This window comes from Musca vetustissima, unplaced genomic scaffold (assembly GCF_032173495.1).
Source record: "Musca vetustissima isolate MV318-11 ecotype Yass unplaced genomic scaffold, APGP_CSIRO_Mvet_v1 utg12500, whole genome shotgun sequence".
NCBI classification, from domain to species: Eukaryota; Metazoa; Arthropoda; class Insecta; order Diptera; family Muscidae; genus Musca; species Musca vetustissima.
Genome location: NW_026876208.1, coordinates 16053 through 160231, shown reverse-complemented (window position 1 = coordinate 160231; position 144179 = coordinate 16053). Strand labels below are relative to the sequence as shown.

General features: G+C 33.3%; 1 protein-coding gene across 1 annotated transcript; it reads right to left on the bottom strand.

Moving 5' to 3' along the window:
• Nucleotides 1-45869: 45869 nt before the first annotated feature.
• Nucleotides 45870-130233, bottom strand: LOC133338768 (acetylcholinesterase). The gene is made up of 9 exons (XM_061546873.1): nucleotides 129755-130233; nucleotides 114005-114141; nucleotides 113381-113919; nucleotides 113090-113297; nucleotides 101194-101336; nucleotides 84406-84555; nucleotides 71774-71937; nucleotides 71248-71411; nucleotides 45870-45997 (listed from the first exon to the last, which is right to left on the bottom strand). Exons 1-9 carry the CDS (start codon nucleotides 130192-130194, stop codon nucleotides 45870-45872), a joined length of 2073 nt encoding a protein of 690 aa, XP_061402857.1. The 5' UTR covers nucleotides 130195-130233.
• Between the last annotated feature and the right edge of the window lie 13946 nt (nucleotides 130234-144179).

Sequence of the window (144179 nt, the reverse complement as noted above, 5' to 3'; positions counted from 1 at the left end):
ACAAATGTTTATGGAACAAATGTCTGTATGTATGGCTGTCAGGTTGACGACAGTGTGGTAGCTTTAATTTACATGTGGTTAGTTGTTATACTACTTTCAACTTGGACAAGAATGTTCACTTGTACACTGAGAAAAAGAGATAAACCTAGTCTCAGCTTTAAGGCTAACCAGGATATATACACTTTGATACGAAAAACCAGTAAGGAAAGTAGTAAAATCTGAAGGATCCGACTTTATATATTCCTGTTCTGTAGATAGAACAGACATATCATCATTGGGGGGTCATTGAAATTGATTCAGACTACGGTTCTTTGTTGTACCATTTGTATGAAATCGAGCAAAATAATGTACGTGAGATATATGTAAATCTGGATCTATTTGAGCTACCATGGCATACACTATTTTGTAAATGGGAGCTGTATCTAAATCTGAACCTATTTTCACGAAACATAGTACACCTCATTCCAGACTCAATTCAGTAGGCTATGTCAAATTTTGTGCAAATCGAAAGATATATAGGGACTTTGGTACACCATTTACATAAAATAGGACGAAAATATATATGGGAGCTATAACTAAATCTGAACCGATTTTCACTAAACTTAGCACACGTTATTTTAGACTCAATTCAGTACGCTATTCAAAATTTCGTGCAAATCGAAAGAAATAGAAAGAAGAAGAAGGGCTTTGGTCCACCGTTTAAATAAAATCGGACGAAAAAATATATGGTAGCTATATTTAAATCTGAACCGATTTCAACAAAATTTCACATTTTATCTTAATCGGACAAACATTGACAGTTCGGTGCTCAATTTACAAAAAATCGGCCATAACTATATATGGAAGCTATAATTAAATATTTCCAATATTTTTATAATAACTAGCAAATGCCCGCAACTTCGTTATCGAATGTGGGAATTATTTAAAAACCATTACCGACCAATACCAATAACAACCAAAGTAAGAATGAATCTCAAATCTACATACCAATTCTGACCGCAACAGCAACCTAACACTATACTAAATTTGGTATCAAAAAAAAAAAAAAAAAAAAAAAATAATCCACATTTCAAGCATAGATTCACACTAAACCAAATTTGTTACTCAATGTCAGCATTCCAGCTCTATCGGTTCACTGTAAATCCAAATTGTACCAAATTTAGTGGCATTTAGTAGATATTTCCATAACTTCCGACATACGCCAATCCAACACCCCTACATTGATTCTAACTCCAAATGTCAACATTCCACCTCTATCCTTTCACCCAAATCCAAATTTGGTACCATTTAGTACAAATTTCCAAAACTTCCTACATACCTCAACCATACACCCCAACAATGATCCTAACTCCAAATTTCAGAATCCCAGCACTATCAGCTCACCCAAAATTCAAATTGTACCAAAATTTGGTACAATTTAGTACCCATAAGTATGAATTTCCAAAACTACATCCATACCCTAACCCAATACTCCAACAGTAACTGTATTTTCAAATTTCAGCGTTCCAGCTCTATTGGTTCATCTAAATCCACATTTGGTACCATATAGTACACATCAGAACGAATTTTCAAAACTTTCTACAAATCCCAATCCTATACCCCAACAGTGATCCTAACAACAAATTTCAAGATTCCAGCTCAATTAATTCACCCAAAATGGAAATTGTAATAAATTTGGTACACGTTAGTACGAATTTCCAAAACTTTTTGCATAGACTAATCCTACACCACTACAATAATCCTATCTCCAAACTTCAGGTTCCCAGCTTGATCAGAACGAATTTTCAAAACTTTCTACAAATCCCAATCCTATACCCCAACAGTAATCCTAACAACAAATTTCAAGATTCCAGCTCAATTAATTCACCCAAAATGGAAATTGTAATAAATTTGGTACACGTTAGTACGAATTTCCAAAACATTTTGCATAGACTAATCCTACACCACTACAATAATCCTATCTCCAAACTTCAGGTTCCCAGCTTGATCAGTTCTCCCAAAATTCAAATTGTACCCATAAGTATGAATTTCCAAAACTACACTCCAACAGTAGCCTTAAAACGAAATTTCAGCACTCCAGCTCTATTTCACCCAAATCGACATTTGGTACCATTTTGTATACATTAGTACAAATTTCCAAAACTTTATATTTTCTCAATCCTACATTCCAACAGTGACCCTAACTCCAAATTTCAGGATTCAAGCTCTATTAATTCACACAAAATTGAAATTGTACCACATTTAGTACACGTTAGTAGGAATTTCCAAAACTTTCTACAAGGCCCAATTCTACACTCCAATAGTAATCCTAACGTTAAATTTCAAGATTCCAGCTCAATCGGTTCACCCAAATTCACATTTGGTACCATTTAGTACAAATTTCCAAAACTTCCTACATCGGTTCACTCAAAATCTAAATTGTAAAAAAATTAGTTCACATTAGTAGAAATATCCAAAATAGCTCATTTCAAATCCCCAACAATGCTCCTAATTTTAAATGTCAAAATTGCAGCTCCATCTGTTCACCCAAATACCATATAGTACACATTAGTACGAATTTCCAAAATTGTCTAGATACACCAATTCTACACCCCAACAATGATTCTAACTCCAAATTTCATTGTTCCAGCTCTGTCGGTTCACCCAAATCCAAATTGTACCAAATATAGTACGATTTAGTACTTTTCGTAAACATAAGTAAAAAATTTCCAAGACTACGTACATATCCCAATCCTACACTCCGACGGTAATGTTAATTTCAATTTTCAGGCTTCCAGCTCGATTTGTACCACCAAATCAAATTTGTACCAAATATAGTACCATATAGTATTATTCGTACACATGAGTACACGCTTTCAAAACTATCTCCTTATATCGACCCTACTTCTCAACCTTAATGCTTTCCAAATTTAAAGTTTTTAGCTCTTTCCATTCACATGCTTCGAAATTGGACCAAATGTAGTACTTTTCGCATACTTATAGTTCGCATACTTATTGCTATATCGATTCTAAATTTTAAATGAGGTTCACTGATGGCCTCATTTAAAATTTAAGAGTTCTAGCTCTTTAGTACTTTTCGTACCGTTCAAGTACGAATTTCCAAAAACCCAGCCTTATCTGTCATCTTTGGACTAAGAGTGACCCTCACCCAATATTTCAAGATTTTAGCGGACCTTTGAAAATAATTTTTTGGAAATTCAATTTAGAATATAAGGAAGATCTTAACGGATTAGCGTTACCCTAGTTCATACGATAGCTATACACTCCCAGAGAAACGTGTCAAATTTTGGAACCGATTGGATTATTAGTTTTTGAGCTATCGTGCCAGCTATTCGTAAAAACACTGCATCGAGAAAAATGCGTTTAAAGTTTGAGAATCACTCTTGCCGTCACCTGTGAACCGTGACCACCTACAACGATATAAAATTTTATTACTGTAAAGCTCAAAATCTCCAGATTTGAAATATATAACGTTTTTTTTCACAACCTGAATTTGAATTAAAAAAATTGAATTCCTGGTTCAAAGTGAAATGGAGTGGTACATTTAATTTATACATGGCAACACTCTTCGTTTCCAAGACAGAGGGGTCTACGATTCAAAACGACCTGATTGTTTCTCGGCCAACGTCTGTCACATCAGCCTATTGTGTAAAAGCAATAGGGCTCCTACAACAACATACATACATATACATTCACCTCACTACAACATATAAGTATTTTAAATACTATGCTAATATACTATTACAACAAACAATCCGAAATTTGATCTCAAACCGTTTTATAGTTCTTTTTGTCCATAATCAAATCTGCCATTCTGATTTGATTATCGAGGCCCGCTAAACAAAAATGTCTCCACATTAAAATCAAAATAAACAAGACAATCTCATATAAATGATAATTTACGAGCTCTGCCAAAACTGATGACCAGTTTCGTTATCAAAACTAGAGTTTTTATGAGTTTTTCAATTCTGAAACCTAAAAACAATCACACACAATGAACTTCTATTTTTAAAATCCACCTCTTTTCCCCCTCATCACTGGAATACAAAAAAATAGACATTCCACTTAATTAGGTTTGCATGAATTAGCAATAATTTTATGAAAACACACAAATTATATTTTTTTTATCAGATCGAATGATGCTGATTTTAATGTTAAAAGTTAATAGGTCGTTGAATTTTCGATGTAGCGCAGCGAAACCGGGTAGGAAACCAAAAGGATACGATGTATGATGACAGCTCTACGGTAGAACAATTACTGTTTAAAATCCATATTAATTGGGATGGCTAATCATTGAATTTGATTATAATTTGGGTGTGAGTGTGTGTGTGTGTGTGCAACCAGTTTGGGTTATGTAGTTGATATTGTTAAAAGCGGGTTTGTCTTTTTTTTTAAATTTTTGTATTCGATAACTTGAATACAAATGCTTACTAATAAATCAGAACTTATTATGTTATAGTTAATCTTGTCGGATTTATTTTGAATATCTTGAATTTTAAACAGAAGCAAGTGTCTGGAAGAGATTATCGCCAAACACCACTTCCTCACATAGGGGATTTTAATAATTAAACAAATTTTAAATGTCTTTTTCATCGCCATCTTCACTTAGTCGAATCAATTATTTAGTATTTTGGAAGTATCGATTGAAATTCTAATTATTTTATTTGTAATTTGGATTTTAGCATTTAAAACCTGAATTCTTTCTATTTTAAATTGGATTTTTTCGTTTTGGAGTTCGAATTATAATTGCTATGAATTTAGAATTATTCCGATTTTAATTCGAATTCAAAATTTTTAGTATAAATTAAACAAATTGGAAACTTTTTAATTATAACAAGTGAAAAAGCGTTAAGTTCGGCCGAGCCGAACTTTCGATACCCTCCACCATAGATATACTAAAAGGTAGTTAAAATGAAAATGTAGGGAAAATACCAAAAAGTGGACCTATACCGACATTTCTACAACGCGATTATGTAAACCATAATGTGAACCATGTTCCATACAATTTTGATTTCATCCAACCTGTGCCTATCTTAGTATTCTTCCAAACTTAGTTCAGGTTCGAAGATGTGGACTATCGGTCCACTCCCTCTGATACCTCCCACACAGGTGCTAGGCCTAAATGCGGGTTATAGTTCATGTATAGTTCATTATCGAACCTTACGTTCTAACTTTATCTCGATATCCTCCGCAGGTTAAATGATTACGACAGACTATTAGAGAGATTTGTTACCATATACGACTACAAAATACCAAATGACAGCGAATTCGGTTGAAAAACGCGCTTAAGAACCCCAAAATACCGAATATTGGGGGTACCCTTATATGGGGGCTACCCGAAAAAATGGACCTATATTCATACTTTTTTGTGGAAAAATTTGGTACTTATTAAGAACTCAAAATAATAAATTACAGCCAATTCGATGTAAAAATACGATCAAAACCTCCAAAATACTGAAAATTGGAAGGTGCCGTTATATGGGGGCTACCAGAAAAAGTGGACCAATAAGAACCCAACGTACCAAATTTCAGCGAATTCGGTTGAAAAACACGGTCAAGAACCCCAACATACCGAAAATTGGGGGGTACCCTTATAAGGGAGCTATGCCTAAACTTGGACCGATATATCCCATCTTCGAACTTGACCTGCCTGGTGACAAAAGACAACCCTATGCCAAATTTAGCACCCTATCTCAATTCCTTCAGAAGATAGCGTGATTACAACAGACGGACGGACATGGCTAGTTCGTCTTATAATTTTACCCTGATCAAGTATATATATACTTTATAGGGTCGGAAATGAATATTTCGATGAGTTACAAACGGAAGGACAAAATTAATATACCCTCCATACTTAACGTTAACGTTACTTATGGTTTTGGGCGCTTAACGTTACTTATGGTGTGGGGCCAGAATATTCTGCATAGGATCCTGAGCCATCTGTTTTTGAATACCTTGATTGTGTTTGATACAAGCCAGTTTTCGCTGCCTTATAGCAGAATTGACTTCGAATACTTGAAGCTTGGTGTTTCTGGATTTATTTGAGCTTTTCCATACACCTAGCAGTAGGCCGATTGCTGCTCTCGTTTTTTTAGTCTATTAACTACGTCTATTTCTGAATCGCCAATTGTTGTTACAGTACTTCCGAGATAACAGAAGCTATCGACGTATTCAATTGCTTGGCCTTGTAACATCATGAATGCTGGACATATATTTGTAACAGGCAAAAGGAAATGAGATAGATCCATGCTTCCTTTTGAGAATATGCATAGAATCACTTTCTGAGTCGATTTATGCATGTCCGTTAGTCCGTCCGTCTGCCCATGTATTATGTTGAACAAAGTGCAGGAGGAATTTATGCTGCGAATTTGATTAAATTTGGCACAGACCACTTATTCGGCCACAAGGACGAACCAAGTTGAAATTTGACGACGCACAACGCAGGACCGCAGGCCGGACCGCGCAACGTCTTCCCCGCTTTACTACGAAACGGAGCGGTATTTTTTTGTTTGAGCGGCACTCTTTAACGCATGTATAAGGTTTGCGTACACTACGAAAGCCAACCCAGTCCGGCAAGGCAAACTACGCAACACCAAAATCTTACCGGCCAATAAACCTAACTTCATTCCTACACAAAACCATGGAACGTACAACCGACACCATAATAATAGAGCAGCATACCCAACGATATACCTTAGCGGTATGCATTGACAATGAAGGAGCTTTCAACAATGTCAGCACTAATACGCTTATCCAATCCTTAGATACCTTCCATGTTGACCGGGCAATCAAATATGGGTAGCTGTTAACAATCAGAGACATAGTAGGTCAGGGAACACCACACGGAGGGATTTTGTCACCACTACCGTGGGTAACCATCATAAATGGACTCTTAAGGAACATAACCGATGAAGGATTTGAACCAGTGTGCTACCTTACTATGCAGAAAAGGTGAAACAGTGCTAAACATCGCCAACAATTGGGCTAAACCGAGAGACTTAAATGTAAATCTGGACAAAACGGAGATATGTCTTTTCACCAGAAAGGCAAAAATAGGTCAGTATGAAGAGCCTATCTTCCAAAACAAATTGATATACATATCATACAAAGTTACGTATCTGGGAGTAATTCTAGATAGGAAACTTAAATGGAAAGACCATGTAGAAGAGCAGTATGCCCTAAATGCGGTTTCAATCCTATGATGATACACTTGTTCTATAAGAGAATTATTAGACAAATTCTAACATACGCGTCTGTAGTCTGGTGGACAGCAATAGACAAAAATGTGACGTAAAAGCATTACAGAATGTCCAGAGAACGTGGTATAGGTATATGTGGGGCAATGCGGACAACATCAAGTAGGGCTTTGGAGACAATACAGTATATACACCCAAAAGGAATCCAAATAAAGTATGAAGCGGCAGTCGCAGCTTTAAGACTCAAAGCAATGGACGAGTGGATAGACACCGGACTGGGACTTTGTATTGAAGAACCGGGCACCGAAATTTCTCTTCGCCTTAAAAATCACAGCACTATCTTACAGGTGGAGGTTCAAGTTACAACAGAGTGTCTTAACAGGTTAACTTCACACCTAGGACAGAATACAATAAATATAATTACAGATAGCAAATAAGCTATAAATTTAATATTTTTTTAAACGGTTAAATCCGAAACTGTACTGGAATGTATAATTACCATTAATCATGCCTCGCAACAAGGACCTGTACGAATTATATGGGTACCGGGTCACATAGGAATAACAGACTCACAAAACAGGGATAGTGAGGGGACAGGGAAGATCACAAAAATTCTTTGGGGTGACCCAAATGAAGACAAAACTAAGCAAATCCTAAAGCTAAACAAAAAAGAAATAAGTGAAAATATGTTCTTACGGGACACCTCAGCCTGAAGGAACATCTACTCAAGATTGGATGCGAGGGTAGCAGCAAGTGCAGAGCGTGTGGAGAGGACAACGAAACGCTGGAACATTTCCTGTTCCACCGCCCAGCATTTACATGCCTTAGCAAACAATTCTTGGGATATGACACTATTCGCTGACTAACCGATTTGAGGAGGTGTGAATGGAGAAGACTAGAGGAATTCTCAAAAAATACAGAATTCCTAGAATCATAGGGGGATCAAACACAAGATGCTTAATAAAATTTTTCCCTAAAAAATTTAATTTTATACTTTGACTTAATTCGAACCTAGACCAATTCAAGAATGTTCCTATAAATTTTCAAGTGAAAATCTCAAAAATTTTTGAAGACATAGCCGATTTATTGTGTTAGCATCAAGTGGCAGCGACAGGGCTTCTCACATTTTAAACGCGTTTTTCTCCAAAACAGAATTTTTGCGAATGGCGGGCAGGATAACTCAAAAACTAATAACCCAATCGATTTCAAATTTTGGAACGTTTCTCAGTGAGTGTATAGCTATCGTATGTACTAGGATAAAGCCAAACGGTGAAGATCTTCCTTATTTTTTTACTTTGTTTGTGGTCCATTTTTTTCAATGTTCCGCCATTTTGTTAATTGTTGTGCGAAGTAAATAATCCTAGTTCATACGAGAGCCAGACATGTACTCTTTCTAACATTGTTGGAAATTAAATTATTTTTCTTCCCTTTTATACCCTTCACCACACTGTGGTACATGGTATTATGTCTTTGTGCATATGTTTGTAACAGGCAAAAGGAAACGAGATAGACCTATGGTTCCTTTCGAGAATATGCATAGAATCACTTTTTAAGTCGATTTAAGCATGTCCGTCCGTCCGTCTGTCTGTCCATGTATTTTTGTGAGCAAAGTACAGATCGCATTTATGATCCGAATTGTATGAAATTTGGCACAGCTCATTTGTTTGGCCCAAGGACGAACCCTATTGAAATTGGTCAAAATCGGTTCAGATTTAGATATAGCTCCCATACATATTTTCGTCCGATTTAATGTAAATGGAGTACTAAAGTCCCTATATATCTTTTGATTTTCACGAAATTTGGTATAACGTACTGAATTGGGCCTAGAGTGATATCTGCCAAGTTTCGTGAAAATCGGTCCAGATTTAGATATAGCTCCCATATATAGTTTCGTCCGATGTCATGTAAATTGAGCACCAAAGTCCCTATATATCTTTCGATTTGCACGAAATTTGGCACAACGTACTGAATTGAGCCTAGAATGATGTCTGGTATGCTTCTTGAAAATCGGTCCAGATTTAGATATAGCTCCCATATACAGTTTCGTCCGAATCATGAAAATGGTGCACCAAAGTCCCATATATCTTTCGATTTGCACGAAATTTGGCATAACGCACTGAATTGATGCTGGAATGATGTGTGCTGAGTTTCGTGAAAATCGATCGATATATATATATATATATATATTCGTCCGATTTAATCTAAATAATGTACCAAGTTCTTATGTTGCATAGCGTTTTGAGTTTAATCCAGAATAATGTGTGCCAAGTTTAGTGAAAATCGGTTGAGATTTAGATATAGCTCCCTTATATTATAGATTGATTTTAAGTAATTGACGCACCAAGGAACCAATATATGGCTGATAGGAACAAAACGTACTGAAATTAGTATAACCTAACCTGTGACAAGTTTCGATGAAATCGGTTCATATTTGGATATAGCATCCAAATATAAGTAAATTGTGCATATAATATATTTATTAGATTGACATCAAATTTTGCACAACATACAAAATTGAAGTTTCAGAAGATTATATTGAATAATAAAAATATTTTTGAAAAAACTAACTATTCTCTTTCATTGATAGGCTAAGAAATTTCCGAACCGCCCTCGGAGATGTGCTGATATTATCCACGCCTATTTTGAACCTAAACTAACCTGAAGTAATTTGTACTTATAAAATTTTTCCGATTGTGACAACATTTTGCATGCCATAATAAATTAAATGATTTTGCTAAGTTTCGTTAAAATTAGCTCAGATTTAGATACAGTTCACATATGATTTCAAAATATAGCTTGATTTTCGAATATAAAAATAGTTTAAACATATATATATATATATAACCTTTTTTTAAATCAAGGCAAAATATCAGTTGCTAGCTCAATGTACCTATAAACCTAATCGATGGTATCTACTTAGAATATATTTTGAGTTAATTTATTAGTTTTTGAATTTTATATCATAATAATATTGCTTGATATACATTCCTCACCTCTAAACAATTTATGATATTAAAATTATGCGTAATTTATATCACACGTTCACAGTGACAATACTTACCATTAAATATTTAGTATTCAAGGCGACGATCCCGACACGCTTCAATAGTTTCCAGACATAGTTCAGTTTTCATTGTTATTTTGCATTCCGTTTGGATATTTTGCCTTTAAATCAAATTCAGGAATGCTGTACTTTCAACAGTTGCATGTATCACAACATTAAAAAATAAAAATAAACATAACTGCCGATATGAAGAGTAATTTAATTTTTTTATACTTTCCAATATTTTTTATGTTGGTTTTTTTATTTAACATCATCATGTATAGGAAGATATTGTGTTTTTCCCATATGAATATTATACATACATATATATAAGTAATTCTAGTTAACAATTATTTTAAATGGAAGCAAATGTTAACATGTTTCAATAGATAACCATGGGTGCATTGTTGTAGTTGTAATTAATTAAGCGTGTAAGCATAAAATCAATTTTTAATACTAAATACATATTTAACAATTCAATATAAATTTATTTTAATTTATGTAATATGTGTATATTAAATAAATCTAATTTTAATATTTAAAATTTAAAAACGGATTACATCCCAATTGTCGATTAATTGTCATGTTCAGGGAAATCATTTTACATTTTGTTTATTTTTTTTATTTTCTGTTTATTTTCTCATATCAATTCATATTTAATAAAATCAATAACTTATTACATATTAGAAGACTCCTCAATTGGTTTATATTCGCATCTATATTCTCTGTTAGGTAGGTACTTAACAACCTGTAAACTGGTATATCGTCCCATAATCATCACAGCATTGCATTTCATCAAAATCGAATTCAAAATTTAATAATAATTCAATGTTATTTCTCTTACATATACGTATTGTCAATCATATTTGATATTAGTATTAAAGATCCGCAAATTGTTGCGTATAGTTGTAGGCTTTCAAGACGAGCCTTTTGGGGTTCCAAATGAAAAATTTTCTTAATTACAATAAAGGACCTGTCTGATTTTTCCATAAATATATGTGAACCATATGCAACATTTTGTTGACCTTATTAACTTTAAAACCTTACAATTCCCTTCATTATTCCATTTCTTAAAGAAGAACAAATAACTTAGATTGTAAGGTTAACATGGAAGTTAATTATTTGATAATAAATTCGTGATTTGTGTTTGTGTTATCTGTTTGTTTTTCTTAGAAATATATGTTTAATTTATTTAAATTTGGCATCATTATGGAATTGGGTTTATTACCTTATTCTTAACATTTTGTAAAACTAAAACTATTGTTCGGCCTTTATTTTAACCACTTGTAAGCCAATTTTTAAAATATATGAAAATATATTCAGCATATTCGGCTATTTTGAGTTTAAGAGCTGAAATAATAAAAGAAGAAACAATTAATTATTATGTTTATACAATAATAAAAAAACATATAAAAATATATATTTCAGGGCTGTGGGAAAAATAAAAAGAATAAACATTTGGAAAAATACCGCCGGTGGAAGCTTTATCTTAATACTAGCATATACCCGCTACTTCGTTAGCGAATGTGGGATGTATTTAAAACCCTATACCGACCGTTATTAATATTATAGTACCATTTAGTACATATGTTCTCATATAGAACGTTTTTCAAATCTACCTCTATATCTCAATTTTTTGAAACATTTTTAAGTAGATATATAACTGAAAACAAACTTTGGTGATATTTGACATAACCAATATGTGTACATTTTGTTATCACATTAATTTGATCATCATTACATATATAATTTTTTTCATATAGCATATGCCTGAAATTTAAGTACCATTTAGTACCAAATTTCATGATTCGAGCTCCAAAGGTTCGCCTAAATCCAAGTTTAGTTCCATTTAAGGGAACCCCCCATTCTCGATTTTATTTTTTCAAGATTTTCAATGGGCTGGTAAATCAATACCAATACTTCTTAAGGTTTGTAACTTTGCACATATATATTTGAAGATTTAAAAAAGAAGAAAAATAATTTACAAAAATTTTTTGTTGTTGTTTTTTGTAATTAAAGAGAAGTCCTTATTTTTTATGGCGGGCATGATAACTCCTCACTGGAACATCGGAATCCGAAAATTCCAACGGTGTTAGAAAGAGTACATGTCTGGCTCCCGTATGAACTAGGATTACTGACTTTGCTCTAAAATTAACAAAATGGCGGACCTTTGAAAAAATATTTTTGAAAAATCGCCGATTTTTGATCAAAACCCAAGTTAAAAAATTAGGAAGATCTTCACCGATTGGCTTTATCCTAGTTCATACGATAGCACTACACTCACAGAGAAACGTGTAAAAATTTGAAATCGATTGGGTTATTAGTTTTTGAGTTATCGTGCCCGCCATTCACACAAAAATGTTTAGAGAAAACGCGTTTAAAGTTTGAGAAGCCCTTTAGCCGTCACTTGATGCTGACACAATAAATCGGCTATATCTTCAAGAGTTCTTGAGATTTTCACTTGAAATTTTGTAGGGACATTCTTGAATTAGTATAAATTCGAATTAACACAAATTAATATAAATTTCCATAACCTCAACCATCCAACAGAAATCATATAACCGATTTCATTTCCATTGCTTTCCATTACTATATACTTCATATAATCCAATGAAAAACTTATTTCCCCAGTTACAGGATTAAAGTCTTATCGGTTCAACCAAATCCAAATAGTATTAAATTTAATGCACATTTTTTTCAAAACTTCCTACTTAATCCAAACATACATCCAAGTTTCAGGATTCCAACTCTATTGGTTCGCAATATAAATTGTATCAAATTTAGTACATATTAGTACAATTTCCCCAATCCTACATACCCCAATCCTACACCCCCACATCCTAAATCCAACTCTATCGGTTCACCCACAATTCAAATTGTACCAAATTTAGTACACAGTAGTACGAATTTTAAAAACTTCCAACTTAACCCAAACCAACACCCACACAGTGATCCTAAATCCAAGTTTCAAAATTCCAACTCTATCGGTTCACCCACAATTCAAATTGCACCAAATTTAGTACACAGTAGTACCAATTTCCACCTCCACAGTGATACGAAATCAAAATTTCATGATTGCAACTCTATCGCTTCACCCACAATTTAAATTGTACCAAATTTAGTACAAAGTAGTACGAATTTTAAAAACTTCCAACTTAACCCAAACCAACACCCACACAGTGATCCTAAATCCAAGTTTCAGGATTGCAACTCTATCGGTTCACCCACAATTCAAATTGTACCAAATTTAGTACACAGTAGTACCAATTTTCAAAAATTCTTACATACCTCAATTCTACACCCCCACAGTGATCCTTAATACAAGTTTCAGGATTCCAACTCTATCGCTTCACCCACAATTTAAATTGTACCAAATTTAGTACACATTAGTACAAATTTCGTATCTCAATCATACAGCTTAACATGAATCCTGACTCCAAGTTTCATGATTCTAGCTCTATTGGTTTACCTAAAACACAAATTGTACCAAATTTGATACCATTCTTAAACTGAATCCTGACCCTAATCCTACACATCTACAATGATCCTGACTCCAAATTACATTGTTCCAGCTCTATCGGTTCACCCAAATCCAAATTGTACCAATTATAATACGATTTAGTTTACTTTTCGTACATAGATAAAAAATTTCAAAACTACGTACATATCCGAATCCTACACTTCGACGGTAATGATAATTTAAATTTTTAGGACTACACCTCAATTTGTACCTCCAAATTAAATTTGTACCGAATATAGTACCATATAGCACTTTTCGTATACATATGGGAAATTACAAAATTCTTTTAAAATTCCATAAAAAAAAAATTTGAAAAATTTTTTTGTGAGCACATTCATTATTTTTGGTACATAGGTTAGAAAAATATGCTGATTCGAAATATGTTCGCGTTCACAAATTCGGATGCTGCGCACAAAGTTATAGCGATTTTAAATCTTGTATTTCAAATATAAATTAAATTAATTCCGATTTGTTGTAATTCGCGAATTTCTTCACAAATGGTTAAACACATTTGTTTTCTTTGCATACTTGTCAAATCACATTGAATTACGGTTAAATTGTCGCGAAAAACAAATAGAAGCACAGTCAAGGTACCTATATCCGCCGTTTTATTGGGCGGAATTGAACATGAATGGGCTCATTAGATTCGGCACGTAAAAAACTAAAATCACGCGTGGTTCCACTGAATTTGAATGGACTTTCCTAATTTTAGACTCAAAAAAAAAAAAAAAAGTTTTTTATAAAAATTTACGCACCAAATTTTTGTCTTTGGAATCCAATAACAAAGAACCTACGGTGAGCACATTCATGAGATATACACTAAACGAAGTAAAATCACGAGTTCTACAATCCTATAATTAGTTTAGTCCATTATCTGGATGCTCATCCAAATTATAAGAAAAATTTCAAAAAACACCGAAAATCCGGCTTCAAAATGTCAGCATCCTTTTTGGTTGGATGCAGTGATTATATCGAAAAATCATACATTACAACCATATTGTCCATGGAGTATTCTGCAACTTAGTCGCTGATCACATGTGTGTGCGTTGTGTAGTTTAGCTAAAAATCAGGAACGAACACAAAAAAACTCGTTGGCTTCAACACATTTTCACCCATTTTTTTTACATTACCACCATCAAAGCTTCCACGCAATTTATTACCAATATTTTAAGATTTTGACAAGAACACTTCATTTTATAGAAATTAATTTAAATTATATGCAATATGTTCATATTTCGCGAGTTATAACCTTGCAAACCTCAGTTTCAAGGTATTTAAAAGATTTTTGTAATTTCCCATATTTTTGTAATTTCCCATATGGTTGAGAAGTAGGTTCGATATAAGGAGCTGACTTTGTAGCTCCTTATATCGAACCTACTTCTCAACCTTAATTCGCATTCTAGCTTCAGCCGTTTCGCCGGGGCGTTGATGAATCGTTACGTCAGTCAATTTCTTTACTCTTTTATCATCTTATATAATGATAACTCTAATTGTTCGGTAATTCCTACACAATATAATCAATCGGGTATGTTCTGGAACCCACGGTGTGTTCTTTTCACATACACTTCACCTCAGAAACTACCTCCTGTTCTGCTTCTCACGTGAATTTTAAATTTTGAACTGCGACAAAAATAAACGTCGACATGGTACTTTGCAGAAATAGTGTTGCCATACAATATAAACTGTATTCGTTTTTAACATTGTTTCTGTGTTTTTTAGTAATTTCGTTAATTCTAACGGCAATTTTATTATTATTTCTTAATATTTTATTATTCGCAACATAAAATATATGTATGAAAAACTCTGTAATATCATTAATTTGTTTATTGATTAAAGAGGAACATTTGGTAACCCTATCTTTTTCGGCCTTACTTCAAATCAGCTGTTTGTGTCAAGCGAGAAATTCAGTTGAAGAAAATTGAAGACAAAGTATCTATTTAAAATTTGCTTTTAATGGTGTTCCATGTTCAATTTGTGATTTTAAACAAATTATACGCAATAATAACATATCAATCTATCATCATGGGCCTTTTTTATTTCAAAAAAGTTTTTTCTTTTATATGAAAAAACATGAATACACCCGACTCACACTATGGAAATGTGTGAAATAAACTTTGTCTTTCTACTTTTCTAACTTTGTCTTCTATATTGCAATATTTTGGGGATTTTATACACATGTTTCACCCACCATGCGTCTTCAAAATGTTTCCACATTTTGGTTTTTTGCGATTTTAGGAAAAATGTCATTTAAATTGATTAAAAATTGTATTTGTATATACACGGTTTACAACAATACTTTTAGTTATGTTTCCTATCAGTAGTGTAACTTCGGGTAATGTGGACCACCATTTTCTTTTTTTTTTGATATTGTGGGCGTACCAACGGTAAAAATTAAAACAAATTGTTTTCACGACATAGATTTGTCGTCTAAATATATTCCAGGTCTACCATTATATATATTTGACTATAAAAATGTTATTGCATTATATTAAAAAAACTCATAACTGCGAATAAAAAATACTTGGCGGGTAATGTGGACCAGTAAGTTAAAAAGTAGGTTGTGGATTGGTTGCGATAAATTTCAATGTATTGCAATCTTGGGTAACAATCAATGCAAAGCATATGGGTATGAACCCATATATTTTTTGGAATAGCCCTTATTTAAGGGTACCGCCCCATTTGCGGTATTTTGAAGGTTCTAGCTTCAATATTCAACTGAAGCAGCTGTAATTTCGCATATCGAGTTTTCAGAGGTTAGAAACCCTCCTCAAATTTTTTTTTTAATATGGGGCCATGTTTGGATCTTTTCCTCATGAAAATGTCCCGTTTTTTTTTATTGTGGTCCACATTACCCGACTTTTCATTTGTTCATTTAAAAATATTTTTTGGCTTAAAAAATAAATAACAATTAAAACTAACCGATTGTAATTACAGCTACACGTTCACTTATATTGAAAAAAATAAAGTTCTATATAACTTCTTTATAATTGAGAAAAACAAATTGTTTGACTCTTGTGATAAATAAATCAATAAGAACTTAACTAAATTTTCAAAATTGCAATAATGTACTAAAAAGCATGTTAGACGTTTGTTTTTACTAATTAGGAAAACATATATCAAGGCGACATTGAAATATTTGAAGCATTTTCTTGGATATGGGGGTGGTCCACATTAGACGCATGGTCCACATTACCCGAAGTTACTGTATATGTATGGTGGAGGGTATCCAAAGTTCAGCTTTTTTCACATGTTAAATATTAATATGTACATATTAGACGCAAAATAAAAAAAATGTCATTGTTTTATTTTATTACGATGTTAACAGTACTATGCATGTTTTCTTTTAAACTTCCATCCACAAATATAAAATAATAGCATGTAATTTACATATGTCGCAGTGTTGAGCATTACCATCTAAATATTCCCATCAATATATCCCAAATGTTAAACATGTAAAATTATATTTATGAAATATTGCCAATAAAACATTAATTAATTCCAACTATTGATATGTCTTCATTTAGTGCCAGCAAAAATGTAAAATTGTTTACAAAATTGTCGATATTTGTAATTATGGACGTTTCTTTCTATTGTTGTTTGTTCAAGTGAATGTATGCCACCGAATAAACGTGTCTATTAAAATACTATTTAAATACTCAATTAGATGACGACGACAACAACAAAAACGATGAGGATGATGATAGTCTTGCTATTAACTATCGATCGACACCATCATAGAAATGGTTAATTTATAGTTGGCCATAGCTCGTAGTTTAACAGCTTTTTTTTACATTTCCGGGTTTGGCCACATGCCGCTAAGATAGCTATGTAAATATCCATATCTATGTGTCTGCATTAGAACAGAAATACCTTTGAGATGCAACTAAAAAAACCTATACACAATAGAGGAGTTAATGGCTTAATAACGATCGTCGCAGCATCTCTTCCAACATCAATAGCTATGTCTGTAGGTAGGTACATATATATGTGAATGCATAGTTGGTGTTGCTTCATTTGTTATGCAAATACAAATGGAGTGCATGTAAAATAACGCTGCAATTTGTAATTTGTGTATGCAAATATCGATCGCATAAAACAGATATGACCAGTAGTTACCCTGCTGCTGTTTAAGTACAGCTACTGGAGACGCCACAAATCACCGCCTCTATTATTATGCAGAATAAATTAAAAACCATTTAAAGAAAAACGTAATTAAATGCATGTGTTTCTTTTTTTACATCGCATATCCGAATAAGATTTGTATTTTTAATTGATTTGATTAGGGTGAATTACAATTACCTCTTGAATATTAAAATCCGCGATTCACAGTAATTTATAAAAGAAATGTAATTAATAGATTTGTTAAGGTCGATTAGAAACGTATATTTTTTAATGATCCATGGATTTTTAAAGAATACTTTTTCTAGCATGATTAAAATGTAAAATGTAAGCCTAAGTTGTTTAATATTTTCAAAGTATTTTTAAGTCCATTATATAAGATGATTTTTTTTGCCATTTTTTTAAAGACTTTGGAGCTATAAACGGGATTTTTTTAAGAAAACATTTTTATGTATTATCTGGGCCATCTCGGCAATTTTTTAAGACTTTAACTTTAATTCCACAGTGTTGTACCAACGCTGCATTACGAACCCGTAGTTCGAAAATACTACACTTTACCTTATCAAATCTCAAGGCCTTGACGAAGATCCCCCATTTTTGCAGAAAATTGTTTATATAGATCAATGGTTTGACATATGCCCTACATAAACATATTGTTTAAGGGGACCCCCCCCCATTCTCGGGGTCAACATTTTTGTTGATATAATTCGAATCTACACTGATTAAAGAATGTCTCTACAAAATTTCAAGTGAAAATCTCAAGAACTCTTGAAGATATAGCCGATTTATTGTGTCAGCATCAAGTGACGGCTGAAGGGCTTCTCAAACTTTAAACGCGTTTTTCTCTAAACATTTTTTTGCGAATGGCGGGCACGATAACTCAAAAACTAATAATACAATCGGTTCCAAATTTTGCAACGTTTCTCTGGGAGTGTATACTCTCGTATGAACTAGGATAAAGCCAATCGGTGAAGATCTTCCTTATTTTTTGACTTGGGTTTTGGTAAAAAATAGGCGATTTTCCAAAAATATTTTTTCAAAGGTCCGTAATTTTGTTAATTTTAGAGCGAAGTCAATAATCCTAGTTCATACGAGAGCCAGACATGTACTCTTTCTAACACCGTTGGAATTTTCGGATTCCGATGTTCCAGTGAGGAGTTATCATGCCCGCCATCAAAAATAAGGACTTTTCTTTAATTACAAAAAACAACAACAAAACAATAACAAACATTTTTTGTAAATTATTTTTCTTCTCTTTTAAATCTTCAATGATATATGTGTAAAGTTACAAACCTTAACAAGCATTTGTATTCATTTACCAGCCCATTGAAAATCTTGAAAAATTAAAATCGTGAATGGGGGGGGGGGGGGGGTTCCCTTAAACGAGAATGTTCTTGATCTTGTAAAAAGATGTTTTTAATTAATTCACGCCTTGTTTTGGTCTTTGAAAAAATATTATCCTCATCTTGGTCCTTGGAAAGATGTTCTGTTCCTTTGGTCATTGCAAAATATTCTTTAAAAAAACTGCGCCTATTGTACCCTTCAGAAAAATATTCTTTAAACAAGTTTTTAGATTTTCAAATTATTTTAAAGTAGTTAAAGCGTTTAAAGAATATTTTTTTGGATAATCTCTAAATAATATTCGTTAGGGATTATCAGAGACATAAGCTTGGATTTTTCAAAGTTTATTTTTTTAAGATAACCAGGACCATAAAAGTTAACATTTAAAGAATATTTTTAGGGATTATCAGGACCATAAGCGTGAATTTTTTAAAAAATATTTTTTAGGGATTATCAGGATTATAATAAATAATATTTTTAAGAATTATCAGAGCCATAACCGTTGGTTTTTTAAATAATAATATAATATTTTTTTAAATAATATTTTTTAAGGATTATCAGGGCCAGAAGCGTGGACTTTTTAAGGAATATTTTTTTTTGATTATCCTGGGTTTTTAAAAAATTTTTTTTTGGATCACCAAGACTATAATCGTTTGTTTTTTGAAGAATATTTTTATGGGATAATCAGGACCATAAGTGTGGATTTTTATACCCTACACAACTATGTTGTCAGGGTGTTATAGCTTTGTGCAGCCCCAAAAGTTTGTAACGCCGCGAAATATTTGTCCTAGACCCACCTTTAAGTATACCGATCGTCATATCTCGACTAGCTGAGTCGATCTAGACATGTGTGTCCGTCCGTCTGTCCATTATAATTTGTAAACACGCTGCAGGCCACAGTTATGGACCAATCTTCACGAAATTTTGCATGTAGGATGGGTTCTGGCCAATAAAGACCCCTATTGTTTTTGGGAAAGATCGTTTAATATTTAGGGGATGAAATGGACCAAATACTAAATTTTTGTCGGTTTTTCTGGTCGCTGCAGAGGCCGCAATAGTGGCCCGAACATCGTGAAATTTAGCATGGAGAAGGGGATCGGGTCAAAGAATAAACATGCCTGTTTTGATAAAGATCGGTCAATATTTAGCGGGTCAAATGGACCCTGACTTTTGTGTGAAAAATGACAAAATTTGTATTCTATGGCGTATATATTTACTCCTGAAGGACATAGACCCAAGAAGTTGACAATGTATCCAAGAGGAGTGGTTGACCTTTAAAGTAATACCTATTATATCCTCGTATGTGCTCGGATGTGGGAGTTACACCTAAATATTTACAGGTACCTCCACATTCCTATATTATTTAGTAACCCATTATCACTCTAGAGAGCGGAACTATAGCGCTGATCACTTTGAAATGTTCCATGAGGTTCCAGTTTTGGTCAAGGACAACGCCTATAATGTTCGGTGATAATCAGATAATAATTTTGGAATGAAGTGGACCGAAAACTTAATTATTTTTGTGTTCTTTTCGAGACGATCTATATACCACAAATGAAAGCCGAACATCACAACACAATCCACGGTGAAGGGAATCTGGACAATAGCTGTACTGAATACTCGTAATATTCGGAAAATATGTCAGTGTAAAGAAGTGGTGCTGTTTACCTCTAATCGGGCAAGAGGGTGAAAATATCGCGAAATATTGTCCAGGCTCGGAATAAACATCCGAAGAAAATTTGAGTTCCGTGGTAGTTGTGTAGGGTATCATATGGTCGGCCCCGTCCGACTATACTGCTCCGCTCACTGGTTTAAAAAATATTTTTATTTATCAGGACCATAAGAGTGATTTTTTAAAGAATATTTTTATTTATCAGGACCATAAGCGTGATTTTTTAAAGAATTCTTTTATTTATCTGGACCATAAGCGTGATTTTTTTAAAGAAAAAAATTTTTTAGTGATTATCAGACCATAAGCGTGAAAGAATTTGCAGCATATTTGCTATATAGCTCCACGTTTTGGCAGAGCCCCAATTTAACGGTCGGTCCTGTTTTCGGTATATTGAATGTTTTGGACGCATTTAACAACTCGTTCTCACACAGTGATTCCAGCCTTTTCAGAAACATTTCGATATAGTCAGATTTTTAGTATTTTGAAGCTTTTAGGCGTATTTTCTTCAAAAATATTGTCATTTCGAAGGTGAAACTAATTTAATAGAAAATGTTTAATATATCGAGCCATATTCGCCAAAAAACGTAACCCTCAAATTTGAAATTTTACAGGAGCAAGTTTTTTTTAGTAAAGCTATTATTTTGAAATGTAGAACTATAGTTTGGTTATAAACTAGTTTTGTTTTAAACTATAGTTCTAAATTTAAAAATAATAGCTTTATTAAATCTGAATTTATTAAAACAAACCTTCTCCTGTAAAATTTCAAATTTGAGGGTTACGTTTTTTGGCGAATATGGATCGATTATCCATGTTTGGGCATCGCCCTCATAAAAATGTATCGCTCCTTTTTTAGTATTTTAAAGGTGAAATCCGCATTTCCAACCCAATTGACTGTAATTTGGTATTCCACATACTTTTTATGTAACAGGCAAAAGGAAACGAGATCTACCCATGGCTCCTTTTGAGAATATACATAGAATCACTTTCTGAGTCGATTTAGACATACCCGTCCGTCTGTTGATGTTAAATTGTAAACAAAGTACAGGTCGCATTTATCATCTGATTTGGATGAAATTTGGCTCAGCTCACTTGTTTGGCCCAAGGACGAACCCTATTGAAATTGGGAAAAATCGGTTAAGATTTTGATATAGCTCTCATATATAATATCGTCCGATTTTAGATAAATGGTACGCCAAAGTCCCTATATATCTTTCGATTTGCACGAAATTTGGTATAGAGTACTGAATAAAGTCTAGAATGATGTATGCTAAGTTTCGTGAAAATCTGTTCAAATTTAGAAATGCTCCCATATATGTTTTCGTCCGATTTAATGTAAATGGTGAACCAAAGTCCCTAATTATTTTTAGATTTCCACGAAATTTGGCATAACGTACTAAATTAAGTATAGAATGATGTGTGTTAAGTTTCGTGGATATCGGTTCAGATTTAGATATAGCTCCCATATATATTTTTTCGTCCGATTTAAGGTAAATGGTGCGCCAAAGTCCCCAAATATCTTTCGATTTGCACGAAATTTGGCATAGCGTACTGAATTAAGTCTATAATGATGTGTGCCAACATTCGTGAAAATCGGTTCAGATATATTTATATATTTTCGTCCGATTAAATAGACATGGTGCACCAAAGTTCTTATATATCTTTCGCTCACTTTCATGTCAATGTACTTTCAAAAAGGCGATGTCTGTTAGGAGACTATATAGAATATACCCAAGTGGCGAAGAGTTTCATAAGGTTTAATACTTTCCTTACTGATTTCTACATCTATAAGTCTATGTCTTTTAATATCGTTTTTCTTATAAAAATAATAATTTTTCAACAACGATTAGAGCTAAAAGTTCCTAATTTTCCTTTCATTTTGCAAAATAAAACATCAATCATAATTTTTTTTGTTCATACAGTATGTATATTTTATTATATGAATTTTTATTATTTTGTTTGTTTTTAGTTGATTTATTCATATTAAGATATGTTTTGTTTTTTGTTTTTTGATATATAATTTGGGTTTTAGTTATTTGTTTTTGTTTTTCATTATAATATCATTTATGCTTTCATTATTTTCAACTTCATCATCATCATCGTCATAATAATAATTAGAATAGTTGGAATTTGAATTCTTTGTATCAAGTTGGTTTTTATTTATCTTATTTTTGTATTTCGTTTATAGTAGAATGATTTAGTATTTATTTGTTTTTGTAATAACTGCAATTATTTTTAATATACTTCTTTTTGTTTTTCTTTATTATTTTTCAATAAAATGATCCCTACAATGTTTTTTTCTGTGATTTTGTTGTTGTTTCGTTTATGGTTATTTATATATAATTTTTCAGTTTGTTTTTCTTGTTTTTATATATATAAATATTATGTTTGTTTGTTTTGTTCTTGAATTTAAAATAATTTTGTTTTCTAAAACACCTTGATAGTGTGATTATTTGTAATGCTGTATGAAGTGTTTTCATTTTTTTCATTTTTAATATTTTTATTATTATGTTGTTGTTTTTTTATTAATTTCCGCTAAATATAAATATATGTTTTTAATGTATATATATTTTGTTAATAATTATTTAACTAAAATATAATAAACAAACATACGTTGAACACTAAAGCCATACAAAAAATTATATATATGTATATATATTTTTTTGTTTTTCATTTCATTTTAATATATATTTACTTTTCAATTTGTATATATAATTTATTTATTTTTGTTTTAGTTTTTCTTATTTGCTAATAATTTCCATTTTCTATAGAATTTTTGCAATGTTTCTTTTTTGCATTATTGTTAATTTGTAATAATATTAATAATAATAATCGATAGCATGTTGTAACATAACAATTCATAAGCTTGGAACATAAAGAAGAGATATCTGCAGATTTTACTATTGCTCAATATAGAGAGATAAAGAGGGGAAATCAAATGAAGCTTTGATGCCATTATTTAAGTTATTATAGTTCGAGTGTTAGTTTAGGGCGAGAGAGAGAAAGAGAGAGAGTGAGCCTGTATTGTTTGTTCGTCATAATTTATAAAGCGAAAGAAATTCCGTATTGAAAGAGTGGAAAACTTCATAAAACATTCATAAAGATGAATTGGTTCAAAAAAGTGCTTTTCGAAAAAGTAGATTAATATTGACAACTTTGGGAGGAAAATGTACCATCCATTGAAAATCCAAAGTACTAAATTGGAGCCAATTCGATTGACAAACTTACCCAAAATACCAAATATTATAATATTCAAATTTCCTATGAGTGGTAGAAGTGTATGTGTAAAATGTCCGAGATCTATCTTAAATTTTGTGAGCTCTTCGTGATTACAACAGAAGATGATATAGGCGGACAAATATCTAAAGTTTTATTCTGATAAAGATTAGTATGTAATTCGAGTTGTGGCAAAAGGGATGTCACACTTGAATTCGATAAAACGTGCCCACATTCCTGATTCTGTCAATTAGTATCAATTGGTTTAGGCTGATCGATTAACCATCATGTTTGTATCATAACACAATTGGACTTTTTCATATGGGCATTCATAAAGTTCAGGCGGACCCACACCCCACTTCGAAGCAATATACACCAGGTTAATAATTTTTATACCAGGTCAGCTGGTCTAAGCAATGAGTGCAGTTTTAGATATCGCGATTTGAATAACTTAATATTCTAAAAATTAATATAGACCTAGACTATTTCCTGTTCTCCGATCTCATAAAAAGTTCTGTGGAATTCTATTTTAGATTACACCCATTGAAAGATTTTCCGTAAACAAAAATGTGAGAGTAGCTGAGAATCCACCTTTTAAAAAGATATAAGAAAATGGAAAACAAAGATCAAATTTCTAATCATTTTCCATGGTTGTGCAGCATTGATATAAAATCATCCTGGTATTTAAGATTATGTATTCTCTTTGTAACTTATCGAAATATTCAACGGAAATCTATAAATCTATAATTCTATGTTAATTTAACCATGTAAGTACGTCTTTTGACAAAAGTAACATACATACAACAAAATGATCGCTCCATCCACCATAGCAACAAATTCGCATGACGTCCTCATGGGTATCAACAATGAAAGCATTGACATTTACCTGCATCTTCTATCGCTCCATCTATCATAACAACGAATTCGCATGACGTCCTCATGAGTATCAACAACGAAAGCATTGACATTTACGCGCATCTTCTACACTACCATATAATTCTCATTCACGTTGTTGCACCGCAAACATAAGTATTTTAATTTCATCCACTGAGGTCAGCTTACATCAGACTAGTCTTGGGAAATATCGTTCAGTACAGTGATCGAAAATTGAACTAGTTCGTTCACCTCCTCCAGTTGCCTTATATCGTTCTAATGGCCACTCAGTTCAATTGACATTGCATTTAAGCTGCCAGTTCCATCAACCACAAAGAATGATGACTTTTCATTCGAAGAACTTGACTATCTATTTTCTGTACTCCGTTATATTCGGCTGGACTACAGTTGTTGCTTCGGGCATGTCGCTTCAAATTATTTACTGTCCTCTTAGCTATGCTTAAAATACTACTACAGTATTTGAGTATGGTCTTTTGAACACCGCAATGAACTAGCAATGGACTAATGTTCCAAGTTTCTTTTTCCAATTTATCAGATTTAACATTAAGTTTATCTTGTTTGATCAAGATGTACAGCAGACAGAATGAAGTCCGGAAATGTTACCAACGAGTAAAACACCAAACCGAAGTTTTTGGTGCAGGCACATCTTCCTGTAGAGATTAAGAAGAAAAAAGGTGACATATACAAGCAGTGTTTTGAAGATACCCCAGAAGAAGATACCCTAGAACCAATAAGAGATGACGGTATAGAGTGTATACCACCTAGCCAAGATGAGGTCAGAATAGAAACCTCAGCATCCTGTGTCCCGTGCACAAAAAAGGTTACAAGCCGATATGTGCCAACTATAGAGGAATAAGTCTCCTTCCCATCGCATATAAAGTTCTAGCCAGCGTGCTTTGTGAACGGCTGAAGCCAATGGTCAATGACATTATTCGATCATACCTATACGGCTTCAGACCTAGTAAACCCACCATAGACCAGATTTTCACTCTGTGTCAAATCCTGAAAAAGACCCACGAAAAACACATCGACACATTCCACCTATTCGTTGGCTATAAAGCCCCAGTCAACAGCACCATTCGTTCTGAGGTGTTTTTAAAGTCAAATTTGCGTTCAGCATTCCTGCAAAATTAATACGGCTATGGAGGATAAATTTAACTGGCACAAGGTCGGTAGTAAACGTTGGAAAAAGCCTATCGGAGCACTTTTATATCGATCGAGGATTCAGACAAGGTGACAGTTTGTCCTGTGACCTGTTTAACATTCTGCTGGAAAAGGTCATACGAGATACAAATGTGAAAAGAAAATTGCACTCTGTACCCCAAACACCATATGTTACTCGCCTCGCCGACGACGTCGATATAATGGGTCGAGTGAATGTCGAAAAGACCAAGCTGATGGTATCAGCGCGCAAGGACTTAGAACTTAGAAACTACAGCTTTGAGGTAGTGAACGATTTTATATACCTCGGTACCGCCATAAACAAATCTAATAGCATCAACTTTGAAATCCGTAGGAGAATAGTGTTGGCCAACAGATGCTACCATATTCTGAGAAAGCAACCCAAAGCAGACCAAACTAACAGTCTACAAGACGCTGATACCACCCTTGCTGTTATATGAATCTGAAGCATGGGTATTTGCGCAAGCTCTTGTAGTGTTTGAGAGAAAATTTCTCCAAAAGATCTATGGTCCGATCTGCGCTTGCGGTGAATATCGCCGTCGAATGAATCACTAGTTGTACCAGCTATTCTCGGACATCGGAACTGTTAGACGTATTGAACTGCAGCGACTACGTTAGCTAGGTTATGTTGCGAGAATGGATAAGGACTCCCCAGCTTAAAAGGCATATAAAAGCGAGTCAACTGATGGTTCACCCAGAAGGAGAAGGCCACGAATTCGATGAAACGCTCAAGTGAAAGACAACATTTCGGAACATGGTCTTTTAAATTGGAAGAGATGAGCATAAGACCGACACGCCTGGAAATCGTTTTTAAGATTGGTTTATGGAACAAGAGTGTTTGAGAGAACGTGCCTCCGAAATATCTATAGTCCGATCTGCGCTGGCGCGGGTGAATATCGCCGTCGAATGAACCATTAGTTGTACCATCCATTCTCCGACATAGTCAGACGTAGTGGGCTATAGCGACTATGTTGGCTAGGTCATGTTGTGAGGATGGATGGGAATACCCTAGCACAATAGGCATATAAAAAAGACTCAACTGATCATACGAGATACAAATGTGAAAAGAAAATTGCACTCTGTACCCCAAACACCATATGTTACTCGCCTCGCCGACGACGTCGATATAATGGGTCGAGTGAATGTCGAAAAGACCAAGCTGATGGTATCAGCGCGCAAGGACTTAGAACTTAGAAACTACAGCTTTGAGGTAGTGAACGATTTTATATACTTCGGTACCGCCATAAACAAATCTAATAGCATCAACTTTGAAATCCGTAGGAGAATAGTGTTGGCCAACAGATGCTACCATATTCTGAGAAAGCAACCCAAAGCAGACCAAACTAACAGTCTACAAGACGCTGATACCACCCTTGCTGTTATATGAATCTGAAGCATGGGTATTTGCGCAAGCTCTTGTAGTGTTTGAGAGAAAATTTCTCCAAAAGATCTATGGTCCGATCTGCGCTTGCGGTGAATATCGCCGTCGAATGAATCACTAGTTGTACCAGCTATTCTCGGACATCGGAACTGTTAGACGTATTGAACTGCAGCGACTACGTTAGCTAGGTTATGTTGCGAGAATGGATAAGGACTCCCCAGCTTAAAAGGCATATAAAAGCGAGTCAACTGATGGTTCACCCAGAAGGAGAAGGCCACGAATTCGATGAAACGCTCAAGTGAAAGACAACATTTCGGAACATGGTCTTTTAAATTGGAAGAGATGAGCATAAGACCGACACGCCTGGAAATCGTTTTTAAGATTGGTTTATGGAACAAGAGTGTTTGAGAGAACGTGCCTCCGAAATATCTATAGTCCGATCTGCGCTGGCGCGGGTGAATATCGCCGTCGAATGAACCATTAGTTGTACCATCCATTCTCCGACATAGTCAGACGTAGTGAGCTATAGCGACTATGTTGGCTAGGTCATGTTGTGAGGATGGATGGGAATACCCTAGCACAATAGGCATATAAAAAAGACTCAACTGATGGTTTACGCAGAAGGCTGCGAATTCGATGGAACGATCAAGTGAAATACAACATTTTGGAACATGGTCTTTAAAACTGGAAAATATGAGCACAAGACCGACATGCCTGGAAATCTTTTTTTAACAAATGGTCTTTCAAAAGCCAGCTAAGTAATTGGGTAGCAATCAAATTTATAAACAGCGGGTTTGAACTCCAAAAAGGAGACACTATACTTCTCAATCAATAGCGTTTTATGTATCCTTATGGAGACCCAAGGCAAGACTGGGCTAATCTCAGCCGACGAGAAAACTTCGTTACACATTGCACGACAGTTCTAAAAACAACAATACCGTAACAATCATCAAGGGTTTGAAATTGTTCTTGTCTATGTGTAGGTATAGTAACGAAATTAACCAGGATTTCCAACCTATGTAGATATATTTTGGTATTGCGGATTTTCAAGGTCCATATTTTGAGGTTATTACACATGTAAGAGCTTAGAAAAATGTTGGGCCCTAGGCCGAAGTGGTTGTAATTTATTATATTGGTTTCTCATAGAAAAAAATATCACGTTCAATTTTTGATATTACGACAAAATTTTGTATTTGTATTTCAATCGAAGTGGTTGTAAGTTGTGATATTGATATATTGATCTTATTGGATATTGGTTCAGAGGATAAAATACCTCTATGTTAACAAATTAAACCCACAGACGCATACATTGTTTTTTCGGTTTCTCAGAGAAAACTATACCTACTTTAACTTTGAAATCTTTATTGCGGACTGCCCACAAAGTTTTCTGAATTTTTGATACGATAAAAAATGTATTAATCAAAATATCGATTTTTGATCACAATCATTTCATACAATTTGTTTGACAACGCTCGTAGGCATATATTGGCTAGATGTGTTTGCTTATCCCTTCGTTGTTTACGTTGCAATCGTTTCTGGAAGTCTGGAATTGGATTCAAGTAACGAATTTCTTTCACTTTAAAATTCAGTCGTATTACAAAACAGGCGGCAATGTACTCGTTAGTATGTATAGGATTTTGTGATATTAGAATTATGTGATAGTATTTGATGAACTCGTGTAATCAGTAGGAGGAAGTTTTATTGTGGCTTTTATTTTTTTATTGTAGAAAAAAAGAGTGAAAGTGATTTCTTTAGAGTGGGAGAGAGATATTATATTAAATATAAATTTATATACTATTATTGAAGTGTTTTTCTGCTTGTTTTTTATATTTAATATCATTGTTTTCGGTAATAAATTACTTGTTTTGTCTTGTCAGTACTTTATTTGTTTTGTTTTATTTTATTTTTATATATAATTCAACAGATATGTTTTTGTTTTGTATTTATTATAATTAATACTTTTTTATTTGACGAGCTTCTTTTGTATAATACATTTCATATATATGTATATATTAGCATTTAAGTGTTGTATATATAGTAACAAAAATTATAATTTCTTTTTTTCTTTTGCCACATTCTACAAAAAAAAATTGTTCTTGTTCGAGCGGGACACCATTTTCTGTCCCCTAAAAAAGTTGCAAATTTTTTTAACGAATCCCTAATATTTATTTTTTTGTGGTTTTCCTTTCGATACAATTTTCTTTTATATATAAAAATGAAATAAAAAAAAACATAAGAATATTTTTTGTTGTTTTTAATAATTAAGAACACATATTTATTGATTTTTTTATTGCAATGTCCATGGACTACAATTTTTTTTAAGAGAATTATTCGTTAAAATATCAGAGAGGTGGAAGTGTTGAAATAAATATTAGCCCAAGGAAAATTTTAAAGTTTTCGAAGAGAGAGGTGAAGAGAGAAATTTGCCATGTAGGTTTCTGGTAATCACAGCTAGATGAGGGATAGACCTTAAATAAGATTTATGTTTTGGACTGACGGAAATCGAGAGAGGAAGACAGAGATTAAGGAAACATTTCTTGATAATCCCAAAATTAAATAGGAAAGACGTTTCGAAATTTGAAATATTGGGAACCAAAGAGAATTCCTCGGTATTGGGCTCAGACCTATTTTAAAAATAAGTTTCAATATTTTCTAATAATATTTTTTCTGGTCTGTTCCATGAAATAATGATTACCCAAAGGACTTTTCAAACCATGGACATTGTTAATACATTTGTTTTTGTTTTCCTTGCCATACAAATTATTCTTATTATTTTTTTAGAAAAAAATCCCATTTGTGTAAAAATTGTCTATGTTATTTATTTTTCTCATTTAAATATTGGGAGTTGTTCTTATTAAATTAGCTTGATATTTTTCTTGTCAAAAATTGTTATTATAATTTTTTTTATTCAATTTATCAATTATTTTTGTTGTTAAATAAAATAATAGGCCATAAATTGATATGTATTTGATAATTTGTTTATACATCAAAACCATTTAATTTGTTATTTTTTATTTTCAATATTTATTTAATTATTTTATCGCATGGTTTTGCTTGGTTGGTATTATTTTGTATTTCATTCAAATGCATAAATTTCTGTGTGAAAAATTGGATTTTTTTATTTTGTATATGAATGTGTGATTTTTGGGATAGAAAAAAATGTATGAAGGAGTTTGAGGTTTATTTCCTCTGCAGTGCAATTTTTTTCAAACTGTGTCCATTTTTTTGTTTGGGAGAATTCTAGTATTTTTTTTTTTAATTTCCTATTTTGTGTAACTGTTTTTTCTTTTCCTTTTTTAATTCTTTTTGTTTTGTTTTTAGTTCTTAATTTGTATGTTTTCCTTTGTGTGTCTTCTTTATTATCAGATGTCGTAGCTGATATAAAATTATTAAATTGAAAAAATAAATAATTAAAAACATATTTTTGTTTTTGTATTTTTTAAATGCTATTTTAGCTAGAAATAATTTTACCAATAAACTGAAATTTTTTTATTTTTTCGTATTTTTTAAACTGATTTAATTGTTTTTGCTTTATACTAATTTTTTGTCCTTATTTATATACACTTAACTACGGTGAATTATTAGTTTTGTAGGTTATGTTAAAATAAAATTTAATTTCTATAATTTTGGTCAAAGAAAAAAAAATTAATTAAATAAATAAATAAAATATTTGAAAATAATTCTAATTTTATTGATTATATTTTATTCATGTATACTTTAAGAATAATTAATACAAATAAAATAAAAAAGAACCGTTCTACCAACTTCAGGGAATCTATAAACATAAAACCCTCTACAGGTCATCCATATAAATAATAGGCATATAAAAGCTCTTCTTTTTACTTAGACCTCTATATGTAGTGGGTCCTTTGAATGCCTTCTATTTGTAGACATTCTATGGAATATCCTACATTTATTACGATGTACGAAGGACCTCTTTTTTTGAAAATAACATCTATTTATGAACTAACCTTTAGATGGTCTTCAAGTTATAGAAAACCTACATACGTTTTTCTATCCATAAAGTACATATTAAATTTGGCTAAACCTCGAAATATTTGCGGAAGACCTCAAAAAAACATATATTCTTGATCAGAAAAATATCGATTTAGTCATGTGCGCCCCCCTGTCTATTGAAATCACGATAGATATCACATTTAGAATTTTGAATAGACATTGCTATTACTTCCAGGGTGTTTGGCATTGAGAATGAGGTATACGATTCCATGGTCTTCGATTTTGATATAGCTCTCATGTAACGGTTCGGCTCCATATGTGGAAGCTTTAGATTCGATTTTTATTGAAGTGGTTGTAATTTGAAATTTCGGATTGTTGGAGGGTTATGCCCTCACACGAAGTAAACATTTTCGACATTTTTAAGACTTTCGCCGTATTTTCCAACCGAGAAGGGCGATAAACATATGTGCAGAAAATATATCAATATAGGTTTTGAAATAAACCCCATATAAAGGTACCGCCACATTTTTGGCTTTGTTAAAGGTTTTAGATAATTTGTTTCAACTGGAGGACATGGAATTAAGCCCATATAAAGGTATCGCCACATTTTCGGTTTTTTAAAGGTTTTAGATAATTTGTTTCAACCGGAGAGAATGTCACCTTGCATTCCGATTTCTTGGAGGGCGGTAAACATATTTGCAACAATTATATAGGACCCTGTTTTGATGTAGACATCATATGAAGGTCACATTCATGTTCGATATGAGTAGGTTTTAGCGCATTTCCCTAGTTATGAACCTGTAATCTGGCATTCGGAATGTTCGCTGTGTGGCATAGAGAAAATTATCCATATTCCGGTTCTGACTTTTTTGCACTTTTTACCGTATTACCCAATCGAAGTAGATTATTTTGGTATTTGGAGTCTTGGAAGTATAAACTTATATTTGCAAAAATATTGGTTCATGTAGTGCCCATAGAATGGTCCTGCACAACATCATATGTTGAAGCTTCTCACAGCATTTTTTCATCGTAGTGAGTTTAATTTAGCATTCTTGGCCTTTGAGGGGTGAAAAAAATGCAGAAAATTCCCATCTCATGTTTCAATTGATTAGGCGCTTTTCCTAACAGAAGTAACAATAATTTGGCATTCTGGGTTTTAGCCAAAATTTCCCAAACAGTGCCTTTAGTATATATATGCTCCTAGTAGCCATTTTATATGGTTTGTCCGTGGTTTGACATAATCCGCATATCCGATTTTCGGAATTTATAATACACACCGCATGATGGAAAATATACATAACTATAGAAGAAAGTAGTCGGGTCTTCAAGTTGGAGAAGCCTCATAGTAGGCCTCTTATTTATAAAATACGAATGGGTTCCATCTTCGGACTTGATCTAGGCCTGGTAAAGATAAAAGCTTGTAAGAAGTTAGGTTTAAATCGAATAGTCCATTCACATGATATAAAATCATTTTTGTTTTGCACAATGTTGACTATTTTGTGGGGGAAGTATCAGAAAGTGTAAACCGATATTCCCCATCTTCGAATTAGAACTAAGTTTAGAAGAAATATTGCGTTGTACAAAGCTTGGATGAAATCGGTTAATCCCTTCAAGAGTTATCGTACGTACCATCGGGTCAGACAGACAGAAAGACGGACGAGCGGACTGGCATTTGTAAATAGACTCCAAATTATCCTCAACGGATTTTGCCCAATGAAACATGGGGTCCAAAACCAATATTTCGATGAGGTACATTTTTGCCGTGGCAAAGTGTATATACCCCCATTAACCATTAGGCTTAGGGTACAAAAAATATGTTTTCTATTTAGAAGACCAATTGAATAACTTGTGTTTACAAAACGTCTATACAAGATCTGTAGAAAACCTATCTACCTATTGATTTCGATCAAAAAATTACAAGGAACGGTCTTCCATTCATAAGAACGCCTATATGAAATATATTGAAGATCTTTTACCTATAGAAGTTCCATAAAAAGATAAATACATTTTCAAATCGAAAAAAATAATATTATTTTTCAAAAACTTTTTCTTAATAAATAATAAAATATAATTTTTGGCAGAGATTAGAAAAAATGATTTAAATTAAAAATACAGTATTTTTTAATAATATTTTAGAAATTAAACTATATTTTCCAAATATATTATATTTAAATAATAATAAAAAATCTGTCATAGTTTCTAAAATATAAAAATTGTTTAGAAAATAAACATTTTTATTTTTCCATTTTATATATTTTAAAATTGTATTTTTCCATCATATATACGGGATTGTTTGAAAAAGTAACCAATTCTCATCATTTTTTTTTATTTTAAGTAGAAAATTTCTCATTTTTTGTGTTTGAGTGAGTGTGTGTGTGTGTTTTTTTATATTTTAAGGCGAAATATTTTATATTGTCAAATTTATTAATTTTTTTGTTTGGCTTGAGCCGAAAACCATGCACAAAAAAACTGACAAAATATATTTCCAAAAGTTGTTGTTTTTATTATAAATTTCAATAATTTATTGTTTCGATTTGTTTTTCTTTCGTATTTATTATTATTTTATCTTAAAATTTAGAAAACATTTCATAATTGCATAAAAATTCCTTGGAAATCCCTCTTTTTTATTTTGGAGGCATATAAATGGATTTCGGAACATCTTATGGAAAAATGAAATATTTTTCTTTTGTTTATTTGTGGAAAATTTCTAATAGCACTTAAGATAATAAAAAGAAAAAAACTAGGGTGAAAATAAGTTAACGATATACATAAGTTATTTTTTTTTTCGTTTAAGTTTTTTTTGAGTTTTTCTTTTTGTTTTTCATGTATAAAAAATATAAATTTTTTATATATACTTTTGTTTGTGATTAGATTTTTTTGTTATTGTTGTTTTTTTTTCTAATTCTACCATTTAGATTATAAATGTATTTGTTCTCATAATGTTTTTGTTTGGGATTATCCAATAGGTCCGTAATTTGTTTTTTGTAAGATTGAGGGGAGAGAGAAAAGTAATAAGAGATACCTTAGATGTTGTCTTCCACTAATTTAGGGGGTATGGCCAATAAAATCATATATAAGTCTCTCCCCAGGGTGAAATAATTTAGTAGAAGTTTCACCTGGGACGATATTATTGGCCAAATACCTCAAATGATTTGTAAGAAGTTTATTAGAAAATAAACTATAATAATTTATTATAAAAGAAAATAAAGAAAAAAAAAATAAATATGTTAAACAACATATTTTAGGGTTTTAAATAAAATAGTTAAAATGTTTTTATATTAATTTGTATTATATTTATTGTTTGTATCTTTTATGGAAGAACGATACAAAATATCAGTTTTGTTGGTCATTGAACTGAAATACAGACAATAAATTTTATATTTTAAAGTCGAAGCTAATTCGTAATGTAACTGTCATTTCTATCCAAATAAAGACATTGTGCCCAATCTTTTGACCATCAAACTTACTGTTCAAAATCCCGTATAAAATTATGCTCTGCTATGCCCAAATTACTACTATGACCTATGTCATGTTCGATGAAGAGGATCATTTGGCCCATACCTTCTATTTTAATTGAGTATCCGATTGAACCAAATTTCACACAAAATAATATATTTACACAGCTATATCAAATATGAAGATATAGCATTTTAGTCTACACCTTATGGTACTTTACCCACTTGGGCTCGAAATTTTAACATTTTGTAAATGCCTTAAAAAGCACATGCTGTAATCGATTCAATATATACCGAGATGATTGTAGAATGATTTTTTTTAATAAAGCCTGGTTAGAGTTCTAGATGGACCCTGTCGGTTCCCTTCCTCTGGTACCACACCAGCAGATTTCCAACATTAACAAAAAATGTTAAACCTCATAAAAAATTTGAGTGTTCGACTTTGTCCGTACTGAAATAGGCTTTCAATAAATGAAATACAAATACTAAAAACCTTTATTATATAGTTTACTTTTATAGACCCTCTAATAAGTCCTCCTAAAAGACTATAGCAAAATATACCGAAAACAATTGGAGGGATATATATCGAGTTGATGTATGCGTCCCTCAATTTTTTGCTACAAAATCAGAGGGTATGATTTATTCAATTCTCAATTCGTTTGCCTACCACAAACAACAAAAGCGTGAACGTTTCTGGTGTAGTCAACTCGGTTTCAATAAACGGGAATGATGGAAAGTAAAGTATGTGAACTTTTATCAGAATCGATAGTTCGCCAGTAGCAGGAAATAGTAGAAACAACGAATTATCGCCATTCAAGAAGGATTTCTCGGGCAAGATTGTCGATATGCTGGTACAATTTAAAGTTTGGTAAGGAACAAACAAACCATCGGAAACCTCATCATTAGCATCTCATCTGACGAATGAGATTGATCTACAGATAAGGCGTTTGTTCCTCAAAATAAAAACGAGAAGTACCACTGGAGCCGACATTTGATTTTTACCACCGAATGAATATAAAAAGTCTCCATTTAAATCATCGGTGTTATATGCAGCAAATAATGCAGCCTAAAGTACCCGGTTACTTTTTCTTGAATCTGAATTTAACGCTGAAGGAAATTTCCGAAGTTCCATGAAAGTAGAATTCTATCGTTTCGAATTTATTGATGTCATATTGATTCGAAATTATCAGTAGCTTCGGTTGAGGCATCGATATTATCTCCAGAGAATCTCAAAATTACAGGACATACAACGAGATAAATTCTAAAATATAAAAAAATATATATAAATATATATATATATATATATATATATATATTAGGACGGGCCAATTTGTATGGAGCCGAAAAATTCGATTAAAACCAACCCCTAGGAAGATTCCATGGACAATTTTAAGGAACTATAGGTCTATCACGATTTTCGAGTCTCCCACTTTTCAAAAAATGATTTTTTCCCTACAACATAATTTCGATTCAGAAATCGATTTTTTATTAATCTTTAAATTATCTTTTTTATGTGTATATAGGGGGTTTCTGGGGTCTAGAAATTCATTTCTGATCTTTTTCGGGAAAAAATCATATTTTGAAAAGTGGGAGACTCAAAAATCGAGGTAGACATATGCTTCCTTCATTAAAGTTGCTTAAAATCTACAAAAACAGCAATCCATTATTTTTCGGCAGATGGCTGTACTGATAGATTTCTCGTAAAGTCTCGTAAACAATTTCAGACTTATGCTCGTCGGAAGGGGGGGTGGCATTTCGCAGTAAAAAAAATATTTTGGTGTTTTTTTTTTTTTTTTTTTTTTATGCATTCTGTTGTGAGTTACAGGGTGTTAAAAATGAAAGTGAACAAAACAAGAAAGTTCGGTACATTTTACAGCTTTTCTTTTGGCAAAGGCGAAAATGCCAGCCAAGCAGCTAAAATTATGAATGGTTCCGATATGTTTATGGTTCCGATATTGTAACAGTCAATTATATGCAATTTTGATTTCGTAGATTCCGTTCAAAAATTTGATGTTAAAGATGCACCTCGCACAGGTCGTCAAAAATGTCGATAAATCGGAGAAATGATCGAATTTGACCGGAATGTCGTAACATCGCCCAGGAGCTTAAAATCGTTTATAACAATCTTTTAAACCATTTACAATTGACCAGTAACGATCAGTATTGGCAAACAGGAGAAGTGTCGTGTTCCACAAGGACAACTCTAGGCCACACACATCTACTGTGACTCGCCAGAAACTTCGGGAGCTTGGTTGGGAAGTGTTAATGCATCCGCCATACAGTCCGGACTTGTCACCAAGTGATTACCATTTTTTTCTTGCATTGCAAAAATTTCTTTAATAATAAAAAAATGTATATCTAGGCAAATAGAGAACAGGACTTCTATGAGAGAGGCATTATGAAGTTACTTTTAAAATGGCAACAAATCATACAACAAAACGGTACATATTTGACCCAAATCCTATATATATTATCAATATGGTCAATAAATCAATGTTTACACATTTTGTATATAGTTGGTATATCCAATAATATTCGAACCCTACAATAATTTGAAAGCAAAAATTAAAGATCAACAAACGAACACATATCGACGCCTCCGAACCATAGTATGCTAAGTCTGAAAAGTGAGTTTTTCAGTAGAAGCTCTCAAAGTATGGAAGTTTCTTATATCTTACGTGCCATGCTAAGTACATTTTTGCTTATAACTTTGGTTTGGATTGGCCGATGATTACCAAAATTTCAGAGAATATAAATTAAGGACCGTAGTATCTAAAAACGTAAAGAACTTTAAAACATGCTAAGTCGACTTAGCATACTATGGTTCGGAGGCGTCAATATCTTGTTAAGTATTAAAAAAATATTTTTTTTTTTCGAGGAAAATATTCCTTAGAAATCCGTGATTTGATTATATAGAAACATTTCAACTATTTTTCCCCTTCTTTTTTGTATAACACAAATAAAATAAAAATGAAAATAAAATTAAAGTACAAAATAAACAATTTGAAGTATATTTTCCATGAAATATAAATCATAAAATATATGAGAGAAATTATAGTAAGAGTAACCTCATAAAAAAAATGATACAATGAAATAAAAAATCAAAAAGTTTTTTTTTGTTTAGAATAGTTTTTAAATTTTATTGTTATGTGAAATTGTTTATTGTTATTAGGTTTTTATTTTGTTTTGTAATCAGAATTAAATATCAAAAGCCTTTAAGACCTGCTTTACATAAAAATTGATTTATTGTTGACTTTCTTAATTAATTTGTTTCTTATTTTGTTATAATTATTTTTCTTTTTCCCAAATATATAAAGCATTGATTGATTCATTATTATTATCTATTCATTAAATTACAATTGTTGATGGTGGTGAGAAAATTGTGAATAGGAAAAGGGTTTTTATTAATTCGATATTTTTGGATTTATTTTTTTTTTCATTTTTATTTACTTAATTAACTGTATAATTTTATTGTTGTTGTGGTTGTTGTTTTCATTTACTAAAACGGTTACAATGTTTTGTGAAATGTATTTTTTATTGTTTTTTTTTTTTTTTAAATAATGTTTTTCTTCTAATTCATTTTGTTTTAAAAGCGAACATCGCTCATTGAAATTATTCTTTTTGGTTTTTATTTAATTTTTCTTCTTTTAGTTTTCTGAGTATAACTAAACTCTAAAGTAATTTGGTTTGTTTTATTTCACAATTTTATTTAAATTTAGTTTTTTTCTTTTTTTTTATTGTTTCTTTTTGTTAATTATTTGTAATGAAAGTAATATCCATCTATCCATTAAATATGGTTGATATGCATTAATATATATATTTATTCTTATATTTTAATTTTTATATTTATTTTATTTTATTTCTTGTAATATATAATATTTTTTTAATTATAATAATATATGATTTTTTCATTTATTGTTTTAAAAACTAAGAACATTTGTTTATTCTTTTGGATTTCTTCCTCTAATACCATTTAAATAGCAGTTTATATATATTTTTGTTTTTCCATAATACATTTAACTAATATAAGGAGTTATTATTATTTTTTGTTTAGTTTTTTTTTTATCTATAAATATTATTGTTAATTCTCATTAGGGGTTTTTGTTTTTGTTAAATACAATTACAGACATACCTTATTGTTGTGTTGTGTGTGTTATTTTTTTAAATATTTATTTTTTTTAGTTTTTTTTTTATTTATTATTCATGTTATTATTAGTTTTTATTTAAAGCCAATTTGTCCATTTTTTTATTTTTTATTTTTATAAATATTGATATGTTTTTTTTATTAATATATAACGAACATATTTTAGAATTAGGAATAAAGGATATGAAGAAATTAGGGAAATGGAAAATAGGATTTTATGTAAAGAACAGTGTCAGGTATTTGGAAATAATTGTTCCAAAAAATTGAAAATTTAAGAATCACTTGGAATAATTTCTTATAACACATTGATAATTTCTTATAACATTCTATAGATATAGAACCATCAATAAGAAATTAGGGAAATGGAAAATAGGATTTTATGTAAAGAACAGTGTCATATTTGGAAATAATTGTTCCAAAAAATTGAAAATTTAAGAATCACTTGGAATAATTTCTTATAACACATTGATAATTTCTTATAACATTCTATAGATATAGAACCATCAATAAGTTTTTTTAATAAATATAAAATATATAAATAGAAGGGTTTCGTGTGTCTTATATATAAAAAAGACATCCATATGTCTCCTATGAATAGAACACCTGCGTATGGCTCCTATAAATAGCGGACCTTAATAGGCTTCCTATGAATAAAAGACTTTCATAGGACTCCTACATATAAAAAAGAAGACATCCATGGGTCTACTTTAAATAAAGGAAAAGAAGATCTTCATAGGACTTCTTTTAAAGATAGAGACCTTCAAAAATCTAATATGAATACAAGACCTTCACAGGGAATCTCTAAGTAGAAGACCTTCATGGGCCATCCTTTGATAAAAGACCTATAAGTAGAGGACCTGCATAGGTCTCCTATGAATAAAAGACTTTCATAGGACTCCTACATATAAAAAAGAAGACATTCATGGGTCTACTATGAATAGAGGACCAGCATAGAATATCTTCTTTTAAAGGGAGACCTTCATAGATCTAATATGAATACAAGACCTTCACAGGGAATCTCTAAGTAGAAGACCTTCATGGGTCATCCTTTGATAAAATACCTATAAGTAAAGGACCTGCATAGGTCTCCTATGAATAAAAGACTTTCATAGGACTCCTACATATAAAAAAGAAGACATTCATGGGTCTACTATAAATAGAGGACCAGCATAGAAGATCTTCTTTTAAAGGTAGACCTTCATAGATCTAATATGAATACAAGACCTTCACAGGGAATCTCTAAGTAGAAGACCTTTATGGGTCATCCTTTGATAAAAGACCTACAAGTAGAGGACCGGCATAGGTCGTCTATGAAAAAATGATCTTCATAAGACTTCTTTTAAATGGATACATTAATAGATCTAATATGTATACAAGACCTTCACAGGGCAGATATAAGTAGAAGACCTTCATGGGTCATCCCTAGATAGAAGACCTATAAAATAAACCGTTATAGGTCTTCTATATATAAATAACGATTATAGGACACTGCAGATAATAGGTTATTTACTTTACTTTGTAATGTGTAGTTAGAAGACCTATATTAGGTCGTCTGAACCTTGAAATCTTTCTGGGGGTATAATATCATTAATAGATCTTCTACAGACATACAACTTCTTATGGGACCTGTACACACAGTAGACCTGTAATAGGCATAGGTCTTCTATGAAATATTTGAAAATTGAGCACAGCGTTATGGGTCTTCTATATATAAATAACCATTACAGGACACTGCAAATAATACTTTGTAATGTAATAAAACTTTGTAATGTGCCTTTAATATAACCTTGAAAACTTTCTGGGGGCATAATATCATTAATAGATCTTCTGCAGACATAAAACTTCTTATGGGATTTTGTAATAGGCCTGAAATATTTAAAAATTGATTATAAATAATTTTTTGTTGTTAATTTTATTATTATAAATATTTTTTGTTGTTAGTAGGCGTATTTGAAATAATATAATTTAATGGCTTTGTATTTGCTGTTAATTATGCAGAAGAAAAATTATTAAAAAAAACTTTCAAAATCAATAGCTTTGGCCTGTTATTTATAAAAAAAACATAAAAGCTTTTTTTCAGAATTTTCATTTTGTTTTTTCATACAACTATAACAAGCTTTTAATAATAATATTTATTGTTATTGTAATGCAAATACTACATTTTTGTAAGGAGTTGTTGTTGTTTTCGCAATGGCCATATCGATGGCTAATAAAAATAATAGTTAATTTTATTATTGTACTAAAAACACAAAAGAATGGATTACTACTGATTATTTTTTTTATTGATACACATTAAAAAATAATTTGTTTTTTTTTCAGTTATTTTCAAAACCAGCCACAAAGCGTGTACAAAAAGGGGTATTTCAATTTGTTTTTTTTTTTTCTTTTTCTTCAATTATTCACTAAAGGGTTTTTGGTTTTTCTTGTGGTTTTTCTTTAATATCATATCAATTGTTAATATTATAAAAATTTTCAATTTAATTTAATTATTTTTTTTTTTTTTGTTTTCTTGGGAGAGTACAAAAAATATTCTGGGGTAAATTTTTTTCCATCGTTTTTGTCATCAGTTTTTATTACCAATAAAAAAATTGTCACCATATGAATATGTGCAACTTTCTATGCTTTTTACTATAAAAAGGGATTTTCAATTATTTTGGTAAAAAAACACGTCTCTTGAAATTGTTATTTGGTTTTGAGTTGGCTTTAATAAACTTCCCAACAAATTGGGATTGCGTGCTGACTCCATATATAGCGAAATAGAGTTCTTTTTTTGTTGGAGATTGACATGATTAACTCTAACAAAATGTTGAAAAAAAACCAATGAAACTGCTAATGGTGTCTTTTGTTAAGGTTGTCATTGAAATACTCAGCGAAACAAAAAAATAAATAAAGTTTTGTAAGTTTATAATATTTTTTTTTAATAAATCTTCATTCCCTGCAAAAAAATATTCTTTTGACAAAGATACCTAAATCGACATAATGATAGAATATAAACACGTATATCTTACGGCAGTATATTGAAGAAAACTACCAAGAACCCGTTTGTCATAAACGGACAATTGTTTGAATTTCTTATTTCAGTGATTTTGGCTACCAGATCTAATAATTAAATATCACAAAATTCAAATTAAATTTTTGGGAATGGTAACAAATTGGAATGGGAACATAATTTTTAGATCTTGACGGCCAAAAACAATTCGAAGAAATATTCCGCTTATGGCTCAGAAATCAATCACAAGATGGCTCAAAAATGGACCCTATATCAGTAAACACAAGATGGGCTTGGTCAAAAATATCAAATTATATCTTATTCTGTTTTAAAACCGCACCCATAATACCCCAAATAACGAATAATGCTGGCTTCCTTATATTGAGGCTATACTAAAAAGTCTATCAATATTTATAATTTTCGGAAGGAATATTTGCTAGCAAATGAGAATTTTAGAATTATAGCCAACATGGCGAAAAAGGTGCCCAAACTCTATAAAATTACTTCTATAAGTAGAAGACCTTCGTAGGACTAAATAGAAGACCTTCGTAGAACTAAATAGAAGACCTTCGTGGGACTTCTTAAATAGAAGATCTTCATATGTTTAATTTAGTATATAAAGAAGACCTCTATAGGGTTTCTATTAATAGAAGACCTTCTCAATCCAGCTGTAGATATAAGACCTTAATGGGTAATCTCTTTAAGATCTGCTATCAATCGATGATTTATGAATGATTTCTATCCGCCAATTTGGAGAAAAAAATTGCCCAAACTCCATAAAATAACGTAAAATAATGTTTTTTTTTTTTTGAAAATAAAACCTATAACAGGTTTTCAGATTTTAATGGGTCTTCTATAAATGGAAAACTTTCATAAAATTATAGAAAGAAGATTTTCACAGCTCTTATAGAGCTATAAAGCATTCATAGATCTTCCTTAGTTAGAATATCTTCATAGGTCTCTCATAGATGGATGTCACGGATAGAAGACCTTCACTAGTCTTTTATAAATATAAACTATTCAAAGGTCTTTTATAAACAGAATGAATAGAAGACCTTCGTAGGACTTCTATAAATAGAAGACCTTCATAGGCCTCCTATAAGTGGAAGACCTCCATAGGATTCCTATAAATATAAAAAGAATGTGTTCTTCATAAATAAGACCTGTATTGCGGTTCTATTAATCTCTTAAAGATCTGCTATCAATTGATGGCCTATAGAGGATTTCTATCCGCCAATTTGGAAAGAACACGTAGCCAAAGTTTATAGAATAACGAATAATGATTTATTTTGAAACTAAAATATACGAGGTCTTCTGTCGGTAGCATAATGAAAAACTTTTATACAATTATAGAAAGAAGATATCATAGGTCTCTCATAGATAGATGATAGATGAAGATAGAAGATCTTCACACGACTTTCATAAATATTAACTATACAAAGGTATTCGATAAGTAGAATATCTTCGTAGGACTTCTATGAATAGAAGACCTTCATAGGCCTCCTATAAGTGGAAGACCTTCTTAGGACTCTTATAAATATAAACAAGTTATTCTATATATAGAAGACCTGTATAGGGATTATATTAATAGAGGACCTTTATAAGCCAGCTGAGAATAGATTATCTTTACGGGTAATCTACTAATATAAGACCTATTTAGGATCTGCTATTATTTGATGACCTATGGAGGATTTCTAAATGCCATGATCCTTTCAAGAAGCTATTTTTAAATATTTTTTTTAATAAAACCTATAACAGGTCTTCTTTCGGGAGTTGATTTTATTAGGTCTTCTTTAAATAAAAGACCTTCATAGGAATCTTCTATATTAATAAGAAATTCTTCTACATCCATCAATAATTTTGAACTACATGAAAGTAGTCACGAGTGTACTGGACCGATCAATATCCATTTTTCCCTACTAAGTTGGGATAATTATTCCTTTCCAGAAGTCTATTACAGATGTATTTACTGACTTGTCGATGAGTGAAATTTTAAAATGCTAAATTATAGCCAAATTAGGGGAAAAACTTATCCGAACTTCTCAAAATACCGATTAATGGGGACTCCGCTATAATTTTGAAGTACACGAACTGAACCGAACAATATCCAATTTTTCCGAATAGAAAAATTATTTCGTCCATTTCACAGGATGTGACAATTCTTACTCTCATTAGAAGTTATGTTTCCGTATTGTTTGTGTAATAAACGCTCAGATATCGACAATATATTGAAAGAGACACCACTAAAGTCATGTAGTTTCAAAAGAAACTAGTTCATTGAAACTATTCCGATAAAGGAACGATAGGAACTAGGTCAAGTTCTTTTGTTCCTATAGTTTATTTTTCTGATACTATTAAATAGAAATTAACTGAAATCATTTTTGATCAATTGGTTTACTTTTATCATCCCTCAACGAATCAACACGGAACTATGTGAGCGAACAACGAAGAACTAGAGACATTAAAAGGACTGTTTAGGAGTCTGAACTATATGGATCAAAGGAACTATATTACGGAATTAGTCCACTTTCATAAAATAAACAAGAAATATTGATCCGCTCCGTGAACTGGATTTGTATGTAGTTTCGAAAGAAACTTGTTCATTGGAACTATTCTGGTAAAGAAGAGATAGGAACTAGGTCTAGTGCTTTAGTTCCTATAGTTTCTTTTTCTGATTCTACTAAATAGAAATTAACTGAAATCATTTTTGATCAATTTGTTTACTTTTATCAACCTCAAGGAATAAACATGGAAGTATGTGAGCGAAAAACGAATATGGAGCAAATGAACTATATTAAGGAACTAGTTCCCTTTTAAAAAGGAACTTGAACTAAATTGTCCAACTCTAGACACCACTTCCAAAAAAGGTGTTTTTATTACAGCTTATAACTTCCTTATATACTTCAACACCATTTACATTGCCAATAATCTCTACATCATTGCTAATGATACAAATTTTTCAAACATAATTTAACTATTTTTTCTGAGTCTCGATTTCAACTGATAAGAAACAACATTAGCAGTTTCAGTTTTAAGCTGTTTTTTTGCCCTGTGTACTCTCTTTTGTATTTGTGCTTTAATTTTCTCTTTTAGTTAAATTTTTTTCTAATAAAAAGCTACAAAAATCTCTGGGGTGTTTTTGTTTGGGTTTCTTCGAAAAAAAACAGGGTGCTACGCATATTTGTCACCCCTTTTAATTTTAGTCTTTATTTTTCTTTCGTTTATTTGTCTTACCAATAACAAAATCAATATCATTCGTTTTTTTTACAAATTGTCTACAATTGTTCTGTTTTTTTTTCTAATTCGATTTTGAAACTAAATTTTTTAGTTTTTGTTCTTATACTGGTGTGACGACTGCCTATCAAAAAAAAAAAAAAATCATTCTTCAGGAGTTTGCGATTTTTATTATTATTGTTGTTGTTCGGGAATTTCTACTTCCTTCAAATGGAGGATCCATTGTGTCATTTGCGAGTATTTTTTGTTTTTGTGTATTTATAAATGTTTTCTTGTTGCTGTTGTTGTTGCATTATCTTTGCTACAAAATTGTGCTTCTTCATCATAATCATTATTGTTATTGTAATTATTTTTTTAGGTTCATTACTAAATCTCTTTTATTTTCTCATTGTTTTATTATTATTATTATTGTAATTAAATTAATCAATTATTTTTAATTAATAGCTGTTCTATTATTGTTTTCTTTTTTAATAATGTATGTATGCATGTATGTGTGTGTGTTGGGTTATTTGTGCTTTCATTGTGATTTTTATTGGAAAATGCTATTGACCATTGCCAGCATTATTGCCACGGCCAGTAATGTCAGCTGTTGTTGCATCTTGATGTCATAGATAGCAGCGGAAGCGGATGTTGAGCTATTTGTGTCACATTCGGAACCTGCAAGAAAAAAGAATTGTACAGTTTGTTATTTTCTTTGGGGGTAATGATGATGGTGGAGTTTGATTTGATTTTTACATGATTTTTTCAAGAACTAAAATTAACTTAAATATATAAATTAAATATACACATCATAGATCATTGAACAAAAAACAAAGCAGAAGCATTTCTAAAAATCTAAATAGTTATATATTAACTAGTTCAAGTAGACACGTGTAAATGATTCTATCCTTCTTATGCCCTCAGCCTTATGACTAATGCGGGTATATGTGAAAAATGTGTCTCATCGAAATATTGGTTTTAAATCCCATGTTTATTTGGACCAAATCCATTTCAGATAATTTGGAATCGATTTACAAATGTACCTATGTCTAGCCGGCTGGTGCGCACGATGACTCTCGAAGGGAATACTTGATTTCATAAAAACTTTGCACATCTTAATATTTCTTCCAAGCTCAGTTAAGGTTCGAAGATGGGGAATATCGGACCACACCTTCTGGCAACTCCCTCACAAAATGGTAAAAATTATGCTAAAAATTAATTTTATAAATCCCATTTCCCATTTTAACGAACTTTGTTCAACCTATTATCATTACCCAGCCTAGATCAAGTAGGAAGATGGAACCTTTTGGCCCACTCCTTCTGCTACCTCCCCCACAGGGGGTCAACATTTTAAATATTTATAAATCCAATATCAGGCAAATGGTATGTCCAATTTTAACCAAGCTTTGCACAACCTGTTATCTTTACCAAATCTAGATCAAGTCCGAAGGTGGGACCTGTCTGCCTTCTCCACTGGTACATTTTACAAAAAGGGCCAATATTATATATTTGATCAACATAAAATCCGAATAATGAACTCTGTGTATAACTCCGAAGACCTCCTCCGCTCTTTCGAAATTCAACTTGATTGCCTAAGGAAATCGAAGACCTCCTCCGCTCTTTCGATTTCAAAATTTACCTTTTTGCTATCGGAATTGTTAAATTTATTTTACCATACACAAAATACAGTGAGTTCTAAGCTGCTTATAACCATTTAAATCTTCCAAAATTTACAATTCATTCAAAAGTTATTGCATTTTTATTAATGTCTTGATTTTCCGTAGCGACCTCAACGCCATCTATTAATGCAGTACATTGGCGAAAGCAAAAAGAAGATTGTTCTAGTATTTATCCCATAATAGTTGAACTACTGGTGGTATTGTAATAAAATTGATGTCACATTGAAGGTAGGAAGTCTGGCTATTTCGAAATTAATTTTCATAAATATGAACCTTTTTATGTGGAACCTTATTTTTGTAAATTGTCCTCTTAAACTAAACTTTAAATTTAATTTTGCCATTTTTATAATAAAGAAAATATCTCCAATGTAACATGACACCTTATTTGTGTTAATAGAACAGTTGGTAAAAAAGTTACATCCAGTGGAAGACGCTTCTAAAAAAACCCCCTAAGGAAAGGAGAAAAATTGGACTGAGTCGGCTATATGATACCGTGCAGCACATTTGTCATATACAAGAGATGTTTCTACGATTTTTAATTTTTATTTTTTATTTTTTTAAAATGTAGTTGGTTATATGTATATAATATCTAGTCGATCCGACCATTTTAAGACTTATGACGAAATTAAATATGTGATCTAAATCTACAAGTGAACCAAATTCAATCAATTCACGCGCATGTAAATGAAAGTAAACTAGGGAAAAAATCCCTGCAATCATTAGAACTCTGGTGTAAAATTTATATGAAATCGGACAAAGTTTGGTATGAGAGCTATATGTAAATCTGAATCGATATGAAGCAAATGTTGACACACATCATTTGGTATTGGAATGCTGTTCAAAATGTCGCCTTAATCGAGCTTAACCGAGCTTACCTACCGTTTACAGTAATTCGATGAAAATATATATGACAGCTATATTTTAATCTGAGCCTAGATTACAGAATGTTATGTGTATGGGTTGAATTTATGTAGACAGATTGCATATGTATTTCCAAATTTTGACTTAGCCCTCCCAGAAAGGTTTCGCTCAATTTTCGATATTTTAAAGGACTAAGTCCGATTTTCCTAAGGAAATCGCTGTAACATGGTAATATATTTTCCAAAAAATAAATAAATAAATAAATGTCAATACATGTTTGGATATATCTTCTATATAAATGTCCCGCATAATTTTCTGTATTTTGTATGCTATAGCCGCATTTTCCCTCCAAAGGACCGTTTTTTATAATAGTTTCTTAAGGTATCGTCCACTTCTTCTGGTACCTCCACCAAAAAATAGTCAACATTTTGCTCAAATAAAATTTTTATAATATCACGAGAACGGACTGTACGATTCGAAAAAATATATCTTTACATAATAGGAGTGAATTTAAAAAATTAAATATAAATATTCGTATAACACCAATTCTACCACAATACCAGCAAGTCGTTCAAAAGTTAAGCTTTAATTTTTCATGTTCGCCAATTCAATCATCTGTAACGATCAGTCAATTTCGTGACTGCGACGCCATCTATTGATGCAATAAATTGTAGTAGATAAATGGCGAAAAGGTTACAGCCAGTGGAAAATGAAGAAAATCAGGCCTATATTTAGCTTGAAAAAGTAATTAAAAAATCCAAACCTATATTCACCATCAAAAAAAAAAATACTTTTAAAAAATCCACGCCTATATTCAGATCTGAAAAATACTTTTAAAAATATCCACGCCTGTATTAAGCTTTGAAAAAAAATCCAAGTCTATATTTAGCTTTAAAAACATCAACGCCTATATTAAGCTTTGAAAAAAATGCTTTCAAAAAACCCACGCCTATATTCAGGTTTGAAAAATACTTTAAGGGAACCCCCCCATTCTCGATTTTAATTTTTCAAGATTTTCAATGGGCTGGTAAATCAATACTAATGCTTGTTAAGGTTTGTAACTTTACACATATATAATTGAAGATTTAAAAGAGAAGAAAACTAATTTACAAAAAAATTTTGTTATTGTTTTGTTGTTGTTTTTTGTAATTAAAGAAAAGTCCTTATTTTCGATGGCGGGCATGATAACTCCTCACTGGAACATCGGAATCCAAAAATTCCAACGGTATTAGAAAGAGTACATGTCTGGCTTTCGTATGAACTAGGATCATTGACTTCGCTCTAAAATTAACAAAATGGTCGACCTTTGAAAAAATATTTTTGGAAAATCGCCTTTTTTTTACCAAAACCCAAGTCAAAAAATAAGGAAGATCTTCACCGATTGGCTTTATCCTAGTTCATACAATAGCTACACACTCACAGAAAAACGTGTAAAAATTTGAAGTCGATTGGATTATTAGTTTTTGAGTTATCGTGCCCGCCATTCGCAAAAAAATGTTTAGAGAAAACGCGTTTAAAGTTTGAGAAGCCCTTCAGCCGTCACTTGATGCTGACACAAAAAATCGGCTATATCTTCAAGACTTCTTGAGATTTTCATTTGAAATTTTGTAGGGACATTCTTTAATTAGTGTAGATTCGAATTATATCAACAAAATTTTTGACTCCGAGAATGGGTGGGGACCCCACCCATTCTCGGAGTCAAAAATTAAACAAATCCAGGCCTATATTCAGCTTTGAGAAAATGCTTTTGAAAAGTCCAAAATTGGTACACATTAAATGATCGGAACCGATTTTCACACACATTTTTCTAGACTTAATTCAGTTCGCTATGCCAAATTTCGTGCAAATCGAAAAATATATGTGAACTTTGGTGCACCATTTACATTAAATCGGGCGAAAATATATATGAGAGCTATATCAGTACCCCATTTGGTGCAAATCGATTTTCACGAAACTTAGCATACATAATTCTAGTCTTAATTCAATACGTAATGCCAAAATTCGTGTAAATCAAAAGATAAATAGGGACTTTGGTACACCATTTACCTTTAATCGGACGAAAATATTATTGGAGCTATATCTAAATCTGAACCGATTTTCAAGAAACTTAACACACATAATTCTAGACTTAATTCAGTACGCTATGCCCAATTTCGTCCAAATCGAAAGATATATAGGGACTTTGGTGAACCATTTACAATAAATCGGTCGATCATATATATGGGAGCTATATCTAAATCATAACCGATTTTCAAGAAATTTTACACTCATTATTCTAGACTCTATTCAGGACGCTGTGCCAAATTTCGTGCACATCGGATAAAAAATATAGGGACTTTGGTACACCATTTACATTAAATCGGTCGATCATTTATATATGGGGGCTATACCTAAATCTGAACCGATTTTCAAGAAACTTTACACTCAACATTCTATACTCAATGCAATACCCTGTGCTAAATTTCGTGCAAATCGGAATATATACAGGTGCACCATTTACATTCAACCGGAAATTTGAAATTCGTCCTTGGGCCAATTAAGTGACCTGTGCCAAATTTCATCCAATTCGGATCATAAATGCGACTTTGTTTACAATTTAACATGGACATACAGACAGACGGACGGACGGACATGCATAAATCGACTTAAAAAGTGATTCTATGCATATTCTCTATGCATATCTCGTTTCCTTTTGCCTGTTACAAACATATGCACAAAGACATAATACCCTGTACCACAGTGTGGTGAAGGGTATAAAAATACTCGCCTATATTCAGCCTTTAAAAATATCATTAACCCTTTAAGCCCCGAATTTTTCCGCAATATTGGAACAAATTTCTGTCCACAGATTTAATGCAACTATCCTAAATAGGATATGCACAAAATTTGACATCGCTACATCCTTGCATTCGGGAGATACAGTACAATCGTTCGGAAAAAATTAAGAAGAAAACCAAATGCAAAATCGACAGAAAAATCATTTTAAATTATTCTCTATATAAATTTTTACAAGAATTCGTTCATTTGAATACGAAGCGATTTTAATAATTTGGACTGTAACACAAATTAGTACTGTACACAAATGTACCCTCTTCTCTATATTGAAAATATATAAATAATATATATCTACTAGCTTCATATTAAATATAACCTCTAAAGCATTTTGTTGCCTGTGGGCAACATTGGGCCACACAGGGTTAAAAAAGTCAAAATATTGTCAAATATTCCCATCATTTTCAGTAAAAAAAAATTATCGATTTGTGAATCGAGAATGGGATCTTCATAATTAAAGCAATCAAATGCATAAGCAGTTAATTATTTGTTGTTATTATATTTGTAAATTTAAAAAATAAAAAAGTTAAATGTAATAAAAACGTTAGGCAAACATAGCGAAAATAAGAAATTCAAAAAAAATATAGAAATACTATGAACGAAAATAAAAATTAAAAAAAAAGAAATAACACAAAACGACACTGTGGTGGCGAATTTAATGCACATTGATGTGACATAATTTTTCAGCTTACTTACCTCGTTAGTAATTTAAAAAAAAATATTATATTAAATAATTTGTTTTTAAGAGACATTTTTTTTTATTTTTAGCAACATTTTCATGATAAAAAAGTAGCGCAATTAATTTTGATTTGAACATTTTATATTGCTTTTAAAAATCAAGTCGAACAGATGGTAAAGATTTCAAATTTTAAAATGAATTTTTTGTGTGTTGTGGCACATTTAATAACAAAAAACAAAATAAATAATAATGAGGAATAAAGACAAATTTAATTTAACGAAATTAATAATAGGACAACACTCACATAGATACACACAGACATAGTATAGACGCTAACATTAAAAGCCCCTACCAGTTTGAGGTTTAAATCATGACCAGTTTTTCAGTAATTAAGTACAATGGCCGTTTCACTTTATTTTTATATTAATAAAAAGTAATTTTATATAAATTAATTTTTAATAAATAAATGAGAGTTATTTATCCGCACATTTACACATTTTTTTAACATTTATCACACCCAAAAAAATTTCAATAATTTGGTATTAAACCTACGTGGGGATTAGAAGGTATTTGTGCCGAAATCCATGTATAAAGAGTGTATATAACTCCCGAGAAAATAAAATACAAATTTTAAAATATATAAAAATTAAAACAAATTATTTTATTTTCCAATTGGAATTTCTGTGTGGCCATAGATATTACCATTTTTATAATTTTCCTTGCTTAGTAACCAGATTATTATCATTAATATTTAGCTAATTGACACAGATTGCCAGAACTCTAACAATAAACAAAAAACATATACAAGCAATAATAAACTTCAATACTATATTTGATCTGTCAAATTAAAACATTATAAAATAGTGGCACGTGCCCGGGTCCGCTAACACGAGCATATCCAGTTGTTTAGTTTCTTTTGCAGGAAATTGTATGGGAGTGTCATTTGTTTTTAATCGGTTATCTCTTTATTGTATTTTTCCAATCAGAGATTTAGCCAAACAAAACAATCAAATCAAACATACACATGTCTGCATAAATTAAAATTAGCGGGAATAGAAAGGGAAACATCTCATACGATGCGAAAAGCCTGATTTATTTTTATTTTTTCTTCAAACCGCAAAAAGATACAATAACACCAACGATTGAACACTCTCAAAAATCACAAAAAAAAGTGGAGAAAAAGAATTATGTTAATATTAATTGATTATATTAAGACATTTAAAAAACTGTTTATTTGATTTTTTTTTTTTTTGAAATGACGATTTAGAAACGTCGTCTCAATGTCTGGTATATTTCACATTCAAAATCACCATTTAGAAATTTGTGATCGAAAATCAGACAATATTTGATGAAATGTTTCAGCATCAAATTATCATTAACTATAATATTATCATCCTAATGGGATTAAGCCAGAGGTGAGGGCAAGTTTATTTTCATTCATTAAAAAAAATGAGATGAACGTTTTCTATCGATCAATGTATGTGAAATTTAAAAAACCTTGAAATCGACCAGTGCTTTCAAAATGTATGCGCTGTCTGTTGAAATAACAATAGAGATCGCAAGACAAATATTAGGTCACATAAAGAAGTACCCGTCATTGTCATTCCACCTTCCCGGTAAGTACAAAACATACAATGGTCCTGCTCAATTTTCGCTACATTGAATTTCTTAGCAAATATGCGTTGTTTTTTATACCCTCAGACTTATGGATAATTAGAGTATACACACTGTGAAATATTGGTTTTAGACCAAATGTTTCTTTGGACCAAATCCGTTTCCCAAAATTTGGAGTTGATTTAAACATGTCCTTCCGTCCCATTAGTCTACTCCTTCTGGTATCTCACTCACAGAGGGTCAAACTTTTAAATATTTATAAATCCAATGGAAACTTTGCACAAACTATCTTTCCCAAACCTAGATCAAGTTTGAAGATGGGACCCATTGGTCCACTCCTTCTGGTACCTCCCCCACAAAATGGTCAAAATTGTCAATATATATAAATGCAATATCAGGGGAATGGAATGTCAGATTTGAATCAAATCTTGCACAACTTATTAACATTACAAAGCCTAGATGGGACTCATTGGTCCACTCCTTCTGATACCTCCCCCACAGAGGGTCAACATTTAAAATATTTATAAATTCAATATAAGGCGATTTGAATGCCCGATTAGAACCTAATTCCGCACAACCTATTCAATTAACCAAACCTAGATGAAGTCTTAATATGGGACTCATTGGTCCACTCCTTCTGGTACCTCCCCTACTAAAAATTTTAAATATAGGTCAGCACACATATAAGGGTACCCCCCAATTTTCGGTATTTTGGGATTCTTGAGCGCGTTTTTCAACCAAATTCTTTGTAATTTGGTTTTTTGTAGTCGTATATGGTAACAAACCTCCCTCCCAAAAATTATTAATATTCGTCCCCTTTTAGGGATAGTCCCCATATAACCCCCTTTTTATACCCTTCACCACACTGTGGTACAGGGCGAATGGAATGTCCGATTTGAACCAAGCTTTGCACAATCTGTTATCTTTAACAAGCCTAGATCAAGTCCAAAGGTGGGACTCATCTGCCCTCTCCTCTGGTACATCCTACAAAAAGGATGATAAGCATAAATCCGAAATATATTTAATTATATAAAATGAATAATAAAACCTGTGTATAACACCATAGGGGAAGGTTATATATCCGTCGGCAACGCCGACTGACATTTTTTTACTTTTAAAAAGAATGTTTTTTTACTTCTTAAAGTATAATATGGTTGTTTTTTATTTTTTTTTTCTAAAGACCAGAATAGGCGTCGTTTTTTAAACAATATTTTTGTAAAGGCCATATCAGGCGTGTATTTTTAAAATATATTTTTCTGAAACCCACAATAGGCGGGGTGTTTTAAATTGTTATTGAATATTTTTCTGAAGACCATAATAGGCGTGCATTTCTTAAAGAATAATTAATAATAATCTTAAGATCATAATAGGCGTGCATTTTTACAGAATATTTTTCTGGAGACCACAATAGGCGTAGTTATACCCTTCACGACACTGTGGTACAGGGTATTATGTATTTGTGTATATGTTTGTAACAGACAAAAGGAAACGAGATAGACACATGGTTCTTTTTGAGAATATGCATAGAATCACTTTCAGAGTCGATTTATGCATGTCCGTCCGTCTGTAGATGTTAAATTGTAAACAAAGTACAGATCGCATTTATGATTCGATTTGGATGAAATTTGGCACAAGTCACTTATTTGGCCCAGGGACGAACCCTGCTGAAATTGAAGAAATTTGACATAGCGTACTGAATTGCGTCTATAACAATGTGTGCTACGTTTCATGAAAATCGGTTCAGATTTAGATATAGCTCCCATATATATGTTCGTCCGATTTAAGGTAATTGGGCCACCAAAGTCCTCATATATCTTTCGATTTGCACGAATTTTGGTAAAGCGTACTGAATTAATGGTATGTGCTAAGTTGCGTGAACATCGGTTCAGATTTACATACACCTCCTATATATAATTTCATGCGATTTTAAGTAAATGGTGCACTAAAGATCCATAGTTAGGCCGATTGACACAACGTACTGAAATTAATATAATTAATCTCTGGCAAGTTTCCTTGAAATCGGTCCCGATATAGATATAGCTTCCATATATAATTTCGACCTATTCATGTTAATTGTACACCAAGTAATAAATGGATGTATGATTTAGATTAAATTTTAAACCGTGAAGCATATCCTGCATTAGTACATGTATACAAATTTAAACCAAGCTTTACAAATATTTCTTTGGTTGCATTTGTAAAATATCCAGTCAATTGGACAGGCATCCTTAAATGGTCATTTACGGACTTTCGATATATTTAACGCCACTTTAAAATTAGTTACTTTAAGAATTGGCAGACAATTTGTTTTTTTTTTACAATTCTTATGTCATTACCATTTCTCAAGAAATATTATGGACTTATGTGTTAAGCGCATTCGTAAAGTGTTAATTAAATGACACGCGTGAATTTGTATACACAATATATGCGACAAATAATTCTACGACCCGTTTGGTTATGGGTGATAATCACCCATCACAACAAATATCAATGTGCGAATAAAAGTTATATTGCATAATAGAATTTAATTAAAATCTTCCGATATCTACATAACGGAGTGGTAGTACTTGATTTCTTATCTAAATATAGAAAATATCCAGTTTTATTGGGGGCATCTATTATTTTATTGCCAATGAATGGTTGTATGTTCGATTTATGGCTAAGATATGTTTTGTAGAAAGGGAGAGAGAGCGAGTTGTTACTATGAAAACAATAGAATTTAATAATGAACAGTAAAAACTGAATAAAATGAATATTAATTATTATTATTTTTTATTTTGAAGCAATATACCAAATTAGTATAAAATCTTAGGGATTAAAGTATTCCATAAGTGTCCATTAAGTATCTCCTTAAAGATTCCACTGTATAACATATTACCACATCCAACTAACCTATAAATAGATAGGCCAGAAGACAGAAAGTCTGGATACTAAATTTAATTAAATAAAAAAACAATTTTGCATAAATTGTGTGAATTGTGCCGGATAACGATAATCACCAGAATAAATCTATTTTTAGAATTTGATTAGGTCGTTAAACAAGCTCAAACAAAAGAAACATAAATAAGTAATCAAACTCTATGTCTTAATGCAGATTGTGAATCAGCAACGGTAATTTTTTTTAATTGTTAAAGCACGTTGTGATTTAATTTAATAAACTTGCTGCATTTAATTTATAGAGATTTGCAAACTTATTTTTAAAACGTTTGGACTTTATGTAGCTTATTATATCGGATCATAATTATCACATCATATATGTATAAAATTTGGACATAAGATTTTGTAAAAAATTGTTCTCGAAGAAATATTATTTAAAAATTCACGCCTAGGGCTTAAATTGTCCTTCACAAAATATTATTTAACCAGTAAGGAAAAAACTTCTTTACATGGACTACTCCAAAAGCTTAAAATTAACAGTATATCACTTAATTATATCATAAACAACACTACATGAACTACTCCTCTTTAAAGAATAGACATAGCATCTTTGGAGGACCATTGAAATGGAATCGGACGAAATTAACTGCGTGCATTATTTGAACTAAATTAAAACAACCCATATACATACCAATCTGAAATTTATGAAACATTTAATGTCAATGCTCCATTTACACAAAATCGGAGGAAACTATAAATGGGAGCTATATCTAAATCTGAACCGATTCCAACAAAACTTCGCATACATCAATCTGGACCTAATTCAGTACTCTGTGCAAAATGTTGTCTCAATCGGCCCAATATTGACAGTATTGTGTTCCATTTACATAAAATTGGACGAAACTATATATGGGAGCTATACCTAAGTCTGAACCGATTCCAGCGAAACTTCGCATACATAAATCTGGACCTAATTTAGTAAGCTGTGCAAAATGTCGTGCCAATCGGCCTAAATTTGATATTTTGGTGCTACATTTACGTAAAATCGGACGAAACTATATAAGAGCTATATCTAAATATGAACCGATTCAAAAAAAAAAAAAATGCCCATGCAGTGCAGAATTTTTTACCAATCGGCCTAAATTTGATTCTTTGGCGCTCTATTTATATTAAGTCGGGCGAAACTATATATGCGAGCTATATCTAAATCTGAACCGATTTCAACAAAACTTCACATACATTAAACTGAACCAAATTCAGTACTCTGTGCAAAATTTTGTCTCAATCGGACAAATATTGGCATTATAGTGCTCAATTTACATTAAATCGGACGAAACTATATATGGGAGCTATATCTAAATCTGAACCGATTTCAACAAAACAAAATTAGACCTATATCAGTACTCTGTGCAAAATTTTGTCGCAATCAGACCAATAATGGCAGTTTGGTGCACCATTTACATAAAATCGGACGAAACTACATATGGGAGCTATATCTAAATCTGAACCGATTTTTCCCAATAGGGTTCGTCCTTGGGCCAAATTAGTGACATGTGCCAAATTTCATTCAAATCGGATAATAATTGCGGCCTGTACTTTGTTCACAAAAATACATGGACGGACGGACAGACGGACATGCATAAATCGACTCAGAAAGTGATTATCTGCATATTCTCAAAAGGAACCGTAGGTCTATCTCTGTATGCACAAAGACATAATACCCAGTACTCCACGCCTAGGCCTCAAATTGTCCTTCAAAAATATTATTAAAAAAAATTCAAGCCTATAGCTTGAATAGTCCTTCAAAAATATTCTTTATAGCTCTTCTAGAACTTCAAAATATATTCTTTAAAAAAAAAATTGTCATCCTGTTTAGACAGCCCATTAACATTTTTTTGTAATATGTAAATATTGACTGATAATAAAAATTTAAGCTGACTTTCAACACCATCATTATGCATTCTTGTAAAACCGATTATATGCATATAAATGGCTGACTCCCATAAAAGTTATAATAATTAATTAACGATCATCATGAGAGATAACGTTGTCGTCTTGTATATTACATTTGCATGTAAGGCCTTACAACAAAAATTCGCCGATGATTTATGATGAAACATTTGGCGGATATCGCGAAACTGTGATCTTCAATGAAATTTCTTTAAAATGAAAATTGTGTTTTATATTTTTGTGAAACATCTCTTAGGTGATTTTTTATACCCTTCACCACACTGTGGTACAGGGTATTATGTCTTTGTGCATATGTTTGTAACAGGCAAAAGGAAACGAGATAGACCCATGGTTCCTTTTGAGAATATGCATAGAATCACTTTTCAAGTCGATTTATGCATGTTCGTCCGTCCGTCCGTCTGTCTGTCTGTCCATGTATTTTTGTGAGCAAAGTACAGGTCGCATTTATGATCCGAATTGGATGAAATTTGGCACAGCTCATTGGTTTGGCCCAAGGACGAACCCTATTGAAATTGGGAAAATCGGTCAGATTTAGATATAGCTCCCATACATATTTTCGTCCGATTTAATGTAAATGGTATACCAAAGTCCCTATATATCTTTCGATTTGCACGAAATTTGGCATAACGTACTGAATCGAGCCTAGAATGATGTCTGATATGTTTCGTGAAAATCGGTCCAGATTTAGATATAGCTCCCATATATAGTTTCGTCCGATTTAATGTAAATACACGAAATTTGGCATAACGTACTGAATTGAGCCTAGAGTGATGTCTGCTTTGTTTCGTGATAATCGGTCCAGATATATATATATATATATATATATAGGTGCGATTTAATCTAAATAATGTACCAAGTTCTTATGTTGTATAGCGTTGTGAATTTAATCCAGAATGATGTGTGCCAAGTTTCGTGAAAATCGGTTGAGATTTAGATATAGCTCCCTTATATTATATATTGATTTTAAGTAATTGACGCACCAAGGAACCAATATATGGCTGATAGGAACAAAACGTACTGAAATTAGTATAACCTAACCTGTGATAAGTTTCGTTGAAATCGGTTCATATTTGGATATAGCATTCATATATAACTAAATTGTGCATCAAACTCCTCATATTTGTTAGATTGACATCAAATTTTGCACAACGTGCAAAATTTAGCATGGAATAACGTAGTTGGGTTTTCTAGAAGTACAGACCTAGCCCAACGGATGACCTATTGATATTTGTTTGAAGTCGATTTACATACTTTTGTTCCATTGTAACAAACGAATTACATGTTTATGGATAGATCTAGGTCTTTTCACATTTAGATAAATATCACATATTTTATTTCATACAATTTCATGATAATAGTCCTGTTTAATATACCCATAGTGGTGAAGGGTATCATATAGTCGGCCCCGTCCGACTTTACTACTTTCCTTACTGGTTTTTGTTTGTAAACGATATCCCTCTATCACATAAGTATCCGCCAAAATGAGATCGATGTCTGCATAATGTACCATTTTATGGCGGTTATTGAATTTCAATTCAGCCAAAAATAGACACAAAAATTATGCAGACCCTAAAAACACAACATCTCGAAAAATAATACTATTTTATGATCTTTTTTGGTCATTATTTGCATATTGACAAAAATTAAGAAAAAAATACAAACAAATATTGGATGGAAATTAATTATTAAAACTTGACCATAAATGGACAAAACACTAACAGGAATATTTAGGAGTATATTGTGTGTGCTTGTTTTTGTTATATTGAAGATGAAAGAAAGTCTTTAGCTAGACGACACAAAAACTAATGACAGCAACAAAAAAGGCTAAATCAATAAAAAGATTGCTGGCTTGTGGCGCTGATAAAACAGCCGGTTTTAAGATGAAACCAAGAAAAAGCCAAAATATGACAATAGAAACGCATGCGCATATAAATCTATTGAATTTTTATTAGCCACAGGTGAAAGATGAGTTTTTTTTTCTTCTTTGTGGGGATAAGGTAGACAGACCAGTTATTCGAATGTTAGTTAATAAAATGAAAAAAAATACACTGTACCCTGGTGAGTTTGTGAATGAATTCTGTGATCGATAAGTAACGAACATGTGATACTCTACACAAATGTCCCACATATTTGTCAGCACTAGTTCTGGAAGATCGTATGGTTCAAAAAATATTCTTTAAAAATTCACGTCTATAGCTCAAATAATCCTTCTAAAAATATTCTCTAAAAATCCACGTTTATAGTTGAAATGATCCTTCAAAAAATATATATTCTATATTCTTTCAAAAGAAACCAAAAAATATTCTTTCAAAAGAAACCACGTCTTGTCTAGCTCATCACAAAAATTCTCATAAGAAACCACGATGTTTCCTATTAAAAATATATTTCTTTTTAGGTACCGACTATAAAATATATTTCTGTTTAGGTACCGACTATAAAATATATTTCTTATAAGAAACCACGATGTTTCCTATTAAAAAATATTTCTTTTTAGGAACCGACTATAAAATATATTTCTTATAAGAAACCACGCCTATAAAATATATTTCTTATAAGAAACCACGCCTATAAAATATATTTCTTATAAGAAACCACGCCTATAAAATATATTTCTTATAAGAAACCACGCCTATAAAATATATTTCTTATAAGAAACCACGCCTATAAAATATATTTCTTATAAGAAACCACGCCTATAAAATATATTTCTTATAAGAAACCACGCCTATAAAATATATTTCTTATAAGAAACCACACATTGTAAAACCTACTCAAAATATATAATCGGTTGTAAATTTTGTACAAATATCAAATCACACAGACAACAACATTCTCCCACCGACAGTGTGTAGGGTACCACATCACGCTAAATTTCATTTTACCTGGAAACAGCCAGAGTTATTGCTGCTTTTGTTGTTGATTTTTAAAACCACAAAATACAACAACGAATAAAACAGAAAATTAAGAGCGCCGTTGTGTCTGCCATAACCATGTATTATTCATTAATTTATTTATTTGTCATTTTTTTTTCAACGGCAGATCCGATTACCACAGACACATAGAAACCTGCAAAACCCGCGAAAGCTACAAAATTGTATAAATATTTTATTGTTGCTATTTTATTTAAATAGTCAATAAAAGCATTATAGCAATTAGCATGATTTGCAGCAAGTTTTGAACAGATCTTCGAAATTAAGCAAAGGTGTAGCTGAGGCCCATTAGATGACAACTTACGAAATTTAACACGACATATTTTGATGTTTCAGTCCATGCATTGAATAGCCTCTCGAAAATATTCTTTATAAAACCACGCCTTGGATGGACGTTAAAAATATTCTTTATAAAACCACGCCTTGGGCGGGCTTTGAAAAATATTCCTTAGAAAACCACGCCTCAGGCGGCCTTTTGAAAATATTCCTTAGAAAACCACGCCTTGGGCTGGCTTTGAAAAATATTCCTTATAAAAACCACGCCTAGAACAGTCTCTAAAATATTCCTTAGAAAACCACGCCTAGAACAGTCTCTAAAATATTCCTTATAAAAACCACGCCTAGAACAGTCTCTAAAATATTCCTTAGAAAACCACGCCTAGAACAGTCTCTAAAATATTCCATAGAAAACCACGCCTAGAACAGTCTCTAAAATATTCCTTAGAAAACCACGCCTAGAACAGTCTCTAAAATATTCCTTAGAAAACCACGCCTAGAACAGTCTCTAAAATATTCCTTAGAAAACCCTAGAACAGTCTCTAAAATATTCCTTAGAAAAACACGCCTAGAACAGTCTCTAAAATATTCCTTAGAAAACCACGCCTAGAACAGTCTCTAAAATATTCCTTAGAAAACCACGCCTAGAACAGTCTCTAAAATATTCCTTAGAAAACCACGCCTAGAACAGTCTCTAAAATATTCCTTAGAAAACCACGCCTAGAACAGTCTCTAAAATATTCCTTAGAAAACCACACCTAGAACAGTCTCTAAAATATTCCTTAGAAAACCACGCCTAGAACAGTCTCTAAAATATTCCTTAGAAAACCACGCCTAGAACAGTCTCTAAAATATTCCTTAGAAAACCACGCCTAGAACAGTCTCTAAAATATTCCTTAGAAAACCACGCCTAGAACAGTCTCTAAAATATTCCTTAGAAAACCACGCCTAGAACAGTCTCTAAAATATTCCTTAGAAAACCACGCCTAGAACAGTCTCTAAAATATTCCTTAGAAAACCACGCCTAGAACAGTCTCTAAAATATTCCTTAGAAAACCACGCCTAGAACAGTCTCTAAAATATTCCTTAGAAAACCACGCCTAGAACAGTCTCTAAAATATTCCTTAGAAAACCACGCCTAGAACAGTCTCTAAAATATTCCTTAGAAAAACCACGCCTAGAACAGTCTCTAAAATATTCCTTAGAAAACCACGCCTAGAACAGTCTCTAAAATATTCCTTAGAAAACCACGCCTAGAACAGTCTCTAAAATATTCCTTAGAAAACCACGCCTAGAACAGTCTAAAATATTCCATAGAAAACCACGCGTAGAACAGTCTCTAAAATATTCCTTAGAACACCACGCCTAGAACAGTCTCTAAAATATTCCTTAAAAAACACGCCTACGACAGTCTATAAAGTATTCTTTTTTAAAAACCACGCATAGGACAGTCTATAAAATATTTTTTTTAAACCACGGCTAGGACAGTCTATGAAATATTCCCTTTAAAAACAGGCCTATGACACATTATGAAATATTCCTTTTAAAAATAGGTCTAGGACAGTTTATAAAATATTCCACGCCTAGGACACTCTGAAAACAAAAACAATAAAACCACGCCTAGAACAGTCTCTAAAATATTCCATAGAAAACCACGCCTAGAACAGTCTAAAATATTCCATAGAAAACCACGCGTAGAACAGTCTCTAAAATATTCCTTAGAACACCACGCCTAGAACAGTCTCTAAAATATTCCTTAAAAAACCACGCCTACGACAGTCTATAAAATATTCTTTTTTAAAAACCACGCATAGGACAGTCTATAAAATATTTTTTTTTTAAACCACGCCTAGAACAGTCTCTAAAATATTCCCTTTAAAAACAGGCATATGACACATTATGAAATATTTCTTTTAAAAATAGGTCTAGGACAGTTTATAAAATATTCCACGCCTAGGACACTCTGAAAACAAAAACAATAAAACCACGCCTAGAACAGTCTCTAAAATATTCCATAGAAAACCACGCCTAGAACAGTCTAAAATATTCCATAGAAAACCACGCGTAGAACAGTCTCTAAAATATTCCTTAGAACACCACGCCTAGAACAGTCTCTAAAATATTCCTTAAAAAACCACGCCTACGACAGTCTATAAAATATTCTTTTTTAAAAACCACGCATAGGACAGTCTATAAAATATTTTTTTTAAACCACGGCTAGGACAGTCTATGAAATATTCCCTTTAAAAACAGGCATATGACACATTATGAAATATTCCTTTTAAAAATAGGTCTAGGACAGTTTATAAAATATTTCACGCCTAGGACACTCTGAAAAAAAAAAACAATAAGGAAAGTTCAAAAGTCGAACGGGGCCGACTATACTTTCGGTACAGAGATGCTTAGAGTACGTGGGTACCTACCTTGCGGTCTTTCCCCAAGGTGCTGTAAACACCAGTTAATACAAAGCGTCAGCTAACGCCCACACATCGAAATGCAGGTACCAATCGATCACACGTATTTGGACGTGATCACCTCTTTGGATGAGGAGCGGAGCCCATCTAAAACTCCTGCTATTCTATCGGTCAGGTTCATAGCCAAAGCTATTACCAGTAGAACCCCAAACAGTTCGGGACTGGTTACACACAGACTATAGCCTCTGCCCAGCTTCATAGCCATCTACTACCATTAGGACTAACATGCAGGCTCTCTACAATGAAACAATTGCTGAAAGGGGATACAATGCAAAAGTGACCACCAACATCACACGATATTGGTAGCCACCATGCATCTCACCGTCCCAACAACTGTTCCACAAGCCTGCTAGTCCGGGAATGGTCCCCCACAGACTAAACTCTGCACGTTTTCGTAGCCGAAGCTACTACCATTTGATCTAATTACTGCAGGCTCTCCGCAATGGAATGACCATAAAGAAAGGATGAAAACAGATGCAAAAACCAACACCTCTCGATGCTAATTCCCACACCGTCTCCATCCTCACCCAATGATCATTCCACAAGCCTACAAAGCTCGAGAATGGTGACCCTACTAGTTTCGACCCACGACCCGGGACTAGTAAACCCAAAGACACCACCGGAACACCAGAATACCCTCACGGGCAAAATATGTAAAAGATCTATATATAAATGGATGTATTTGAGGAACCACTGTGCAAAATTTTTTGCCAATCGGCCTAAATTTGACTCTTTGATACTCAATTTATATAAAATCGGACGAAACTATATATGGGAGCTATATCTAAATCTGAACCGATTCCAACAAAACTTCGGCTACATCAGTCAGGGCCTAATCCAATACCATGTGTAAAATTTTGTCTCAGTCGGACCAATATGGGCAGAATGGTGCTCCATTTACATAAATTGGGACGAAACTATATATGTGAGCTATATCTGAATCTGAACCGATTTTAACAAATCTTCGCATACATAATTCTGGGCCTAATTCAATACTCTGTGCAAAAGTTTGCCTCAATCGGTCAAATATTGGTTTTTTGGGGCACCATTTACCTGATATAGGACGAAACTATATATGGGAGCTATATCTAAATCTCAAGCGACTTCAACAAAACTTCGCATGCATAAATTTTGACCTAATTCACTACGCTGCGCAAAATTTTTTTCTCGATCGGCCTCTGAACCGAATTCAACAAAACTTGGCATATATCAATCTATACCTAATTCATTACTATGTACAAATTTTTGTCTCAATCGGACCAATATTGGTTGTATGGTGCTCCATTTACATAAAATCGGATGAAAATATATATTGAAGCTACATCTAAATCTGAACCGATTTCAACAAAACTTGGGATATATCAATCTATACCTAATTTAATACTATGTGCAAATTTCGTACACATATTGGCAGAATGGTGCTCATTTTACCTAAAATGGGATGAAACTATATATGGGGGCTATATTTAATCTGAACCGATTTTCTCCAATTTCAATTGGGGTCGTCCTTGGGCCAAATAAGTGACATGTGTCAAATTTCACCCAAATCGGATTATAAATGCGACCTGTATATGGACGGACGGACATGCGTAAATCGATTCAGAAAGTGATTCTATGCATATCCTCAAAAGGAACCATGGATCTATCTCGATTTCTTTTCCCCGTTACAAACATATGCACAAAGACTTAATACCCTGTACCACGGCGTGATGAAGGGTATAAACACGCCTAAGGCAGTCTATAAAAATATTGATTTTAAAAAAAACCACGCCTAGGACAGTCTATAAAAATATTCCTTTTAAAAAACACGCTCTGAACAGTCTACAAAAATATTCCTTTTAAAATACCACGTCTAGGACAGCCTATAAAAATTTCCCTGTTAAAGATCTTCTCCTAAGATAGTCTATAAAAAACTCCTTTTAAAAACTTAATCAGCTGCACTTATCGAATTCCCACTGTTTTATTAAGGAATGTGTAATCAAATCCGAAAATCTTCAATCATTTTGCTGTTAATGAATTAAATACTGATTTATTTGTAGCCCGAAGCCACGCATAAACCGCATAATTTTGAAATTAAAGGTTAGAGCTGTCGTTTCTGCGGTTATCAATTTTCTTGTTTTGCTTCAAATGGAAGTTGACCCAAAGAAATTTCAAGACATCGATCAGAAGAAAAAAAATCAATAAATTATGATTTTGTCACATAGAAGTGAGTCATAATGCAGAGTATGGCAACAAAAGTCGTCCATAATAAGTTCGAAAGACGATATTATAATTTATGCCATCCGAATAATATTTATTATGGCGGTGGAGTGTTATTAGTCTCATTAATGAGAAAGATACAAACAAATACACAAGACAAGGCATTGGAAATTGAGTAAGTCAATGATGATAATGATGATGGGTTTTTTCCATTTCTCTTGAACCTTGTTTTCATTTGTGTATTTTGTTTTTGTGATTTTACAGTTTTCGTTGAATTCGTTGTCGCAGACAATAAATCTTATGTTGTGCCGAAAATGTTTAAGATATCATTAAATCAGTTTTTTTTGTAGTCTTTACGTCAGTAACTCTCAGAATGAACCATTTAATATTCTGTTTAATTTTACGAACCATTGGATCGTCTTGTGAAATGTTAATTGAAGTTGTTTTATGGTCTTATCTTTGAACATGGTGTGGGGTGGGATGGTAGGATGATGAACAATAAAACGACAGAAGCATAACATTTGTCTGAAAGTGGGGTGTGGTCCATTAGTGGCTTCATAAAACCAGGAAGGCTATAATCAATTTAATTGATGTTTAACATCAATTATATATCTATACTGTTAATAATGAGTTAAATAATAAACTATTAATAAAAGATAACATAATATCATATTTCTTGTAAGATTATTAATTAAATTTTATACTTTAGATTGTTGCGCATTTGAAGAACATCAAAATAATATTGTTATAATTAACGAATTTAACCCACTGCAAAATATCCCAGCAAAGAACATTATAGGAGTTTGTATAAAAAGTAATGAGAAGATCCGAATACATAGGTACAATTGACATACATAGTTACAATTGACATATTATGGCTTTTTTTAATATCAAGATCTAGAGTTAAAGCAGGGAATTTTCGAAAGATTCCAATCTATATTTAATAGCTCAGAAATTTATTTTTTCATAGACTATTTTTAAGGACATTCATAGCTTTAATGTATTCATAGCTTTTTGACCAAATTTTTTAAGAATATATTTTCATGAACTGACCGAGATAAAAACAGGGTTTTTTTAATAATAATATTTTCCCAGGACTATTAGAACCATAAGATGTGGTGTATATCTAATATAAACCTCTGGGTTTCTAATAATAGGTTGGAGAAAAATAATTCCATTATTTTTCGGCAGATGGCAGTACTGATAGATTTCTCGTAAAGTAATGATCAACCAATTTCAGATTTATGCTCGTTAGAAGGGTGACATTTCGCAGAACAAAAATATTTTGCTGTTTTTTGTTTGGTACATTCAGTTGTGAGTAACAGGGTGTTAAAATGGAAGTGAACATTTACAGTTTTTCTTTGACAAAGGCGAAAATGCAAGCCAAGCATAACAGCCAATTATGTGCAATTTTGATTTCATAGGTTCCGTTCAGGAAGTTTTGATGTCGAAAATGTCGATGAAATTGGAGAAATGATTCAAGGGCTAAGCAGAATGCTCGCGTTGAGCCATCCGTCGCGTTATATGTTATCGAAAATACAAAAACCACAAGGAAACGATAACACAAACGCATATCGTTTCCTTGTGGTTGTTGTATTTTCGATCACAAATAACGCGACGGACGGTTCAACGTGAGCATTCTGCTTAGCCCTTAAAAATCGACCATAAAACTGTTTTAAACCATTTACAATTGACCAGAAACGTCCAGAATTAGCCATGAGGAGAGGTATCATGTTCCACCAGGACAACTCCAGGACACACACATCTACAGTGACCCGACAGAAACTTCGGAAGCTTGGTTGGGAAGTTTTAATGCATCCGCCATACAGTCCGGACCTGGCACCAAGCGATTATCATATTTTTCGGCCATGGCAAAATTTTCTTTAATGATAATCTATCTTGGGGGGATTGTGAAACTCGACTACTAGAGTTTTTTGCAAATATAGAGCAGGACTTCTATGAGAGAGACATTATGAAGATACCTTTAAACTGGCAACAAATCATACAACAGAACGGTGCATATTTGGCCCAAATCTGACATTCCGAAGCATGTTAAATTAAGTCCTTTAGTTCATATAAAAATAATGGAATTCTCTTTTTCTCAACCTAATATAATCTTGTGGAAATATAGAGATTTTATTACTATTATATTTGGTAGTTCAAATTAAATTTATCGTTCCACTTTTGGATATATAACGATTTCGTATTTTGAGGGTGTTAGAAACATTTTTCATAATATAGAATTTAAGGTCCTTAGAGAGTCAAAATATTTTTTCAGCATTTTTTCAGAGTAAGTCGATTTTTTGTGTTAGCTCCCATGTAAAGGTCCCGCAACATTGATGTTATTTTGATGGTTTTAACCACATATTCCCACCAAAGTGTTCACTGAGGGTGAACAATTTTTTGCAGATCATTTGCTATATGGTCATAAATGTCATTGGTCCAATATGAAGTTCTCGCTTTCATTTCGAATTCTGGGAAAGCGAAAAACATTTTTGCAGAACTTTTAGATATGGGTATATGTTTTGACATATGTTACATAAAAAGACCACGATGTATTTCCGGAATTTGGAAGCCATTTCTGCATAATATAGGTGTATAAGTTTGATACGTTCTGACTCAACTTCCCGAGCTCAGTCAATCACTTCTGCTGATTGACACCACGGGCATCTCCTACGGAGACCGTAGAGTGCAGATGCCACCGAGCGGTAGTTGTTGCTGTTTTGGTCTCCTTGATCGACAAGTTTCTCCCATTGCAATATGTAAATGTAGTAGTAAACGACAACCGATCCTCAGCGATCACCGCAATCCTCTGTGATTGCAGGAACCACAGCGTTCACTTGACGACCAGCCTCCTTAGAGTTATTTTGTTGTTGATTGATAGAAAAGAATACCACCAATAAACCGAGATAATTAGAATAATTGAACTAGTACTTTCTTTTTTTATTTTTTTGAACTTTCTTCTCTGTACCATACACCATTAACTGCTTGGGAGTTCTCTTGTTGTCGCTTCGCACCGCTCCCAAGAGTTAATACATTGATCACCCGGCCATCTCCCACCACAACCACGGCGAGGAGTAGAGCAAGCCCTTCGCCTAAATAATAGGTCTTTTGGTATTTTAAAGGTGTTTCGGCATTTCTCGCATTATAAGATATTAACGTTCCACTGTAATGTTTTCTACAGATTTATTTGATAGTTTTCCAGATTATCAGTACTATATGCGTGGATTTTTTTAAAGAGGGGTTTTTAAGAATTATCAGAGCTAAAGGAATGGATTTTTATCTGAGACATAAGCGTGGATTTTTTAACATATAAATTTTGATGGATTGTCAGATTCATAAGCATGGATGTTTAAAGAATATTGTTAAAGGTTTATCGAAGTTATAATACCCGTTTTTTAAAGAGTATTTTCTTAAGGATTGTCAGATCTATAAGCGTGGATTTTTAAGGAATATTTTTTGAAGGATTATTAGAGTCATAAGCTTGAATATTTAAAATAATATTTTTTTGAAGGATTGTCAAAAAGGCATATTTTTTTAAGGATTATTAGAGTCATAAGCGTGAATTTTTAAAATAATATTTTTTTGAAGATTTTTAATGGGCATAAACTTAAATTTTTAAAGAATATTTTTTGAAGGATGGATTTTTAACGAATAGTTTTTAGTAATTATCAGAGCTATAAGAGTGAATTTTTAAAGAATAATTTTTGAAGGATTATCTCTGAACTAAGCGTGTATTTTTTAAGGAATTGTTTGAAGGATTATCAGAGCCTTAAGTATGGATTTTTAAAAAATATTTTTAAATGATTATCAGAGCTATAGGCCTGGGTTTTATAAGGAATATTTTAAGGATATTCGAATATCCTATTATTAAAAGATTATCAGAGGTATAAGCGTGGATATGCATGGCTCTCCGCATGTAATTTATTTTAAAAGATTTTTTAGAATAATCTCTAAGTATGGATATTTTAAAAGGATTTTCGGAATAAAGACAGTTTTATGCTTGATTAAAAAAAAAAGATTTTCGAGTAATGTCGGATCACTAAACTTGTTTTTTTAGGAAGAGAGGTTTCAGAGTTATAAGTCTGAAATTTTAAAGAATATTTATTAGAGGGGTGTCAGAACTCTAAGCGTAGATTTTTAAAGTAGACGGTTTAGCGAGATGTCAAAAAACTAAGCGTAGATATTTCAAGAAGATTGTTTAGAGGGATATAACCATGTTTTTTTTCTTATCGGATTGTTCAGAGGGATGTCAGAGCTCAAAATTGTTCAGAGATCGCCGATGAACTTTTCAAGAAGATTGTTAGATGAAATATAAAAGCTCAATGTTGGATTTTTCAAAAAGATTGTTAGAAAGAATGATATCACGAATTCCACAAAAAGGTCAACCACAGGTGAAAAATCAATTCGTTAAGAGAGATATGAAATTATATAGGAAATATTCTTTGCAATCCGGACAATATATTTTTAGTTGAATTTTGAAAAATAACCGTAGTTTTTCTTTTCGTTGTACCATTTTCGCGTGGAGAGTAACTTGGGCATATTTTTATTAGTTTTAGAGTGTCATTTGTCGTAAGTGTGAACGCTGTTAGCTAAAACAATATCAATAATAAATATTAAATTCAAATAAAGTAATATCTTACTAAGAATTACATATATATAAACCTATACATATACCAAGAGAATCCCGTGGTAAGTGCAGTTAAATAGTGTAAGAAAATATGTAACGCGTGCGTGACAAAATTAGCATATGTTTCTATACAGACTCTAATATGAGAATTTTTTTTTTGATAATGCTGTTATGTGTGGATCTTGAGATGACAAATTCAAATAAAACAAAGTTTGTCTTCTATCTCCATCGAACAAATTTGTATCCGTCACGCACATGTTACATTCTTCCTCAATAAGTTGCTTTAGAACCGAATTTACAGGCAAAAATGTCGTCCATAACTGCATAATGATTTACCAAAGTTCTTGGGGCCACACAAAGCTATAATATCCTGACAACATGGTTGTGTGGGGTATAAGAACTAGCATTTTTAAAACATTCTGTTTTGAATTTAATTTTTTTAGTACATGTGTGTGTAACAGTGCGTTACGAGTGTAACATGTGCGTGACGGTGTTCAAAGTTAAAAAAGTATATCTTAGAAATTTTTTTCTCAAAAAAATTGAATGTCAATATAATCTTGAATAACCCATTATAGCTGTAAAAAAAATCCGCAATTTTATCTCCAGCCAATTCGCAGAAATTTCATATCGAAACTGATATCCAATTTTTAAAGGGAAAATTTTGTAGCGCGTGCGTACGCTAATTTTTTCTTAATATCTCCGACATTTACAAACATATTCATAAAAAAATTAGCAGGTATTGTAAAAGGCGTATTAATAAAAATTGCGAAAGAAATTTCGGAAACAAATTTTTCTTAACTAAACAAACGATTATATTTCGCACGCTGTAACAGTGCGTGACATGGAATTCGTGATTAACATTCATATTATATATATAACATTTAACAACTTCAGTATAACACTTACCAATCCAACTTCTAACTTTCGGCAGATAATCATTCCAGAATGAGCAGCGTTTGGCCAATGGACCTCTTTGTAGTTTTTCAATTTTTTCATCTGTACTGAAGACATAGTAAACGGGATCTTCCTTGGAGAAGTTGGGCCATTCCTCACCATCAACGGCTGGGTTGCTATAAAAAAAAGTATACAAACGATTTATAATATACATTTATATAAGGTTTCGTTAAGTTGGGTTTGGGTCTATGATAAAATGGTGGTTTGTGTTTGTGTACGAATATAACAGTTGTAGCCATAAAATGGTGGTTTGTGTTTGTGTAAAATGGTGGTTTGTGTTTGTGTACGAATATAACAGTTGTAGCCATTGTCTGGGATAGAAATGTTGTTGTCACGACTTAAAAAAGTATGTGAGATGATGAATTTTTTCTAATTCACTATTCAAATGTGGTGTGTTTTGGGATATGAATTTAGCACCAATAAATTCAGTGAAGACAGAAAATTAAAAAAAAACATAATAAAACATATTTTGACTTACCCTGTTTTGGCAAATTCAATCACTGAATTGAGCATACGTTTGCCTAATTCTCGTTCCACAGGTCGATATTGCAGTGAATTATTCAATGGTTGACCGAAGAAATATTCAATTTCGTCGCCGTGCAAGACACCCATCCATTCACCCCATAATGAGGTACTGGTGCGCTGAAAAAGGACAAGAAGAACAATTTTTGAATAGATATTCAAATAACTACTAACAGTAATTGAAAGAAAAGTTTTTAGAAAAAAATTAATGTTTGATGTTGATTGCAGTCGTCAGATAATGTGATATGATCAAAGTGGCATATTGCCAATAATTAGGGTCAATAATGGAAAAGTCGACGAGATATATATTTTCCACTTGATTCTGCATTTTATTGTTTTTTTTTTATAAAAAAATTGTTCTGTGCCATTAATTCGTATAACATGCTCCTCGTAGTAGCTGCAATTTTTGTAAGTGTTATTATTTTTAAAAATTTTTTTTGGTTTAGTTTCCCTCCAGCAATTTTATTGTCTTGCAGTAGTTGTAAAATTGTGTCTTTTATATGATACCACATTCATTCATGGCACAATACACATTTTAGACAACATGATTATGGTTTTGTATACTGCGTTCCATGACGATTGTTTGAGTGTAAAGTATATTAAAGGCGGTTTACATTTATTTCAAAATAAGAAGTTTCACAGAAAAAATACGAATCTTTTATATTTAGAAGTCCGTATATTTTTAGCATATATATTATAAATGCTCAGAAAATATTTATATATTATTTTTTACGTCATATGATACACCACTCTAATCATTGGTATAAAATTTTAGGTTGATTTTATAAATAGGGGAGACGTTTTAGCGTTTTACCTACATAGTACATTTCTATAATATTTTATCGAAAAATATATGTTAGGCTTTCTTATGAATAGACCATAGTCTTTCGAGGTCGACCCTACGATACCCAACACAACTACAACTATAGTCTAACTATATTCCGAGCTTAGACAATATTTTTTGGTATTTGCACTCTCTTGAGAGAATAGAGATCAGATCCCCTTCTCCCTATAAAAATTGTGATGTTCTGATTATAATTATGACCTCTAAACCAGAAAAACTGACAAAAATAAATTGGTGGACCATTTCATCGACCAATACCTTGACCCCAATCGTGCAAAATATCATAGCGATCAGATCGAAATTTATGCTCTCTAGTGTGGTAATGGGTTCCTAAATAATCACCACGGAATAGGGGTGATTATTTATGTCGTTGTCGACGACGTTTCTTTGTCGACATCACTTCGACATTGATTTGGTATTCTGTAACACTCATGCGACGATGTCGACTATTTATCGATAATATCAATAAAACAAAAAAATCACATATCTATAATTGTAGTCAATTGTTTATTTTTTTGTTTGATATTTTTGTGCAAAATGTGTTGGTATCCTTCACCGTGATTATGTTTGGTACAAGTGTTTGCAAGATCCACAAGGAAATGAGATATACCCATAATTACTTTTTAGTATATACGTAGAATTACTTTTGAGTCGATTTATGCTTGTCCCTCCGTTCATGTATTATTTTAAACAAGTTGTATGTCACCCTTTATAATCCGAATGGGATGAAATTTCGTACATTCCATCCTATATATATATATCCTATATATATATAGATCCCATATATATATTTTTATTTACACGAATTGTATATAACGTATTGAATAGAGTCTAGAATGACGTATCCGGTTCGTCAAACATTGTTATGGAATACCAAAAATGTTTCAATAGTTATCGATAAATGTCGACAACGACATCGGGAATTCCGATTTGCAAAAGACGACTCTCTACGTCATTTTGTGTCGACGACGACATACGGAACAGGGGCGAATATTAACATTCGTAGCCGCCTGTAAATTTTTAAGTGCAACTTTTACATCTGTGTAGATACATCACTATAATTGATATCAATTTAGAGGTCAACAACTCCTCTTGCTATGCCACAAATTTAACATATTTCGAAAATGTTCATAAAAAATATTGGGCACCCTTCAAGAACATGGTACACCAAATTACGACTAGGGATAAGTAAATCGAATCTTATCTTATAAATAACACTGTGCTACAAAATAACAAAAAAGTTTTTTTCAGGGGTTCTAATGTACCAATTCTGTTTAGTTGGAGTCTCTGGACCACGAAAATACCTTTGGTTTTTCTGGGTCACTTCGAAAATTAATTTTATAACGGTATATATAGAGATAAACGTGGTTTCATGGATTTTCAAATTGAAACTCGAATAACTTATTTACTTTTTAACAGATTTATAATATTCTTTTTTTCTTTCGAAGAGTACAATTTTTTCTTTCAAACAAGATATATATTTGGTAAATCGGTTGAGAATTGGCTGAGTTACAGCGGTTGAAATTTGAAAAATACGCATAAAATGACAAAATTAATTTTTCTTCTGATTGTACGATGAAATTATGATATCAAGCCATATATGTTTTATTATACTAAGGGGAAGAAAATTAAATTAGCTTTCGAAAATGATAAAAATAAAAAAAATCGGTTAAAAAATGTATGACTTATACGCATTTTTGTTTGATTCTATGCATATTCTCTAAAGGAACTATGGGTCTATCTCGTTTCCTTTTGCCTGTTGCAAACATAACGGTTTGTAACAGGAAACGACACAGACCCATAGTTCCTTTAGAGAATATGCATAGAATCAATACAAAAATGTGTATAAGTCACCAATTTTTTAACCGATTTTTTTGATTTTTATCATTTTCGAAAGCTAATTTAATGTTCTTCCCCGTAATATAATAAAACTTATATTGCTTGATATCATAATTTCATCGTACAATCCGAAGAAAAATAAATTTTGTCATTTTATGCGTATTTTTCTAATTTCAACCGCTGTAACTCAGCCAATTCTCAACCGATTTACCAAATATATATCTTGTTTGAAAGAAAAAATTGTACTCTTCGAAAGAAAAAAAGAATAATATAAATCTGTTAAAAAGTAAATAAGTTATTCGAGTTTCAAATTGAAAATCCATGAAACCACGTTTTTCTCTATATATACCGTTATAAAATTAATTTTCGAAGTGACCCAGAAAAACCAAAGGTATTTTCGTGGTTCAGGGACTCCAACTAAGCAGAATTGGTACATTAGAACCCCTGAAAAATTTTCGTGTCGCACAGTGTAATTAAAATTTTTGTCGATTTTGCTTTAGTTGGTAAAAGTCGATAATCGGTATTGAACAGGTTTGACAAAATCGAAAGATCGAATAGTCGACTTTTTAGTCGAAAACTCTAAAAATCAACTTTTTGGTCCGAGGCAAAAATCGAAAGTCTACTTTTGCGCTCGACTACGTATCCCTAATTACAACCCGTTGGTAGGAAAATGCGGCTAAAACATACAAAATACAGAAAATTAGGCGAAACATTTATATGGAAGCTTTATCCAAATATATGACAATATTAAATATTTTCGGCAAATATGCTTTTCCCTCTCCAAGAATTCGGAATGTCAAGTTATAGCTACTTCGTTAGGAAAATGATACTAAATCGTTGAAACTATCAAAAATGGGGCGGTTAAGTCAAAATGATGGGGTTAAGTCAAAACATGGATCTACATATAAAATTTTGTAGATCAAAATAGATATCCGGCGTGAATAGATCTTCCGCATCTTCGAACTTAAACTATGTTTGGAAGAAATATTATGATGTGCGAAGTTTGGTTGAAATCGGTTACTCCCTTCGAGAGTTATCGTGCACACTAGTCTTGGGTTATCTCGTTCAGTTCAGTGATCGAACGAATTAGGTATTTTCTTTATAGTGAACTAGGTCGTCCACCTCGTTCAGTTGCCTTATATCGTTCAAGCGGTCACTCAGTTCATTTGGTATGACAGCGCATTGCTTTGCTTTTACATGTTGCTTCAAATTAAAAACTGATCCTCTAGCTAATGCAGCATTTGCATTTTGCCTTCTGTGCAAAGCATTTCATGAAATAACGTTTCTCTGTACCGAGTGCTCATTTTATTAGACGTACCTTCCTTCAATTTAACAGATTTTTTATAAAATCGTTCTTGTTTGACGTCGTTCAGATAGTCAAAGGCAGAGAACGACAATAATTATTGTTCAATTGAACGAGTCAGTCGTCTGAGCGAGATTGTTTATAACCAATATTGAACTATGTCGTTCATTCGCTCAGAGGATTGAATCGTTCAATTGAACTAGGTCTTTCACAAACGACACAAGACTAGTGCACAAAAGCCGTACATACGGAAAGACTTTGTAAATTAACAAATTATGTGAAACGGATTTGTTCCGTAGAAACATAGTGTATAAAACCAATATTTCGATGAGGTACATTTTTGTCATAGAAAATTATATATACCCTCATTAGTCATAAGGCTGGGGGTATAAAAACAAATTATAATCCACTCACATTTCGACACACAAATGCCAAACGGAAGCTACTCTACTCAGTTTAAAATTTGTTCGGAAGATATTTTTCCAATTTTATTTAAAATAAATATAAATTTTAAATATAAATTTTTTTCCATTCCATTCCAGGTTGTTTAGAGTTCTATTATATTCTCGGATTTCCGTATGATGACAATAGAAAACGATCTACCAATGAGTTGAAAATGTGACAGGCCCTCCTACAAAGATAAATATATCTTTTGGAATTATCCGGTTCTCTCAATAAAATTCATAAAATTCAAGGAATAATTTATATATATTTTTAAATGTAAGAGAATAAAAATAAAAAAATAAATATTCTAAGTAAATCGGCTACTTTGCTAAGAAAAATACTTATTAAAATTAATAATTTATATATATTTTTAAATATAAAAAATAAAAAAATATTCTTTGTTTTTATTTACGGTTATAAATACATGCTCCTACGTGTGCCACATATATTTATGTGATGACGTCACAATTTTTATTTCACCTAGTTTTGTGCATTTTTTGGGGACAAATTTCACAAAAATACCAGGCGCCCAGATAAAAGTAGAAAGTAGCCCGCCCAAAAAAGAGAAAAAATTGCATCTGGCAACGCCGTTAGAATATTTTTGAATGTATGGTGTTGACAGATTAAAGTTTTTGAAATTTATATTTTTTTTTAACGGGAAACTTGCTATTTTATTCTGAGCGCCTGGTATTTTCATGAAATTATTCAAAAATGCACAAACATGTTGGTATTTCCTTTTTTTAATTCATTGGGAATCACTAAGCAGCTAAAACATCAAAGAAACTATTATTGGGAACCCACACGAACAGATTTTTAAGACGCCCATTATAAATAAAAAACACATTGTAGTATTTGTTTTTTATTTTATTTTTTTTTCAAAAAACAATCAATTGAGTTCATAAAAAGAAAAACTACATACACTACTTATTTAAAATAATTTAATTTACTAGTAGTGTACGGGAAAGAATGATGAATGAAGTCAGGTTTAAAGTTTGGAGTGGGTATTTTCTTTCGGAAACATACCAGGCAACCAGAACAGAACTACTTGACAAACTGCGTTCTCTCTGTTCCAGGATTAAAATTTAGATTGGGTCACATATCTGGAAATTGATTTCAAAAAAATCAACATAACTGCATTGGTAGTCCTTGAAGAGAGAGAATTTCTATAAAAAATCACTATGACTGCTCTAGTAATCTTTAAAGGAATGTTCTTAAAAAACGGCGATAGCTCCCATTTTCATCGAAATATCAGACAAATATGTTAAACAAATTTACGTCTAAAGGAAGAAAAAATGTTATGCCTGAAGGAATAATTGGGACAATTCCTACACCTTAAGAAATCATTTTAAGAAAGCTGCACATAAAAAATGTGCACAGGCAGTAATATTTTAAAAAATCCACGTATATAAAATGTTTATATGAAAGATATATATAAAAAATTATTAAATATTGATGGTATTTAAAAATATATATTTTGTTTAAATATGTTCTAAATGTTGCTCATATCATTTTAGGTTGGGACTTCAGATGCGAGAATGGATTTTTTATAAAAATATTTTTATCAGGAAGCACACTTTGGCGTTGGTTTCTTTCATATTTTTGTTAATAAACAACAATTTTTACAGAGATCACATATAGTGGTAGATTTTTAAAAATATATATTTTTTTATAAAAGTCTGAAGTTTTTTAAAATATTTAGGCATGGATTAAAAAACATATTTTTAAGGAACTTTATATAGGCGTTGGGACCAAGCAAATTATTTCGTTATAGAAGAAGTTCGTTATATCCAAGGTTAGCAGTAAAAATATATAGTATGTAAGAAAAGGTAGGTGTTGTATCCTGAATGTTGGGACCGAATAAATAGTTTGTTATAAACAAGTTCCTTATATCCGTAGTTCGATATGAGAGTAAGGATGTGTACGTAGTTCGATATAAGATTAAGGATGTGTACGAAAAGTTCGTTATAGCCGGTGTTCGTTAAAAATTACAGAATTGACCTACTGAAATAGGCGTGGACTGTTTAAATATTATTTGCAAGGACCACAAATATGCGTGGACTTGATAAAGAAATGTCAAAGATCAAACACAGGTACGGATTTTTATACCCTTCACCATACTGTGGTACAGGATATGATGTCTTTGTGCAATTGTTTGTAACAGGCAAAATGAACGGAGATAGACACATGGTTCTTTTTGAGAATATGCATAGAATCACTTTCTGAGTCGATTTATGCATGTCCGTCCGTCCGTCTGTCCATCTGTTGGTGTTAAATTGTAAACAAAGAACAGGTCGCATTTATGATAAAAATTGGATGAAATTTTGCGCAGCTCATTTATTTGGCCCACGGACGAACCCTATTGAAATTGGGAAAATCAGTCCAGATTTAGATATAGCTCCCATATATATTTTCGTCCGATTTAAGGTAAATGGTGCGCCAAAGTTCATATATATCTTTCGTTCAAGTTCATGTCATGTCGAAAAGCCGACGTCTGTTAGGAGGCTATGTATAATATACATATAATATACAAAGTAGTGAAGGGTATCATATAGTCCGATCAGTCCGACTTTGCTACTTTCCTTACTGGTTATAACCAATTTTATCCAAACTTTGCACATCGTATAATTTCTTTCAAACATAAATCAAGTTTGAAAATGAAAAAATGATCCACTCCTTCTGGTACTTCACCACAAAATGGTAAAACAATTTCAAAAGTTTGAAGAAACTCGTGGGCGGAACTGGTATGGCTTCATCCGAAAAACAAGATTTACAAGATTAACTTTTTTACTCCTTGTTTAGGAATTGCTTACAGCTTATGATCTGAGCCAATTTTATTAATCATTAATCGTATGTGTTTCTACTATAGTAAATCAAATTAAAAATAGAATTGATCAGTTTCAAGTTATAAATATAACATTAGGCGAAGAGAATGTCCGATTTGATTCACACATTTCAACATTTCTTTCAAAAATCAAATTAAGTTCAAATATGGGGAATATAAATCATCGTGTTTATAGGTTAAATTAAATGATGTTTTTGTTAAACCACCCGGCAATCATGATACTTGTCGATGGTGGTTAAACACACACATCTTTATAAATTACAGACCTTTACACAACATACATACGATATCCATAAAAGGACATTGAAAGTCCTGTACAAATATTCATGTACATTTATATTTATGTTTGTGTGTGTTGTGCGAAATTAATTAAAGTTGTATTAAACATTTGCACTTCATGTTCTTAATCAAAAAAAAGCCCGCTCAAAAGTTGTGAGCATTGCTGGTGTATTTAAGGTTATCATTAAATTCATACACAAGAATAAATTTTAATGTAGAGCATGTACAATATGATGTGAGTACGTGTGTCGTAAAAACAACATTTTTTTCCGAAATTAATACTGACAAGTACTTAACGCAGTTGAAACAGAGAGTGTGAGCTGAATTTGACACAAATACGATAGCATTAAGACTGAAGAAATATTTTTTATTTCAATTCTTAATATGATGGGAGGATTTGAAAAGTAAAAGCTAAAAATATTATGTTGTACCATTTAGATGACGAGCCTTCAAAAATCCTTCCTCCCATTTCCACCCAGCATTTAAAGGGAGTTCCTTGTTCCTGTTTTTTATTTTTTGTATTTTATGCCAACGTATTTAGTTCACATGTGCTTATTTTGAATTTAATGCAAACAAATCGGGGTTTTTATGTTGATTTTACTTCTTCATCTTCTTATCTACACTTCTGCTCAAGTGCTCCAAGTAAATTCCGAATGTTTGACTTGGTCGTTTCACTTTCACAATCCAGAGAATGACGCGAGGATGCCACACTCTGGCATGTTCCATATATGTAATATTTTTTGAACAAAAATCTATGATATATATGTGCAACCATGTTGATATGTTGAATTCATCAGTCACATACTGGATGCTCACTGGTTGTCACCACTGCGTCACAATGAATGACTGACTGAATGCAACATTATCTAAACCCATTTCCATGCTTCAGTGAAACAACAAACATTTATGTGTGTATGTGTGTTTTTTGCTTTTTTCCTCGTAAACAGACATTCAACAGCATTCTAAGAGAACAAAGTCAATATGACTGTACGGGTATAGTTCTAAAGTCCTTCGTTATCCTTTTCTATGATGATTTATTTGTTTATTCTTCTCTGCAGAAAAAAATACAAGATTGAATAGTGATGAATTTAATCCAGCTTTTTTATAAATATTTTTCTCTCCCCATCTCTTTTAAACAAACAAAATATTTAGGACACATTCAGAGAATGAAAGCAATCGGTTTGTTGACGACGAGAGTGTCCATAGGTTGAAGTTTCATAAATAATCTATTCTGTGTGCTACACATAAATATTTTCCCTTTTTATTTTCAAGATTTAATATGTGTATATTCCAAGACACATCCTAATTATTATGAACCAGAATGGAAAGGACCAAAGTCGACGATGCGACTATATATGGTATCATATACCACTTTGAGTACAAGAAGTTTTTCTATGAATCTAATTTCACTGTTGCACAAAATCGTGAAATTCTTTATAGGGATCCAGAAAGCCAAGTTTTTGAGAAATTTCGCTTATTTTTATTTTGGAAAGGATTTTCACATGTTTTAATCATCTTTTTCAACTTTTACCCGGTCTATGGACACTGAGAATTATTTAGAAGGCAAAAGAAATTCTTCGCAGAAAATTGTCTATGTCGGCCCATTTTTGTCATAGACCTCATATAAAGGTCTCTAACCACATTTTCGGTATGTTGAAGGTCGTAACCAGACCAAAGTTATAATTAGGATAACATTTTCCGGGCGAGAAATTTACATGGTCATTGTTCTAACACATACACCATATAAAGGTCCGAACCCATTTTCGGTACTTTTAAGGTTTTAGCCGGAAGTGGCTGTCAGTTGACATTCCCGGAACGTGGAGGGTCACATACATCATTGCAGAACATATAAAGAATGTTGATGTTCCTAAACACATTTGCAAATGTGATTTATATGAAGTGATTAAAGTTTTGCATTCCCGTAGGTAAACATCTTCAATGTAGTTATAATAAACCCGCCTATTGCAGGACTTTGAAGGTTTCACGGGGATCTGACACCCAGTGTGGCTGTAATTGCGTATTGCAAGTTGTTGTGTGACTGTAAATATTTAATGAAAGCACGCATTTCTAATTTTTCCATTATAAAAAATTGCGGATGCATCTTTTTTGAACACCTGTGTCTATATGAAGGAGTTGCCAGATCGAAACAAAATTTAACATGTGTTCATAACAGAGATGGTGCACAATTTACATAAAATCGGAAAAAAATTATATATATAGGATATATATCTAAATCTGAACCCCGATTTTAAAAAAACTTCACATACATAAGTATGGACCTAATTCAGAGCTCTGTTGAAAATTTGTTCTCATAACAGTGGAGCGAGAGTTATTGTGAGCTAGAATTTGATGTCAATGTATACATGACCCCATTTGACCTTAAGACCAGTAAGATGTCTTACGTCTGTGGCATACTGTTATAAGGCTTTAGGGTACTTCATATATTTCAAGCCTTACAATGGAAATGCGAATATTCACCAGAAATTCAAAATTTTTACGAGCTTTATTATCGAATAATTTTTTTCACTTCGGTTGAGACCCCGTCAAAGACTTCAACATAATCTACTGGCATCGAAAGTCGTTTACCACACATTCCTTTTCTTGATAGGTGGTATTCTAAATAGTAGGTGGCCTCAATGAATTTCTATCGAATACAAGACCTCATTAATTTTCCATAGAATAACTCTTTATAATTCTAAGGAATCGAAGGCCCAATTGAATGTGCTATGGTCGTGTACATGTTTGGATACAATTAAAAACTCCATTCCCATGATATTATAAATGAATTGTTTAGAAATTAATTGATCATTTTATGGGGCAAGGTGTGTACCTATGACCCCCATCTTCGAACTTGTTTTCAGTTTGGAAGAAATAAGATGGTGTACAAAATGTTTGGATTAAAACGATTACTCCCTTCAAAAACTGGCATTTTAAAACCTTTCTAAATTTTCAGAAACGCCTTTGGTATAAAGATGTGGTCTTAAACTAGAGGTGTGCAGAGAGGAAATGCTCGGAGAGTAAATGAGAAACCGCCATATGAATGACTTACTAAAAGAGAACGTAGAGAACGAACTTATTGATAAATGTAAACAAGGGCACCTATTCCCATGCTTGCACAGGGCTATCTTAAACTGATATGTCTTGGAAATAAATTTGTAATCAGATAAAAACGTATATATCTCCATTACCATTAAGGCGGAGGGTAAACGAAGAAGATCTGTGGAAGGATCGATAACTATATTAATATCTATATGACAGTTTCTATACATATATACTAGCACATGAACGCTACTTTTTTAATGGATGTTATAATTATTTAAACATGTCAAAAGATAATGAACTTACACACCAATGTTAGTACCATTTAGTTCTTTTGTTATTTTATTGTACGTATTTTTAAAATTATCTCCATGTGTCAACACAACACACCAATTCTCAATGCAATACAAATCTAGTTATATACTAAGTTTAGTACCATTTATTAACATTCGTACTCTTTTAGTACTTATTTCGAAAAACTAATTCCAAATTTAATGATTCGAGCTCGGTTCACCCAAATCTTAATTTGACCAAATTTAGTACGATTTAGTACACATTAATACAAATCCAATAGAAGCCATATTTCCTAATCTCAAGATTCCAGTCCGATCATTCACTAAATTTTATAACATTTTCAGCACGTAAGTATGAATTTCCAAATCTTGTTATATAGCCCAATCATAAATCCCAAGAGGGATCATAAATTAAAAATTTAAGATTACAGATCTATCGATTCTAATTCACATTTGGTACCATTTAGTGCACAGTAGTGCAATCTTCCAAAACTTCTTGTTTATTTCAAATTCCAGGATTCCTGCTTTATCTGTTAGTACAGTACAAAATTACCTCCTTATATCGATTCTACATCTCAACGACCAGCTCTATCGGTTCAAATCCACATTCGGTACCATTTAGTACACATCAGTGCATTCTTCAAAAACTCCTTGCAACTTCCTATGAATTTTTCAAAACTACCTATATCATATATCCAATTAAAATGTTGTTTCCCAATATCAGGATTCCAATTCTATCGCTTTAAATTATAAAACCTGTACCAAAAAATAGTACAATTTAATACGTTTCGTGCACATAAGTACATACTTCCAAAACTCCCTACATATCGCTATTCTACACTCCGACGGTAATGTTAATTTCAATTCATCCGTTTCTCTAAATTCAAATTGTACCAAATTAAACTGCATCGAAACTACATCCTTATCAACCCTACATATCAACCTTGATTCGCATACCAAATGTCAATCCACGAATTTCCAAATTTCAAGATTCTAGCTTCAGCCGTATCGTCTGGGCGTTGATGAATCTTTAAGTCAGTCAATCAGTCAGTCAATCGATTTACTCCTAGAGAGAGAGAGACCCGCCAAAGGTCCTAAGTCTGCAGTATCTCAACAACAATTCTAAGCTTTGTTAACTATTTTATAATATTTTTTTTTCGAAACGTTTTACAATATGTCACATTATTTATGTACATTCATATTTCCTATTTCACATCTTCTTACACTCCCAAGAGCACCCAATAAGGAATGGAAATATTAATGATGGTAATTTAGAAAACTGCATACTCTCTCATTTTTTTTTGTATTATAAAACATAAATTTTACAACTTGAATGAAATGTATTTTGCTGTGTCAGTAAAGCAGCTTAACAGAATTGTTACTTCATCATAGTTTCCAGAATTGCTACTGTGGTTTGAATTTTGCTTCCATAAGCAATTTTTTCTTTTCGTTGCTCAACAATTTGAAATGGTAGAGCACTGGTAGATTATAATCGACAATAAAGGCAATGAATATAAATGGAAATGAAAATATGTTTTATGTTAAATGGAATTTTTCATTTGAAATAAGGAAATCAGCACATAATGGAAGCAAGGACTTTTGATAAAAGGGTGAGGAAGTTTGCTATTCCTTTTGGAGTATTTGTCAAAATATAGTCTGTGTTCTCTCTGACATCTAAATATGTATGCAATAATTATGTACTTACATGTGTAAAATAGTAATAATGTACTGAAGCACCTCGTTCGGCCAATGCCTGAGCATATTCATTTGTGGGACACGTAAAGAAGTGATCACCAACAGCTCGTCCGATTTGTTGTTGATTTTGGTATCCGGGATTACCTTCCCAACTTGTGTACTGCAATGAAATGCAATAAAACACATTTATTTATATAAATTAATATCAAATAATTGATAGCAATTTTTACCATTTAAAATTAATAGCAATTAATTGCGAATCGTAAATAAATCAAAAGCTATTAAAAAAATAATAATTAATATGTCGTGAATTTTTGATGAGGTAGTTTAATACGGATGATTATGACATTTAATTAAAACATAATCAATGGAAGTAAACAAACACTAAATACCTGAAAAACGATTTAAATTTTAACTTTCCTCCCATTATTTCCCACCAGATACGAAACGTGCCAACTTTTTTTCAAACGATTTTTCTACGATTTTTTTAATTCGGAAGACATTGCATGTATCATTTTCTATAAACACAATTTGCTTTTATATAAAAGTGTGTTCCCTAATCCCTGTTAGCTTATTATATATTCCTCATCCTGAATAAGTTCCCTGTCGGCAGTGTTGCCAAAACTTGATTGAGAAAAAGTGCTAGATTTTGTTGAAAAATATGCTAAAAAGTGCTAAAAATTTTAGAAAAGTGCCAGAAAAAAGTGCTAAAAATTAATATAAAGAAATTTGATTATATTTAATATTTTGTGGAGATGTTATAAGTATATGTGTTACAACAGCTTGTAACGTCACGAAATATTGGTCCTGGACGCACATTTTAGTATACGGATCGTCATGTTTTTTTCTTGATGCCGCCTTTGTAACCCGAACACCAATAACCCAATAAATACGGAAATCTACTCTACGGAAAACCATGGCTGCTTTGATATTTTTTTTAATTAAATGAGCCAAGGCTTTAGCAAGACAATTAAAAAAAATTCTATGACATTTTTTCTTGCCAAGAGAAGTCAAGCTGACCTTTAAATTTATTTAAATTATATTGGTTTATATACACTAAATTGTTCACAGTGTTTTATACCCTCCACCATAAGGTGGAGTCTATATTAAATTTGTCATTCCTTTTGCAACACGTCGAAATTTTCACCGGAGACATATACATATATATATTCTCGATCAGAGTAAAATTCTATATCGATTAAGGCATACCCGGCTTAATATTGTACCTGCCAATATGGGGATTTCTATCATAACATGAGTTTTCTACTAGGAGGCCCCATTAATTTTAGACATTTTGATTTTCATCCTCATGGTGGAGGATATAAAAAGTTCGGATGGGCCAAACTTAAAATCATGTTTACTTGTTATGTTCTGATATTGTAGTATTATTATAACCCAGGAGGTGGATAACTCGCAGAATTTTTCACCGACATGGCAATTAGTTTCGCAGAAAATTTAAGTCTTGTAGTAGTTTCATATCATCATCATATAGATAGCCCCGTCCGACTATACTTCTCCAATCACTGGAAAAACATTGGAAAATCAAATCCACTATGTAAAACATACAGAAACGTCAATGTGAAATCGAAAAACCACAATTTTTCGAAGTGATACTAAAATTTTTGAAAAAATCTTGGAACAAATTAAAAATGCTAAAAAAAGTGCTAGGTGCTAGAGCGATTTTTTTGGTGCTAAACGAGTTTAAAAAGTGCTAAATCTAGCACTAAAAGTGCTAAATTGGCAACACTGCCTGTCGGCCTCCATACCTCCCCTATAACATTAACGCGAATCTAATCTGGTCGTGCATATGCCTACAACAATTAGATATCACTCGAGGGGATTAACTCGACAACATTCAGCGATACCGATTTAGACAACTCCATTTTAAAATTAGCCACCACACCATCACACACACATGTGCACAATTGCATTGCCGTTAATATGAACATGAACATTCACATGTCCACATTTTAATCCTCTGTCATTTAGAGTTATTAATTTCGATGAGCGATAACATTAAAATGCATTCAGACTAATATGTTTAACGTCATTGCGTCGTCAGGCAATCGAGTCATAATTTACACCGAGCTGTTGGCTCGACTGTAATTGAAGTGGAATGGGGAGGATGTAGAGGGCATTATTGGTGGGCATTATTGGCAATTTGAGTGAGTAATTGACGATATGCAAGCAGAATAGATATCTGATAAAACGATTATGGCTATGAAATATAGAAAAATAATTGAACACATTTTAGTTAAAATCTATTGATAACAACAATTATTTTGGTCTAAACGATGGAAGAAAATTAATACTGGTCCTGGGAAAATATTCGTTTGAATATTCCCTGGTCTTTGAAATGTATTCTTTTAAATATTCCTATTCCTACTTAATGTGTGGATTTTTCACAAGAACACTTTAATTGGTCCTTGGAAAAATATTCCTTCCAAATCGCACGCCTGTGCTAGTCCTTAAGAAATGTGTTTTAAAAAATCTATGCCTATTTTGGTCCTTGAAAAAAATATATTTTTAAAAATTCTGTGCTATTCCTTACAAAATGTGCTCTAAATAATCTATGCCTATTTTGGTCCTTAAAAAAATATGTATTAAAAAATCTATATTTATTTTGGTTCTTTTGGTTCTATTAAAAAATATATCTTTAAAAAATCTAAAATCCTGTGTTCGTCAATAAAAACCTGTAAAATGTCGTTTACCGGATTTGGTTAACCGAGTGGGTTTAAATTTTCAATTCCTTTGAATATATGCCAAATAAATCCTCATAAAGAAAAATATATAAGAAAAATTTTGTTCAAATCGGACAAATATTGGGTGTTTGGGGTATCATTAATCAAAAATCGGACGAAACTATATATGGGATCTATATCTTAATCTGAACCGATCTCAACAAAAATCCGCATACATTAGTCTGGACCAAATTTACTACTCTGTGCAAAATTTTGTCTCAATCGGACAAATTTGGAGTTTGGGGTATTATTCATCAAAAATCGGACGAAAATATATATGGGAGCTATATGTAAATCTTAACCGATCTCAACAAAACTCCGCATACATTAGTCTGGACCTAATTTAGTACTCTGTGCAAAATTTTGTCTCAATCGGACAAATATTTGAAGTTTGGTGCATCATTCACAAAAAGTCGGACGAAACTATATATGGAAAATATATCTAAATCTGAACCGATTTTAACAAAACTTCGCAGACATCAGTCTGGGCTTAATTTAGTACTCTGTGCAAAATATTGTCTGAATCTTACAAATATTTAGAGTTTGGTGCATCATTCACAAAAAATCGGACGAAACTATTTGGGAGCTATATCTAAATCTGAACCGATTCCAACAAAACTTCGCATACATATGTATGGACCTGATTCAGTACTCTGTGCATAATTTTGTCCCAATCACACACATATTGGGATATCGGACGAAACTATATTTGGGAGCTATATCTAAATCTGAACCAATTTTCTCCAATTTCAATAGGGTTCGTCCTTGGGTCAAATAAGTGAACTGTGCCAAATATCATCCAATCCGGATTATAAATGCTACCCCTATTTTGTTCCCAAAAATACATTGACGGACGGAGAGACAGACGGACATGCGTAAATCGACCCAGAAAGTGATTCTATGCATATTCTCAAAAGGAACCTTTTGATTGTTACATACATATGCAAAAAGACATAATATCCTGTACCACAGTGTGGTGATGGGTATAAAAATATTGTTTAAAAGATCCACGCCTATTATAGTCCTTGAAAAAATATTCCTTAAAAGATCCACGCCTATTATAGTCCTTGAAAAAATATTCCTTAAAAGATCCACGCCTATTATAGTCATTGAAAAAATATTGTTTAAAAGATCCACGCCTATTATAGTCCTTGAAAAAATATTGTTTAAAAGATCCACGCCTATTACAGTACTTGGAAAAATAGTATTTTAAAATCCACGCCTATTACAGTACTTGGAAAAATATTATTTAAAAATCCACGCCTATTATAGTCCTTGAAAAAATATTCCTTAAAAGATCCACGCCTATTATAGTCCTTGAAAAAATATTCCTTAAAAGATCCACGCCTATTATAGTCATTGAAAAAATATTGTTTAAAAGATCCACGCCTATTATAGTCCTTGAAAAATATTCCTTAAAAGATCCACGCCTATTACAGTACTTGGAAAAATAGTATTTAAAAATCCACGCCTATTACAGTACTTGGAGAAATATTATTTAAAAATCTACGCCTATTTTAGCCCTATTCTTTAAAAAATCCACGTGTATTATATTCCTTAGAAAAGTATTCTTAAAAAGTCCATGTCTATTATAGTCTCTGAAAAAATATTCTTAAAAAGTCCAGGCCTATTATAGACCATGAGAAAATATTCTTTAAAAAAACCATGCCTATTTAAGTCCTTTAAAAATCCACGACTTGGAAAAAATGCCTGTGTAAATCCACGCCTATTATAGTCGTTGAAAACAATTTAAAAAATCGACGCATATTATAGTCCTTAAAAAATATTAATTAAAGAATCAACACCCATTATAGTACTTGAAAAAATATTCTCTAAAAAATCCACCCCTATTATAGTCTTTGAAAATATTTTTGGATAATCCACACTTAGTACAATTCTTTAAAAATATTTTTTTATAAAAATGCAGTTCTCGAAAAAATATCCTTAAAAATATTTCCTTTAAAAAAATCTATATCTATTGAAGTCTTTGAAAAGAATTAAATCGACTGTTCTCTTGCTTTTTTAAAAAAATCTTTAAAAAAGGCAAGCATGTGCTCGTCAATGGACAAATGTATTTTTTTTTTTAAAAATCCACGTTTCTGTTACTTATTGAAAAAAGTAACAGAACAAATATTCCATACCAATTCAATAATCTTTGACAAAAATATTAAAAAAATCACGCTTTTACCATTCAAAATTTACAAATTGATTGTTGGAAATTATTTTAATTTTGTATTTATATATTTTAATTTGCCCTACATACTTCCTAAATAAATATCCGAAGTGATTACCAAAAAACATTCGTTGGAAACCCCACAATCAGTTCAGCAATCCGGGTGAAATCCTGTCAAGGGATAACGAGTCCATTTAATGCAACACATTTTCATTGTTAATATTTTGTTTGATAATCAAATACAAATTCAACTATAAAATGGTATATACAAACATATATGTACATACATTTGTGTTAGTATAAATAAATCCTAACAAACAATTGGCCGAAAGGAAACATTGATGAGGCTAAAATCGAATTACAACTACACACATTGCAAAAATTGCCCATGTTCATATTTTAAACATTTGCCATCAGCATTCATTAAATTATGCGTTCTATAAATTGTGTGTGTGTTGAGATTTGTTAGTATAACTACAACCTCAAACCATTCCCAGGATAATATTAACCACAATTGGGCAAATAGACCGACCAGTTAGTCATCATTCGGCATCATTTCAAATGTCAAACGTCAGAGAAAGAGAGAGCACACAGATGTGAACATTTAAAATTTCGTACAAAATTGTTCATGTTCATTGGTTATTGGAATGGCAGATAAAATTGATGACATGCGGCAGCATTGAATTCTATTTGATAAAAATAAGCCCAAAAACTAGGTTAGTTATTTAATTGAAAACAAAAAAAAAAAAAAATGAATAACAATTTGAAATGACAGACGGTTTTGTTGTTGAAATGTAAATACACACACAATATTTCTAATTCTATTTTGCAATTACTAAATGAAATCATGTGTCAATTACATACTATATGATTGAATTTTGTGTATTAGAAACTGGGCAGAGTAATATTGAAAAAGGATTTAGAAATAATAAAAAATCTAAAATTGTATATGGCTATATAAAATACTGTTCAGGGGTTATGAGAACTTTAGGGTGAATTTTTTTCCGGATATTTTCATGGTCCATTAGCGTTGATTTTAAATAAATATTTTACATTGGCACTTTTTGTAAATTATCTATTTAAGGACGATTAAAATGTAAGCGTAGATTTGTTGAACAATTTTTTTTTAAAGACTACACATGGACTTTTCAAAAAATATTTTTTCAAAGACGTAGCGTGGTTTTTTATAGAATATTTTTGCAAGGACTTTAATAGGTGTGGATTTTTTCAATACGTTTTTGCAAGGACTTTAATAGGCGTGGATTTGTTAACGAATGTTTTTTAAGGTCTTCACAAGGCGTGTTTTTTATAGAATATCTCTTCAATGACTGTAATAGGCGTGGATTTTTTTACTGAATATTTTTAATGACAATAATAGGCGTTGCCGCGACTTCACCCTTCAGAACTATAAAAAAAAACAGTAAGGGAAGTAGTTAAGTCGGACGGGGCCGACTATATGATACCCTTCACCACTTTGGGTATATTCAACAGAGGAATCCAAACAGAAGTTGAAGGACCATAAACACGAAAATGGATCCATAAACAATCTATATATATATATATATATATATAATGTGAACCGATTTCAATAAGACTTGCCAGAGATTAGCTTATATTAACTATACTTCATTGTACAAAATTGTGTGACAATCGGACAAACTTTGGGTCTTTAAATAAAATCGGAAGAAAAGATATATAGGAGCTATATCTAAATCTGAACCGATTTTCACGACACTTAACACAAATAAGTAACCTATGCCATATTTCATCCAATTCGGATCATAAATGCAACCTGTACTTTGTTTACAATTTAACATGGACAGACGGACATGCGTAAATCGGCTCAGAAAGTGATTCAATGCATATTCTCAAAAGGAACCATATGTCTATCTCGTTCCCTTTTACGCCGGGTTGAGCCGTCGGGTTAATTGTCCACACTCGGACTACCCCTCCTACTATAAAAAAACAAAGAAAAAGAAAACCAAACCCCACTAATGTTGACGACCCCCGCAAATGTATAAAGGACCACGATCTGCGAATCTGCACTTGGAATTTGCGCACGTTGTACAGAACAGGCGAAGTTTTCGCTTTGGCGTATGTACTCAAGAAGTACAAAGCCGATATTATTGCCTTACAGGAAATGCGATGGAAAAGGGACTGGCGTAAGTAAATCAGATGATTACGCCCAGTATTATAGCTGCCATGAAACGAGACATGAATTTGGCTGCGGATTTATGGTTAACAGGAGAATAAAAGATTTCGTCTCTAGATTTACTTCAGTATATGAGCGAATTGCTATAATCCGTATAAAAGCAAAGTTCTTCTACATCAGTCCCATTTGCTCCCTTGCTTTTTGGGCGCATCGTCGGAAAATTCAGCCTCCATGAAGCAACATCCGTCAAGGGCAGAGGTTAACTGATTTCGCCGCAGCAACTAAAATGGTAGTTAGCAGCACCAGGTTCAACAAGGCCAACTGAATTTCTCCTGATCAAGCAACGACAAATCAAATTGATCATGTTGTGATAGAGGGAAGGCATTCATCCAATGTATTAGACGTTCGATCGAGCGAATATCGATTAGGACCACTACGTTGTAGCAGACAAGGTTCGCACTCGTCTTAATGTAGCAGCAAAGGTGCGATATAGCACAATAGAGAAACTCTATCCGTTCAACGGTGTTTAAAGTCATGTCTGCGTTCGGTATTCCTGCAAAATTAATACGGCTACGCAGGATAACTTTAAGTGGCACAAGGTAAGCAGTGAAAGTCGGAAAGGACCTATCGGAGCCCTTCAATACTGAAATAGGATTCAGACAAGGTGACAGTTTGTCTTGTGATATTTTTAATATCCTGCTGGAAAAGGTCATAAGAGACGCAAAGGTGAACAGAAATGACACTCTGTACACCAAACAGCATATGTTACTTGGTTATGCCGATGACATCGATATAATGGGTCGAACATTGCGAGCGCTAACAGCCACCTTTGAACAAATTGAGAAGTATGTAAGTCAGTAAATAGCGAGAAGACAAAGCAGAGGGTATCAACGCGCAAGACATCCAGTAGACTCGTACCAGCTGTGGAACTTGAGAATTACAGCTTCGAGGTATTTAACGAATTAACGAATTAGATGGAATCACCAAGTAGAATACAATATTTTGGAACATGGTCTTTCAAATTGAAGGAGTTGCGCACAAAACCGACTCGCTTGGAAATCTTTTTATACCCTTCACCACTCTGTGGTACAGGTAAAAGGAAACGAGATAGACACATGGTTCCTTTTGAGAATATGCATAGAATCACTTTCTGAGTCGATTTATGCATGTCTGTCTGTCCGTCCGTCTGTCCATGTTAAATTGTGAACAAAGTACAGGTCGCATTTACGAAAATTGGCATAGGTCACTTATTTGGCTCCCAAATATATTTTAGTCCGATTTAATGTAAATGTTGCATAAAAGCCCCTATATATCTTTCGATTTGCACGAAATTTTGCACAGCCTACTGATTTAGGTCTACAATGATGTGTGTTAAGTTTCGTGAAAATCGGTTCAGATTTAGATATAGCTCCTATATATATTTTCGTCCGATTTAATGTAAATGTTGCACCAAAGACCCAATATATCTTTCGATTTGCATGAAATTTTGCGCAGCCTAATGATTTAGGTCTACAAAGATCTGTGTTAAGTTTCGTGAAAATCGGTTCAGATTTAGATATAGCTCCCACATATATATTTTGGTCCGATTTAAGGTAAATGGTGCACAAAAGTTCCTATATATCTTTCGATTTGCACGAAATTTTGCACAGCCTAATGGTTTAGGTCTATAATGATGTGTATTAAGTTTCGTGAAAATCGGTTCAGATTTAAATATAGCTCCCATATATATTTTGGTCCTATATAAAGTAAATGGTATACCAAAGTCCCTATATATCTTTCGATTTGCACGTAATTTAGCACAGCGTAATGAACTAGGTCTAAAATGATGTGTGTTAAGTTTTGTGAAAATCGGTTCAGATTTAGATATAGCTCCCATATATATTTTCGTCCGATTTTAGGTAAATGGTATACCAAAGTCCCTATATATCTTTCGATTTGCACGACATTTAGCACAGCCTAATGATTTAGGTCTAGAATGATGTGTGTTAAGTTTCCTGAAAACCGGTTCAGATTTAGATATAGCTCCCTATATATTTTCGTCCGATTTAGTATAAATGCTGCGCCAAAGTCCCTATATATCTTTCGATTTGCACGAAATTTTGCACAGCCTAATGATTTGTGTTCAGTTTCCTGAAAATCGGTTCAGATTTAGATATAGCTTCCATATATATTTTCGTCCGATTTAATGTAAATGGTGTACCAATTTGTATGAAATTTGGCATAGCGTACCTAATTCAGTATAGAATGACCTTTGCTAAGTTTCGTGAATATCGGCTCAGATTTAGATATAGCTCCTACACATATTTTCCTCCGATTTAATGTAAATGGTTCACCAAAGTCAATGTATACCTTCCGATTTGCACGAAAGTGGGCATAGAGTAATGGGTTAGGTCTAGAATGAAATGTGTTAAGTTTCCTGAAAATCGGTCCAGATATAGCTCCCATATATATTTTCGTCCGATTTAATGTAAGTGGTGCACCAAAGTCCATATATATCTTTCGATTTGCACGAAATTTGGCATGGCGTACTGAATTAAGTCTAGAATGATATGTGCTACATTTCGGTTCAGATTTAGACATAGCTCCTATATATATTTTCTTCCGATTTTAGGTAAATTGTGCACTAAAGACCCAAAGTTTGTCCGATGTAAGATATAGCCCCCATATATTAGGATTCATCTGTTGAATATACCCAAAGTGGTGAAGGGTATCATATAGTCGGTCCCGTCCGACTTTACTACTTTCCTTACTGGTTTAAGCTCGGCTTATGGAACAACCGATCTTTAACAAGCCAGCTAAGTAAGTTAGTAAGTAATATGCGTTGATTTTTGAAGGAATGTGTTTAATGAAAATAATAGACGTTGATTTTTGAAGAAATGTTTTTTGTCACTTAGATTACATCGTGGATTTTTTAATTTTCATCACCATGGATCAGAGCGTGGATTTTTGTAAGGTATATTTATTGAAGGAATATTGGAGCGTGGATTTTGGATACTATTTTATCAAGTTAAATCAGAGTGTACTTATTCGAGGGACCTTCTTTAAGGCTTGTTAGATTTTCACTTGAAATTTTAGAGGGACATTCTTGGATTAATGTAGGTTCGAAATAAAACACAAAATTAATTTTTTTCAAACCGATAATGGGGTGAGCGTCCCCTAATGTAAATATTTTTCAAACTAAATGGGTTATTCAAGAATATATTTTTCAACTTAAATTAGATGATGGATTTATAAACCATGGATTTTCCAAAGCAAAGAATCTCCAAGGGGTTTCACAGCTTACTATTTTTACTGTTATTATTTAAGAAATTATTTAACCATGGTCTATAATATAGAATCCTCTCAAAGCAAAAATTTAACATTTATCAATGCATCAAGTGGTGCCGCAACAACTCTTTGCAATCGGCAATAAAAGTCGTCAACGTTTCCGTTGCTCTGTCACTTAGCTGTCACTTGTAAATGTCATTATAAATGTATTCACTTTTGTGACAAAATAATTAACAAGGGATTTATTGTATTCGATATTCGCATTCACATTCGATCAACGATGCTCTTGCCCAGACATTATAACGTTTTCGCAGAATTCAACATTTAAAATTGTTACCCATTTCCTTTTTCTCATCCATTGCACACAATGACATAAAATGCCGTGTTACTATAGTGTTGATACTATCGAATGTGGTTCAGAACTTTCAAGATGCAAATGTACAGATACACATAGAGACACACATCGACTGAAACGACAGCAAAGTGTGACGGAAACAACTCAATTACAAGCTGCCAATAACACCCCATCATGTGTCGCCATCAATGTCACTTTGCATTGTGTTGCATCCCATTGTGCATTTACAGCTTCATTTAGGGCTTTGGTGTTCGCACAGCGTAAAGCGATATTTTTTTTTTTCATATTTGAATACAATAATTTGACTCTTAACAACATTGTCCAGTCATCAGGAATGTGTCTCTCCATTGTCCCTGTTAAGTGCTTTTTGTGCTGGACATTGTCATTTGGGGAATGGTTGGTCACTTAAAAACCCATTGAATTCAATGGACGGTAGTTTTTTTGTAAAACTGTAGTGAATCTCTACAGTGAAATCCTCAATGGTCAGATTTTCATAGGCGATCTTTAAACTAATATGACTGTCAGCCAGAGAAAGGGAAATATTAGAAGTTAGTATTTTTATAGGCATATCAATTCTATAGACTAAATGGACGGTTCTATGCTCTCTTTATTATGTTATTTCTGCTCTTCTTCTAACGAATATTTTTCGATAGACTACAATAGCGATTTTTATAGAATATTTTCCCAAGGAGTGTGAATTTTTTAAGAATGCTAGTGTGGATTTTCTAAAGAATATTTTTTCAAGGACCTTCACAAGGCGTGGATTTTTTTAAATAGTATTTTTTCAAGGTACAACAAAGGCGTGGACTTTTTTAAGAATATTATTTTAAGGACTATGCTAGGGTGGATTTTCTAAAGAATATTTTTCATGGTCCAGCACAGGCGTGGTATTCGTAAAGAGTATTTTTAAGGTACAACATAGGCGTGGACTTTTTAAATAATATTATTTTAAGGACTATGCTAGGGTGGACTTTCTAAAGAATATTTTTTAAAGGTCTACAATAAAATATTTTTAAGAAGGGCTCAAATAAGCGTGGACTTTTTAAAGAATATTATTTTAAGGGCTGTGCTAGGGTAGACTCTCTAAAGAATAGGTCCAACACATGCGTGGTATTTTTAAAGAGTATTTTTTCAAGGTACAACACAAGCGTGGACTTTTTGAAGAATATTTTTTTTTCAGGCCCAACAGTCGTGGACTTTTTAAAGGATATTTTTTCAAGGTCCAACACAGGCGAGGACTTTTTAAAGGATATTTTTTCAAGGTCCAACACAGGCGTGGACTTTTTAAATATATTTTTTCAAGGTCCAGCACAGGCGTGGAGGTTTTAAAGAATATTTTTTCAAGATCCAACACAGGCGTGGATTTTTTAAAGGTCTACAATAAAATATTTTTAAGAAGGGCTCAAATAAGCGTGGACTTTTTAAAGAATATTATTTTAAGGGAACCCCACCCATTCTCGATTTTAATTTTTCAAGATTTTCAATGGGCTGGCAAATCAATACCAATGCTTGTTAAGGTTTGTAACTTTGCACATATATATTTGAATATTTAATAAAGAAGAAAAATAATTTACAAAAAAATTTTGTTATTGTTTTGTTGTTGTTTTTTGTAATTAAAGAAAAGTCCTTATTTTTGATGGCGGGCATGATAACTCCTCACTGGAACATCGGAATCCGAAAATTCCAATGGTGTTAGAAAGAGTACATGTCTGGCTCTGGTATGAACTAGGATTATTGACTTCGCTCTAAAATTAACAAAATGGCGGACCATTGAAAAAATATTTTTGAAAAATCGCCGAATTTCGACCAAAAACCATGTTAAAAAAAATCGGCTATATCTTCAATAGTTCTCGAGATTTTCACTTGAAATTTTGTAGAGACATTCTTGAATTAGTGTAGAATCGAATTAAATCAAAAAAATTTTGACCCCGAGAATGGGGGGGGGGGGTCCCCTTAAGGACTGTGCTAGGGTAGACTCTCTAAAGAATAGGTCCAGCACATGCGTGGTATTTTTAAGGATATTTTTTCAAGGTACAACACAAGCGTGGACTTTTTGAAGAATATTTTTTTTCAGGCCCAACAGTCGTGGACTTTTTAAAGGATATTTTTTCAAGGTCCAACACAGGCGTGGACTTTTTAAGGATATTAAGGATATTTTTAAGGATATTCTTTCAAGGTCCAATACTGGCGTGGACTTTTTAAGGATATTTTTTCAAGGTCCAATACAGGCGTGGACTTTTTAAGGATATTTTTTCATGGTCCAATACAGGCGTGGACTTTTTAAGGATATTTTTTCAAGGTCCAATACAGGCGTGGACTTTTTAAGGATATTTTTTCAAGGCCCAACACAGGCGTGGACTTTTTAAGGATATTTTTTCAAGGTCCAATACAGGCGTGGACTTTTTAAGGATATTTTTTCAAGGTCCAATACTGGCGTGGACTTTTTAAGGATATTTTTTCAAGGTCCAATACAGGCGTGGACTTTTTAAGGATATTTTTTCAAGGTCCAACACAGGCGTGGACTTTTTAAGGATATTTTTTCAAGGCCCAACACAGGCGTGGACTTTTTAAGGATATTTTTTCAAGGTCCAATACAGGCGTGGACTTTTTAAGGATATTTTTTCAAGGTCCAATACAGGTCCAATACAGGCGTGGACTTTTTAAGGATATTTTTTCAAGGTCCAATACAGGCGTGGACTTTTTAAGGATATTTTTTCAAGGTCCAATACAGGCGTGGACTTTTTAAGGATATTTTTTCAAGGTCCAATACAGGCGTGGACTTTTTAAGGATATTTTTTCATGGTCCAATACAGGCGCGGACTTTTTAAGGATATTTTTTCGAGGTCCAACACAGGCGTGGACTTTTTAAGGATATTTTTTCAAGGTCCAACACAGGCGTGGACTTTTTAAGGATATTTTTTCAAGGCCCAACACAGGCGTGGACTTTTTAAGGATATTTTTTCAAGGCCCAACACAGGCGTGGACTTTTTAAGGATATTTTTTCAAGGTCCAATACAGGCGTGGACTTTTTAAGGATATTTTTTCAAGGTCCAATACAGGCGTGGACTTTTTAAGGATATTTTTTCAAGGTCCAATACAGGCGTGGACTTTTTAAGGATATTTTTTCCAATACAGGCGTGGACTTTTTAAGGACCAATCAGGCGTGGACTTTTTAAAGATATGTTTTCAAGGTCCATTACAGGCGTGGACTTTTTAAGGATATTTTTTTAATGGTCCATTACAGGCGTGGACTTTTTAAGGATATTTTTCAGGGCCAAAACAGGCGTGGACTTTTTAAAGTATATTTTTTCAAGGTTCATTACAGGCGTGGATTTTTTAAGGATATTTTTTCAAGGTCCAATACAGGCGTGGACTTTTTAAGGATATTTTTTCAAGGTCCAATACAGGCGTGGACTTTTTAAGGATATTTTTTCAAGGTCCAATACAGGCGTGGCCTTTTTAAGGGTATTTTTTCAAGGTCCAATACAGGCGTCGACTTTTTAAGGATATTTTTTCAAGGTCCAATACAGGCGTGGACTTTTTAAGGATATTTTTTCAAGGTCCAACACAGGCGTGGACTTTTTAAGGATATTTTTTCAAGGCCCAACACAGGCGTGGACTTTTTAAGGATATTTTTTCAAGGCCCAACACAGGCGTGGACTTTTTAAGGATATTTTTTCAAGGTCCAATACAGGCGTGGACTTTTTAAGGATATTTTTTCAAGGTCCAATACAGGCGTGGACTTTTTAAGGATATTTTTTCAAGGTTCAATACAGGCGTGGACTTTTTAAGGATATTTTTTCAAGGTCCAATACAGACGTGGACTTTTTAAGGATATTTTTAAAGAGGTGGACTTTTTAAGGATATTTTTTAAAGTCCAATACAGGCGTGGACTTTTTAAGGATATTTTTTTATTGGTCCATTACAGGCGTGGACTTTTTAAGGATATTTTTTCAAGGTCCAATACAGGCGTGGACTTTTTAAGGATATTTTTTCAAGGTCCAATACAGGCGTGGACTTTTTAAGGATATTTTTTCAAGGTCCAATACAGGCGTGGACTTTTTAAAGGATATTTTTTCAATAATACAGGCGTGGACTTTTTAAGGATATTTTTTCAAGGTCCAATACAGGCGTGGACTTTTTAAGGATATTTTTTCAATCCAATACAGGCGTGGACTTTTTAAGGATATTTTTTCAAGGTCCAATACAGGCGTGGACTTTTTAAGGATATTTTTTCAAGGTCCAATACAGGCGTGGACTTTTTAAGGATATTTTTTCAAGGTCCAATACAGGCGTGGACTTTCAAGGACTACAATAGGTGTAGAATATTTTTCCCTGGACTATAATAGTTGTATAATATTTTTCCCTGGACTATAATAGTTGTATAATATTTTTCCCTGGACTATAATAGTTGTATAATATTTTTCCCTGGACTACAATAAGTGTAGATTTTTTTTCAAGATTTTTAAAGGATATTTGTCCATGAACTACAAAAGGTGTAGATTTTTTTAAGAATATTTTTTCATGGACTACAACATGTGTAGATTTTTTAAAGAATATTTATTTAAGGACTACAATGGGTGTAGATTTTTTCAAGATTATTTCCTACAGGGTCTTTGTGGGCGTTGATATCTTAAGGAATATGTTTAATATTGTCTTTATAGGGGTGGATTTTTTTAAGGAATATTACTACTGGCGTGAAATTGTAAGGAATATTATTACAGGCATGGATTTTTAAAGAATATTTTCCAAGGACTTCTTCCTTCCTAAAACAAACCATGATTTCTTCGTGTGGACAAAAAGAAGGACCACTTATTATGGGTCATAAGATAATCAAAGGGTGTTTTTATAGAACTACGAAACATATTCTTATATAATGTTGTTATAGAAACAAAATAGGCTCATTATATATAAAGGAAAACCTTGTTCTAGAAGTCGAAATGTAGACCAAAAGACCAAGAGTTCTTTGTGTGGACAAAAAGTAGGATCACATATTATAGGTCATAATATGATCAAATTGTCTTATAGAAATGTTTTTATAGAAGACAACATATTTTCCGTATAGTTGTAGAAAATCAACAAAAGGGATTTCATATTGTCGTAGAAGACTTTTGGTATTCACATATGAAACAAAAGCGTCCTCTTATAAAATAACTTTTGGGAAATCTGGCAGACTCCTTATAAATGGACTTGTAGAAAAAAATACCAATCAGAGCTTCCAGTTTATTTGTTATAAATTTAGGCAATGGGTTCGCATAGATAACCACAATGTCGAGATGTTATGTTCAGAAGGGAATCAGGAGGTGTCTTAGGAGATCGTAAAGCCTTGTATTGGCTATAGGTTGTAGATTTTGACCATAATACAGAAATGCATTGCAAAATCTTTACAACTTTAATTCAAAAATTGTGAATGCTAGTTTGCCCTATCGACCAACACATCGTGATATCCTTTTTAACACAGTGTGCATGTATATGTGCATACATACGTAAAGGTAGGCAAATATTCACTACAGCCATTTCTCCTATAAAACTCTGATTTTTTTGCAGCACAAAATGCATTTTCCTCAGTATTTCACTCTGTACAAAAAACGACACACGTTTAATTTATGTGGTCGTTGCATATAATATATTTTTATAATGGCAATTTTTATCGTTCGGTTTTCCGCTTTTTTTTTTTTTGTAGTGCGAAATAAAAAAGTTGAACAACAACAATTTAAAATTGCAAGTCCCAAAAGAAGCATTTAAATGTAATTTTATTCGAATGAAAAAGCTATTAGTGCAACGAAGAATTATTTTTGGGGTAAATGAAAAAATAACCAATTTTCCAAATTAGATGTTTGAGTAACTCAGTGAGGATTCTAGGATTTTGATGGAAAATTTATTTAAATTCAAATTGAGTTTATTAAAAATTTAATAAACATTAAAAAATATTGTTTTTAACCATCCATATCATTACATATAATAAACACCATTGTGCAAAATTATCTCTTTCAGATATGTTTATTGTTTTTGTTCATTGCGGAGTGTCACTATTCGGAAAATAAATCCTTTTTAATTAACTAATGAAACAAATAATCATCTTTGAAATATTTACAAACATAGTCACTCACCTGGAAGATAATTGCTTCTCGTTCCGCTTGACTGGCTTTTTGGAAAATATTATTCATGATTTCTAGGTATTTGTCACGTGGCAATGATGTCGCATCATCCTTATCGAAATAATCGATAAAGTCATAGAGTAGAAAATATGTACCTGTAATACAAAAACAACAGCAATTATAATCACGCAATAATTAAACGGAGGGTTTTTGATTTGTAAAGAGACAAAAATTGTATTTTTCAAATTAAATAATAAATGAACAGAGACTTAAAGTTGAAGTGATATATTTTAATATAGTAAAAATTGAAGCTTATGATAGAAAAATGAATAAATAGTAAAATATCTAAAATTAATAGAGAGATCTTGAAAACACCGAAAAATGCCCAGAAAAATAGGTTTTAAATTTTCAAAATACCGAATATTGGGGCTGCCTTTTTGGGGCTATACGAAAACGGGGATCGGTATTGATATTTTTTGGTACGAAATACCAAATTACAGCCATATATTCTTTTTCCGATAGGTCAGAAGGTATTCTCTACATAAAACCAAAATATTTTGAATATAAGAAGATTTAAAAGTACAAAGAAGCTCGTAGGTTTTCTTATAAAAATCCATAAAATATTTTATAGCAGAGATGTAGATCTTCCTATAAAGGTTCCTATGAACAATAGAATATATATGTAATGGAGACCAAAAATTCGATTGATCCAATGCAGATTACATTTGAGGAATCGAATGAGAAATATTTTTGTAAAACATATTCTCCTTCTCTCTCCAATCAGTTTTTAGGCTGTTTGCCGGTAATTAGTTTACAAAAAGACAGATTTTTTGACATCCAAATATTTTACAAAAATGTCGTTTCATGTCCTTCTCAATATACTCGTCAAGGACTTTCGTCTCCCTAAAATATACCACCGCTCAAATCTTAGCGTTACGAATTTCAATGTATTGTTGAAAATTAAAAGGGGGACCTAAGAATTTTTTAAAGAATATTTATTCCAGGATCATCCATTTGCGGGGAGTGCTTAAGGACCATTATAAGCGGGGACAATCCATACAAGGCGTTGATTTTTTAAATAACAAATTTTCAAGGACCATTTAAGGCGTGGATTTATAAAGTAAGACTTCGATTATTTAGGTTTTTTTTCGGTGGACCGAAGCTGGCTGTTTTTCATCATTTAATGAATATTTTCGTAGCGTGGATTTTTTAAAGAAAAATTTTCCAGAGGTCCAAATCAGACTCAGATTTTGCACAGAATATTTTTTCAGAGGATTTTTTATAGAATTTATTTTTCAATGAATATTTTCTCAAGGCTCCTAAAGGCGGGTATTTTTATATCCTTAGCCTTATGGCTAATGAGGGTATATACACTTTGATGCGATGAAAATATGCCTCATCGAAATATTGGTTTTAGACCCGATGTTTATACCCTTCACCACACTGTGGTACAGGGTATTATGTCTTTGAGCATATGTTTGTAACAAGCTAAAGGAAACGAGATAGACCGATGGTTCCTTTGGAGAATATGCATAGAATCACTTTTTAAGTCGATTTAAGCATGTCCGTCCGTCTGTCTGTCCATGTTAAATTGTAAACAAAGTACAGGTCGCATTTATGATCCGAATTGGATGAAATTTGGCACAGCTCATTTGTTTGGCCCAAGGACGAGATTTAGATATAGCTCCCATATATATTTTCGTCCGATTTAATGGAAATGGTGTACCCAAGTCCCTATATATCTTTCGATTTGCACGAAATTTGGTATAACGTACTGAATTGGGCCTAGAGTGAAGTCTGCCAAATTTCATGAAAATCGGTCCAGATTTAGATATAGCTCCCATATATAGTTTCGTCCGATTTCATGTAAATGGTGCACCAAAGTCCCTATATATCTTTCGATTTGCACGAAATTTGGTATAACGTACTGAATTGAGCCTAGAGTTATGTCTGCCAAATTTCGTAAAAATCGGTCCAGATTTAGATATAGCTCCCATATATAGTTTCGTCCGATTTCATGTAAATGGTGCATCAAAATCCATATATATCTTTCGATTTGCACGAAATTTGGCGTAAAGTACTGAATTGAACCTGGAGTGATGTCTGCCAAGTTTCATGAAAATCGGTCCAGATTTAGATATAGCTCCCATATATAGTTTCGTCCGATTTCATGTAAATGGTGCACCAAAATCCCTATATATCTTTCGATTTGCACGAAATTTGGGATAACGTACTGAATTGAGCATAGAGTGATGTCTGCCAAGTTTCGTGAAAATCGGTCCAGATTTAGATATAGCTCCCATATATAGTTTCGTCCGATTTCGTGTAAAATGCACACCAAAGTCCCTATATATCTTTCGATTTGCACGAAATTTGGCATAACGTACTGAATGGAGCCTAGAATGATGTCTGGTATGCTTCGTGAAAATCGGTCCAGATTTAGATATAGCTCCCATATATAGTTTCGTCCGATTTCATGTAAATGGTTCACCAAAGTCCCATATATCTTTCGATTTGCACGAAATTTGGCATAACGTACTGCTGGAATGATGTGTGCTGAGTTTCGTGAGTGTCGATTCAGCTCTAGATATATATATTTTCGTCCGATTTAATCTTAATAATGTACCAAGTTCTTATGTTGCATAGCGTTTTGAATTTAATCCAGAATAATGTGTGCCAAGTTTAGTGAAAATCGGTTGAGATTTAGATATAGGTCCTTATATTATAGATTGATTTTAAGTAATCAACGCACCAAGGAACCAATATATGGCTGATAGGAACAAAAGGTACTGAAATTAGTATAACCTAACCTGTGACAAGTTTCGTTGAAATCGGTTCATATTTGGATATAGCATCCATATATAAGTAAATTGTGCATCAAACTCCTAATATTTGTTAGATTTACATCAAATTCTGCACAACGTACAAAATTGAGCATAGAATAACGTAGTTGGGTTTTCTAGAAGTACAGACCTAGCTCAACGGATGACCTATTGATATTTGTTTGAAGTCGATTTACATACTTTTGTTCCATTGTAACAAACGAATGACATGTTTATGGATAGATCTTGGTCGTTTCACATTTAGATAAATATCACATATTTTGTTTCATACAATTTCATGATAATAGTCCTGTTTAATATACCCATAGTGGTGAAGGGTATCATATAGTCGGCCCCGTCCGACTTTACTACATTCCTTACTGTTTTTTTTTTTGGGAACAAATCCTTTCCGGAAAATTTGGAGTCGATTTGCACATGTCCTTCCGTCCGTTAACCATCTGTCTGTCTGGCTGGTGTGCACGATAACTCTCAAAGGGAATAATCAATTTGATCCAAACTTTTCAGATCTTAATATTTCTTCTAAAATATATTTATGTTCGAAGATGGGGCAACACCGACTGACACTTTTTTACTTGTTTAAGAAATATTTTCTCAAAGAATATTTTTTCACAGCTCATATAAGCCGTGGATTTTTTAAAGAATATTTTTTCAAAGCTTTTATAGGTGTGGATTTTCTCAAGGCTACTATAAGGCGTGTATTTTTATACCCTACACAACTATGTTGTCAGGGTATTATAGCTTTGCGCAGCCCAAGAGTTTGTAACGCCGCGAATTATTGGTAGACCCAGCTTTAAGTATACCGATCCCCATATCTCGACTTGCAGAGTCGATCTAGACATGTGTATCCGTCCGTCTGTCCATTATAATTTGTAAACACGATACAGGCCACAGTTATGGACTAATCTTCGAAATTTTTAATTTGGGATAGGTTCTGGCCGATGAAGACCCCTATTGTTTTTGTTAAAGATCGGTTAACATTTAGGGAATGAAATGGACCAAAAATTGATACCATTTATATGGTCGTATGTACTCAGATGTGGGAGTTACACTTAAATATGTACAGGTGCTTACGTACTGAGATATTATATAGTAGCGGTGATCGCCTTGAAATTGTCCATAAGGATCTAGGTATGGTCAAGGACAACACCTTTAATTTTTGGTTATGATCAGATAATAATATTAGGATGAGGTGGACCGAAAACTTAATTTTGTGTGTTTTTTCGAGTCCACCTATAGGTCATTTGAAAGCCGAACATCACAACATAACCCACGGTGAAGGGAATCTGGACACGTAATTAGAAGGGCTGTACTGAATATTAGTAATATTCTGAAAATATGTCAGTGTAATGAAGAGGTGCTGTTGACCTCTAGTCGGTCAAAAGGGTGCAAAGATCGCGAAATATTGTCCAAGCTCAGAATATAGAATCGCAGAATGTTATATTTTCGAGGAAGTTGTGTAGGGTATCATATGGTCGGCCCCGTCCGACTATACTGCTGCGCTCACTGGTTTAAAGAATTTTTTTTCAAGGTTCCTATAAGGCTTATAGTTTTTAATGAATATTTTTCCAAGGCTCCTATAGGCGTGGAATTTTGAAAGAATATTTTTTCAAGGCCTCTTAAAGGCGTGGATTGTTTCAAAATATTTTTTTAAGGCTTGCTACAATGACACCAGGATTATAAAACTGACAAATTATAGTTTCAATGAAATGCTTTATGGTGTGTTTCGTACGATATATATGCTTGATAGGTCCATCGTAAAACAATATTCGCACAGAATTCCCTCCAGGTAATTTTATTTTTTTTGCCTTATAACAACTTCAAAAGACCCTATATCGTTATTCAGTAATATAGAAAACTGTTGACCTTGACACATTTTCTATTCACGTTGCACTCGCCCTAAGGACCTTTGATTGCGGAAAATAACACCAAAAACACAATAAAGGACTTTAGGTGTGAAACAAACAATGTTTGGTTTGAAGTGCTGCCATGACCACTGCAGTAACAATGGATGGATGACTGACTGACTGAATGAATGGTTAGAGGGATAACTAGCGTTCGTTAGGTGAAAATGTATCCAAGCGTGCCGTGTACAAAAAGTTTACAATTTCAGTTAGCAACGTGTGCTAGCTTTGTATTCATTCAATATGACAACAACGAAAATGACTTACATTTGGGTAAAAGGTGAATAAAAAGGAGTGATAGAAATATGTATTGATATCTCTCTACATATAAAAATTAATTACGTGTATGTTCGTGATCATTAAAATTCTCAAAAGAAATTGACGTGTGCCGACGTTAAGTATTCCTACACCGATTCATACATAATCTGTTTTCGTGAAAAGCGCGTGGGAGTTTAACGAAAAAAATAATATCTTATCAACTTGAAGTAGAATTCATTGAAATTTATTTAAAGATATGATGTAAAAAGGTATAGTAACTCATCAATTGAGAACGGCGGGACCGATTTATAAATGGGAGACTCATAAATCGAGATGGACCTATGGTTCCTTCACCAAAGTTGCTTAAAATTGTCCATAGAATCATCCTAGGGATTTAATCGACAACAAAATACATACTTTGTTATGTCTTTCATGATGTGACATGGCAAACTTCGGTTGTTTTTAATTGCAGTGGGAAGAGTTTTACCAAAGAAAACTTTAAGAAAAGCGAAGTGTAGATCAAATCACTAAGTCAATTAGAGAATTATAATGCGCACACATGGATGGACAATGATAGTCCACAAATTAAAAAAAAAAAAATAAACAAACCAGTAAGGAAAGTTCAAAAGTCGGACGGGGCCGACTATATGATATTCTTCACCACTTTGGGTACATGCAAGACATGTTAATATCTACAATATCCTGTAGATAGAACGGTCATAGAATCATTGGAGGACCATTGGGATCGAATCGGGCAAAATTAAATGTGCTATCTAGATAGATATTTGAACCAATTGAAAAAAGTCCAAACACATACCATTCTGAAATCAATGACAAATTGCATGTCAAGAGGATAGACTTGGATTCTTTGGGGTACCATTTGTATGAAATCGAGTCAAATTATGTATGGGACCTATATATAAACACATGGACCTAATTGAGTAACCTTTGAATTCACAATAATCAATAAATACCCTCTGCCAAATTTCGTGTAACCAACATTTACATAAAACCGAACGAAAATATACATAAGACCTATATCAAAATCTGAAACGATTTCAACAAAATCATGTCAACCGTTTACAAAATTAAAGCTCACACCCTTTACTGCAATAGTAGTAGTTAATTTAATACATGTTGTTAAGCCATAAGATATCACGACTGACTACAGTCACCTTTGGTCACGTTGAAAATGTATGTACGTACGTACGTACACCTCCTCCTTGATGAGTGATGAGTTGAGGTGTTTGCTGGCCTTTGTCTTTGTTATCCTTGTTGTCGTTGGCATCGTTATGCCATAGCGCTACGTCGTAGCCATCGTCGTTGTTGTTGTTAAAGTTAAATATTACGATTATTATCGTCGTGTTTACATGGTTGACCTCACACTGTGTGTGTAAACTCTCACACGCACACACATCTCTTGAGTATATGTATATATGTGTGTGTGTTTATATGTAAATATGTCTTTTGTTTTCATCCTTTCTGATGTAATTCTTGTTGGTGATTTACTGTCGAGGTAATGTCTTTAGGTGATGGTGTTGTTACTGTTGTTGTTTTTGCTGTTGTCATGTGTCATATTGTTATTGAAGTTACGCAGATATGGTTAACCAAAAAAAATGTGAATTTGTGTTGTAGACCGAATAAACCGAATCAAGGTGGGGTAGTAAGGAGAGAAAGGACAGATTTTGGTTAAGAAAGGATATATTTTGTATTTTCAACCTTATACAAAACAGATTATGTTAAAAAAAGAATTTATACCCTCCACCATGAGGTGAATTAAAAAAAAAAAAACACCTACAAACAAATCAAGGCTTTGAGGAGAAAAGGAAAAAGGACAAGCTCTTAAACACTCAGACTGGGTTAGGACCATGCACATACCCGAAAGGAAGCGTGGAGCTTAAAAACAAATTTATATGAAATCCTCAAAATATCGAATAGTGGGGACAGGTATTGAATTAAATCCGGAAATGTTATCATCGAAAAAACACCAAACCGAAAGCTTTGGTGTAGGCACATCCTCTTGTAGAGACGAAGAAGGAAACCTGGTGACAGATACAGACAGCGTGTTGATGATCTGGAGGGAGTATTTTGAAAAGCCTCTGGTATGAAATAGTAGCGGTGAAGAAGATACCAACGAATAAATAAGAGATTACTGTATAGAGTGTATACCACCTAGCGGTCAGGAAAGTGGTCAGAATATCAAATAATCGGGTGAAGAATAATAAAGCAGGAGAATCCGATGGTTTATCAGCCGAACTATTCAAGACTGGTGGTGAGATTTTGCTATGCATGCATCAGCTGATTAGTACAATTTGGCATCATGTGTCCCGTGCACAAAAAGGAGACAAGATATGTGCCAACTAAAGAGGAATAAGTCTCCTTCCCATCGCATATAAAGTGCTATCCAGCGTGCTAGGGATGATACAAATGCGGCTTCAGACCTAGTAAATCTACCATTGATCAGATTTTCACTCTGCGCCAAATCCTGGAAGAGACCCACGAAAAACCCATCGACGCAATCCACCTATTCCACCTAGTCGACTATAAAGCTGCATTCGACAGCTCTATCCGTTAAGAGGTATTTAAATCCATGTCTGCGTTCGCCATTTCTGCAAAATTAATACGGCTATGCAGGATAGCTTTAACTGGCACAAGGTCAGCAGTTAAAGTCGGAAAGGACCTCTCGGAGCCCTTTACCAACCGACAAGGTGGCAGTTTGTCGTGTGACAAGTTTAACATCCTGCTGCAAAAGGTCATACGAGTGGCAAAGGTGAACAGAAATGACACTATGTACACCAAACTGCCTGACATCGACATAATGGGTCGAACATTACGAGCGATAAATTGGGACTGGCAGTAAATAGCGATTAGATCAAGTTGATGGTATCATCGCGCAAGACGTCCAGTATACTCGGACCAACTGTGGAACTTGAAAACTACAGCTTCGAGGTAGTGAACGATCCATACCGCCATAAACAGAACTAATAACATCAGCTTTGAAATCAGAAGGAGAATAGTGCTGGCCAACAGATCCTACTATGGTCTGAGTAAGCAACTCAACCACTCGCCAGACCAAACTCACACTCTATATGACCCTGATATTAGTTTGTGAGAAAACTCTGCGAAAGATCTATGTACCGATCTGCGTCTACGGTGAATATCGCCATCTATCCTCGGACGTCGACATTGGCTAGGCAGTTTTGTGAGAATGGACGAATTCGATGGAAGGATCATGTGGAAAACAATATCTCGGAAAATAATCCTTCAAATTGGATTGGATGAGCACAAGATCGACGCGCTTGGAAATCTTTTTTAAGCTCGGCTTATGAAACAACCGTTTTGCCATAAGCCAGCTAAGTAAGTAAGAGGACCCAGAATTTCATTGAAAACGTGGGTATACTCTCCAAAATACCAACTTTTAGGTACTGTACACTGCATGTAGATATTTTTTTCTTTTCATAACATGGAGTGCCTAATAATATAATCTTCGTTAGAGGGAGAGAACCCTAAATTAAACATTACAACAACGTCGATTATGGATAGGACATTTATAATATTGAAAATCGGATCGATTAATAGATTCGTAAATGACTCCGGGAGTCTTTGAGTCGGCATAGTTTACTAGAGTATGAGTCACAACATGGATTGTAAAACGTCTGGTGGTGGTTATTTATCCTCTGAGAAATTCGAAAAACCATACAAAGAAAATTGAAAATGTGCTGCTAATAGGTATTTTATTCTCTGAAACCGCCCTTATTTATGCCCTTATTACATGAATAATGAGTTTTGAATAATGTACATAGGATCACGAATAAAAAACTGAAATTGGCGGAACTTTTATATGAGAGCTAGGCCAAAAAAATTCTATATTGATCCTAAAATATATTCCAAGCTCACCTATCTACCAACCTCTATTTAAAATTGTAAATTGGAAAACCTCATAACCGGTTTAAAACTCAGGTCCTCTATCAGTTTCACGCTCACAAAATTAAATTTCTCCTGCTAATATTTATTAATCCCACACGTCTTAAGGATAATGAAATAGTTTTGTTAAAGTAGCTCTACGTGTATATATGTGTGTAAATTGTTTTTGCATCTGTCACCCAAAAAAAGAAAGAAAAAAATTACAAATAATTAAATAGTCCATTGTTGTTATTATTTTCATGTTTTTTTTCTGTTTCTGCTTCTTTTTTTATTATCGCAATGCAGAAAAATCTAAAAGCTTTACATCAAGCGCAAACAAACGAGACACTGAGATGGGGAAAAAAAGATATTCATCTTTTTTTTCATTGCTCCATTCCATAATTCTCCATTCTCCAACTATGGAAATAATGTACAAGGTCTCTGTTTCACTTTTGACATCTTTTGATGTTAATTAATTACGTGACAATTTTGAAAAGTGAAACACAGTCTACAACAACCAGAACTACAGCAACATCAACGATAACAACGAACCCAACACATACACAAACAAATATTTACATAATAATAATAAAAAAATGTAGATGTATCTACACTTCTGGGTTACCCAAGTCTGTGTGTCTGTTCGGAATGCAGAACAACGCCAATTTATGGCTGTGGGCAAACAAAAGATATCCTCATTCTTAAGGTTTGTGCCAAGTGTTTTGCTAGGTTTATTTTTATTCATCTACATCTTTTGTTTAAAGAGGTTAAGGGTCAGACAATTAAAGAAATAACTGGGGGAAGGTAGTTTATGGTAATGTGAAGCTAATGAGGAAAGAGTCAGCATTTCCTAAGGATTTCTTAGCAAAAAATTTTCAGAGAGAAAAACATTCCTCAGAGATGGAGATTTGATTTTGTTTTATAGGAAAACTACCTCAGAGACTGAGATTTGTTTTTTTAATAAGAAAAAATACCTCAGAAACCGAAGTTTGATTTTTTTCTACAAAAAATGCAAACCTTTCTGGTCTTCTAAAAAATTATTTAAAAAAATTCCGGTCTTCAAAAAATATTTTAAAAAATTCCGGTCTTCTAAAAAAATTATTTAAAAATCCAAATCCGGTCTTCTAAAAAATCATTTAAAAAAACACGCCTTGTTGGTTTTGGAAAAAATATTATTTTAAAAAATTCACGCCTCTTGGTAAAAATATTATTTATGTGCTTAGAAAAAATATTGTTTATGAGGGAATCAACAGAAAAAATACCTCAGAAATTGAGGTTTGATTTCTTTTCTATGGGAAAGAAACTGAGATTTAATTTTTTCTAAACAAAAACAATTTCTCAGAAGCTCCTCAGCTTCTTCTGATTTTTTTCTATATAAAATATCTCAGAAACTGAGACTTTATTTTTATACCCTTCACCACACTGTGGTACAGGATACTATGTCATTGTTCATATGTTTGTAACAGGCAAAAGGAAAAGAGATAGACCCATGGTTCCTGTTGATAATATGCATAGAATCACTTTCTGAGTCGAGTTATGAGTTATGCATGTCCATCCGTCCGTCTGTCCGTCTGTAGATGTTAAATTGTAAACAAAGTACGCATTTATGATCCGATTTGGATGAAATTTGGCACAAGTCGCTTATTTGGTCCAAGCCATATTGAAATTTATCGGATTTATCGAAAAATCGGGTCAGATTTAGATATAGCTCCCATATATATATGTCGCTATATGTCTTCTGATTTACACTAAATTTGGCATAGGGTGCTAAATTAGGTCGAGAATGATGTGTGCTAAGTTTCGTATAAAATCGGTTCAGATTTAGATATGGCTACCATATATAATTTAATCCGATTTTATGAAAAAGGTGCACCAAAGTCCCTATATAACTTTCGATTTGCACGAAATTTTGTATAGTGTACTGAATTGAGTCTTGAATGACGTATGTTAAGTTTCGAGAAAATCGGTTCAAATTTAGATACTGCTCCCATATATAGTCCCTACATATCATTCGATTTGCACGAAATTTAGTATGAATTAGGTCGAAAATGATGTGTGCAAAGTTTCGTGAAAATCGGTCCAGATAAAGATATAGCTCCTATATATATTCGTCCGATTTAAGGTAAATGATGCACCAAAGTCCCTATATATCTTCCGATTTCCACGAAATTTAGCATGAATTAGGTCGATAATGATGTGTGCTAAGTTTCGTGAAAATCGGTCCAGATGAAGATATAGCTCCCATATATATATTCGTCCGATTTTATGTAAATGGTGCACAAAAGTCCTTATATATCTTTCGATTTGCACGAAGTTTTGCATAGGGTATTGAATTGAGTCTTGAATAATGTGTGTCAAGTTTCGAAAAAATTGGGTCAGATTTAGATATAGCTCACATATATGTTTTCGTCCGATTTTATGTAAATGGTGCACCAAAGTCCTTATATATCTTTCCATTTGCACGAAATTTTGCATAGGGTATTGAACTGAGTCTTGAATGATGTGTGTCAAGTTTCGAAAAAATTGGGTCTGATTTAGATATAGATCACATATATGTTTTCGTCCGATTTGAGGTAAATGGGGCACCAAAGTCCCTATATATCTTTCAATTTGCACGGTATTTCTGAATTAGGTCGAGAATGATGTGAGCTAAGTTTCGTTAAAATCGGTTCAGATTTAGTTATAGCTCCCATATATATGTGCGTCCTATTTAATGTAAATTGATTGGCACAACGTACTGAAATTAGTATTCCTTCGACGTCTGTTTGGATACACATGTTGAGTATACCCAAAGTGGTGAAGGGTATCATATAGTCGGCCCGGTCCGACTTTACTACTTTCCTTACTGGTTTTTTGTAGAAAAATATATCGGAAAGTGAGGTTTGATTTTTTTTCTATAAGAAAAAAGATATTTCAGAAACGGAGGTTTAATTTTTTACCTCAGAAACTTATGTTTGATTTTTTTTTTAAATAATATATATGACCAAAATGCCGTTCACTTACCTTCATCTTTGACATTTCCAATTAGAATATCATAACCGGTAAGATCAGCAGATTTTAGTAATGTCATTGGATCAGCTGGTAAAAATGCTCCATCAATGGTTGGGGCAGAGGGAAAACTTAAAATTCCTGAATAGGAATTCCATTGTTGTACGGAAATTGTTTTCGCATCAACTTGTCGCATGCACGCCATGACAGCTTGAGGATTTTCCTGAGCACAATAAAGACAATAAAATCAAAAATTATTTTAGTAATGCAAATTTTCAAATTGTAATCGCTGACATCAACACTTACCGGTAACAATGAAGCATTACAGTTACAGTCATTTACCAAAGCTTTACCAATTTCCACCGCCTTTTCCGATGTCATATGGCTCCATGGTGCATTCATGGTACCCGATTGCATCATGCCACGCTTGACCAAGCCACGTGTTACCGGTGACATTAGTTGAGCATTAACGGAACTCGAACCAGCCGATTCACCAAACAGCGTCATCCATTCAGGATTACCGCCAAATGCCCGGGCGTTCTCCTTTAGCCAACGCAAGGCCAATGCTTGATCCCAGAGGCCAACATTACCCGGTGCTTCTTCTTCAAAACCTGGCATAACCGGTGAAAGATGTAGAAAACCAAATGCTCCGACACGATACTGAAACGAGGCTACGATCACATTGCCCACGGCCGACATTATCTCAGCGTTGTAAATGTCCAAGGTGGCTGAACCGGTCATAAAACCACCGCCATAAATCCATATTAATATAGGCAAACCGTTTGTGGTATTCTGTGGCGTTGCACTATGTATTAAATGATCCTGATCGGTTTTAGATGAATGCTAATGAAATGGAGTTCAAAAACAATGAAAATAAATTATTGGTTTTGCGCATGATTTGATTGTGTTTATGACGAGTACCCACCTCACCACCACCATTGGTTCCACGGCCATGTCGTAATCTTGCCTTCGCTGGAGCCCAGATATTCATAAACAAACAATCTTCAGATACATTTGTGTTAGGATTCCATATCTCTTCACCGGAAAAGCCAGGGAAGTATTCATACCTGCATAGCGGAAATATGACGAAGGTAAAGGAAAATATGGAATTAATAATTGAGCTAAATTTGAAATCGATTATATTTGCATTCTAAACTAGAATAATAACATTGGCAACAACCATTATAGAGAGAAAAAATAAGTGTTTGGAATTATTTGCCACTCCATTCCGTGTATGATTATGTCCACTCCACCTTTAGTGTGTATTATTTCCCTACTCTCTTCTTCCAGCCCTTGTGTCTGATATTTACAACAAATAACATGAACATTAATTATTTATAATTGAATTATTGCAAATATCATCCCCTTCTCAAATGTTGTGTGTGTATGTGGGTTTGTGTTGGCTAACATGACACCCCGATGTCCGTGTGGTTGGACGGTCAAATGTCCTGCGTTGTTATGTTGTCAGTTCACTCACACTCACTCAATTAAAAAAAAATACCCCACCCGAATAATCAATTCCAATCATTTAAATGAGGCTCAGTTATTCAGTTGCCCTTAAACTAATATGCATATGTGTGTGTGTGTTTTCTAACGATGGTATGACCAACCTTTGCAGGGAATAGAAATGTATTATAGTGGATAGTACAAGGAATTATATATATATATATATATATATATAAGCAAGTAAAAACGTTCAACATACGTCACTTTCGTTTATAACTGTCATAAAAGACGAGATAAAATTTTGGTAGAAATATTTGACACCCAATGAGAACCAAATTGGAGGCTGTTCGATTTAAAAAAAATGGCCGACATCCGCAACATACTGAATAATGGGGGTACCGTTAAATGGGAGCTATCCTAAAAAGGATATCCTAAAAGGTTGAAAAGCAAGACCCTTCCGATAAATCTTGGGGTTCTTTAAATAGGAAAAAATCTTAGAATAAAACTATGTTCTGCAATATACATTTTAAATTGCGTATCAAAATCATTTGATGGTTTCCAGGAATTATAGATGTTTATCTTCCAATCCATGCATATTTTGCGAAATTTCATTTAACGGCTAAGATTTAGTACACATTGCATTAAAGTACCCAAAAACTCGTAAACGCGAATGATTTCCGAAAAGTCCATATGCCTTTAACAAGCATCCGATTTCGAAGTGCACCCTAAAAAATACATCGACCTGAGAAACGACCATATGAAATGACTTGCTAAAAGAGAGCGCAGAGAATGAGCTTATTAAACCATGTAAACAAGGGCACCAGTTCATATGCTTGCCCAGCACTAATTAAGAATCATGGATGGCCCAGTTCACACTATTTTTGATATAAATTAGGTTTATCTCTCTTTCGGCTGAAGTTTTCGCAAAAGTTCAAAATCCGTATCAGATCATTTATTGAAACGGAAATGATCCACAGAAAATGCAAATAGATCCGCGATTTTTCGAAAACAGTTTTTTTTTCAAATTTCGTGCTTTTGGCCAGTTCTCTTCGTACCATGCCAAATATAAAAATTTCGCCGGAAAATAGAAATTTGATCGGACAAAAGTTCTACCTTCGGATGAATATTACTCTTAAGCCGTACATACTCGTACCGAATACACAATATATATAAATATATATATAGCTAAAATGCAAAAAGGCGTAACTAAGAAAAAATTGAAAATTGACTTTTTGAATGAATATTGTGAAAGTCAATAAACTACATGTGTTGACAAAGTTTTACACGTCTGCGGTCAAAAAAGGAGCTTCTATTAACAAAAAACAAAAAGACGTAACTACAAGTGGGTTTATTTGATAAATGAAAAAATAGTCTTTTATTCTTCATATGTAATATCACCCTGCCGGGCATACTTTTTCATTTCACATGACATGTTTATAGTTTTCATTCAAAACAGTTGTTTGCTTCTCCTACACAATTATGCTTTTGTTAGTTACGCCTTTTTGCATTTTAGCTGACGATATATATAATTTTACTCAGACTCGCGACTACAACAATCCTAAAATTATTTTTTGGAAATTCGTGATTTCTCATTGAAACTAGAAAAACAATTCAAAAACCACTCGAAATCGACCTTAATCGACCTCGGGAGAATACTTTGAGGTGTTGCAAACGGAATATCAAATTTAATATACAATAAAAATTGGCGTAAAAGAGTGTTTAATTACGCCATTACGTCATTCTAAATTGTCCGGAGGAAGTTCTGTATCCTCTAACAATTATTCTACGTTCATCAACATGACTACTATTTTTTAACTTCCAAAAAATTGGGAGGCCAAATGAGGAGGAACTTTTATGGTCCAAAACATGTTTTTCAGAATGTCAAATTACAGCCTCAAAATACCGAAGAAAGGACCAACACTTTTATAAGGGGCAATGTAATATACAATTACAATCATTTCGGGTTGAGTCTGTGGCTAACCGGAACCTTATTTTTGAATAAACAAGACCGCTAAAACTTTTAAAATACCGAAAATCTGACGAGGTATTATATTAGAGTTATGCCAAAACATGGACATATATAGGGAAAATTTAACGTAAAGATGATATTCATCTTCCCAGAATGCCAAATTACAGATACTTTGATCGGAAAATCCTTGTAGAACCTTTACGGAGGGACTATTCCAAAAGATTGATTTAGGTTGAACATCTCCATGAACCCAGAATATCAAATTATAGCCTCTTTGGTTGACAAATGCGGTTAAAACCTTCACAATGCTGAAAATGAGTCGTCCCGATTATATGGGAGGTTGCCAAAACATTGAATTATATTAAAAAAATTGTGTATCCTACAACTATAATGTGGATTGCCAAATTATAATTTATTTGTATTCTGAAATAATCTGACATTTATATATTTACTCAGTGCACTTTGACTTACACCCATGTGTTGTGTTGTTTACTAGGCCTTGAGAACTTAGTTCGCAAAAATTTAATTAAGCCATGAACTGTTTTGTACGATCATTGTTTCAAAACATTAGGCGACAAGATTCAAAAAATAAAAAGTATCGCTGCACCTGGCCGAATATTGTACAGCTGTTTAAAGTTGTTAGCAATGTGGATAAAAATAACAACAATAATTGAGTTTATATTTTCCACGACAGGAACAATCGTTATTAGCTACAATTGACCACATTTATAATAAACGTACAAATGCACACACATATGAAGATGGCATATACATATAAAGGGTGAGATGAAAAACTGCAACCAACTTCAGACTGCTGCCATTTCTAAGCCACTTGTCCGACAGCTGTTAAAATTATTCCAGTGACAGCTCATTATATTGTTTACAAGCTTACAAAAGCATTTTGGTGAGGATTTTCCAAAAAAAAAAAGTTATTCGTGATGGAAATCAAGCGTGATAGTGTGATTTCTTTATATTTGGCTGAAAAACCACAAGTGGCTATCGTTAGAGCACTCCAGCATTTAAATGTGAATATATCGTTTGTGTCTCGTACCATAGCTGGTTGCCGTGATACTGGTAGCGTAGCCCGATGTCAAGGAAGCGGACGGAAGAAAACAGCAATATCAACAGATATGGTTCGAAAAATAAAGAAGCGACTTGATCGAAACCCGCGTCGCTGTGGCCGAAAAATGGCTCGTGAGCTGAACATATTGCAATATTCTATTCGGCAAATATGGAAAAAGGAGCTCGGCGTAAAGCCATTGAATTTCCAAAAAGTGCAATAACTTCCAAAGCAAGGGTAAGAGCTAAAGTAGTAGCTCAAAAGAGCTAAAGAGTAGCTTCGCTTGTCCGAAAGTGGTAAACTGTCGAATTTAGTTTTCTCCGATGAGAAAACATTTGTTGTCCAGCAGTTTGTAAACAAAGAAACAAAATGATCATGTTTATTTGCCAAAAAAGTCAGCTGAAAATGTGCACCTTCGGATGATGTGGACCGCCATAACAGCCGATGATCGCCGAATATTATCGCGAAAATATTCTGGAGGGTGTATTAAAACCTTGGGCACGCAAACATTTTGGCCGCAGACTTTGGATATTACAACAGCACCATCGCACTCAGCACGAATGGTTACAAAATGAGGTTCCTCGCTTCATTTCTAGCGCACAATGGCCACCAAAATCTCCGGATACCAATCCGTTGGACTATTGTGTCTGGAGTATTTTGGAAAGCAATGTTGGCACTAAAAAATACGAAAGTGTCGATCACCTCAAGCAAGCGCTTCGCCGGGAATGAGTCAAAATACCGTAGGGCAATATTCAGGCAGCGTGTGAGGTTTTCAGTGGCCGTTTGAAGGCCACTAATCTTGTTCTAAAATTTGATGCTATTTCCGACATTTTTAACTTTCATTCAATAAAATTAAAACAAATTTTAAAATTATGGCGTTTGACTTTGTTGCAGTTTTTTTATCTCACCCTGTATGGAAAAATATTGTTATATTTCTGATTATTTTTTGGAAAGCCCTCGGAGGTCCGAAGGATGAGTTTTCCAAATATCATGTTTTTTTGTGGTAGCTCTTATTTTCAGGAAGCAAAAGCTTTATATCCTTGTTTGCAGGTTAATTTCAAATCAAAAAAAAAATTGTATAGCATTTCCCAAAATATTCAAAAAATTATTCAGTATTATAAGGAATATTCTATCACTCACAAAATTTCGCTGCTCAGAAAAAATTTCTAACATATATATCGGGCAATAATGATATATGGTGATTGAAAAACTATATGGACTAATATAACCCATATTCGAACTTTAAATGCCCATGAGTCTCTCATTACCTGCAATACAGTACATTCATGGAGCTAGCAGGACCACAATGGCAGAATTTGCTTCGAACAAAAGCAGGACCTTCCAATATATCTATAAGATTTCTCAATATAACTATATACATATATATATATATATATAAGGTCTTTCTTCCACCTATAAAATTATCGCCATTAATCTATAGAAGCATATGCTTCTGTAATCTGTCTTCCAACTTTGAATTTCCACTCATATAACCCACATATGTACTGTATTCTATTTATATCAATGCATAACAGGACCTGCTCTCCCCTATATCATTCGATATAAAAAATTTCGTGATTCTATTTCCTTTCTTATTGTCTTGACCTCCAAACATACGATATTAGAAAGGGTTCTCATATACCTGTAATCAATATACGTATGTTTTCATTGCCCTTTTCTACTTTTACCGATCAGTGTTCAGAATAATAATTCTACATTATGAAGAACAGTCGGATTCGCCGACCACCATAATTTTATAATTATTATATTAAATGTATCATTTCGAATTTTAAAACTTCGCAATATATGCCGATTTTCTTGAACAGTTTAAAACTCTATTTAGGTCTAGCAATGTCCGCCTGTTTGTGAAAATTACGGCGGATCTTACTATATTTTAATACTTCTATTACTTCTGGGGTGTTTGGTATTAAAAATCAAAATTATCGGTTACCGCCACATTTTCACGATTCGCAGAAAAAAATACATTATTCAATATACGTCCACGTTTCGAAATTAAGTATGCGCTCATTTCAAATATTTGAATGGTCCCAAAACGCATGGGTTAAAGTTTAGACATTTTGATACCATGAATCGGACTTTTAAAACGACATTGAAAATCACAAATTCCGATTTTATTGGATGATGGTCGACCTTTCATTTCTTTGCTATCTAATTTATTGTCAGCATTAAAACTGAATTTTTCTTGGATGTTGTGTTTCATAGCTGATTACTTAGAATTTTTTAATGAACTCTTGAAAATAGATATGTAACATTCTTTAAAACATTACATACGAAATTTTTAGACGTTTAATCGATATTAAAATTGATTGAAATTTTCAATTAAATTGCTTTCGTCTATATTATTGTTATGAAACTTTTGCAAATAGTTTTCAAGTATTTAGAGTGCTATTAAGAAATAAGAAAAAATAAACTAATGCAACAGTAACCCATTTTTCCTACAACTGGCAATGTTCCCAAGCTATAATTTATTTCTGTCAATTTTAAAGTATGAAAGAGTCTAAAAAAACAAGAGGTACAATTTCAAAAATGAATGCCAAAGGTTAAGTTTGACTTTTAGACACACATATACAACGTAACAAAACAAAATACTATACGAAATTATGAGTCTTTGTGGATTTAGTGAGATCTGCTGTAGGAAAATAATCACGGACCATCAAAGATAGTATTTAAAGGAGTTCAGTTGACCAATTCAACCTATAGTTGTGCACGAAACTTGCCAAACACGGAAAACAATTGGAGATTGCCTAGAGTTTCCTTCAGTTTAAAGAAATTAAAATTCATTCCTCGGAAACGAAACCGAAGAATGCCAAATACCGAAAATGCGATTAGACTACGTCAACATATGTAAATACATTGATTCTTTTCAGAAAATATATTTGTAACCCAACATTCTGTACGAAAAGTTAGCTGGAAAATGAAACTTAAACCTTCACCCCCCTTTATAGTGGGGCTATGACATAACTTAGTCCTATATTAATAAGTTTCTGTTATATATTAAATACCAAAAAACATAATAGAAGAAGCAATGTGTGAACAACTTTTGGCGATCTAATCTCTCGTGATCTCAACAGTTATACAGCCTTCAAGGAATTTTATTCTGACGACGAAATTTTTAAGGTGTTGTAAACGTAAAGAAAAATTTAATATATCCTGTTACTTCTGGCCACTGTATATCCCAACATTTTCAAAAATTGTTCAATATTATCAAGAATATTCTATCACATAACCATTTGCGTGAAATTGCATAAAATGTCGTCGCTGAGAGCTATTTACTGTCCGTAACAAGTTCGATCTATTTACAGCAGGACTACTATGGAAGAACTTGCTTCGATTAAAAGCAGGACCTACATATATATGTAGAAGATTTTTTCTTTTACTTATATGATCTATATATGTATATATATCGTCATTAACCTATAGAAGGATATGATTCTGTAATCTGCCTTCCAACTTTCAATTACCACTCATATAACCCACATATGCACTGTATTCTATTTATATCAATGTACAACAGGACCTAATCACTTCTATATCTTTCGATATAAAAATTAACCTTTTTCCGCAAAAAATTCACTACAGCCGTTTATAGAAGGACATTCCCCTATATAAAATAAAACCAGGAAGGAAGTTCAAAAGTCGTACGGGCCGGTAGATAGAATAAACATATCATCTTTAGAGGACTTTGGAAATGAAATCGGGAGAAATTAAATGTGTGATTTACATAGATATTTGAATCTATCGTAAAACACCATAGATATGCCATTCTGAACTCTATGAAATATTCCATGTCAATCGGCGAGACTTGGATTCGTTGGTGTACCAATTGTATAAAACCTAGGAAAATTATGTATGTTTGTAAATCTTAACCTAATTCAACAACGGTGGCATATTTGGTATGCTGCAGTACAAATTCAGTACATTATGCTAAATTTCGTGCCATTCTGAAGATTTATAGATTTACATTAAATCGGGAGAAAAAATATATGGGAGCTGTATATAAATTTGAACCGATTTCCACGAAACTTAGCACATAACATTCTAGACTTAATTCAATATACTGTGCCAAACTTCGCGGAAATCGAAAAAATGTACGTACTTTGGTGAACCAATAACATAAAATCGGAGGAAAATATATGTGGAAGCTACATCTAAATCTGAACCGATTTGCACGAAACTTAAAACACAAAAATCGAAATATGTATAGGGTCTATGGTACACCATTTACATTAAATCAGACGAAAATATATATGGGAGCTATATCTAAATCTAAGCCGATTTTCACGAAACTTAACACACATCACTCTAGACTCAATTCAGTACACTATGACAAATTTGGTGCAAATCGAAGGAAATTTAGGAGCTTTCGTAAGCTATTAACATAAAATATATATGGGAGCTATATCTTAAACTTAGCACACATCATTCTGGACTGAATTCGGAGTGCTATGCCAAAGTTCGAGCAAATCGAAAAATATATAGGGTCTTTGGTACACCATTTACATTAAATCAGACGAATATATATATATGGGAGCTATGTCTAAATCTGAACCGATTTTTCCCCATTTCAATGAGATTCGTCCTTGGGCCAAATAAGTGAGCTGTGCCAAATTTTCGTCCAAATCGGATAATAAATGCCACCTACATTTTGTGTAGAATTTAACATGGGCAGACAGACAGATACGCATAAATGGACCTACTTGTATCAATAGAAACATCTTACCCTGGCGGTATTTAAATTCTTATATGTATGCGGACAATCTGCTACGTTTCGAAGATGTGCTTCGTTTCGAAGGCGAACCAAAGGGCTTCGCCTCGAAGCCTTCTGGAGAAAGATAACTACAAATTTAAATGGACGACATTGAAAATTATATGCATGTTCCTATTATTGTTGAATAATATTGAAGAAATCGGGCGCATATGTTGGTGGATATTAGTTCTGGACGACATTATAAAATCCCTTCTATGCATCAAGAAAAAAATCCTTTGTATTCTAAAAACATGTAAAAATATCCTTAAGGCCGAACTTACCCTTCATTATGAGGTGGACATTAAGAATTCCTCAAAATCACATTTTTTATGAGGGTTGTGATATGATAAATTATTGCCAAGAGAAAACAAATTACCGAACCACTGAAAATCAGATTGGAAACTTGGTCTGGGACCATACACATCTGGAATCCTTCAAATATCTTAGGGTCCCTTATATGGGAGGTATACAAACACATGGATCGATATTCATGTTTGGTAGGAATTTAGTAAACTAGGGATCCAATGTGAACTCTTAATATATATTTGAAGTCAATTTAATTAAAAAACGTGTCCAAAATATAAATAGGGGTCTATCCTGAAACTTGCGATAATATTAGGTTGGGGAAAATTAAAAATTATATTATTTTTATTTTATCTATTTTTTTAATGGTTTAAAGCAGTCCACTCCTTTTGGTACCTCCCACATTATCGAACACTACGTTCTAGTTTTTCACCTCGCAGGTGAAATGATTACAACAGAGTCTTAAAACCAAACTCAAGACGCGAAACAAGTCAGATAATATTTTTTTTTAATATAAACAAGTGGAAAATCGTTAAGTTTCTGCCGTGCCGAACTTTTCATACCCTCCATCATGGCTATACTGACAGGTACTAGAAATGATAATATAGAGAACATACCAAAAAGTGGACCTATACTGACATTTCCAAAACCGGATTATGTAAACCATAATCCAAATATCAGAAATTTTTAATAGATAATTATATCCTCAGCCTTATGGCTAATGAGGGTGTATACACTTTAACACGGTGAAAATGTGCCTCATCGAACTATTGGTTCTAAAACCCATGTTTCCTTGGACCAAATCCAAACTTTGCCCATCTTATTATTTCTTCCAAACTTAGTTCAAATTCGAAGATGGGGAATATCGGTCCGCTCCTTCTGGAACCTCCACACAGGAGCTAGGTCTAAATGCGGCTATAGTTTATTAACGAACCTTACGTTCTAATTTGTTATCTCGCTATCCTACGCAGGTGAAATGATTACAACAGAGTTTTCGAACTTGACCTTCCTACAGGCAAAAGATCTATCTATCAAAAGATCTGCAAAATTTTGGCGATATATCTCAATTCGTTAGACGCTAGAGTAATAACAACAGATGGACAGACAGACGGACATGGCTATATCGTCATAGAATTTCACGCTGATCAAGAATATACTTTATAGGGTCGATGTGTTACAAACGGAACAAAATTAATATACCCTCCATACTATGGTGGAGGGTATAAAAAGGGGTTTATATGGGGACTAAAACGGGGCGAATATTAATAATTTTGGTAGGGATATTTGTTACCATATACGACCACAAAATACCAAAATGCAGCGAATTCTGTTGAAAAACACTTTCAAGAATCCCAAAATACAGAAAATTTGGGGTACCGGACGGACAGACCGGCCGAACATGGCTAGAGCGTTTTAGAATTTTACCCTGTTCATGTATATATATATATACTTTATAGTGTCGGAAATTAATATTGCGATGAGTTACAAACGGAATGACAAAATTTATATACCCTCCATGCAAATGATCTATATTAAATATTCCTATAGACGGACATGTCGAAATCGACAATAACATTTTTACTCTGATCGAAAATATATATACGTAATATATAACAGAACGACAAATTAAATATACACTTCACTTTATGATACAGGGTATAATAAAAATTTGTAATTCTTACCTATTATTCTCTACCATTCACGTCATAAATTTCCAAAAGCACTATTAAGTCCTCTTTATTTGAAAAATACCTTTTCCACAATTCCCGAGGACTCATTTAAGCCGCATACCATCAAACTGGTGAGTATGGTTGATAGCCCCCCTTAAGTCATTATTAGAATCAACGAAATGTGACAATCTAATATCTTCCAGTTGGTATTTGCATCAACTGAATCACATAGCCACACCATCAACCCGCAACATGGCCCAAGCCTCAGGGTCTTCCCAAACAATTGCAATCGCTTGTGAACGAATGAAGAACAAACGTTTCTCACATTTGAATGTTGGCCAGAATCGACCACAATTTGCCATAACGAATTCGAATGATATTTGTTGAATGAAAGGCAAACAGCAAATGGCGATTCATAAGGCCAACAATCTCTCTTTACGTAACCCAGTTATGAACTTAAATCAATTTGGCAAAATGCCGATTTCAGATGAACCGACAAAAACTACGAATAACTACGAGTTGTAGACAATGGGAATTCTTCGGCGAATCGACGAACGAATGCAGTATGACGTCATTTCATTGACGTCACAATAAAAGTCAAATTGATGCCAAAAACAACAACGGCCACGAGGATGTTTATAAACAAACAATACTAAAACAAGAAAAACGAAAAAAACAAATGCTCTCAATACACCTCTTGCCTGGTAAATATATAAACAACAGCGAAATGGAAACGAACACGAGTTTATGTGAAACGCCAGCAACGAGAAGGATATTAACAGCACATAAACTTTTTTGAGGGGCACTGTGAACGGTTAACAAAAAAAAAAAAACCAAACTGAATTGGGTATATGTATTGCCATAGGGGACACCATGTTGTTGTGTTTTTCACGAAAGAAGAGGGGCTAAAAAAAACTAGGTTAAACTAAACTACAAAATATTAAATATTTATGAGCTGCTAAACTATGACACACAAAACGTTTATATACTGCGCCATCGCTAAGTACTACGGCCCAGGAGCATCACAAACTGAGTAGAACACGAAGAAGATGGAGAAGAAAAAAAATATATAACAACAACACCAACAATGTAGACAACAACATCATCATCAACAACCAAGAACATAATTCCTAATAGTGACATCTCCTTCGCTTCAGGTGTAGTGGAATCTACGCTAGGCAATAATTTGCAATGCTAAATGCACATTTTGAAAATTATTATTTGGCATTCTCCCCCATGGAAAGCCATGAAGTACTTCAAAAAATAGGGGAGAAAAGGAGAGTATTATTCTCTTCAATTTAAATGCTATACTGGTGAAGTTATTCCATATTATGACCTTGGAATATGGTGAATAATATACCTAATATACCTATAATATAGGCTGGTGAATAATATACCTAAAATCAAGTAATCAAGACCTTAATTTCTAAATTTTCCATCCTGTCGAGTACATTTTTAATCACTTTATTTGGTTGCGACCATTCTGTGGGAATTATATCATTGTAAATTGTCTGCTACTAACAAGTGGTTTAAGAAGGAGTTTTTAACAAGAGGTGTCAGAAAAGTTACCGCAGAGATAACTGGCTTGTGGCGGCTAAGTGTTCATTAGCGACGTCGCTTTTTGATCCTTCGATGTCGGCTCTTCCTATTATTGTGAAGCAAAATTCAACAAGCGTTAGATTGTTCACTCATGCAAGGGAACATGAGCTGGATTTAGACCGTCGTGAGACAGGTTTTAACCTAATAATGACAATTTGTTGTTTCGACAGCATTCCTGCCTAGTACGAGTGGAACCGCAGATACGGACCTATGGCACAATACTTGTTCGAGCGAACAGTGGTATGACGCTACGTCCGTTGGATTATGCCTGAACGCCTCTAAGGTCATATCCGAGCTGGACTACAATGATAAATATGGGATAATTGCATTGTATGGCTCTTAAACCATTTAAAGTTTATTACTGATAAACGACAATGGATGTGATGTCAATGCTATTTTTAATATAGCAATTGTATGAGGATACTATCACCTGCATGCCGCGCTAGTTACTTATATAAACATTATTTAAGACAATGCCTAGAATCAATTGTAACGACTTTATTTACGGGCAAGGTGTTGTAAGTGGTAGACCAGCTGCCATACTGGGATCCACTGAAACCTCTCTTCTGCTTGATGATTCGATATTTATATCGTTTCTTAATGTGATATTCCCTTAATTTGGAATAAAAAACAAGAGAATATAAAAACCAAACTACATAGATTGGTCTTATTCATATTGATATTATAATGATAACAATTTTCATTGTTGTCTTTATAGTGTTAAATATTAAAAGACTTTTATTGTGTTGACCCACATTCCAAATTTTAGGTTTCCAGCTCTCCCTGTTACCAAAATCCAAATTGTTACAAATTTGGTGAATTTTGTACTATTCGTACACATAAATTCGATCTTCCAAAGCTGTATCCATAGCTCAATTCTACACTTAATTCCACTTACATTTCAAATTTCAGGATTCCAACTCTATCTGTTCACTCAAACTGCACCAAAGTTCAAATTGCAAAAAATTTAGTTCATTTCGTACCCATAAGTCCGAATTTCCAAAACTGTCTCAATAAGAATTTTATGTCAACATTTAAGGATTTCAGCTCACAAAAATCCAAATTCTGCCATATTTAGTACCATTTAGTAATATTCGTACTTAAAAGCATTTCCAACACAAACTCAATACTCGTACTAGTATTCCATTTCAATCCGTTCACTCAAATCTAAATTGTACCAAACCATTTGTACATATATTAGTACCCCATTTAGTACACAGAATTATGAATTTTCAAAACTACATCCATGTCACAATCCTAAACTCCAACTGTAATTTTAAATCCAAATTTTAGGATTCCCGTTCACACAAAGCAAGTTCTGCCATATTAAGTACCATTTAGTGTTTTTCGTATCCATAAGTACGAAATTCCAATACTACCTTAATATTGTAATTTTAATTTCAAATTTAAGTCTTCTATTTCTATCTGTACTATACTTCCATATCTCAATTCTACATTCCAACAGCTACCATTATTTCAAATTTTAGGTTTCCAGCCCTCTCCTTTCACCCAAATCTGAATTCTACCAAATCTAGTGCCGTTTAGTACTTTTCGTACAAGTAAATACAAACTTCCAAAGCTGTCTATACAACTCAATCCTCTGCAGTAATATTAATTCCAAATTTTAGGTTTTAAGCTCTATCCGTTCTTCCTTAAGAGGTTTTTGAGGGTTTTATTCTACAGAGGCTTTTCTAAATTACTTATAAAAGGAATTTTTGGTACGGAGATGTGCTATACTATGAGAACCCAAAATAATGAGTTTCCGCCAATTCGGTTGGAAAATCTGTCCAAAATTTTTAAAGTACCGAGTATTGGGGAGTACCGTTATGTGGGGACTACACCAAAACGTGGATCGATATATGCAATCGGCAATACAAAACATACTGGGAGTACTGTCTGTACAAAATTTCAGAGCTCAACAGACGGACATGTGTATGCTAGTAAGCAGCATGCGCAAAAAATCGTTCGCGAATGATTCAAAATACGCTCTTTTCGTTTGAGTTTTTTACCGAATTTATTGCGATAAATTCCAAACGAGCATTCGCCAAACGAATGTTCGCACACACATATAAGAAACGAATGAGAGCACACAATAACGATCGTTGGTTTGGTGATTGAAATTCTTTCCGACATTCGCTCACGAATGGAAACGAACATTCGCGAATGCTCAAATCAGCAGAAGTTCGTGAACTGAATAGTTGTTGGTCATGCAGTTTGTTATTCCACAAAGACTTAAAACTTTCTGTATGTCATTCGCTATGCGTTTTCATTCTTATACCCTTCACAACACTGTGGTACAGGGTATCGAGATAGACCCATGGTTTATTTTGAGAATATGCATAGAATCACTTTCTAAATCGATTTACGCATGCCGTCCATCAGTCTGTTTGTCCATGTATTTTTGTGAACAAAGCACAGGCCGCATTTATGATCCGATTTGGATGCAATTTGGCACATGTCACTTATTTTGCCCTAAGACGAACCCTATTGAAATTGGAGAAAATCGGTTTAGATTTAGATATAGCTCCCATATATAGTTTCGTCCGATTTTATGTAAATGGAGCTCCAATATTTGTCCGATTGAGACGAAATTTTGCACAGAGTATTGATTTAGGCCCAGATTGATGTATGCGAAGTTTTGTTGGAATCGGTTCAGGTTTAGATATAGCTCCAATATATATTTTCGTCCCATTTTATATAAATGGAGCACCAAGATTTTATTTAAATGGAGCCCCAAAGAGTAAATGTAGGCAGATTGAGAAAAAAATTTACGCAGCGTAGTGAATTAGGTCAAAATTTATGCATTCGAAGTTTTGTTGATTTAATGTAAATGGAGCACCAAAGAGTAAATGTAGGCCGATTGAGAAAAAAAAAAATTGAGCAGCGTAGTGAATTAGGTCAAAATTTATGTATTGAAAGTTTTGTCGAAATCGGTTGAGATTTAGATATAGCTCCCATATATAGGTTCGTCCGATTTTATTTGAATGGTGCGCCAAACTTCCAATATTTGTCCCATTGAGACAAAATTTTGCACAGAGTACTGAATTAGGTCTAGATTGATGCATGCCAAGTTTTGTTGAAATCTGTTCAGATGTCGTCATATATAGTTTCGTCATAATTTATGTAAATGAAGCACCATACAGCCCATATTGGTCCGATTGAGACAAAATTTTGCACAGAGTATTCGATTAGGCACTTATTGATGTATGCGAAATTTTGTTGAAATCGATTCAGATTTAGATATAGCTCCCATAAGTTTCGTCGGATTTAATGTAAATGAAGCACCAAAGAGTCAAATTTAGGCCGATTGGCACAAAATTTAGCACAGCGTACTCAATTAGGTCCAAATTTATGTATGCGAAGTTTTGTTGAAATCTGTTCAGATTTAGATATAGCTCCCAAATATATCGATGTTTGTTCGATTAAGAGAAAATTTTGCACAGCGTACTGAATTAGGCCCAGATTGATACATGTCAAGTTTTGTATTCGATTTTGTGTCGAGATAAATTTTGGATAGGGCACTGTGGCAGCATAGATGGATGCCACGGTTACTCAAATACGTCCATTTATATACAGATATTTTACATATTTTTCCCGATGATTGACATTCAATTTTTCATAAATTTCAGATTGGTACCGAAAGTGGTGAAGGGTATCATATAGTCGGCCCCGTCCGACTTTTTAGTTTTGTGGACTCCCAAAATATTTTGTGTGCAATGAAGATATTCTAATATAAATAACCCCCTGAGATTATTTAATATATAAAATATATGGTAGGTCAATTTTAGTGTGAATTTTAGATTTTTATATTAACTTACACTACTTATATAATAAATCTGAATAGTACACATCTTTCTAAACTTACCTCTCCTGTACACATGTTGCTGGCAGTCGTGTTGCATCTAGGACACCGTGCCACGGTTCTGCAGGTACAGGTTTGCGAAAGCGTAATTCATCAACCGGTGGCTTGGCATACGGTATACCGGTAAAGACGTGTACATCACGGCCCTGTACTGTAACCGAACGACCGCGTACCGGCCCACTGGTCGTCTGCACCGTTAGATGATCTGTCATCGCTAACGTTAGCGCTGACATGCGCAGCAGTATAACGAGTGTGGCAAAAAGACCGCGACAAACAACGGCATTGTTACGAGCGGCGGTGGCTAGTGAACTGCGGGAAGAGGGGCGGGATAAGGAAGATGTGAACGATAATGATAATAACGAGTGTAAAGACGACGGTGACGCGCACGATAATGATCGCGACGACGACGACGATGTTGTTGGCGTTCTTACAGATCGAGCCATAATAAGACTAAACGCGCCACTGCTGCGATAACGAACGCGTTTAAATGTCAATTAATTGAGTTGTTGTTGTTGTTCTTCTTCTTTCACAAGATTTGAGCACAATTTGTTTTGGTTTTAGGTAGCTTTAGGCTTTACATTGATTATTCGGAATTTCTTTTTTCAATTGATATTCAAAGGTTCAAACGCCCAAATGTTTACTGCACTTAACACAAACTTTCCGATATGCCTTGAATTGGATTTTGAGTGTTCAAACGGTAAGTGGTTATACAAAAACACTTGTTTATTATTGTTGTTGTTGCTGCTGCTGTTGTGGATCGGGTTAAAATCAAAAGTTTTGCCTTGGTTCTTGTGGTACAACCAGTCGTAAATGGAGACTTGCTGGTAGATTTGTGGGGGATCTAGTGGGCTGACGTTAACAAAGACAACGTCGACGACGACTATGCTGAGGGTTCGTTGAAAAATCCTCGTTATCCTTGGCTCATAACCAACAGCTGTTGATTGTTGTGGCTGCTGTTAGTGCTTGTGACCTCAAAGTGTGTGGGTGAGTGAGTACGCGACCACAAACAATGCTATTTTATTATGTTTATTCTTCTGCCTACTCTGGGGCTGGCTTTCTGGCTTTCTAATGCAGACACACACGTAGAATAGACTTTGCAAACGACGATAGGCTGGCTGATGTTGTACAACAAAACTACATGCTTAGGATAATGGTATGAGTTTATTGATGTTGCTTCTGCTACTAACGTTTCCTAGCGCCCGAGAAGTTATAAGCTGCAAATCCCCCTGTCACTGCTGTAGTCTGTTTAAACTGTTTATTAACTGTTCTACATTTGCTACTTATACACGTCCGCATTGGTTTGTAATGTTCGCTGTTTTATTTTTCAGTTTAGCCCACAATTCTTAAAAAAACGGTTCTCAGAATATGTTTACGTTTAAATATATCCTCCTCCTCTCAAAACCAAGTACTTTGTGTTTATCCGCTTTCTCGTTAAACGCACTTTACTTAAATGTTATACTCCTCCGCCTCCTCGAAGTCTTTAGTGTTGTGGGGAAATTGTTTTCTATTTATTCCGCTAACGTTGTCCTTGTCCGGTATCTGCAAAAAAACGAAAAGAGAGAGAGAGAGGGGAAGAGTGTGAGTGAGTGGATGAGTTTTAAAGCAAAAAAATAATAAATTTGCTATTTCATTAGGAAGAAGGTTGAAAGTGAGCTACTTTGTGTATTTGTAAGTAGCCACACTCGCAAAGCTTTGAAAAACAAATCATAATAAATAAGTGAGAGTGTTATAAAGTATAAACTTTTCGTACTAATGCTCCTGTTTTAATGGTCCATTAAGTGCACTCTGACACAGAAAGAAACACAGGGGTCAATTGGTTGTTGTTAATAAATCCACGCCTCAGTTGGCCCTTGAAAAATATTCTTTAATAAATCCACGCCTCAGTTGGCCCTTGAAAAATATTCTTTAATAAATCCACGCCTCAGTTGGCCCTTGAAAAATATTCTTTAATAAATCCACGCCTCAGTTGGCCCTTGAAAAAATATTCTTTAATAAATCCACGCCTCAGTTGGCCCTTGAAAAATATTCTTTAATAAATCCACGCCTCAGTTGGCCCTTGAAAAATATTCTTTAATAAATCCACGCCTCAGTTGGCCCTTGAAAAATATTCTTTAATAAATCCACGCCTCAGTTGGCCCTTGAAAAATATTCTTTAATAAATCCACGCCTCAGTTGGCCCTTGAAAAATATTCTTTAATAAATCCACGCCTCAGTTGGCCCTTGAAAAATATTCTTTAATAAATCCACGCCTCAGTTGGCCCTTGAAAAATATTCTTTAATAAATCCACGCCTCAGTTGGCCCTTGAAAAATATTCTTTAATAAATCCACGCCTCAGTTGGCCCTTGAAAAATATTCTTTAATAAATCCACGCCTCAGTTGGCCCTTGAAAAATATTCTTTAATAAATCCACGCCTCAGTTGGCCCTTGAAAAATATTCTTTAATAAATCCACGCCTCAGTTGGCCCTTGAAAAATAATAAATCCACGCCTCAGTTGGCCCTTGAAAAATATTCTTTAATAAATCCACGCCTCAGTTGGCCCTTGAAAAATATTCTTTAATAAATCCACGCCTCAGTTGGCCCTTGAAAAATATTCTTTAATAAATCCACGCCTCAGTTGGCCCTTGAAAAATATTCTTTAATAAATCCACGCCTCAGTTGGCCCTTGAAAAATATTCTTTAATAAATCCACGCCTCAGTTGGCCCTTGAAAAATATTCTTTAATAAATCCACGCCTCAGTTGGCCCTTGAAAAATATTCTTTAATAAATCCACGCCTCAGTTGGCCCTTGAAAAATATTCTTTAATAAATCCACGCCTCAGTTGGCCCTTGAAAAATATTCTTTAATAAATCCACGCCTCAGTTGGCCCTTGAAAAATATTCTTTAATAAATCCACGCCTCAGTTGGCCCTTGAAAAATATTCTTTAATAAATCCACGCCTCAGTTGGCCCTTGAAAAATATTCTTTAATAAATCCACGCCTCAGTTGGCCCTTGAAAAATATTCTTTAATAAATCCACGCCTCTGCCTCAGTTGGCCCTTGAAAAATATTCTTTAATAAATCCACGCCTCAGTTGGCCCTTGAAAAATATTCTTTAATAAATCCACGCCTCAGTTGGCCCTTGAAAAATATTCTTTAATAAATCCACGCCTCAGTTGGCCCTTGAAAAATATTCTTTAATAAATCCACGCCTCAGTTGGCCCTTGAAAAATATTCTTTAATAAATCCACGCCTCAGTTGGCCCTTGAAAAATATTCTTTAATAAATCCACGCCTCAGTTGGCCCTTGAAAAATATTCTTTAATAAATCCACGCCTCAGTTGGCCCTTGAAAAATATTCTTTAATAAATCCACGCCTCAGTTGGCCCTTGAAAAATATTCTTTAATAAATCCACGCCTCAGTTGGCCCTTGAAAAATATTCTTTAATAAATCCACGCCTCAGTTGGCCCTTGAAAAATATTCTTTAATAAATCCACGCCTCAGTTGGCCCTTGAAAAATATTCTTTAATAAATCCACGCCTCAGTTGGCCCTTGAAAAATATTCTTTAATAAATCCACGCCTCAGTTGGCCCTTGAAAAATATTCTTTAATAAATCCACGCCTCAGTTGGCCCTTGAAAAATATTCTTTAATAAATCCACGCCTCAGTTGGCCCTTGAAAAATATTCTTTAATAAATCCACGCCTCAGTTGGCCCTTGAAAAATATTCTTTAATAAATCCACGCCTCAGTTGGCCCTTGAAAAATATTCTTTAATAAATCCACGCCTCAGTTGGCCCTTGAAAAATATTCTTTAATAAATCCACGCCTCAGTTGGCCCTTGAAAAATATTCTTTAATAAATCCACGCCTCAGTTGGCCCTTGAAAAATATTCTTTAATAAATCCACGCCTCAGTTGGCCCTTGAAAAATATTCTTTAATAAATCCACGCCTCAGTTGGCCCTTGAAAAATATTCTTTAATAAATCCTCAGTTGGCCTCAGTTGAAATCCACGCTTTCAGTTGGCCCTTGAAAAATAAATCCAAAATATTCACCTCAGTTGGCCCTTGAAAAATATTCTTTAATAAATCCACGCCTCAGTTGGCCCTTGAAAAATATTCTTTAATAAATCCACGCCTCAGTTGGCCCTTGAAAAATATTCTTTAATAAATCCACGCCTCAGTTGGCCCTTGAAAAATATTCTTTAATAAATCCACGCCTCAGTTGGCCCTTGAAAAATATTCTTTAATAAATCCACGCCTCAGTTGGCCCTTGAAAAATATTCTTTAATAAATCCACGCCTCAGTTGGCCCTTGAAAAATATTCTTTAATAAATCCACGCCTCAGTTGGCCCTTGAAAAATATTCTTTAATAAATCCACGCCTCAGTTGGCCCTTGAAAAATATTCTTTAATAAATCCACGCCTCAGTTGGCCCTTGAAAAATATTCTTTAATAAATCCACGCCTCAGTTGGCCCTTGAAAAATATTCTTTAATAAATCCACCTCAGTTGGCCCTTGAAAAATATTCTTTAATAAATCCACGCCTCAGTTGGCCCTTGAAAAATATTCTTTAATAAATCCACGCCTCAGTTGGCCCTTGAAAAATATTCTTTAATAAATCCACGCCTCAGTTGGCCCTTGAAAAATATTCTTTAATAAATCCACGCCTCAGTTGGCCCTTGAAAAATATTCTTTAATAATTACATTTAAGATAGAGCTCTGGAATTTTGCACAAACATTGCTAGGATGTCTGGTATTACAAATGGTATATATCGGTCCACGATATTGTGTAACCCCAAATATTCGGTATTTTGGCGATTTTGACCACGTTTTCCAACCAACGGGACTATACGTGGTATTTTGGATTCTTATTGAATAGCACATTTCCGCACAAAAAGAAATGTTTTATATTGACCCAAGTTTCAGGGTAGCCCCCTATAACGGTACCCCCAACACTCGGTATTTTGAGTATTTCGGACAGTTTTTCCAATTGAATTGGCTGTAATATGTTATTTAGGGTTATCATTAAATAACATATATCTGTATCCGTACCAAATATTCACACAAGTTTCAAGGTATCCCCATACAATGGTACTTTGGGGATTATGGACACGTTTTTCCACCGAATTGACTGTAATTTGGTATTTACACCCTCAGCCTTATGGCTAATGAGGGTAAATACATTTTGATACGGTGAAAAAGTACCTCATCGAAATATTGGTGTTAGACCCCATTTTCTTTGGAATAAATCCGTTTCAGACAATTTGGAGTCGATTTACATATGTCCGTCCGTCCGTACGTTGTCCGTCTGTATGGCTTGATGGTGCGCACGATAAGTCTCGAAGGGAATAATCGATTTCATCCAAACATTGCACAGCTAATGGAATGTTAATGTAACTTTGTACGACCTATTATCTTTACCACGCCTAGATCTAGTAGGAAGTTGGGATCCATTGATCAACTGCTTTTAGTACTCACAAATGGTCAAACTTTTCAATAGTTGTAAATCCAATATCAGGCGAATGGAAGGTCCGATGTGAACCAAACTCACAACCCATTAGCCTTACGAAGTCTAGATTGAGTCTGAAGATAGAACCTATTGGTCCACTCCTTCGGGTACCTGCCCCACAAATGGTCAACATTTTCAATATTAGTAAATCCAATATCAGGCGAATGAAATGTGATTTGAACCAAAGTTTGCACAACCTATTATCTTTATCAAGAATAGATCAAGTTTGAAGATGGGATCCATTGGTCCACTCCTTCTGGTACCTGTCCCACAGGCGAATGGAATGTCCGATATGAACCAAAATTTGCACAACCCATTATCTTTACGAAGTCTAGGTTAAGTCCAAAGATGGGACCCAGTAGTCCTCTCCTTCCGGTACCACCCTCACAAATGGCCAACATTTTAAAAATTTTTTTCAATACTACATCCGAAACCTCTTTGATAAAAACATATTTCTTAAATAAAGCTAATAATTAAATCTGTGTCTAATTCCGAAGACTTCCGCAAATCATAGGCTGGGTATATATCTAGTACCGACTGACACTTTTTTACTTGTTCTACTTCATTTGGATTCTCAAATCTAACTACCAAAAATATCAATATTGATCTCCGTTTTATTATAGTCCCATTTAATGCTTTCTGCACTATTAGATATTTTGAGAATTTCAAGGTTCAAGGTCTTATCATGACATGAGTTTTCTCTTAAGAGCCCACATCAATTTTAGATATTTTGATTATCATCTTCATGGTGGAGGGTATGTGAAGTTCGGTCGGGCCAAACATAACATTGTTTTTATTTTATTTTTTTAATTTAAAAAGGTTAGAAATCGAAAATAGTTGTACAGGGCTGCGAATAGAGCGTAATATGAACTAGAGACCTATTCTTCAACATAAACAAAAGGAAACTTCGTTATGATAGGAAGGACCTACATTTTTACACTCTACATCATGAGGTCATAACTCAAAACTCTTAAAATTGATCGGGACCTTAAATTTGGAGAAAATGTCTAAAACTGAATTCAGAAGAAATATTATCATCTCGAAGTACAAAAATTGCGGATAGGAAATTTACAAGATGGAAAATTCCACAATGACCTTCCGAAATGGGTGAGAATTTTATAGGTTACCGTTATAATTAGATATATGCAAAAGAACTAATTGAAGCAATTATCAGAGCTTCATATTTCTCTAAACTAAACTCTATACTACTTGACTTGGCGACTTGATCGAAACCCGCGTCGCAGTGTCTGAAAAATGGCTCGTGAGCTGAACATATCGCAATATTCCATTCGGAAAATATTGAAAAATGCGCCAACGAAATTCCAAAAAGTGCAAGAACTTACAGAAAGAAAGAAAAGAAAAAAATAGACTCAAAAGAGTCTCCGATGAGAAAACATTCGTTGCAGTAGTTTGTCTTCTGAAAATGTGCACCTTTTGGCTATTGAAAATGTGCACTTTAGATTGGCCACCAGAGCTCAAGCGCCAGCCATCGTGATGGTGTGGGCCGCCATAGCAGCCGATGGTCGCTCGCCGCTCGTATTAATGGACCTTGGCATCAGAATAAATGCCGAATGTTATGGCAAAAATATTCTGGAGGTTGTATTAAAGCCTTGGCCATGCAAACGTTTTGCCCGCAGACCTTGGATATTCCAAAGAGACTCAGCACGCGCCATCCAAGAACGGTTACAAAATGAGGTTCCTCGCTTCATTTTCAGCGTACAATGACCACGAAAATCTTCCGATACCAATCCGTTGGACTATTGTGTCTGGAATATTTTGGAAAGCAAGGTTGGCACTAAAAAATACCAAAATGTCGATCACCTTAAGCAAGCACTTCGCCGGGAAGGGGCCATAATACCGCAAAGCAACATCCGGGCAGCGTGTGACGGTTTCATTGGCCGTAATTCGTGCCAAAGCTGACCAATTCGAACAAATCAAAACTTATTCAAAAATTTGATATTTTGCTCTCATTCAATAAAATTTTTAAAAAAAATGTCACCATGTAAAAGGTTTGCTCCAATTCCCATGTAACGCTTCCGACAAATTATGTTTATATTTAAGGTTTTTGTCGTATTTTCGAAACAAAGAGTTTAAAATTGGTTAGAACTCATGTTTCTTTGGGAAGACATCCGTTTCATACACTTTGGAGTCGATTGACACATATCCATACATCCGTCTGCGAATCTGTCAGGCTGGTGTGTTCGACAACTCTCATAATCGATTTCATTCATAATTTGTGCATCATACTATTTCTTTCTAATATAAATCAAGTTCGAAAATCGGAAATATTTTTTCACTCCTCCTGGTAATTCCATTACAAACTGTTAAAAATTTTCATGAAAATTAATACCTATCCGATTTAAAAAAAAAAAACGTTCACAATCTAATATTTTAAGAAAACCAACGTAGTGTTTAGAATGGGGCTTATCAGTTCATTCCATTGGTCCCTGTCCCACAAAGGGTCCATTTGAAAAACTTGTTAGTCTCATCATATGACGCAATTTCATCCACATCGCAAAATAGATAAATCTAGTCCAGAGATGGAACCCATCGGTCCACACCATCAGGGACTTCCTCGACGAAATGTCAAAATTTGGAAAAAAGCAAAAAAGTGTCCGATTTGATTTAGGCATTACACATGGTAATATTTTTACAAATCCTTTATTGAGTCCAAAGATGTGACCCATCGGCCAACCCCTATTGAGATCTCCTTACTACATATCTTTTTGCATTCTATAAAAATCCACGCCTCTTAAAGCCCATGAAAAAAAAAATTCTTTAAAAAATCCACGCCTCTTAAAGCCCATGAAAAAAAAATATTCTTTAAAAAATCCACGCCTCTTAAAGCCCATGAAAAAAAATATTCTTTAAAAAATCCACGCCTCTTATAGCCCTTGAAAAAATATTCTTTAAAAAATCCACGCCTCTTACAGCCCTTGAAAAAATATTCTTTAAAAAATCCACGCCTCTTTTAGCCCTTGAAAAAATATTCCTTAAAAAAGTAAGTACACTTGTTGTCTAAAGTCATAGTAAAGTTTCTACTCCGATTCCGAATCCTGTAAAATTAACTCATATGCTTCCTTGGTAGTTTCATAGATCCAACTTGTTATAGATATCCTGTCTAAATTTAAAGTTTTGTGGTATTTAATTAATTTATTTCCACAGAATTTTTGAAAAATACAAATTTGCCATTAGTTCTAGACAAATATGAAATATATGTGCCCCACAAATTAGCTTTACTGCATAACTCCCTCAGGTTCTTGTCACTCAGTTTATACAAACAATTCAAAAAACAACCAAACCCATTATACAGTGGGTTAATTAAACAACCCTGAAATTAATCTGCATTTAATAAAGCTGAAAGGGGTTCGCCCTGCGCCTGCAACACAACGGCAATAGAGAAAACAATTTAATTCACGTTTAATTGTGAACACAAATTCCATTAGAGCAAAAACTAAAACCACAGCAACAACAACAGAAACAGAAACAACGCTGACGACAAATTAAGATTATTTCCATTACATTCATGTTAAAAACTCCGCTCTGACTGCACCCCGTGGCCATGTCATCATCATTCTTGGCTGAATAAACAAACCCGAAGAAAACTGTAAACTGGCAACTAAGAAAATTCACTTCATTTAAGGTCATTACTTTAGGTTTTGACTTATTTGTAGTTGTACTTGAACGACAAAGAACAGCAGGCAATCAGCTGCTGCAATCTCTCTCAAAATGGAAAGTATTTTTTGCATTTGGAAACAAAGGACATTTTTCCTTCGATGGCTATGACCGGCTTGGCACTGCACAGGATTTGTATGCACGTGGCAGCAGCAGCAACAAAATCATTATGCACGAAAGTGTCAACTAATGGACTTCCGTCATGCAAATCGAACAACAGCAGCAAACAACCATCAGCACCATTATAATCTTCAACTGCATCACGCCAACGAACCATCGAAGCAAATCATCATCATCATCGACGTGCCTCTTCAAATTCCTTTCCAAAAGAACAAGAAATAAACGTTATGCAGTAGTTGTTGCACATACACACATACATATGTATATACTTTCCAAAGTTATATAAAACTGCTGGTTTTTTCAATGACGAAGAGGAGCGAGCGAAGGGAGAGCCAAGAAAACGAAAACGTTGCCACAAAGTGTACTGCAGTAATCCATAGAAGCAATAAGGATATGTGATTTATTTTCTTAGTATTTAACACCACTACTTCCATCATCCTGATCGTTTCGTTTCGCTTGCCTTGCAAATCCTTAGGATACAGAATCAAATGGCTGAAGGTTGTTGATTTCCCAAAAGCTCAAATGCATGCATGTGAGCGCACATATGAAACTCACAGCCCAAGAAAAAAATCCTCCAGAGGATGTATAAAGTAAATCTCAATGGAAATGCTTATCAATAGTTCAACACGTTTTGACACATACTTGTCGGAACTTTATTACAAACCTAAGAATTTTCTTTCATTCATTTTCAAATTGTATGCTGAATTTCCAGGGCTAAGGAATGTATGTGAATAGATGTGTATGTATTGCACTGAATGAGGATAATCGATAATCGGAAAATCGGGATTTATTAAAAAACTGTGAAGGCCATAGACGAATGCCATTCGCAAGGTCTACGATGAGGAACATAGATTTTGTTTGTAAATAACAAAAGCAATTGCCAAGGACCACCGATAATCAAATATCACGGGAAGCAAAAAGGCCGTTAGTCCTTGTTTGACAATTAAGGAAACTGTTAAGAACTACAAAAACTACTCTTTAAAAAGCTCATCTCTTATAGAACTACAAAAACTATTCTTTAAAAAGCTCATCTCTTATAGAACTACAAAAACTATTCTTTAAAAAATCCACGTCTCTTAAAGTCCATGAAAAATATTCTTAAAAAAAATGTTCCTTGAAAAAATTTTCTCTCTTATAATCTCTCTTATAATCCTTGAAAACATTTTCTTAAAAAAACACGCCTCTTATAATCCTTGAAAACATTTTCTTAAAAAAACACGCCTCTTATAATCCTTGAAAAAATATTCATAAAAAAATCCACGCCTCTTATAATTCTTGAAAGAATATTCATAAAAAACCCACGCCCCTTATAGCTCTAGATAAATATTCTATAAAAAAACCAAGCCTCTTATAGCCCCTTGAAAGAATATTCTTTAAAAAATCCACGCCTCATATAGCCCTTGAAAAAATATTCTTTGAAAAATCCACGTCTGTTATAGCCCATGAAAAAATATTCTTTAAAAAATCCATCCTCTTATAGCCCTTGAAAAAACTATCCTTTTAGAAATTCACGCCTCTTATAGTCCTGAAAAAAATATTCTTTAATAAATCCACGCCTCTTATAGCCCTTGAAAAAATGTTCCTTAAAAAATCCACGCCTCTTATAGCCCTTGAAAAAATGTTCCTTAAAAAATCCACGCCTCTTATAGCCCTTGAAAAAATGTTCCTTAAAAAATCCACGCCTCTTATAGCCCTTGAAAAAATGTTCCTTAAAAAATCCACGCCTCTTATAGCCCTTGAAAAAAGTCTTCTTTAAAAAATCCACGCCTCTTATAGACCCCTGAGAAAATATTCTTTAAAAAATCCACGCCTCTTATAGCCCTTGAAAAAATGTTCCACGCCTCTTAAAAAAAATCCACGCCTCTTATAGCCCTTGAAAAAATATTCTTTAAAAAATCCACGCCTCTTATAGCCCTTGAAAAAATATTCTTTAAAAAATCCACGCCTCTTATAGCCCTTGAAAAAATGTTCCTTAAAAAATCCACGCCTCTTATAGCCCTTGAAAAAATATTCTTTAAAAAATCCACGCCTCTTATAGTCCTGGAGAAATGTTCTTTAAAAAATCCACGCCTCTTATAGCCCTTGAAAAAATATTATTTAAAAAATCCACGCCTCTGTATAGACCCTTTAAAAAATATTCTTTAAAAAATCCACGCCTCTTATATCCCTTGAAAAAATATTCTTTAATGAATCCACGCCTCTTATAGCCGTTGAAAAAATATTCTTTAATGAATCCACGCCTTGGTTTGGTCCGGGAAAAATGTTCCTTAAAAAATCCACGCCTCTTATAGCCCTTGAAAAAATATTCTTTAAAAAATCCACGCCTCTTATAGCCCTTGAAAAAATGTTCCTTAAAAAATCCACGCCTCTTATAGCCCTTGAAAAAATGTTCCTTAAAAAATCCACGCCTCTTATAGCCTTTGAAAAAATGTTCCTTAAAAAATCCACGCCTCATATTGTCCTTGAAAAATATTCTTTAAAAAATCCACGCCTCTTATAGCCCTTGAAAGATATTCTTTAAACAATCCACGCCTCTTATAGTTCTTGAAAAATATTCTTTAAAAAATCCACGCCTCTTATAGTTCTTGAAAAATATTCTTTAAAAAATCGAAGATTGTATTGACCTTTGAAAAATATTCTTTAAAATATCCACGCCTATTGAAAAATATTCGTTAAAAAATCAACGCCTATTGTTATGGTAGCCTATGAAAAAATATTCTTTAAAAAATCCACGCCTATTGTTGTGATAGTCCTTGGAAAATATTCTTTAAAAAATCCGCGCCTCTTATAGTCCTTGAAAAATATTCTTTAAAAAATCCACGCCTCTTATAGCCCTTGAAAAATATTCTTTAAAAAATCAACGCCTCTTATAGTCCTTGAAAAATATTATTTAAAAAATCAACGCCTCTTATAGTCCTTGAAAAATATTCTTTAAAAAATCCACGCCTCTTATAGTCCTTGAAAAATATTCTTTAAAAAATCCACGCCTCTTATAGTCCTTGACAAATATTCTTTAAAAAATTTACGCCTCTTATAGTCCTTGACAAATATTCTTTAAAAAATCCAAGCCATTGAAAAAATACTCTTTAAAAAATCCACAGCTCTTATAGCCCTTGAAAAAATATTCTTTAAAAAATCCACAGCTCTTATAGCCCTTGAAAAAATATTCTTTAAAAAATCCACGCCTCTTATAGCCCTTAAAAAATATTCTTTAAAAAATCCACGCCTCTTATAGCCCTTGAAAAAATATTCTTTAAAAAATCCACGCCTCTTATAGTCCCTGAAAAATGTTCTTTAAAGAGTCAACGCCTCTTATAGCCCTTAAAAAATGTTCCTTAAAAATCCACGCCTCTTATAGCCCTCCATAAAATATTCTTTAAGAAATCCACGCCTCTTATAGCCCTCGATAAAATATTCTTTAAAAAATCCTCAGCTCGTAAGGCCTTGATTTTTCTTAAATACTCGCCTCTTATAGACCTATAAAAATATTCTTTATATAATTAAATTTTCATATCATTCACTATATAAATTTTATTCAATACTGTTTTTCTAATTCGATTGATAACTCTTTTTTCTGTGGTTTTGTTTGATTTGATTTTATATGTCTTCTTCTTATTCCGATCCCATTTTTCTGATGACATTTTAGACTTACCATTCAACTGAAGTTTTATTTAGTTTTTCTTGGAACCCGCATAAGAACCATGTAGCAACAAAGGGTGAACGAGTGCACGCTCCAATGAAAATGCAATGAAGAAACCAAATGTTGAGGTTATGTTTCAATGCTGCTGCTGCGAATGCAAAACTTTTCTAGTTTGAATACAAAACTAATTGCAAATAACTTTTTTGCTAACTTTATTATGATATCTGAATAAACCAATAACATGGGTCGAGGGGAGTTGTGTGGCTGGTGGTAACAATGCAATGATGTCGTTGGTTGTTCGACGCCCCCACCACCAATTATTCCGCAAAGTTAAATGAAAGCAAAGTGCGGTGAATCACAAAAGAAGAAGAATTGGAGCGAAAATGCCACTCCAAGAGTTCTTTTTGTTTTTTGTTGTTGTTGTGATTTTCTGTTGTTTATTTAATGTGCAATTCTTTTGTTTGTTTTTTTATTAAAATGTTAGGTTCTTGCATTCGGCATTTGAATCGGTGTAGAAGTCAAATATGCAATTTGCATTTATTCATGTTGACAAGGATATCAACCAAACGCTGAGTTAGTTAGAAGAAAAGTTTGGTAAAGAATGAAAATAATAGAAGTAATCTTCTGAGAATTTAAAATGGAAATAAGTATGAAGTCGCATATTGTGAAAAATGTGCATAGAGGAGGCTGTTAGATATATGTATGGGACATTTTCCTCAGAAGGTTTGACAATATAGGTCCGTGTGTTTAAATAACCCCCCAACAAGAGTTCCCCTTTATGGTTTCGGTATATTAAGGTTTGTAGTCCAGCTTAAGCAAAAAATCGTGCCGGACGAATTCATCGACATGTTAACTTGATAATATCTTATTTTTGTACCCTCCACCATAGTATGGAGGGTATATTAATTTTGTCATTCCGTTTGTAACTCATCGAAATATTCATTTCCGACCCTATAAAGTATATATATTCTTGATCAGGGTGAAATTCTAAGACGATCTGGCCATGTCCGTCCGTCTGTCCGTCTGTCCGTCCGTCCGTCTGTTGTAATCACGCTATCTTTTGCAGGAATTGAGATAGGGTGCTGAAATTTTGCATAGGGTTGTCTTTTGTCTGCAGGCAGGTCAAGTTCGATGATTGGATATATCGGTCCACGTTTAGGCATAGTTCCCATATAAGGGTACCCGCCAAATTTCGGTATTTTGGGGTTCTTGAGCGCGTTTTTCAACCGAATGTGCTGCAATTTGGTATTTTGTAGTCATATATGGTAACAAATCTCTCTACAAAAAATTATATATATAGGTCCATTTTTTCGGGTAGCCCCCATATAAGGGTACCACCCAATTTTCGGTATTTTGTGGTTCTTGAGCGGGGTTTTCAGCCGAATTCGCTGAAATGTGCTACATTGAGTTCTTATTGGGTCCTAAATGTCTACACAAAACAATTATAAATATAGGTCCACTTCTTCTGGTAGCCCCCATATAACGGTACCTCCCAATTTTCAGTAT

Coding starts and splice junctions, on each gene's coding strand:
- LOC133338768 (XM_061546873.1), bottom strand. CDS start 130,194: ATGGCTCGATCTGTAAGAACGCCAACAACATCGTCGTCGTCGTCGCGA. Junction 113,920..114,004: donor CCGTGGAACCAATGGTGGTG/GTGAGGTGGGTA, acceptor CTCCATTTCATT/AGCATTCATCTAAAACCGAT. Junction 71,938..84,405: donor ATTATTACTATTTTACACAT/GTAAGTACATAA, acceptor GTCCTTTTTCAG/CGCACCAGTACCTCATTATG.